At 37.7% G+C, this 120860-nt stretch overlaps 6 protein-coding genes and 2 pseudogenes across 13 annotated transcripts; 7 read left to right on the top strand and 1 right to left on the bottom strand.

Annotated features, from left to right (window-relative positions):
- Nucleotides 1–13657: 13657 nt before the first annotated feature.
- Nucleotides 13658–16164, top strand: LOC132286815 (probable indole-3-acetic acid-amido synthetase GH3.1). Its single transcript, XM_059789206.1, has 3 exons — nt 13658–14071; nt 14231–14332; nt 14438–16164. Exons 1-3 carry the CDS (start codon nt 13752–13754, stop codon nt 15810–15812), a joined length of 1797 nt encoding a protein of 598 aa, XP_059645189.1. The 5' UTR covers nt 13658–13751; the 3' UTR covers nt 15813–16164.
- A 2376-nt stretch (nt 16165–18540) lies between these two features.
- Nucleotides 18541–22847, top strand: LOC132282826 (metal transporter Nramp3.2). The gene is made up of 4 exons (XM_059784629.1): nt 18541–19211; nt 20042–20178; nt 20302–20954; nt 22184–22847. Exons 1-4 carry the CDS (start codon nt 18661–18663, stop codon nt 22403–22405), a joined length of 1563 nt encoding a protein of 520 aa, XP_059640612.1. The 5' UTR covers nt 18541–18660; the 3' UTR covers nt 22406–22847.
- A 21701-nt stretch (nt 22848–44548) lies between these two features.
- Nucleotides 44549–56532, bottom strand: LOC132282049 (probable indole-3-acetic acid-amido synthetase GH3.1; annotated as a pseudogene).
- A 10652-nt stretch (nt 56533–67184) lies between these two features.
- Nucleotides 67185–75510, top strand: LOC132282048 (metal transporter Nramp3.2-like; annotated as a pseudogene).
- A 99-nt stretch (nt 75511–75609) lies between these two features.
- Nucleotides 75610–77154, top strand: LOC132282047 (uncharacterized). The gene is made up of 3 exons (XM_059783680.1): nt 75610–75666; nt 76540–76774; nt 76859–77154. The coding sequence occupies exons 1-3, from the start codon at nt 75610–75612 to the stop codon at nt 77152–77154; spliced, it is 588 nt and encodes a 195-aa protein (XP_059639663.1).
- A 1134-nt stretch (nt 77155–78288) lies between these two features.
- On the top strand, nt 78289–84543 carry LOC132285786 (FRIGIDA-like protein 3). Of its 2 annotated transcripts, none has more exons than XM_059788011.1 (4): nt 78289–78516; nt 82251–83340; nt 83579–83760; nt 83837–84543. In XM_059788011.1, exons 2-4 carry the CDS (start codon nt 82287–82289, stop codon nt 84332–84334), a joined length of 1734 nt encoding a protein of 577 aa, XP_059643994.1. In that variant the 5' UTR covers nt 78289–78516; nt 82251–82286; the 3' UTR covers nt 84335–84543. The 2 variants fall into 2 exon arrangements, with proteins under 2 accessions (XP_059643994.1, XP_059643993.1); XM_059788010.1 differs by having other exon boundaries at nt 78290–78516; nt 82263–83340.
- A 477-nt stretch (nt 84544–85020) lies between these two features.
- On the top strand, nt 85021–96645 carry LOC132285785 (aspartic proteinase 36-like). 3 transcript variants are annotated; one of them, XM_059788009.1, is made up of 12 exons: nt 85021–85535; nt 88407–88527; nt 91490–91917; nt 92022–92178; nt 93370–93452; nt 93548–93644; nt 93806–93869; nt 94037–94243; nt 95007–95131; nt 95322–95423; nt 95508–95605; nt 95934–96645. In XM_059788009.1, the coding sequence occupies exons 1-12, from the start codon at nt 85213–85215 to the stop codon at nt 96142–96144; spliced, it is 2016 nt and encodes a 671-aa protein (XP_059643992.1). In that variant the 5' UTR covers nt 85021–85212; the 3' UTR covers nt 96145–96645. The 3 variants fall into 3 exon arrangements, with proteins under 3 accessions (XP_059643992.1, XP_059643989.1, XP_059643991.1); XM_059788006.1 differs by having other exon boundaries at nt 85022–85535; nt 93797–93869; XM_059788008.1 differs by having other exon boundaries at nt 85023–85535; nt 93797–93869; nt 95937–96645.
- Nucleotides 96646–98688: 2043 nt separating this feature from the next.
- On the top strand, nt 98689–119676 carry LOC132286384 (U-box domain-containing protein 4). Of its 5 annotated transcripts, none has more exons than XM_059788714.1 (7): nt 98689–98839; nt 102866–103060; nt 104634–104715; nt 113779–114059; nt 116626–116742; nt 116997–119072; nt 119164–119676. In XM_059788714.1, the coding sequence occupies exons 4-7, from the start codon at nt 113784–113786 to the stop codon at nt 119221–119223; spliced, it is 2529 nt and encodes an 842-aa protein (XP_059644697.1). In that variant the 5' UTR covers nt 98689–98839; nt 102866–103060; nt 104634–104715; nt 113779–113783; the 3' UTR covers nt 119224–119676. The 5 variants fall into 5 exon arrangements, with proteins under 5 accessions (XP_059644697.1, XP_059644695.1, XP_059644696.1 ...); XM_059788712.1 differs by lacking the exon at nt 104634–104715 and adding an exon at nt 103189–103249; XM_059788713.1 differs by lacking the exon at nt 104634–104715.
- The last annotated feature ends 1184 nt before the right edge of the window (nt 119677–120860 follow it).

Genomic DNA, 120860 nt, shown 5'->3' with positions numbered 1-120860 from the left:
CATTTTGATTTACTCGAGGTCAGAGGACGATCATGCTAGACATCTTCGGATAGTCTTACAGACGCTTCGTGAGCATCAGTTGTATGCCAAGTTTGAGAAGTGTGAATTTTGGCAGCGGGAAGTGAAATTTCTGGGTCACGTGGTGTCAGAAAGGGGAATAGCGGTGGATCCAGCCAAGGTTTCAGCGGTGGTTGAGTGGGGACAGCCTACATCACCTACCGAGATTCAGAGTTTTCTCGGTTTGACAGGTTATTATAGAAGGTTCATCCAGGGGTTCTCAAAGATAGCGGGACCACTCACTCATCTGACTAAGAAGGGTGTACGGTTCGTGTGGGATGAACATTGTCAAAAAGCTTTTGATGAACTGAAGACTAAGTTGACTTCTGCACCGGTTTTGTCTACCCCACAGAGCGGGATTGAGTATCTTGTCTACACAGATGCTTCTTTGCAGGGTCTGGGATGTGTCTTGATGCAGGAGGAACGACCAATTTCGTATGGATCTCGGAAACTTAAGCCTCATGAGCTTAATTATCCAACACATGATTTGGAGTTGGCAGCGGTGGTCTTTGCCTTACGTATTTGGAGGCATTATCTGTTGGGTGAATCCTTCAGATTATTTAGTGATCACAAGAGTCTGCAGTACTTGTTCACTCAGCGAGAGCTGAATATGAGACAGCGCCGATGGTTGGAGTTTGTGAAAGACTATCATTTCTCTATCCAGTATCATCCAGGGAAAGCGAATGTGGTGGCAGATGCACTCAGTCGTCGACCTGTTGGTAGTCTTTCCACTCTGTTCATTACTGAGTGGAATGCGTTGAAGAGGGTGGATGAATTGTCGGATACTTTCTTGGCTTGCATGGTAGTTACACCTTCTATCATTCACAAAGTTTTGAAGGCACAACTCACGGATCAGCAGTGCATTGATAAAGTTGCAGAGATAGCTTCCGGAGAGGTTCCATTCTACTATGTTGGGGCTGATGGAGGTTTGAGGTACAAGGGACGGTTAGTGGTACCTTCTGCTGATGAGTTGAGGAAGGATGTGATGACTGAGACTCACCACTCTGAGTTTTCGGTTCATCCTGGAGGTGACAAAATGTATCAGGATATGAAGCGGCAGTTTTGGTGGGCAGGTATGAAGAGGGACATTGCTCTATTTGTCTCACGATGTAGTACTTGTCAGATGGTCAAGATTGATCATCAGAGGCCGCCAGGAGCTCTACAGCCACTGCCGATACCGGAGTGGAAATGGGAGAGCATTTCTATGGATTTTGTGGAGGGATTACCTAACTCGTTTAAGAATCACAATTCCATTTGGGTCATCGTTGATAGGTTGACTAAATCTGCTTATTTCTTGCCTATTCGCACTGATTACACTTCGGAACAGTTGGCGAAACTTTACATTACAGAAATTGTGAAGTTGCATGGCATTCCGTTATCTATTATATCGGATAGGGATTCGAGCTTTGTATCAGGGTTTTGGAAGAGTTTTCAGCAGGCTTTGGGTACAGAGTTGCATCTTAGCACTGCTTATCATCCTCAAACTGATGGACAGACCGAGAGGGTTAATCAGATAATGGAGGATATGCTTCGTTCTTGTGTCCTTGACTTTAAGGGCCATTGGGAGGAGTATTTGTCACTTGTGGAGTTTGCATATAACAATAGTTTTCAGAAGACTATTGGTATGGCACCGTTTGAGGCATTATATGGACGACCATGTAGATCTCCTGTTTGTTGGATGGAGGTTGGCGAGGGTCGTTTTTGGGTCCTGAGTTCATTAAGGATACTTCTGAGAAGATTGCTCTTATTAGGGATCGCATGCGCACTGCCCAGAGTAGGCAGAAGAGTTATGCGGATCGTCGTACTCGTGTTTTGGAGTTTCAGGTTGGGGATCAAGTTCTACTCAAAGTGTCTCCTATGAAAGGTTTAATGCGCTTTGGAAAGAAAGGGAAGTTATCACCACGGTTTGTGGGTCCATTCATTATTACCGTTCGCGTGGGAGCTGTAGCTTATCGGTTGGCACTTCCGGATCATTTGGATCGCATCCACAACGTGTTTCATGTTTCCATGTTGCGGAAATTTCTGCGCGATGAGGATAGGTATCAGCACATAGATGTGGGTGAGATTGAGTTGCAACCGGATGCAACTTATGTGGAGCCACCGTGTCGCATTATAGACCGTAAGGATCATGTTCTTCGCAATAAAGTCATATCGTTAGTGCATGTCCAGTGGAGTCACCATAATGAGGCTGAGTCTACTTGGGAGCAAGAGGATGTCATTCGCTCACAGTTTCCAGATATAATGGAAGAAGGTAAGGGCAAATTCCGAGGACGGAATTCCTTTTGTTAGGGGGGAAGAATGTAATACCCCTGATTTTAAAAAGGATAGTCTCGGTATTTTTTTTAATTGCATTTAATTATTTAGTTGATTTCTTGGCTAATTGTTTACTTGTTTAATTGATTTAATTATTTGTTAAATGTGTTAATTGATTTAATTGTTTAAATGAAATTGTGTGTGATGATGTGTATTTATTTAGGAATTTAAATATATATATATATATAAGGAAAGTCATATATATTTATATATTACATATAAAAAGGATTACACATAGATTATACGTACCATATATTTTAGTTACCTTTTTAGTATTTAGATTTTATTTTATTTTTATTATTAGTTTGGCTTGGATTGGGAAAAGGATTAGTGTTATTTTATTTGACTATAAATATATAATTATAGGGTTGTGACAGAGGTTAGAAAATATATTACGTACTATATTTTAGAGAGAGAAAGAAGGAAGAGGAAGGAAGAGAAAAGGAAGAAGGAGGTTAGGGTTTTTATCTAATCCCTAAAGGCAAGTTCTTTTCTAACTCTTCTCCTTTGATTCGTACCCTATGCATGCTCGATTAATTCTAGGTTCTTTAAATAAATTAATTGAATCTAATTATATAAATTTATTTGAAAAATTCAGTTCATGTGTTACTAATGGGTTTGAAATAATTTTCATATTTTGATAAATTAAATTTTCATGTGTTGTATTATAGTTTGGGTTTTAATTATGTTGTAATATATTATGGGTTTAGTATAGAGTAATTTATATAATTCAGATGGAATTAGATTTGATTCACACGCGCCGAACAAGGAAGCCATTGATAGTTGTTTTTGAAAAAAAAAAACAAACAAACAGATTGTAATTTAATGTTAATTAGAATTTCTGTTTGTTTACTTCATGCACGCGTCACGAGAAATTTCTTTTAGCATTAGCATGAATCAAATTGGCATGCACCAGTTTTATATATATATACGAATCAGTGTGGTTCCTTGTATACACGCCGAACGAGGTCAACTATATATGTTTCCATTAATCAGTTTATGAATGAAGTATATAAGAATTCAAAACTAAATTTTCTTTGTAAATTTGGCACGCCGAAAAAGGAAGTAACCATCAGTTTTGGTCACTTTTGCATTCTAGAATTCTATGCATTAATTGTAAGCAACAATCTGTTTGTAGCAAGATATGACTTTAACATAAACTAGTTTATAATATAATTATAATTGAAATTTGTTTTATTCATAAAGTGTACACGCAGAACGAAATTTGTATAAAGTATAAGTCAGTTTAATATATTTTTGATTGATGAATCTGAATTAAATATTTATTTAATTTAATTAGATTCATTAAGAGTTGGAATGCATGTTTTAAGTGTACATGCTAAGTATGGAATTTAATTAATTTTAGAAAGGATAAATTAATTAAATATTGTTGGATTAAATTAGTTTAATCAATTGTTTAGATTTAAATTAATTTAATGAGTACATGGGGATGTGCAATTTAATTGAGATGCATGTTAAATTCTTGTGATGTAAATTAAATGCATGCTAATTAGAATTGATATTTTTGCTGAAATAAATGCAAAGGACGTGTATAAGATTTATATCATATTTATTTGGTTTATTAGATGTAAAAATATATATATATTTACATTATCCTTGGGTTGGAAACTGTTATTTGGATATGTTATGGATTAATGCACCATTATGGGATGGGGGCATATTAGGGACGGATTAACTTACGAGTTAAGTCCTACCTATTTTTAATAAGGGAACGGATTAACCATAGTGTTAAGTCCTACTTATTCGTGTCAGGTCAACGGAATAGTTGGATGACATAGTATTGAAATAATAATTGGATAGATTATTTTTGATGGTTGGATAGGACGGATTTTAAATATATAATTATACACCATGATATGAGCTTGAGTCTCAGGATCAGTGGTTAGGGTGCGTATATTGCCAGGGATGTGTAGCTAGATATAGCGTAGTTGTGTACCCTGGTAGGTCTAGGTACTCATGCCCACTATATGTACGTTTTGCATGTTGCCTACTATTCAGGTTGAGACAACTCTATAGTCTAGTGAGGTTCCTTTAGTGTGTGTATATATCTATATATGGACTATTTAGTTATTGTTGAATTAATTAGGATGTGTACGTGTATCGGGTCTCTGTTTGGGATGTAGTAGATTAGAACTTGTATGTGGGCCTGACCCACCATTATTTTTCAGGTGTTCGTCAGTTCTAGTCTTAGAGATTGTTCGTGCCGAGCAGAGACAGCCATTCATTCTTCCGACTCTACGTAGGACTTTTCTTCATTAGTAACTTATTATTTTTTCGATTCAGTTATGTCAGTTAGGATATTATTAGGGGTCCACAGTATGGATTCCCGAGTTGTAGTTTAATTAATTACTGGTATCAGAAGATTGGAGGATTTTATTATGGAATTTTAATCATTATTTATTTGAGGATTTTTAAATAAGAATTTATTATTTAGTTTTCCTTTCAGCTTATCTGTTTATTTTTAATTCATCTTGTATTCCAATGCTTGTTTAAATATTAATTGTTTGATATCCCTTGTATTCTGTGCTCGGACTTGATCACCCGTGGCTCTAGAATCGAGGGGTATCACAGAATGCCACCCTTCTACAGCAGTTCAAGCCTTCAAGTTAGCCATGACACGTGGAACTCCGTTTCACACCAGTCTGGTAGTGAACACGCCGACGACTATGGATGAACTCAATGAAAGAGCCGATGGCTTTGTGCGCCTAGAAGAAGAGGAGGCAGCTAATGCTCGGACAGCGTCGCTCGTGTTGACCGAGGAAAAGTCCAAGGCAAAGATCAGGCAGAAGCAGGCTCAGCCGCAACGTCAGACCTCCTGGAAGGCAGAAAAAAGGTCCAGGGAGGAAGAGCTGATTACTCCGCTGAAGGTCACTCTGGCGAGGCTATATCAGGAGAACAAAGATAAGTTTCATCCACCACTGCCAATTAGGCAACCCCTCGAACAGAGGGATCAGACTAAACATTGTGCTTTCCATTCCGATTTCGGTTATCAGACTAACGAATGCAGGAACTTGAGGAGGCAAGTGGAGATGTTGATAGCTAGAGGGGAGTTCGCGAGTTATGTTCAAGGCTCGGCGATAGAGCAGAATCGACCGGTGGAACAAATAAAAAGGAGTCATAAACAAAGCTCCCACAATTCACAACCAGTTCGTATAATCAATGCTATCCATGGTCGACCCGAGCCTAACGAAGAGTCAGATGAGCTACTCCGAGCACGCCTACGGCAGGCGCAGATGAAGAAAAGGGTCAGCAGTGTGAATACTCTACACCAGCAGATCCCGTCGATGCAGATAAAGTTCGACTGGACAGACTTGCAGCGTGTTCAACTGCCCCATGAAGACCCGTTGGTAGTCAGTTTGACAGTGGCGGACTGCTTGGTGCGCAGAGTTCTGATCGATCCCGGGAGCAGTGCGAATGTCATGCCGAGGGACACATTTGATCGGCTCGAGATTAAACCAGAGAGGCTCAAGCCCACTGGAAATCCCCTGTTAGGGTTCGATGGCAAGAGGGTGGAGCCCGTCGGAATGGTGGAAGTAGAAGTTCAAGCTGCAGAACGGGCTCTTATGGAAACTTTTGCAGTTGTAGAAATTCACCCCTCGTATAATCTCCTAATGGGAAGAGGATGGATTCAGAGAATCCAAGGTGTACCCTCAACTCTGCATCAGGTCATGAGGTGCCTCGGACCCGATGGAAATAAAGTGATAGACATTCGGGGTGATCAGGTTGCAGCCAAAGAGTGTTATTTCGTCACACTAAAGTATGCTGGGAAAGGGAAGGCGTCCGTCCGACCGGCAAGCCCCAGATAGCAATTACAGGAACCTCCGCCCGAGCAAAACAGGGTGGAGGAATCAGTTGACTTGACCGAAGAGCCCCTTCTGGATGTGCAGATCGATCAGTCCAGGCCAGAACGAGTATGCATTGATTTCACCAATTTGAACAAAGCCTGTCCGAAGGACAGCTTCCCGCTGCCTAAGATTAATCAAATGGTGGATGCCACCACCGGGTATGAGCGTTTAACCTTTCTGGACGCTTATTCAGGTTATAATCAGATCCCTATGGACCCCGCAGATGAAGAAAAAACTTCTTTTGTAACCGAGCGAGGAACATACTGCTACAAAGTTATGCCTTTCGGACTAAAGAATGCGGGAGTAACTTATCAGAGACTTGTTAGCAAAATTTTCAAGAATCAAATAGGAAAGATTGTGGAAGCCTATATTGATGATATGGTGGTAAAGAATAGGAAGAAGGATGATCATCTGAAACATCTGCAAGATGTATTTGATGTACTAAAGCGATATGGGATGAGGCTCAACCCAACCAAGTGCTCGTTCGGTGTGAGTTTCGGTCAGTTTTTGGGACACGTGGTCAACCGCAGAGGCATCGAAGTTAACCCCGCTCAAGCAGAGGCTTTGATTAAGAATGCCGAGCCAAAGACGATCAGAGAAGTGCAAGCCCTCACAGGACGAATAGCTGCATTAAGTCGATTCATTTCAAAACTGTCAGATCGGTGCAAGCCGTTCTTTGACACGATTCGGAGCCATGGAAGATAGGTCTGGGGGGATGAGCAACGACAAGCATTGACCCATTTGAAGGAATATATGCAGAATCCACCAGTCCTGTCAGCCCCGGATCCAGAAGAAAAGTTATTTCTATACCTTGGAGTATCTGGTGTCGCGACAAGTGCCGTTCTGATTCGTTGCAAGGAAGGGGTGCAATACCCGGTATTTTATGTAAGCAAAACAATAACAGAGGCAGAACAAAGATACTCAATGGCCGAACGGGTGATACTTGCACTTATAAATGCAAAAAGAAAGTTGAGGCATTATTTCGAATCCCACCCCATAGCTGTTCTAACAACTTTTCCAATCAAAACGCTTATGCACAAGCCAGAGCTCTCGGGCAGAATGACAAAGTGGGCCATAGAGTTAAGTTCATTTGACATAACGTATGAGCCGAGAATAGCTGTCAAAGGGCAAGCGGTAGCCGATTTCCTGCTAGAATGTGATTCCGAGGATACGGAAGAAGACCTTAGATGCGGCTCTTGGAAACTTTTTGTGGATGGCTCCTCTAACCAGATGGGGGCGGGAATTGGGGTCAAACTGCAAACCCCAGAGGGTACTTCTTTGAGTCAAGCACTCAGACTTGAGTTCCGAGCCACCAATAATGAAGCGGAATACGAGGCGTTGCTGAATGGGTTAAAGTTGGCCAGAGGGCTACAGGTCAAAAGTTTGACTGTTTATAGTGACTCGCAGTTGGTTGTTCGGCAGGTAAATGGTGAGTACGCGACCAAGGATGACACGATGGGGGCATATCGTTCTGCCGTTCTGCATAAAGCCAAGGACTTTGCAAAAATTAAATTCATACAGTTACCGAGGGAACAGAATGCAGATTCGGACCGGTTAGCATGTAGTGCTTCGAGTTCCGATAAAACATTGGCGAGGGTGATTCCAGTAGGAATATTGACCCAGCCATCTATTTTTGAAGAACCCTTGGACTCTGACCCTTGGCAAGTCAACGTCATACCGTATGGGCCGAGTTGGATTGACCCCATCATTACTTATATTCGAGATGGCGTTTTGCCTATGCAAAGGGATGAAGCTAGGAAACTCAAAAAGAATGCTGCAAAGTACGCCATCGTGCATAACCAGCTGTACAGAAGATCCTACTCTGGCCCATACTTGAAGTGTGTCACCCCCGCGGAGTCACAGCAGGTATTGCGAGCTATTCATGAGGGTGTGTGTGGCAATCATTCTGGGGGAAGATCGTTAGCGCATAAAGCAATGACACAAGGGTATTTCTGGCCAAACATGTCAAGAGATGCGGAGGAGTTCTCTCGAAGGTGCGATAAATGCCAACGATATGGAACATTGATCCACCAACCACCTGAGGAATTGCACGTAATGGCCTCGCCACGGCCTTTCGCTCAATGGGGGATGGATGTGGTCGGTCCTCTGCCAACTGCAAGAGCTCAGAACAAGTATGTGTTACTGGCCACGGATTACTTCACTAAGTGGGTGGAAGCAGAACCATATCCTAGCGTGACTCAGACTCATGTGAGACGATTTATTTGGAACAATATTATCTGTCGTTTCGGCGTTCCAAGATCGATAGTCATGGATAATGGCACGAACCTCGACAGCAGGCAAGTAAGAGAGCTGCTGGAGGAGTATGGAATCAACCAGAAGTTGGCTGCAGTAAGCCATCCTCAGGCCAACAGACAAACAGAAATCACAAACAGAACCATTTTCGCCTGCATTAAGAAGAAGCTGGAAGACCATAAAGGGAAGTGGTTGGATGAGCTCCCGAACGTCCTATGGGCTTACAGAACCACCCCCAGGCGGCCGACTGGGGAGAGCCCGTTTGCAATGGCATATGGTACCGAGGCAGTTATACTGGTTGAGCACTTGGTCCCCACTATCAGAAGCTTAGCATTGAGTCAAGATCAGAACGACAAGATGTTAAGATTGAACCTCGATATGATAGACGAAAGGAGGGACGCTGCAGCTATAAGGTTAGCATCATATCAGCAAGTATTGGCGAATAGTCACAACAAAAGAGTAAAACACAGGGATTTTGCCCCTGACGATCTGGTTCTGAAAAGAAAGGTGGGGATAGTCAAAAAAATGATGCCACCCTGGGAAGGCCCATACAGAATTGCAGAAGTCATAGGCAAGGGAGCATATACGTTGGAAACCATGGCGGGAAGGTTGGTCAGCAAGCCCTGGAACGCCACGTCTCTGAAGAGGTACTACCAATAAAAGCTAAGTTTCGGCTTTAATTGGATGTTGTTTGTTGTCAATCAAGTACGTATGAATGTGCAAATTACTGAAGTTTACAAAAATAACTTTCCTCTTCAATGGGTTGCTAAAAATTTAAAGCCAAGTGGCAAGTGGCATTCTAGCCGAGCGCCAGGCACTTAAGCAAGATAAGTGGCAGCTGGCACCATAAGCCGAACGCCAGACACTTGCTAAAAATTTAAAGCCAAGTGGCAAGTGGCATTCTAGCCGAGCGCCAGGCACTTAAGCAAGATAAGTGGCAGCTTGCACCATAAGCCGAACGCCAGACACTTGCTAAAAATTTAAAGCCAAGTGGCAAGTGGCATTCTAGCCGAGCGTCAGGCACTTAAGCAAGATAAGTGACAGTGGCACCACAAGCCGAACGCCAGACACTTGCTAAAAATTTAAAGCCAAGTGGCATTCTAGCCGAGCGCCAGGCACTAAAGCAAGACAAGTGGCAGCTGGCACCACAAGCCGAACGCCAGACACTTGCCATAAACAAGCACACGGCAAAGTTAATATAAAAGAAAAGAGAGAAAAGGTATATATGTATTGAAAATAGGTTGAACAGAGCACAACACAAAGGAAAAAAGGGAAAAAGAGTTTTGTCATTTCATTCATAATAAGCATTGAGTTTACAAAAAATGAGATATTCAAGTCACATCGTTACAAAAAGGTATGGAATCGAAGAGTCCGGAGGAGTCCTAGCTAGCTGCCTCAGTACCGACAGCATCCTGGTTGTGCCGACCCGCCTCCTCGATCCCATCAGCCGTCTCACCCTCACGAGGTGGGGAATCAAGATGAATGACAGAATCGTTCGGCTGGGGCTCAACGTCAGCAGTGGCTATGGGAGGTACCACAGTTGACGATTGAGGAGCGGTCAGAGGCAGAGCGGTAGGAGGAGCTGTAATGATCCTTGAGGAAGCAATGTCCTGGCACTCATCAAATATGCGCTCCGCTTCGGTGGGTTCTGGGTCAACATAGACCCCCAGAGGGTCGATCCCTAAATCCTTGTCGACCTCATCTGGAGTGGAGCTGGTCTATTCCTCATCCGGAACTCGGTCGGAGAAACCTTCTCGGAATCCTTGAGCATATCTAAGAGCACCGACCCTTGAGAACCGAGCATGAAGAGCCAGCATCCCACCGTTCACTCTGCTGATCGCATCAATCAGAGCGGTACGCTCGTCCAGAGCTCTCTTCTCAAAAGCCATCCGAGCAGACTGTTCATCAGCCAGAAGGCGCTGGAGCTCTGCCTTTTCGTCTCTGATTGAATCACGCTCAGTCTGCCAGACGCTCTTTTCAAGCTGGAGGGCATCCTTCTCATCCTGAAGAGAGTCGTTCTCCTTCTTCAAGACATCTCTCTCTTGTTCAGTTTTTTCAAGCCGAGCCAGTACCTCGGTATTCTTGCTGGCGAGAAGGTCATTTTCTTTATTAGCCACCTCTAGGCTATCAGAAAACTTACGAGCCCTGGCGTTCCCCATCTCTACCTGCTTCTGCATAGCCATCATTCTGAACAATGTCTGCATAGATGTACATTAATAACGGTTAAGCCAATAGTCAGGTCGGGCGAAGGCAAGACCAAATAATATGAGAGAATTCATGAGTTGGAAAATAAAAGTCACCTCCATGGCAGATTGGGGAAAGCGGCTGAACACATCCTTCTGGGATAGGCCTTTCGCCGCCTTAAGGTCTTTCGGAGTCCACATGCTCCTATAGTACGCCATGGCGGTCTGGCCATCCTTCAGCATGGTCTCGTTCGGTTTCACGAACGTCCCATCCGTTCGGGTGTACCGAGGGGCCCATGGTGGTAAGGTGGGGAGAGAAGGGGAGCCTGAAGCAGAAGCAGAGGCACCAGCTGCAATAGGCCCGGAGGGGGCAGGAGCTCTGATCGGGCGATGCAAGAGAGCACCCGGCCCGGAAACCCGGGTCCTTCTTATGAGAGGTTCCTCCTCAGGATCAATTCCACTATCAGGATGAGGCCTTTTGCCTCGTTCTTTGTCCCGAGCGCCCCCCGCGGCAGCAGGGGTTGTGGTAATTTGGGGAGACGCGCTCGGGTTGGCAGCAGGGGTACTGACAACAGAGTTAATAGCCACCGTGCTCAGGATAGTGTCAGAGATGGTGGCTGAGGAAGAGGATGATGCTGGAGAGGAGGTTGCCCCAGCAGCAGGAGTGGCTGGGGGAGTATTTTTCTTCTTGCCAAAAGAAGGAATCTGAAGCCTGCTCATGTTGTAGCCGAGGGATGAGAGCGCTATGAGGTTGTCTGAAGTGAGGAGGTCTAAGCAGGAAGGAATATCGTTCAGAACGTATTTCTTCAAGTAATTACTCCTATCCCTACAAACACTGTAACTCAAGTCATCACAAGGTATTCCTAAGGAACGGCATAAGAAAGTACAAAAGCGGGGAACGCATGTTTCGCAGGGGCAATCATGTTTGTGAGATTTGAATTTCTTATATGAGGAAACAGAACAGACGCCAAAGGCGCTCGGGATTGGGTAACCCTCTGCAGCCGGCGAAGACCAAGCCCCACTAATGCCCACGATGTTATCCCTCCAACCCTTTTCAGATTTTATTGTGTCCGTACATATGGACATCTTCTCGAACGGGTAGAGGTGGTAGAAGGGCTCGTTAGTTCGGATCTTACTGACCTTATAACACAGAAGAAGATCTATGAGGTCAAGGTCTAGATTTCTGTCACGAATCAACAGAAGCATAACGGATATGATTCTAAAGAAATTGGGGTTTACCTGCAGGGGGGATATCCCCAGTCTATTGAAGACATAACTAAAGAAAGGGTGCAGAGGGAACCTAACGACATTCAATTGAAGGTTCGTGAATAAGACTTCGCCGGGCAGGAGGCCGGCACCGGTCATAATATTAACATCCTTAGGGCAAACCCTAACTTCGATGTTGTCAGGAAGTCTAAGTCTCATACGAAGAACATCTAGATCTACAACCATGGTGGAAGTGTTTGAAGGATCTAGAAGGGGTAAAAAGAAGCCTGCCGAAAGTAAAAAGGAACGAAACTAACCTCTGAGGTAGAAAGCAACAAAGAGCACTGCAAGACCGCTGGAAGAACGACTCTTGAAGGATTTCACCGGAAAAAGCTTAGCGCTGTTCTAAAAAGAGAGAGATTTGACTGATGATGGAGACGGTAAAAAGGCATGGAGTGGCATTCTAGAGCCTTATAAAGGCGAGGGGGACCCGAGGGCCGAAGCGTCAGGAAGGTGAGAACTTCATCGAGCCCCGGAACATTGATTCTGGATCTGACCGTCCGTTCCCCCATGTGGGTTTCTCGAGCCGTCAACGTCATGATGAGACGCCTTCAATAATTGCCCCCTTATTAAACAAGGGGTAATTATGGGGGCAGTTGAGGAGGCCCGATAGGAGATGGGCCGGATGTGACTTGCAAACGCGGCATTGAGTCCGTACAGGTGGGTCAGGCCCATAAAAAGGCACTATCATATGGGCCGAACGCGCATAGGCCTATCAAAGAGGACCGGGACTCATGGAGGAACGGGCCTAGATCCAGCAGTCCATCGACATTTGTAAACCTCTATAAATAGGAGGAGTAAGGAAAAGAAAGGGGATCTTTTTGGGCTGAGATATATGAATTCTAGAGAGAGGTGGGAGAAGGAATTTCTTATATCTTCGATATAGCAAATAAATTTAATTTTTCTTTCTTTGTAATTAAGTTAAAAGTCTATAAAATGTTTCCACCTTCAATGATATAAAATTACTATATATTAAATATAGTTGACAATAAGATAGGAGAATTACAATGCAGATATTACAATTTAAAGGAAATTACAGCAACGAGGATGTTCACGTGATCAATACACAACCATATGTTTTCTAGAATTAGGTTGATTAGTCTCTAGATAATGTTATATTGAATTTCAGTCCACTTGTCAGTAGTATTTAAAAAACTTGTAATATTTTATTAAACTCTAATTTATATAGCCTTTAGAATCCTCCCCAATATTGGATATAGCCTTCGCCATCCCGTCTCTCCTAGACTATGTATTAAAGTATATCTATGTTATATATATAGTACGCAGCATTGACAGTAAAAATTGCCTATTTCGCCGGCAGGCTATCGCAGTCCGTGACCAACAGACTCACCAGAAAGGCAGAAAAGAGTCATCTGGTCCGGATCCGGACAAAATCCACCAAACTGTGCCCAGCTGACTTGGCAGACATATTGGCCTCACCTGTCTCCCATCGAAATGTTTTGCTGACGTCTGTGGACCCACGTGTCCCCTCTTCCCACAAACCATTCTCTAAGACAAAATATTTCAATGTCGGTATACTACAATCCTATGTCAAAGTCCATGGGAGAAAAAACTTCGGTGGGCAAGATAATTATGGGACTAATACTGTAGTGTTTTTCAGTAATTAATAGTAGCATTTCAAAAGCACTAAAGTATTTATGTCAGGTAGCATCCCATTGTAACAACCCCTCTCTGTTGAGCTCCCTATATAAAGCCTGCTTCTCCCTTCATCACCCTGCACCAAAAATCCCTTGATTTCTCACTCAATTAGCTTATTCTTTCTCTTACAACTAATTGAACTTCTGATACTATCATGGCCGTAGACTCTCGTCTTTCGTCCTCGGCTGGCCCTTCGGCCTGCGGGAAGGACTCCAAAGCTCTTCAATTCATTGAAGAGATGACCAAAAATACTGATGTGGTGCAAGAGAAGGTGTTAGCCGAAATACTGACCCGAAACTCCAAGACCGAGTACCTCCGACGGTTCCTACTCAGTGGGTGGACCGACCGAGACACCTTCAAGTCAAAAGTACCGGTCGTCACCTATGAGGACCTTCAGCCCGATATCCAACGTATTGCTAATGGCGATTGCTCCCCTATCTTCTCGTCTCACCCCATCTCTGAGTTCCTCACCAGGTTAAACTCTAACAATATAATTCTTTATATAAATCATATATGCATGTATATATATATATATATATATATATATATTTGTTTATATGCATGCATGTATATGTAAATTCGTTTTGCATGCACGTGTCATATGTGTGTTGATGATGAAGTTTGGACTTGCAGTTCTGGGACATCTGCTGGTGAAAGAAAGCTGATGCCAACTATTCATGACGAGTTGGACCGAAGACAGCTATTGTACAGTCTTCTCATGCCTGTGATGAACCTGTAAGTATTTAAAAATGAGTATATATATATACACACATATATATATGTTAGTTTATAAGCAAATATAAAATCCAGATAATTAATTTAATGAAATATTTTGAACAGTTATGTGCCAGGATTGGACAAAGGGAAGGGTTTGTACTTCTTATTCGTGAAGGCCGAGACCAAAACCCCAGGTGGGCTACTTGCACGACCGGTGCTGACCAGTTACTACAAAAGTGACCATTTCAAGACTCGGCCATATGACCCTTATATGGTCTATACGAGTCCTGATGAGGCCATTTTATGTACTGACTCTTTCCAAAGTATGTACACCCAGATGCTCTGCGGCCTCCTCTCCCGCCACGAAGTCCTCCGGCTCGGTGCGGTCTTCGCCTCCGGCTTACTCCGAGCTATCCACTTCCTTCAACTCAATTTCAAACAACTCGTCCACGACATCGCCACCGGTACTCTAAACCCTAAAATCACTGACCCTTCACTCCGGCAATGCATGTCAAATCTCCTCAAACCCAACCCTGAACTTTCTCATTTCATTGCCAAAGAATGTGGTGTTGAGAATTGGGAGGGCATTATCACCAGAATTTGGCCCAAGACTAAATATCTCGACGTGATCGTTACTGGGGCGATGGCTCAGTACATTCCGACACTGGATTATTACAGTGGTGGGTTGCCACTGGCTTGCACTATGTATGCTTCTTCTGAGTGCTATTTTGGGCTTAACCTTAAGCCAATGAGCAAGCCTTCGGAGGTGTCTTACACCATCATGCCAAACATGGCTTACTTCGAGTTCCTTCCCCACGACCCGGTAGCTCCACCTCTGAGTCATGACTCACCTCCCCGGCTGGTCGACCTGGCGGACGTCAAACTGGGGAAGGAATACGAGCTGGTGATCACCACCTATGCAGGACTGTGCCGGTACCGAGTGGGTGACATCCTCCGAGTCACCGGGTTCCACAACTCGGCCCCGCAATTCGAGTTCATAAGGAGGAAGAATGTTTTGTTGAGCATTGACTCGGACAAGACCGACGAGGCCGAGTTGCAAAAGGGTATTGAAAATGCTTCCCTACTGCTGCGTGAATTCAACACTAGTGTAGTGGAGTACACTAGTTATGCTGATACCAAAACCATCCCGGGACACTACGTGATCTACTGGGAGCTGCTAGTGAAAGACCCGGCTGACTCCCCCAGTCACGAGGTCTTGAACCGGTGCTGCCTCGCCATGGAAGAGTCAATGAACTCGGTGTACCGACAAGGCCGAGTGGCGGACAACTCAATCGGTCCACTGGAGATAAGGGTGGTGAAAAATGGCACATTTGAGGAGCTGATGGACTATGCAATCTCTAGGGGTGCGTCAATCAATCAATACAAGGTTCCAAGGTGTGTCAACTTCACACCCATTTTGGAACTCCTTGACTCAAGAGTGGTCTCGGCACATTTTAGCCCCGCTGCGCCACATTGGACCCCAGAAGGAAAACGTTGACCAGTTGGCACAAATATCTAGTTATCTGCTAACCAAACATGCCACTGGGGCAATGAACCAAAAGATAAAAAAAATAAAAAGAAAAAAAAAATATTGATATCTTTCTTTCTCTTTCTCTCTCTCTACTTTCTTTTTCTCTCTGTAGTCTCTCTCTTGATTGTGATCTTAGCTTTGTAAAGCGTCTTTGGTTTACTTTTGAAATTGCAGGGTTTGGCACTATGGCTTTTAGGCTTTGTGTTGGTTCAAATAATGTGTTCGGGTTATGAAATTGTCACTGATGTTTTTGTCGAGCGTATTGTATTGTGTTCAACTTTTTTAAAGATGAAGAAAAGACATTGAAAGTGGATGGCAAGGATCAGATTTGTTTGTACTATTAGTCGTACTTATAAAAGTTACAACGTAACGTTAAATTTTGAATGATGATGTAGTGGTTGACTAAAAAAAAAAAATATTATACCAGTAGGGATTGCCCAAAAAAAAAAAACACACACTAGTAGGAAGCATTCTCCCCCGACAAATAAGCATTAGTTCATGTCATCTCTGTTTGAAATTTTATGACTGAAAACATGAGCATAGACCGGGACAGGAAGGTCAACCATTCTGTTTATAAATAATAATTCACATTTTGCAATATACAAAATTGTCCTTATTATTCGAAAATTGTTAATTTGATACCATTTTGTAAATTTTGAGAGAATGTTTATTTGATTTATATTCTCAAATATGAGTTTGTAAATTTTGACTACAAAAATTAAGAATAAAAAAAAAAAAATTGACTATAGATTTAAAGGATGCCATCGGTGGAGGAAAACTTAAAATGGGCTGGATTAGGTAGGAGAGGAGTTTAGAGCATCTCTAACTGTTGTGTGTGTGTGTGTGTCTATATATATATATATATATTTTGTAGATCTGAGGTGTCATATTAGATTTATACAAAAAAATTTAGATTATTTATTTTTAGCTTCAGCTTGTTGTTTTATACTTTTGTGTAAAAATATATCCCAAATAACAACTGTCAGTGTCATACCTGAACCCACATAATTTTACAAACTTACTTAATATATGGTTGATTCCCTAATAGTAAAAGAAAGATGAAGGAGAAAGGAAATATGTTGATATGACTATATAAAATACACAATAATTTTATACATAGGTGATGTGATAGTGTATCTTAACAAATTTTTAGAGATAAACAAAATTACACATCATACTATTCCTATTTTACATAAAAGAGTATTTTAATGGAGATACGCTTATTTTGAATGAAAATTGGTATCTTACCTATCCAATCTTGCCTCGTGTCACCCCTAATTTGAGTTGGTATTATTTCTTTATTTGAACCCTTGCCAAAAACCGAATAAAAAATTTCAAAGAGCCTGGCCTGGGATTTTGAGGCCCAATGTGAGTCCATTGGTGTTTCTGCAATTTACTGGACCAGGGCCAGACGATTGCCAAAACCTTGCTCACCCATGGACCACCTAATTTGGGTGAATTCAAATTTCAAAAACCTAATGTGCTTTTACAGTGGATCTGCAGATGGATTTCAATGCTCTTGCAAAACATTCCACTTCAATTAATTAATTTTTTTTTTTTTAGTATCTCTCCTACCTTCTAAAGTGGATGATGAGGGTTTGAATCTCCAAAGGAGCAAAGTGAGTGTATGTGAGTTCCTTGCCACAAAAAAATAAAAAAAATCTAGTTGGACAGTTGGTCTAAGTGAGATTATAAGTATCGTCTAGTGGATTTCAAATGATATATATTTGTATATAAATTGATTATTAGCATTTTTTTTTCTTAAATTGAACCCCAAAAAAAAAAAAAAGTAATGGATGAAAGAGAAGAACTGATTTTGATTCTCTGAACCAAAATCAAACACTAGCAGCATCAATCACCAACTCTTTTATCTATTTTTAATGTCCAAAGATTAATGTTATAATCTAATTTTTTTCAAAAAAAAGATAAAACAAATGATTCACACACTATCTTTACTGAGAGTCGAATTCATTACCTTCTTAAAAAATATGAGTTTAACACATATAATGAATTTAAATGTGCTCAAATAGGCAGCATATAATGCACGACCCGGACTCCACCTTCCTCGCACTTTCCGTCGTCTTGGCTTTCACTAATAATGACAAAACCTTAACGTAAATTTGATGTAAAAAAAAAGTGGCCCAATTTAACAAGAATAGACACGCAGCTCCATCAAGAGTTTAATAACTGCTACTACCCTTTTTAGTAAAGTTCACTTTGTATATTTTGCATCATGTGTGTATTTATTAAATAGTCAAATATATATCATGTAATATTGTAGCCTATGTACACATTAATCTTTATGATAATTATCATTATATGTTGTATAATTTAATTTAATTTATGTATTTCTCTTCTTCTTTACTTTATTATTTTGTTTAAATTTAATATAAAAAAACTATTACTATATCGATTTTTATTACATCAACTCACATTTTAATGGTTGAATTGATTTCATGATAATATGGTACAATCAATTTAACAAATGAGAGTGTGAGCTTATCGAGAAAGCATAAAAAATGTGGCAAAAATGATCCCACAAGATAATTAATTATCAATGTTATAGACTTTATATTTAATTTAATTCATGTATTTTTTTTATTTAATTTTTTATTTTTTATTTACAATATTGTTCAGATGATAGTGTATTTTTGTAGCATAAAAATTGGCCGTCTCTAACTGCCCAATCTTAACTACCAGTCCACCACACTCTCTATTCTCGCTTAAAACTAAACCAAGCACAATTGAAAGCAGAGGCCAAAGCCATTCTCTTCTTTCTCTCTCTAAAATCTAAAAGCAACCGAATTCCAGAAACATGCCACCTGGCGAAGAACATCAACAATTGCTCCTCAACAGAACAGTCGATCCCGATGAGGATGGTGTTCGAGAAGAAACAGCGTACGATTCGACCGAGAAAATCCACATCATTGGATTCAACGACAAAGAAGAACAACTTGTCGACGAGTTCAAAACGCCTCCGTTTTCGTGGCGGAAGCTCTGGCTCTTCACCGGACCCGGGTTCTTGATGAGCATAGCGTTTCTGGATCCGGGTAATTTGGAGGGCGATCTTCAGGCGGGTGCGGTCGCAGGGTACTCTCTGCTGTGGCTGCTCATGTGGGCCACCGCCATGGGGCTCCTCGTCCAGCTCCTGGCGGCTCGGCTCGGAGTGGCCACTGGCCGCCACTTGGCCGAGCTGTGCCGAGAGGAATACCCTAAATGGGCGAGCTTGGTGTTGTGGGTGATGGCCGAGATGGCTCTGATTGGCGCCGATATTCAGGAAGTCATTGGAAGTGCTATTGCTCTTAAGATTCTCAGTAATGGGGTTTTGCCTCTTTGGGCTGGTGTTGTTATAACCGCTTCTGATTGGTATGGTAATCTCACTCATATCACACTTATTCAACAATTATAGATATAAATACATGTGTTTGTGTGTGTGTCTATATATATATATATATATATGAATTGTTGTTTGTGGTTAATTCTATTGGTGTTTGTGGGATTTTGTGAAGCAATATTAGGTTTTCTTCATGCAGCTCAATTTGTTTAACTATTCTTCTATTGGAATGAATATCTAAAGTTCTAAACCCTTCATTTGATTGAATGGAAAAAACAATGACGAAGCCAAGGCTAATATAGAATTATGCCAAAGCCAAAAATCAAGCTCAAGTTGGAAAGAAAACTGAAATCTTATTATGACAATGAATGTGTAATGTGCTCTTACAATACATGAATGATGTGTAAAGAAATTCTCAAAAACAGTCCAGTTTAACATTGTCTCTAAAAATCACGAAATAGGAGATAAAACCTAATCACTAAAATAAGATACCTACCCAAAATTAGAAAATTCTAAATTCATTTTGACCTCCAACAAAAATTCTGAAAAATTCAACAGTCTTCCTACAACACTAAAAAAATTCACGGTTTTTGAACCTAAACTATAAAATTTGGCTAAAAATTTGACACATAGCACAAGCCAAAGTTAGTTAATATTAATCAGTCATTTCCAGTTGGAAATGGGTACGGGCTAGACGAACTACACCAAAAAATGTGCATACATCACTCCCCTCAACTTTAGAACAACTCGTCCTCGAATTTACTGTTTTTCCTTTTCCAATTAGTTCTTGAGAACAAACAGTGACGAAGTGACAAAATAACCTCATTGTTTACTTCTCTTTGTTGTTCATGTCTTGTAACAGTTTCATCTTTCTTCTTCTTGAGAACTATGGTGTGAGAAAATTAGAAGCGGTTTTCGCTGTCCTCATTGCAACCATGGCACTGTCATTTGCATGGATGTTTGGTGAAACAAAGCCCAATGGCGTAGAACTTCTCCTTGGTGAGAATTTCTTTCTCCTGATGTAGCTGATTTTTACACCATATCTGGCACTTCCATTTTTTGTATTTAAATACTATTAGTTTCTCTGAATCTAAAGTGCTGCCAAATTGGACTCTGTTGTAGGTCTTTTGATTCCAAAACTTAGCTCAAAAACAATTCATCAGGCTGTGGGAGTTGTTGGTTGCATTATTATGCCTCATAATGTTTTCTTGCATTCTGCACTCGTGCAGTCAAGACAGATTGACCGTGGCAAGATTGTCCGAGTCCAGGAAGCCATCAATTACTACTCCATAGAGTCCACCATCGCCATTATATTTTCTTTTATAATTAATCTATTCGTTACAACTGTCTTTGCAAAAGCATTTTATGGTACTAATGTAGCCAATAGCATTGGCCTACTAAATGCAGGGCAGTATCTTCAGGAGAAGTATGGGAAAGGATTGATCCCAATTCTATATATTTGGGGTATTGGGTTATTAGCTGCTGGCCAAAGTAGCACCATCACGGGCACTTATGCTGGGCAGTTTATCATGGGAGGTTTTCTAAACTTGCGGTTGAAAAAATGGCTTAGGGCATTGATAACGAGAAGCTGCGCTATTGTCCCAACTATGATAGTAGCTCTTGTTTTTGATACCTCCGAGGACACGTTAGATGTTCTGAATGAATGGCTTAACGTGCTTCAGTCAATTCAAATACCCTTTGCACTTATTCCTCTTCTTTGTTTGGTGTCCAAGGAGGAGATCATGGGTGTTTTTAAAATTGGCCCTGTACTCAAGGTACATTTTTTTCTCCTTTTGCCTTTTCTGCATCTTGCCCATAGGTCCTTGATGACCAATTGGGCCATTTCTTTTACCACCTGATTGTACAATTACTTAAATTCAATTCATAGTTTTCCACAGATCTGGCGATCCCCAGTATCTTTCGCTACTTAATTTGTACAATCAAAAGTACTGTAATTACAATCATTAACTGAAATAGAAATTTTGAGTGCTTCTGATAGAACTCTATCAATCAACATGTTTTATCTGCTATTTACATATGAATATGCTATCGTATTTAGCCTTGAGTCGTTGACATCATTGTCCCCTAATCTCTTGTGGTATTATATACTTGTTACCATTGGAAATTGTTGAATTTGATTTTTATAATTCGTGAATAGAGGAAATGATGTTTTGTTGGAATCCATTGTGCTTATAACTACCAGTTTAATTCATTTTGAAAGTTCCATGACAATGTTGATATCAACATAATTTGAAAAAACACAAATATTCAAACTAAGTCAATATGTTTTTTGCGTGCATGTGTTTCTCTTCCAGTTTACATTGAGTGATAACATTGCTTGAGTTGTGCCCCCCTTTCCACTAAGATACTCTGTGTCCATTAATGACTTGTATCATATATCTGTGGGAAAGACATTGTTAGTGATAAACATATGTTTGTTTGTCCGTCCTATTCCCTAATAATTCCATTTATAGTGAATCAGAGTGCTAGTACTTGTCCAAAAGTGAATATGTGCCTGATAATTGATGTCAGGCTCTTCAATTGTTGATTTTTACTTGGTTCGGTAAATACCCCAAGCTCTTTTCATTTAGAGTTGTCGTTAATGACATTGAAGAACAGAAGTTGATGAGCTTTACCAAAGTGACTGTCATAGCCACATTTTAATTGAAGCTATAAATCACGGTGAAAACGTGCTGATACTGTGTTCAAGAGAAATGTGGTGATCTTCTTCCAGTGTTCATGCTTGTATTTTTAATCCTTTAGTTGCCATTGTTACGTCACAGGAGTAAGATCTTGTTACCAAATTGTTCCTTGATAAATGATGCCATATTCTTTGTTTTGCTCTTGCAATTTATGATTTCCATAAAGCACAAAGAAAAAGTCAAATCCATGTTTTATATTGCAAGCTTTGCATATTGCTTTGACTGTCTTACTTTTAATTTAGTTAGTAATTGAAGATAAGTGGCTATGAATTCACATTCTTTTTCTTGCTCTTTGTTCATAGATGGCTTCGTGGCTCGTGGCTGCCCTGGTGATTGTAATCAACGGATATCTTTTGCTGCAATTTTTCTCTTCTGAAGGAAGTGGAGTGTTGTTTAGCTCGGTGATATCCACTTTTACAACTGCATATGTTGTGTTTATAATATACCTTGTCTCACGGGGCATTACCTTCTCTAACTGGCTTGGTTTTTTACCAACCAAGAGACTAACGAACACAGGGAATTGAATAATTATTATCCAGCTCGACGGTCAGGCTCAGTATTGGAATGATGCAGTACTTTTTGCTGTTGGATGTTAAATCGTCTTTGTACAGCTAATGATTATTTTTGAAAAGGGATATCCTTAAATTTATGCTGATTCAGGAGGTTAGATACGTATAATAGTCTGAAGCAGTGGCTTATGGTAGTTTTTTCTGTGCCATAAGAAATGAAAAGAAGTAGAATCTTTGTGATAACAATCATCACTTTGAATTGTATATGAAGTACTATAAAGGAAGAATTGAGCAGGCTTCTACATGAACATACTTCCAATACCCTGCAAAAAGTAGAAAGCAATGTATGCATGTGTAATTGTTAAAAACTTGTGTGTTTGCTGTAGAGAACAATATTGTAGTAAATTTGGCAATGTTCCAACTTGATTTGCGCAATACAATGTGACAAGTTCCTGTACTCTCTCTCTCTATGTGTGTGTTACGTCCGCTCAAATTTGTCTGATTCTGGTATGCATTCAGCATATATTTGACGGGATAAAAGCAAGGATGACGACTACAATGATTCAGTATGTATTTGACATGCCGGAATCTGCTTCTAGGCAGATGATGAGAAGAGAGAGAAGCCATAAATTGCCTTACAATATCGATACCTAGGTTGGGTGAATCTATCTTCTGTGTAATTCTGCTCAGTAAATGGTAGCTGAAGAAATACTTTTATCATTATATGCCATTTGATATTTTGAAACAATAGCAGTTTCCCTCAGCATGGCAACAGATGAAATATTTTATTGGTAGATGTGTTTCCATTGCAAGAAATATTTTTCTTTATCTGGAATGAACATTCTCTGATCTACATACTGATATAAATTATGTTGCATCTCCAGTTTGCAGGCTTCCTTGTGAGTTTTTTTCTTTTCTTTTTTTTTTTATAATTATAACAGTAGTAGAGTACTCAAGATAAATTAGAAAAAAACGTTATGCTGTGTTTGTTCTGATAAAATGGAGAATATGGACAAATTTGGAGGGGCAATGAGGGGCTCGTTAATCTATTGCAGTGATTTTGTTTTTTTTCTTCATGTTAAAGGTGGACTGCACTGAGGAAAAAGATAGGAGAGTATCTGTTTGGTTTTGTTAATTGAAAACAATTCTCAATAATTCATAAAACTGATAACAATAAACAATTATTTTGTGAAAATATGCTACATTTTTTTAATTAGTTTTCAAGTAAGTTATTGAAAACATAAATTGAACCAAATTAACTAGCCATTGGTAATTACCCGTATTGCTCTTTGTTTATTTATTTAATAAATATATATATATATATACACACACACACAAAAGAAAGTGAATCACTCACAAACCTTGTTTTCTCTTTACTATATTTTCCAAGGTTAATACTTTCTTTTTCCTTCCATTAATCAACCAAACAAGTTAAGAAATAAACATTATCTTTTCATTTAAAAAACAAAATTTTTCATAATTAATGTAATAGTTTATTTTGTTCGTCCTCTTATTATATTAAAAGACGGCCTTAATACATGCCTCTTATGAGTGTTTATTTATTTATTTTGACAATTTTAATGAGAAAAGGGAAAGGCAAAATAAAATGGATTTATCCCATATTTCTTTCATGCCTAACCAACATTATAAATCAATGGGAAAAAAAAAAAATCAACATTGTAAATAATTTTATTTTTCAAAAATTTATGCAATAAATAAAAGATGTAAGTAGGTGTTAATTAAGAAAGAAAATTTATTTTTCTTTTCCTTCATATTTTTCTCTTGTTTTCCATACCAAGTAAATAGAGAAATAACACTTAATTTTGCATTTCTCCTCCTCCTCTTTTTTATGTATTGTTTTAATTTTATCTTCAATATTAAACACGTTTTTTTTTTTGACATTTAATATCATAAAGAGTGATTAAAAACAAAGTTTTACTTTTCCAGGTGTATTCCATCTTCAAGACTATTATTAAATCATACTTCTTAAAACATGTTACTACACAAATTTAAAACATTCCAATCTTTATTTATACATTTTCAATTATCTTTGTCTTAATCTCAGATGAATGAGGTCGGCCATACGAATTTTCTCTCTCCAAACTTTTCCATTACATTACATGTCAATTTGCCTACTATATTTAACTTTTTAAAATCATTCTTAAAATCAGTCAATAATTTAAATGCATTATCTACAATTTTGATTTATTTTTTCAAATTATAAATTCCATAAGTAACTAATTATTTTATTAAATAATAAAAAAAATATTCAATTGATTTTCAAATAAAAAAGAATAGTACTATTTTAGAGAATAAATCAACAATTTTTGTTGAAAATTAAAATTGACTAAAAATATTCAATAAATTATAAATACATAACTATAAAGTATAAACTATTATGAATACCCTATAAACGAATAAGACTTAATAATACTAACCGCCTTGAAAAAAAAAAAAGATTAATATGTGATTTTCTTAACATTATATAGATTTTGGCAAATAACCGTGAAAGGGGTTTCTTTAGAAAACCTAAGGCTATGTTTGGTACGGTGGGTTTGAAGGGAAAAAATAACATTAGTTATGAGGGAAAGGGAAGAGAAGTGAAGGATGATTTTAATTTGTGTTTGGTTGATTAATGAAAAAAAAAAAAAAAAAAAAGGAGATAATAATAATCATGTTTGGGAAAAGAAAGAGAATTATTCTAATAAATTAACTATTATACCTTTTTTATATTTTAAAAGATAAATATTTATATTTATATATTTATATTGTCTCCTAGCATGCCGACAAGAAAAGAAAAAAAAAAAAATTAGGGCAAATCATGTTAGCCTCCCCAATTTCGCCTCCATCTCTATTCTCGTTCTCAACTCTGAACTTGCCCCTCTCTCTCTCTCTCTCTCTCTCTCTCTGTGTGTACTATAAGAATCAGAAGTTCAAAACCCATATATTTCAATTTATCTATCTGTCTGCAACAATCAAAAGTTCAAAACCCGTATCGGTATATCATTTTAGATTGTTCAGAAAATCAAAACCCATATCTTTCAATTTCCGTCGCCATTGTTCCAGTTCGGGGTCGCTGTTCGCATGCTTCAGTCGCTGGCCCATCGTCTCTCACTCTCTCTGCAACTACTAACTTGTATGTATATGTAATATTGAGGACAAATTTGGCATCACAAATAATATATCAACCCTCTCCTTCACTTTGCTTCATTTTTCCTCCCATTTTTGGGAGGATAAGAAAACTATTGTATAAACCTATAGATAACCCTCCAAAGTCTTCCCTCTCCATCACCTTCCCTTCCACCCATTTTAGCCAAACACAAATTTTTAATCACCCTCCATCACCTTCTCTTCCCTTTCCTCCCTTTTCCATTTCACCAAACTAATCCTAAGGCTTTGTTTGGATACCGAGGAGAGAAAAGAAAAAAAAGGATTAGAAGAGAAAAGAAAAGAAACGAAAAGAAAGGAAATAATAGCTATAATTTATATTTATATTTGGATAGATAGGAGAGAAAATAAAGGAAAGCTTGTTTGGATAAAACAGAGGAAAGAAAAGAGAGAAGATGATAATAATCAAACTATTATATTACCCTTTTGTAAATTGGTGTTAACATTATAATAATCTAATTCTGGATCAGTCCCCAATCATTGCACATATAACCTATTTCAAATTTACTTATCAAAAGATAATACTGTATTAACCCATGGAGTAGTGTCAAGCCCTTTGCAATGTCATCTAATACACTTTTATTTGTGAGAACAAGCAACAAGATAATGAAAATCAATGGAAAGTGCAATAAATCACTGTTTATATTCTTATTTATCTGTTTCTTTGTTTATGTCACTTTCTTTTTCTTTTTCTAAATCCATGATCAAACAGCATTCAGTATCAGGTCCATATGTGACAACAGTAACATGAAACTTTAGTTGCATTGTTAGTTGAAGGTAAACAATTAGGTTAGTCAAATCCACAAAATTTGTAGAACTAAATCAAAAAAGCCTGCCGACAGGTAGAAGATCAGTAACTAATTTTGCTCTCAGTTACTGATGACGGGGTAAAAGCAAATGTTGAAATCTAATTTGGAAGGCTAATTTTGTCTTTTGCTTGCTTTCTCTTCCTTTCTTCATAAATCTTCTCAATTTTGAGGGAATTTGATTTTACTGTTTTAGAGGGATATCTATTTCTTTAAATCATTTCTTTTCCCTTCTATTCTCTCCATCCAAACACACTTAACACTGTCCTTCCCTTTCTTTTCTCTCCAAATCCCTCCATCCAACCGAGGCCTAAACCAAAAGCTTTGATTTACATCTTCTACACATTAGTTTCAGAGCTTATCGCATCCGATGACCAATCGTCACTTTACTTGGATCCGTCCTCTCTCACCGGAGATATGAATTCCTTCTTAGAATAGTGTCCGAAATCTATTTCTCTTCATCACACCTCCGTCTCGTGAACGTTTTTTCGCACTTTTTTCAGGTACGTCATATTTTTATTTTTTCCTTTATATATCTTCACACACAGACACACACACACACACAAAAAATAATTTTTTCGTATACATATATATCAAATATATACATATCCTTGGTTCCCTTCTTTTGCTATTGTTTAGGGTTTCATCTTTCTTTGCTAGTTTTGTATTATTTTGTTATTTGATATTTCTTTTTGGTTGTTGCTCCGCAAAGAAATGTTTCGCTTGATTTTTTAATTTTCTAATTGTTGGTGATTAGAAGTTAGAACGGTTTAAGTGATTGCTCAGTTATTTTTATTTTGGGTAAGTGACTGCTTCAAAATTCATCACTTTAAAAACATAAATACTTTGAGGGTTACCATTTGTTGAGGATGGATTCTGCGCAACCCGGATATGATCTGATCCAATCCGACTTCCTGAACAGAGAGAAGAAAAAGTGATCCTACAAACACCAGTGTGTTACCGGTGGAGTAGGCTCCGACGAACAAGTCAGTGGGCGGAGTAATCTCTTCAAAGAAATCAAGAAATTGAGTTAGGGTTTATTGCGTACCTCCAAACGTTGATTACCCCGCCTTTTTTATAGGGCTTAGGTTAAGATATCACGTAGAATTACCTTATTGTAATCGGTAGACTTAATCCTCATCGTAATCTTTAATCCTTATCACAATCTTTAATCCTTATCGTAATCTGTAAAGCCTATCTCAATCTGTAATCCTTATCGTAATCTACAGAGCCTATCTCAATAGTGCGTTAATTTAGCAATCTTCCCTTAATTATGGATATTTAAATTATACATCCATCAGTTGCCCCCCGTTTCGGAGGATTGCTTGTCAAACCACCGGAACGTTAATTCCAAAATATCACACAATAATATATAATTAGAATTGTAGAGCCTTGTCTATTAGCTTGACTTATATTGTCATTTCGCGAATACAGTCGGGGGTCATAGTATCACATTGGCAGCTCGTATATGTGGCAAGCTCGTATATTTGTCGTATATTGGCAAGCTTGTATATTTGTCGTAGTGCCACATTGGCAGCTCGTATATGTGGCAAGCTGCCATGCTGGTAGTCTACCGTTATGTGGTAAGCTGCCATGCCATGCTGCCGTGGCAAGCTGTCCTGTTGGCATGCTGCCGTTATTTGGCAAGTTGCTCTGCTGGTATGCTACCTTTATTTGGCAAGCATGCTGTTTTTATTTGGCAAGCTGCCCTGCTGGCATGCTGCCTTTATTTGGCAAGCTGTCATGCTGGTATGCTGTCGTTATTTGGCAAGCTGCCTTGCTGGCATGCTGCCTTTATATGGCAGACATGCTGCTTTTATTTGGCAAGCTGCCCTGCTACCTTTATTTGGCAAGCTGTTATGCTAGCATGCTGCCGTTATTTGGCAAACTGCCCTGCTGGCATGCTGCCTTTATTTGGTAAGCTGTCTTGCTGGCATGCTGCCTTTATTTGGCAGGCATGCTGCTTTTATTTGGCAAGCTGCCCTGTTACCTTTATTTGGCAAGCTGTTATGCTAGCATGCTGCCGTTATTTGGCAAGCTGCCCCGCCAGCATGTTGCCGTTATTTGGCAAGCTGCCCTGCTGATATGCTGCCTTTATTTCGCAAGCTGCCCTGTTGGCATGCTGCCGTTATTTTATACTTGATTTTATTGACATCTTTAGTCGGCTCGTCCCTTTAATAAGGAAAGTAGATTAAGACGACTTTCACACAGCTCGTAATAAGGTAAGTAAATGAATACGGGCTTCACTCAGCTCACCCTTTAACAAGGGAAGTAGATGTATACGAGTTTCACTCAGCTCACCCTTTAACAAGGGAAGTAGATGTATACGAGCTTCACTCAGCTCACCCTTTAACAGGGGAAGTAGATGTATACGAGCTTCACTCAGCTCACCCTTTAACAAGGGAAGTAGATTACTATGAGTTTCACCCAGCTCACCCTTTAACAAGGGAAGTAGATTACTATGAGCTTCACCCAGCTCACCCTTTAACAAGTGAAGTAGATTATTATGAGCTTCACCCAGCTCGCCCTTTAACAAGGAAAAGAGATTATTATGAGCTTCACCCAGCTCGCCCTTTAACAAGGAAATGAGATTATTATGAGCTTCACCCAACTCGCCTGATAATATTTCTTTAGATGCTCAACATTCCATGGGTGAGGCAGTGGCTTTCCCTTTAAGTCCTCCAACCAGTATGTTCCTGGTCGCTGACATCGCGTAACTTTGTATGGTCCTTCCCATTTGGGACCTAATTTCCCTATGGTTGAATCCTTAGTTGCCTGAGTAACTTTGCGGAGTACTAAATCTCCTACTGAGAACCTCCTAGGCTTGACTCGAGCATTGTAATACTTGGAAACCTTCTGTTGATAGGCAGCCATCCTAATCTGGGCTAGGTCTCTCATTTCTTCGATTAGGTCCAAGCTTATTTCCAACTCCCTTTCGTTCTGCTTGGGCTCGTAGTGCTCCGTCCTAAAACTTGTTAGGCCAATCTCTACAGGTATTACGGCCTCACTTCCAAACGCTAAAAGAAAAGGGGTTTCCCTTGTAGGAGTCCTTGCAGTAGTACGGTAAGCCCACAGTACACTCGGCAGCTGCTCAGGCCACAATCCCTTTGCAGCATCAAGTCGAGTCTTGATCATTTGAAGGATTGTTCTGTTAGTGACTTCGGCCTGTCCATTCGCCTGGGGATGTCCTGGCGATGAGAAATGAATTTGAATCCCGAGCTCGGAACAAAATTTTTTGAAGTCAGAATTATCGAACTGTTTTGCATTGTCTCTGACAATCACTCTCTAGGATTCCCAAATCTGCAAACTATTGATTTCCATACGAACTTCCTTATATTGTTCTCTGTGATTTTGGCCAGAGGCTTAGCTTCTACCCATTTAGTGAAGTAATCAACCATAACAATTGCATACTTAGTCTGCCTTTTGCCTTTGACGAGAGGGCCAATCAAGTCCATTCCCCATTGAGCAAATGGCCATGGTCCTGACATGGGAGTCATCTCCTCTGACGGTTGTCTCGGGATGTTGGCAAATCGTTGACATTTGTCGCACTTTTTAACGAAGTCAAGTGCATCTTTCTGCATGGTGGGCCAATAGTATCCTTGTCGGATGGCCTTGTTAGCAGGTGACTTACCCCCAGCATGGTTTCCACAAACTCCTAGGTGGATCTCCCTTAAAATGTAATCAGCTTCCTCGCTAGAAACGCATCATAAATACGGCATGGAGAAGCTTCTCTTGTAGAGCACCCCTTTGATAAGCGTATACCTAGCTGCCCGCATCTTGACCTTTCGAGCTTCTACTCGGTCTGTTGGTAGCACTTCATCCTTGATATATCTGATAATAGGATCTGCCCATTCCACACTCAATATCGCTTGTTGCACTTCAATTTGTCTCTCTTGAGATATAGATGGTTCGTCCAAATATTCCAGTGGTATATTCTTATTGATCTCAGGTTCTAATGCAGTAGCTAGCCGGGCTAAAGCGTCTGCTTTCCCATTCTCTTCTCGTGGTATTTGATAAATTGAGAATCTTTGGAAGTGATTCTTTAATTCCTTCACCTTTTGTAGGTAACTCTTTATCTTCTCGTCTCGTGCCTCATATTCCGCTTGAACTTGTCCAGCGACCAGCTGGAAGTCGGTGTACACCTTTAATTGCTCAACCCCTAGGGCATTTGCCACTTTTAATCCTGCTATCAAGGCTTCGTACTCTGTTTCGTTGTTGGTTGCTTTGAAACTAAACCGAAGTGCATACTGTATACTTTCTCCCTCTGGGGAGACAAGAACAAGCCCCGCTCCGCTAGCCTGAACATTAGATGACCCATCCACGAACAAGTCCCAGACTACTTCTGGGCCCATCTGCTCACTTAAACCTGGTTCTGTCGAAAATTGGGGTTGTTTCTCCTCTTCTGGAGGGGTAACTCAGCTAAGAAATCAGCCAACACCTGAGCCTTTACTGCTGTTCTTGGCTTATACTGAATGTCGAACTCCCCTAACTCTATTGACCACTTCATCAGTCGACCAGAGCTTTCTGGCTTGTGTAGGACCTGTCGAAGGGGTTGATCTGTTAGGACCACAATCGTATGCGCTTGAAAGTATGGTCTCAGTTTCCTGGCGGATACAATTAAAGCAAAGGCCAACTGTTCCATCCTTGGATATCTTTCCTCCACACCCCTAAGTGCTTTGCTCACGAAGTATACTGGCCTTTGGACCTCTTCATCTTCTCGTATCAAAGCTGAACTGATAGCTGTCGTGGAAACTGCAAGGTATATGTATAGTTCCTCTCCCGGTATGGTTCGAGACAGTAGTAGGGGAGAACTAAGGTATTGCTTTAGTTCTTTGAATGCCTGCTCACACTCTGGGGTCTATTCAAAAGCCTTCCTTAGCACACGAAAGAAAAGTAGACACCTGTCAGTTGACCGAGAGATTAGCCTACTCAAGGCAGCAATCTTCCCTGTTAGTCATTGTAGATCCTTGGTTGATCTTGGCGATCTCATGTCAATGACTGCTCGGATCTTCTCTGGATTGGCCTCAATTCCTCTTCTGCTTACCATATATCCCAAGAACTTTCCTGAGGAAACCCCAAAGGCACACTTGCTGGGGTTGAGTTTCATCTTATGCCTACGTACCTCGAAGGTCTCCTGCAGGTCAGTCAAATGGTCTTCAGCTTTTAAGCTTTTTACCAACATGTCATCAACATATACCTCTATGTTTCTACCAATTTGACGCTTAAACATTGCATTCACTAGCCTCTAATATGTTGCACCAGTGTTCTTGAGCCCAAACGGCATTACTTTGTAACAGTACAAACCTCTATCAGTGATGAAGGCCGTTTTTTCTCTATCTGAGGTGTACATAGATATCTGGTTGTATCCAGAATATGCATCCATGAAACTTAATAGTTCGTGTCCAATCGTTCCTTCAACGAGCATATCGATTCTTGGGAGAGAAAAGCTGTCCTTCAGGCAAGCCTTGTTAAGGTCGGTGAAATCCACACATAGCCTCCACTTTCCATTTGCCTTCTTCACTAGGACCACATTTGCCAACCAGTCAGGATAGTACACCTCTTGAATAAAGTCGGCTTTTAAGAGCTTTTCCGCCTCTTCTGATATAGCCTGATTCCTTTCTGGAGTAAAAGTCCTCCTCTTTTGTTTGACAGGTTTGAAGTTAGGATTTACATTTAGGCGGTGCTCCATGATAGTGGGGTCTATACCCGGCATGTCTTCATGTACCCATGCAAATACGTCTCGATTTTTCCTGAGGAATTGAGTAAGTTCATTTTTTATACCTGGGGGGAGTAAAGACCCTATACTCACTTTTTTCTCGGGCTCACCATTACCAAGGATGACCTCTTCTAGGTCCTCTGTAGGTTCCGCTCTATGAAAGTCTGGTCTATCTTTCCCTTCCAGCCCTTCAATCGTAAATACCTCTTGCGATTTTGTTTTTCTGAGAGGGGCGACATAACATTCGCGAGCTATTATTTGGTCCCCTCTTAGCTCTCCCATACCATATTCAGTTAGGAAATGCATGGTAAGTGGACGTGATTGCTTTCATGGCATTCAATGTTGTCCTCCCCAGGATAATATTATATGATGATGGGCAGTCCACCACTACAAAGTCCACCATTACAGTGACCTACTTTGGATTGGCTCCTGCAATAACTGGAAGGGTAACTGCCCCCAGTGGATATACTTTGTTGCCTGAAAATCCCACCAGTAGTGACTTCATGGGTCGGAGCTTCTCTCGGCCAATTTTCAATTTATCGTACGCCCTAAGAAATAGTATGTCAGCTGAGCTACCATTGTCTATCAGTATTCGTCGAACAGTGAAATTAGCAACGACCATGGAAACTACCAGAGGGTCATCATGGGGCTGGTGAATTCCCTTGTCATCTTCTTCAGAAAAGGTTATGACCGGCTCCTCAACTCGAGGTAATTTTGTTGGAGGACTTGTCATTCCAACTTCATTCACCTCTGAAAAACTCCGAATTCTCCTAGCATGAGCCCTCCGAGCCGAACTTGTCTCACCACCACCAGCGAAGCCACCCGATATAACTTTAATCTCACCTATTGGTTGGTGTTGAGGAGGGCGATCATCTCGGCCTTCCCGGGCTGGGTTGGAGCCTCCTTTTCCATTTCTAGTTGTGAATTTGCGTAAATGACCTTTACGAACAAGGTTCTCGATCTGGTTTTTGAGGTCGAAACAATCTTCTGTGTTATGTCCATGATCCCGGTGAAACCTACAGTATTTATTTCGAGACCTCTTTGTTGGATCAGCTTTTAGCTTTGGCGGCCATTTTAATGATGCGTCATCTTGAATCTGCAGAAAGACTTGCTCTACAGATGTATTTAGGGGGGTATAGTTATTATACCTGCCTGGGCTTACTGGGCGGCAAGACGATCTGTTAGCCTGGTTGTATTCCGTTCAGGAGACCGATGGTGATGGCTCCTCTGTTGATCCCCTATTTGACTAAGCTCAACGTCGTTGTTAACCCTATGGGAGTCATTGTTGGGTACTTCACTGTTTCTCTCCTCGTTGGGGGCGGCTAAGCGTTGCAGAATTATTGCATTTTGCTGGACTAACTGGTTCACCAGTTGTTCCAACGCTGCGATGCGTTCCTGATCGTTTGGGATGACGGGGGGTTGCCCTGTTGAAGTCCCTGCATCAGAAGCCTGCAACCCTTCGTCCTCGCCAGCAGCCAAACCAGATCGCAATCGAACCATGCTTTATTTAGAGAACAAAAATAATTTCCCACAGACGGCGCCAACTGTTGAGGATGGATTCTGCGCAACTTGGATCTGATCTGATCCAATCCGACTTCCTGAACAGAGAGAAGAAAAAGTGATCCTACAAACACCGATGTGTTAACGGTGGAGTAGGCTCCGACGAACAAGTTAGTGGGCGGAGTAATCTCTTCAAAGAAATAAAGAAATTGAGTTAGGGTTTATTGCGTACCTCCAAACGTTGATTACCCCGCCTTTTTTATAGGGCTTAGGTTAAGATATCACGTAGAATTACCTTATTGTAATATGTAGACTTAATCCTCGTCGTAATCTTTAATCCTTATCACAATCTTTAATCCTTATCATAATCTGTAAAGTCTATCTCAATCTGTAATCCTTATCATAATCTGCAGAGCTTATCTCAATAGTGCGTTAATTTAGCAATCTTCCCTTAATTATGGATATTTAAATTATACATCCATCACCATTTATTTTGTAATAAAAACAATGTAGTACAAAAGTAAGATTAGAAAGCATAGAGTTTGACATGAAGGAATAGCTTAATCCCTTTCTACCACGAGGATCTTGCCAATATTTTATTTTCCTTGTGCGCGCGGGGGGCTTTTTGTTTTCGTTTTTGTTTTTTTTTTTTTTTTTTGTTTTTTCTGGATTTTCCACCTTACTTGAAAAAAAATGGATTGTTTTACATTCATTGTTGCACCCGCAATTTTTTTATTGGAATTTTTACTATGATTTTCCTTTGTTATTGTGTTTCCCTTTCCAGGACAATTGCTTGCCATGTGATATTTTCCATTATAATTCCAAATTTTAATTCTTTTTTGATAGTGTCATCCTTGTAGTTCAAGAATTATCTTTTCTGAAATTCCTAACTTTTTTTTTTTCTTTCTTTAGAAAATGCTTAAACTTTCTGATAAGACTTCAAGAGGAACCATATCTTCTTCATCAATGTTGCTATTCTTAAGACTCTTCTTAAATTATTTCAATGCCTCAATTTCTTTGGTTGTGATTTGTGAGAAGTTTGGTTCCTAATTCTTCAAATAAATCAACTCACTCTTTGACCTTGATCAACCACGTGCCTTACTCTTTTCACCATCAATTCTTTAGGTTGGAACCCATCAATGATGGTTTTAGAAAATTTCAACATTACTGTGAGTCACCTTTTTTGTAATACCCCTAATTTTAAAAGGATAGTCTCGGTATTTTTTTTTTAAATTATTTTAATTGCATTTAATTATTTAGTTAATTTCTTGACTAATTATTTATTGGTTTAATTGATTTAATTATTTGTTTAAGTGGGTTAATTTAATTATTTGTTTAAATTAAATTGTATGTGATGATGTGTATTTATTTAGGAATTTAATTGTTTATTTTTATTTTTATTTTATTTATTTTATTTTTATATTTTTAAGGAATTGGATAGGGATAGTAGTAATTGACCAATCAATTGGACTGACATGGACTACTTGGATAAGGGGTTTAATGGGTACGGATAATTATCCATGTATATGTATATTTAATAAATAAATAAATAAATAAATAAATATATATATATATATATATATATATATATATATATATATAAGGAAAGTCCTTAAATAATAATCTGATATATATTTATATATTATATATAAAAAGGAGTACACATAGATTATACGTAACATATATTTAAGTTACCTTTTTAGTATTTAAATTTTATTTTATTTTAATTTTATTTTAGTTTGTCTTAGAATGGAAAAAGGATTAGGATTATTTTAGTTGCCTATAAATATATAACTATAGAGTTGTGAAAGAGGTTAGAAAATATATCACGTATTATAGTTTAGAGAGAGAAAGAAAGAAGAGGAAGGAAGAGAAAAAGGAAGAAGGAGGCTAGGGCTTTTATCAAATCCCTAAAGGCAAGTTTTAGTTCTTCTCTTCTCCTTTGATTCATACTCTATGCATGCTAGATTAATTCTAGGTTTTTTAAATAAATTAATGGAATCTAATTACATAGATTTATTTTGAAATTTTAGTTTATGGGTTTTAATTTTTTTGCCTACACTGTTGGTGGCCTTAGTTTTAATTTAATTTATTTTATTTTTTTACATGACTTGTGTTAGTATGAATTAAATTTGGTTTTAATTTGATTTATTTTATTTTCCCATGCATCAGTTTGTATGCACATGAGTAAGGTCAAATTAGTGTGTTTTTTTTTTACAAGTTACGCACGCCGAACGAGGCAAGCTAGAAAGTGGCATGAATCTAATTTTAGCAATTCGTAAAACTGTGTTTGAATTGGTTTCTAATGAATTAGGCACGCCGATCGAGGAAGTCATTGACAATTTCTTTAAAAAAAAAAATAGATGGTTATATAATGCCATGATATAATGATTGGTACCATTATAGATATAATGATTGGTATTATGATTAATTTATTTTGTTTTGATTAAATAGTTTTTGCATTAAATATTTTTAATAGTAATCTATTTAATGTTAGAATATTAAATTAATATTTGTTAGTTTTGATTAATGGATTTGAATTAAATATTTATTTAATTTAAATTGGTGTACATGATATAAGTTTACATGCTAAGGATGAAATTTAATTAATTTTAAAAGAATAAATTAATTAGATATTGCTGGATTAAATAATTTTAATCTATTGCTTAGATTTAAATTAATTTAATCAAAATATGGAGATGTACAATTTAGTTGAGATGCATTTTAATTTCTTGTAATGAAAAATTAAATGTATGATACTTAGAATTGATATTTTTGCTCAAGTAAATGCAAAGAATGTGTATATGATTAATATAATGTTTATATGTAAATTTTATTTACATTATCTTTGGATTGGAAATTCTCTTTAGTTATGATGTGGATTAATGCACCATTATGGGATGGGGGCATATTAGGGACGGATTAACTTAAAAGTTAAGTCCTACCTATTTTTGAATAAGGGAACGGATTAACCATAGTGTTAAGTTCTACTTATTCGTGTCAGGTCAACGGAATAGTTGGATGACATATTATTAAAATAATATTTGGATAATTTACTTTGATGGTTGGATAGGATGGATTATATATATATAAAATTATACGCCATGATATGAGCTTAAGTCTCAGGATCAGTGGTTAGGGTGCGTATATTGTCAGGGATGTGTAGCAAGATATAATGTAGTTGTGTACCCTGGTAGGTCTAGATACTCATGCCCACTATATGTGCGTTTTGCATGTTGCCTACTATTCAGGTTGAGACAACTCTATAGTCTAGTGAGGTTTCTTTAGTGTGTATATATCTACGTATGGACTATTTAGTTATTGTTGAATTAATTAGGATGTGTACGTGTATCGGGTCTCTATTTGGGATGTAGTAGATTAAAACTTGTTTGTGGGCCTGACCCACCATTATTTTTCAGGTGTTCGTCAGTTCCAGTCTTAGAGATTATTCGTGCCAAGCAGAGACAGTTATTCACTCTTCCGACTCTACGTAGGACTCTTCTTCATGGTTTAATTATTAGTTTTATTTCAGTTCGGTTATTTCAGTTAGGATATTATTAGGGGTCCACAATAAGAATTCCCGAGTTGTGGTTTTAATTAATTACTGGTATCAGAGGATTGAAGAACTTTAGTATAGGATTTTTAATTATTATTTAGTTTTCTTTTCAGCTTATTTATATATTTTTAATTCATCTTGTATTCCAATGCTTGTTTAAATATTTATTGTTTGGTGTCCCTTGTATTCTGTTTTCAGACTTGATCACCCGTGGCTCTAGAATCGAGGGGTATCACATTTTTGCTTCCATCCAAAATTTGGAGAAAGTGGAGGGATGAAAAAGAAGGATATTTTGTTAAATAAAACTAAAAGATGCCATTATCCTCAGTTAAGGGTGTTAATATTTAAAGTTATAGTGTTAGCATAGTAATATCATCAATTTTCCCTTCCACTCAGCCTAACAAAGGAGGTATGGATATCCTCCCTCTCATTTTAATGCCTTTTCGAGCCCTTTTCCCTATCCCTCATCTCTTTTATTCCTCTTCCCATATCTTTTATCTTTTGTATCCCTTTTCCCATACATTATCTCTCTTCTGTCCCTTGTCCCATCCCTCCTATATCTTATACCAAATGCAGAATAATAGCTAATGTTCCTTCGCATGTGGTTTCTAGGATTTCAACTTCCTATGTTTCTTTAGATTTAGTGCACATAGATATCCTAGAAAAGTCTTTTGGCTCACTAAACCAAAATAACATTCAAACATTTAGAAATCAAGTTTTATTGTTCATATACAGTTTTATTAAACACACACATATATGTATAAATTATGTATCTACATTAATGCATATATATATATATATATATATATATATATATATATATATATATATATATATATATATAGAGAGAGAGAGAGAGGCTTATCCTTTGCATATCCATATCTTATTTATAAGAATTTGTCGTATTTTCATATTTATATCTAATCGTGTCAGTGCCCATGCTTCACAGATGCCCTCATTCTAGCTTTCCAATTGCTATAATTAGTTCCACCTGACAGAACTAGTCTAATATTTGATCCACCTTCCATAAGTGATTCCATGATTGTGACGATCCGAATTTTTACAAACCGGGATAGCTAATGTGATCTGTAAGTTGACCCGACAATGGATCCAGAATGCGGAAGCGAAAACAAAAACAACTGCGGAAACAAAAAGGTGAAAATAGACCAAATATGTCCCCGAGGGCAAAATGGTCATTTCACATGCAAACAATGTCTCAAGTGATGTACGTCAAACATGGCTTCCCATGAAGCCATAGAATATAAAAGAAACAAAATGCGGAAGCGAAGTTTTTTTTTTTAAAAAAAAAAAGTGACAAGTTTAGCCTTAGGGGCAAAATCGTAAATTTTTAAAAAGTTATGGGTGCTACCGAGCACACTATTGGATAGATGGCGAAAAATTAATGAAGTTAGACTCAAAAATCACTTGATTAAGAGTCCGGACGGAGGAGAAAAGTCGAAACAAAGTTATGACGTCGCCGCGCCCGAGAATAGTGTTTTGACAGCATGAATAGTGCTGGGCAAAAAAAAAATGCTGAAACATTGTGCCGTTCTGAGGCACTAAACGACGTTTTTTGGAAAAACACGATGAAGAAACTCCCCTTAAAATAAGTTTTCCAAGCTGACCATGTCGAAAGAAAATTTTATTTTTGATGTGAAATCTCCAAAATACCCTTAAGATCACACTTTTTTTCTTGAAGAAGTGTGCACCAGGAAATCAGATTTGACGTGGGGTTTTGAAGGCCAAGACGACATTCCCCCCCCCCCCCCCCTAAAATTACATTTTCTAAGTGATTATGTTAAGACCGGAATTTATTTTCGAAGGAAAATCCTCAAAATGCCCCTAAACCAAATTTTGTGAAAAATGTAAAAATGAGAGCAACCAAGTGTTCAAATCATAGTTATTAAAGGATCAAGGTGCACTAAGGCGCTAGAGGTCCTTTGGAGCCTAGGCTCGAGGTGCATGGCGAGGCGCGCGCCTGAGTGAAGTAAGACGCACAATTGAAAAATTAAACTACCATAATAACATTCATATCTCATAAGTCATATCAATATTCGAAAAATTAATATCAAATATAAAAAAGTAAATCCATCAACTATACAAGCATCCAACAACCATAAAACAGAGTACAAATTTGTTTTCTTGAAAGGCAAAGCAAAATGTGTTTTTTGAATGGCAAAACAAAGCATAAAAAGAAATAAATATGTTAAAAAAAAAAAAAAAATTTTGTTAACAAGAAAAAAAGAAGAAAAAACAGAGCCAAAAAAAAAAAAAAAAAGACAGAGAGATGAGAAAACTAGACGAAGAGAGAGATGTAAACAAAGATAAGAAGAGAGGAGAGATCTAGAGGAGAAGAGAGAGACAAAAAAAAAAAAAAAAACTGACGTGGCTTCGTTGTTCATCTTTGCAACTAGGGCTTCGTCTTCGTCTCACAATCTCATTCTATCATTGTTCGGTTAACATTTTGACTCTTGGGCTTTCTTATTTTTTTATTCTTTTGAACAAAAGTTCTTTATATCGTATGATTGAGCTTTTTTTTTTTGTTTATTAAGTTGCCAAAAGTACCATTTTTGACTTAAGAAATAGAATAATCGAATTTTTTTAAACAAATATCAGTGAGGCGCGTCTAGGCGCACCTCACGAACAAGATGAGGCGCAACCGAGGCGCACGCCTAATAAACATCAGTGAGCCTGGGATGACAACAGGCGCTAAATATGAGCCTCATGTCTAGGCGCGCCTTTAACAACACTGGTTCAAATAACTAAATATGAAGTTGTTAGCTAAAACGATTGTGCACGCAAATGTAATAAGTGTTTTGAAGTATGTGGGAATGGTCCATGACCTCCCAATTATGCCCAATGCAAAATCCGACCTATTGAACCTCAAAAATGCAAGAAAAAAGTCTAAAAATGGAAATCTTGAAGCATACAACATCTATATCATACAACCGTGATATTTTGTGTCAAGTGAGCATTCTCACAAACGTAATATACATAATAAAATGCGTCCCAATGGCTCATGGCCTCGAAATACTCCATATGCAAAATATGACATGTCTAAGCCCCAAAATCATGAAAAATGCCCTTTTTAAGTACTTTGTGAAGTCAATCATTATAGATGCTTTCAAAGAATTGTTTGGCTCTTGGTCACACGTCATATATGATAAAAGAACACTAGGGGAAGTGATAAAACGCAATTCCCACCAACCAAAATGAAATGGACATGCTAAAGCTTCGTATTTTTCAATTTTTTTCATTTTTAAGCATAATGTCAAATAGCATAAAAGTAAAGCATAAAGTCATTGGCCTTGGCCTCATCACATACATGTCAAATACATCACAAAAATTGTACTTACATACACATTACATATTTAGAACCAAATATACAAGTTTTGACATTTTAAACTAAAAATAGCATTTCATGCTAACATTTGCATGAATCAAATACTTCAAGTCTACAAATCATTCAAGGCATAATGCAAATCCCGAATCTTGATTCTTGTACCTGAAAAATGTCCCTACTAGGTGGGTGAGTAACATAAAGTTACTCGTAGGAAATGAACATTCGTATAACCTAAAGTTTTGCAAGTCTTTATAAGTTGATATAAATTAATCCATGTAGTTCATACCACCTAATGCCTATATCCAAGGTGAGACTAAGGCATCATCCTAAGTTACATTAGAACATCCACATCATAAACCACAATAAATAAGCAATTAAACAACATTGAAACATCAAATGCCAAATAACAAAATATAAATTCACAAAGTAAGTAACTTGGAATTGAAATGCGAAATCAAACAAACAGAAACTTGGACGTCACGCTGGAATAGAACCGGACACATAAGGTCACTTTTGGGTTACTAGCCCGTGGGTACCTTCCCTTAAGTGCGCACTAAAATAGAGGGTTCTCAAATCCCCCGTACTAGAGCCGAGCCCTAACCATAGTCAAACTTACGACATCCCCAAGCTTCTAAAATCAATAAATAGTGCACAACAAGTATATACACATATATTAAATGCATTTAATCAAATATCATACACAATTAGATTGTGAAAACACACAAGACATGCCCTAGGTCCTCAACTACCATGGCATGTAACATAATAGGCCTTGAAAACATCAAAGGTGCAAATAAATCATACTTTCATTAAATGGAAGCTAATAAAATAAAAATTAATTAATTCCTCTAGGTTTCAAAACATCACCAAATGACATGAAATTAATACATAATAAGCAACATATCATGAAGAACTCAAATATCAAATCAAAAGTCCAATTAAGCCACTAAAACACTTAATTAATTTTTAATTAACTTAATTAATTAAAAATTTCTAGATTTCAAAAGTCATCCAAAAATTCCAAAAATAATATATGATGAATTACAAGTCATGGGCTTTCCAAATATCATATTATTAATTAAATCTAAGCATACTTCAACTATGAAATTAAATCATCATTTAATTAAAATAAAAATCATTTCTAGATCTAAACTTTAAGCATGCATATAAGTTATATAAACCTCAAAAACATGTAAAACACTAAGATTATAAACATGAAACACCCCCTACCTCACTTGAGATGAAAATCTCAAATTCTACCAAAATCAAACTCCACAAAATGCGACGAAATTTCGGGGTTTTGATGGGGACAATAAGGAGAGCAAGAATCCTTAAGTGAGAAGCCCAATTCCAAGCTTGAACTTCTAGCCCAAAAATCAAAGTGCTGCAAATTGGAAACCGATCAGATAAAAATGACCGCGTCGTCGAGGAGATCAAAAAAGTATAAACCGCGAAGATGAAATTCAAAGAGGAAATAGATGAAAAGAGGAGAGAGAAGTGGCAGCCTCCAAGCTCTAAAAATGTTGGCTGCTGCTGCTACTTTAGGAAATAAAAAGTTAGAGATGCTTTCTCTCTCATTCACTAACCCTAAATAGGTTAAAAAGGTGTCCCGAACTGTCCGAACAGGCCCTGTCCGGGTCCAAAAAGTGAAATCAGTGAAGACACGATCAAATGCTGATGGTTCGTGAATAAAAAAGTTTCGGAATAGAATTCTAAGGTCAACGGAAGAAACGGGGTCGAAAATCGAGTCCCGAGCAAGGAGATATGCCTCAGACAAGATTGACGACTAATGGGGTTCGAAAATTCAAATAAATAAAATAAAAATCCGAAAAATATTCCAGAAGTGCCAGAGTCCATAAAAAGTGAAAATGAACCCCTCATAAAAGTTTGAACCCAAAACGAGAAAATTTTCTGAAGACTTTTCATAATTACACAAATGCCCCTCCACTAGATAACTCAAAAAGTGAATTTCTTAGAAAGCCCAAAATGAAGTGCCATTCAAAAGATACATTTAAAAGAACCTTAAATACAAAATTTCATCAAAAGTTAAAAAAAAAAAAAACACTCCAAGTAAAGAAAATAATTTTCAAGAATCTTTGCATTTATACCCTTACAGGCAAAAGTAAGCATCTGGCATGCTTTTCTACAAAAGTAAAAATGTGGATCACATAGAAATCAAGTAAAATGAATGCATGCAAGTTCAGAATCAAATCCAAGCACGACCCGATAGGTTACGCAAAATGAAAAGACAGTGAAAAATGACAGAAAAAGAAAACGCGAAAAAAGGATATCAACGGAAAAAAATTATCCGTAAAATTTTAGAGAATAGAAAAGAAGAAAAATGACCGGGTCATTACACTGGTCGTGCATTATATGCTGCCCATTTGAGCACATTCAAGTTCATTATATGCACCACTCACAATTTTTCAAATATGACACTTTTTTTTTTGGATTGAAGGAGTATTTTTTAAAGAGGGCATGAGTTCGAGTCTCAATGAAAATCGTGCATAAATCATTTGTTTTATCTTCCCAAAAAAAAAAAGTTTCAAATTATCACCAGATTATACAACATTAATCTTTGGGCATTAAAAATGGATAAAAGAGTGGGTGATTGATGCTGCTAGTGTTTAATCTTGGTTCAGAGAATCAAAATCAGTTCTTCGCTTAAATCCATTACTTTCTTTTTTGTGGGTTCAATTTAAGAAAAGAAAAAAAAAATACTAATAATCAATTTATATACAAATATATATCATTTGAAATCAATTAGACCATACTTATAATATCACTTTGAGAGGTAGGGGAGATATTAAAAATACTAAAAAAAAATTAATTGAAGTGGAATGTTTTGTAAGAGCATTAAAATCATCTATTGTAAAAGCAGAGGCATTAAATTAAGGAATGTGTCATCTTCAAGTTGGCATAATCAGGAAATGCTAGGTTTTCAGTTTCAAAGCATTAGGTTTTTGATATTTGAATTCACCCAAATTAGGTGGTCCAGGGGTGAGCATGGTTTTGGCAATCGTTTCGGCCAGGTCTAGTAAATTGCAGAAACACTAACGGACTCATATTGGGCCTTAAAATCCCAGGCCAGGCTCTTTGAAAATTTTTATTTCAGTTTTTGGCAAGGGTTCAAATAAAGAAATAATACCAACTCAAATTAAGGGTGACACCGGGGTAAGTTTGGATAGGTGGGATACCAATTTTCATTCAAAATAAGTGTATTTCTAGTAGTTTGTTAAAATACTATTTTGTGTTGTATAATATATATATATATATATTTTATCTCTAGCAATATGTTAAGATACACTGCCACATCACCAATGTGTAAAATTATTGCGTATTTTACATAACCTTTTTATACAGCCATATCAGCATATTTCTTTTCTTCTCCTTCTCTCTTATACCATTAACGAATCAACCCTATATTAAATAGGTTTGTAAAAATTATATGGGTCCAAGTATGACACTGATTGGTTATTATTGGAAGATATATTTTTACACAAAAGGTATAAACACAACCTACTAAATTTTTTGTATAAATCTTTAATGACATATTAGATTTAAATAATAATAATAATAATAAAATAGATATACACCACGGTTGTAGATGCTCTATACTCCCCTCCCAACCTAATCCCAGCCCCATTTAAGTTTCCTCCACCCGATGGCATCCTTTAAACCTCTACTCAAATTTTTTTTTATTCTTAATTTTTCTATTCAAAATTTACAAACTCATATTTGTAAATATAAATCAAATAAACATTATTCTAAAATTTACAAACTTGTATCAAATTAACAATTTTCTAATAATAAGAACAATTTTGCATATTGCAAAATGTGAATTATTAATTATAAACGGAACGATTGACCTTCTTGTCCTGTATATGCTCATGTTTTCACTCCTAAAATTTCAAACAGAGATGACATGAACTAATAATGCTTATTTGTCGGGCGAGGATGCTTCCTACTAGTTGGTTTTTTTTTTTTTTTTTGGGCAATACTGGTATACATATTTTTCTCTAGTCAACCATTACATCATCATTCAAAATTTATCATTACGTTATAACTTTTATAAGTACAACCAATAGTATAAACATATCGGATCCTTGCTATCCACTTTCAATGTCTTTTCTTCATCTTTAAAAAAGTTGAACACAATATGCTCAACAAAAACAACAAAAACATCAGTGACAATTTCATATTGCGAACACATTATTTGAACCAACACAAAGCCTAAAAGCCAAAGTGCAAACCCTTCAATTTCAAAAGAAAACCAAAGACACTTTACAAAGCTAAGATCACAATCGAGAGAGAAACTACATAGAGAAAAAGAAAAAAAGTAGATAGAGAAAGAGAAAGAAAGATATCAATATTTTTTTTTTTTTTTTTTTTTTTGTCTTTTGGTCCATTATCCCAGTGGCATGTTTGGTTAGCAGATAACCAGATATTTGTGTGAACCAGTCAACGTTTTCATTTTGGGTCCAATGTGGCGCAGCGGGGCTAAAATGCGCCGAGACCACTCTCGAGTCAAGGAGTTCCAAAATGGGTATGAAGTTGACATACCTCAGAACCTTGTATTGATTGTTTGACGCACCCCTAGAGATTACATAGTCCATCAGCTCCTCAAATGTGCCATTTTTCACTACCCTTATCTCTAGTGGAACGATTGAGTTGTCGGCGACTCGGCCTTGTCGGTACACCGAGTTCATTGACTCTTCCATGGCGAGGCAGCACCGGTTTAATACCTCATAACTCGGCGAGTCAGCCAGGTCTTTCACTAGCAGCTCCCAGTAGATCACGTAGTGTCTCGGGATGGTTTTGGTATCAGCATAACTAGTGTACTCCACCACACTAGTGTTGAATTCACACAGCAGTAAAGAAGCATTTTCAATACCCTTTTGCAACTCGGCCTCATTGGTCTTGTCCGAGTCAATGCTCAACAAAACATTCTTCCTCTTTATGAACTCGAATTGCGGAGCCGAGTTGTGGAACCCGGTGACTCGAAGAATGTCATCGACTCGGTACCGGCACAGTCTTGCATAGGTGGTGATCACCAGCTCGTATTCCTTCCCCAGTTTGACGTTCGCCAGGTCGACAAGCCGGGGAGGTGAGTCACGACTCAGAGGTGGAGCTACCGGGTCGTGGGGAAAGAACTCGAAGTAGGCCATGTTTGGCATCATGGTGTAAGACACCTCTGAAGGCTTGCTCATTGGTTTAAGGTTAAGCCCAAAATAGCACTCAGAAGAAGCATACATAGTGCAAGATAGTGGCAACCCACCACTGTAATAATCCAGTGTGGGAATGTACTGAGCCATCGCTCCGGTAACAATCACGTCGAGATATTTAGTCTTTGGCCAAATTCTGGTGATAATGCCCTCCCAATTCTCAACACCACATTCTTTGGCAATGAAATGAGAAAGTTCTGGGTTGGGTTTGAGGAGATTTGATATGCATTGCCAAAGTGAAGGGTCAGTGATTTTAGGGTTTAGAGTACCAATGGCGATGTCGTGGACGAGTGAGGAGGCCCGAAGTGACATGGGCCGGATATGACCTGCAAACGCGACATCCGGTCCGTACAGATGGGTCAGGCCCATAAAAAGACACTGCCATATGGGCCGAACACGAATAGCCCATCAAAGATGACCAAAACTCATAGAGGAACGGGCCTAGATCTAGCAGTCCATCAATATTTGTAAGTATCTATAAATAGGAGAAGTGATGGATAGAGAAAGGGAGATATTTTTTTGGTTGAAATGTAAGAATTCTAGAGAGAGAAAGAAAGGAGGAATTTCTTGCATCTTCAATTGGCGCCGTCTGTGGGAAAACGTTGACGATTGATTGATCATTGATCAATATCGCGTGGATTCAGACCAATTCGTGGGAACGAAACTCGATCTTTGAGAGTTGGATCCAGATCTGAGCAATTGTGACCTACTCTGGAGGAATTTTAGTTCCTGTTGCTTTGGCAGAAGTGGCTTCAGATCTACGCAACAACGAGTTGTTCGATTGTGGCAGGATCTGACGGATTTAGACTTCGGACAATTCAGATCTCGTCAACCGTGAGCATAATTCGAAGACGAAACCAGATCTGAAAAATTCCCACTCACGAAGCTCAGATCTACTCACGAACTTGAGATTAATGCCTTTACTCCGTTCAGGAATAATGATAGGTGAAAGCTCCAATCCGATGGAGGCTGTCCAGCAAACGAAGCTTGAAGAGTTGATGAACTTGATCGAGGCTCTCAAAAAAGAGAATGCAGAATTGAAAGCTAGAATGCAACATCAGCAAATACCCGCGGTTTCGCGTCCACTTCCGGCCGGTGAAGGAGGTGTTCAATCTAATATCGCGCATCAAGGCGAGCAGGACGAGAACAATCAGTCAGCTCTCCACCGTGATGAAAGGAGGACGGATGATTTGCCGCCAAATGCTCGTCGAGTTGAGGATCACGAAGGATCGACTCACGTTGATCCACGACATGAGCAGATCAGACAGAACGAAGCCATGACCTTCGATCCGCATCGTGAAAGGTTCAACCGAGAGGAAGTGATAGAGGTTGATCGCCGCCAAGTTGTGTCGCCTTGGCAAAGAGAGCTCGTAGAGGAACGGTCGTTCGATCCGCCTTACCGGCCCTCCATGGCTACAATCACTCATCGCGGTTCGGAGAGCAGAACCGTAGCTCACAGAGCTACCACTGGGTGCCAAATAGAGAATGAAGCAATCCGATCCGCGGCTCGGACGGTTGATTCACCATTCACTGACGAGATCCTGAATGCCCCGCATCCAAGGAAGTTTGCTATGCCAGTCTTTATTTTGTTTGATGGAACAACCGATCCGATCGATCATGTGTACCATATCCAGTTGAAGATGGCCCTGAATACGGAAAACAACGCTTTAATGTGCAAATGTTTCCCTACAAGCCTAGCTGGACCGGCGCTCAGCTGGTTCAAGAACTTGCCTAGGAGCTCCATTGGTAGCTTCCGAAACCTGTGCGATCGGTTCATAAGCCAGTATATGGGAATAAGCGTCCGCCGAAGGACATCTTGAGCCTATTCACAATGAGACAGCACAAAGATGAACGTCTCCAGGCTTTTCTCACCAGGTTTAATCTCACTAAGAGTATGGTGATCGAATGCCACCCTTCTACAGCGGTTCAAGCCTTCAAGTTAGCCATGACACGTGGCACTCCGTTCCATACCAGTCTGGTAGTGAACACGCCGACGACTATGGATGAACTCAATAAAAGAGCCGATGGCTTTGTGCGCCTAGAAGAAGAGGAGGCAGCCAAAGCTCGGACAGCGTCGCTCGTGTCTACCGAGGAAAAGTCCAAGGCAAAGATCAGGCAGAAGCAGGCTTAGCCGCAACGTCAGACCTCCTGGAAGGCAGAAAAGAGGTCCAGGGAGGAAGAGCTGATCACTCCGCTGAAGGTCACTCTGGCGAGGCTATATCAGGAGAACAAAGATAAGTTTCATCCACCACTACCAATTAGGCAACCCTTCGAACAGAGGGATCAGACTAAACATTGTGCTTTCCATTCCGATTTCGGTCATTAGACTAACGAATGCAGGAATTTGAGAAGGCAAGTGGAGATGTTGATAGCTAGAGGGGAGTTCGCGAGTTATGTTCAAGGCTCGGCGACAGAGCAGAATCGACCGATGGAACAAATAAAAAGGAGTCATAAACAAAGCTCCCACAATTCACAACCAGTTCGTATAATCAATGCTATCCACGGTCGACCCGAGCCCAGCGAAGATTCAGATGAGCTACTCCGAGCGCGCCTACGGCAGGCACAGATGAAGAAAAGGGTCAGCAGTGTGAATACTCTACACCAGCAGATCACATCAATACAGATAAAGTTCAACAGGACAGACCTGCAGCGTGTTCAAGTCCCCCATGAAGACCCGTTGGTAGTCAGTTTGACAGTGGCGGACTGCCTGGTGCGCAGAGTCCTGATCGATCCCGGGAGCAGTGCGAATGTCATGCCGAAGGATACATTTGATCGGCTCGAGATTAAACCAGAGAGGCTCAAGCCCACTGGAAATCCCCTGTTAGGATTCGATGGCAAGAGGGTGGAGCCCATCGGAATGGTGGAAGTAGAAGTTCAAGCTGCAGAACGAGCTCTTATGGAAACTTTTGTGGTTGTGGAGATTCACCCCTCGTACAATCTCCTGATGGGAAGAGGATGGATTCACAGAGTCCAAGGTGTACCCTCAACTCTGCATCAGGTCATGAGGTGCCTCGGACCCGATGGAAATAAGGTGATAGACATTCGTGGGGATCAGGTTGCAGCCAAAGAGTGTTATTCCGTCATACTAAAGTATGCTGGGAAAGGGAAGGCGCCCATCCGATCGGCGAGCCCCAGATAGCAATTACAGGAACCTCCGCCCAAGCAGAACAGGGTGGAGGAGTCAGTTGACTTGACCGAAGAGCCCCTTCTGGATGTGCAGATCGATCAGTCCAGGCCAGAGCGAACTACCAGAATAGGAGTAAGACTGACCAGGGAAGAGCAGCAAGAGCTAGTTGACTTCTTGTCTCACAATGCCGATGTATTTGCATAGAGTCACCTAGACATGCCTGGAATTAATCCCTCCGTATCCTGTCATTCCTTGAATGTCAATCCCAATTTCAAACCAGTAAAACAGAAGCAACGAAGATTTGCTCCAGAACGCAACCAAATCATAGCCGAGGAAGTTGATAGGCTGCTTGATGCGGGATTCATCAGAGAAGTACACTACCCTGATTGGTTGTCCAACGTCGTTGTCGTGCAGAAGAAGAATGGGAAATGGCGAGTATGCATTGATTTCACCAATTTGAACAAAGCCTGTCCGAAGGATAGCTTCCCGCTACCAAAGATTGATCAAATGGTGGATGCCACCACCAGGTATGAGCGTTTAACCTTTCTGGACGCTTATTCAGGTTATAATCAGATCCCTATGGACCCGGCAGATGAAGAAAAAACTTTTTTTGTAACCGAGCGAGGGACATACTGCTACAAAGTTATGCCTTTCGGACTAAAGAACACGGGAACAACTTATCAAAGACTTGTTAGCAAAATTTTCAAGGATCAAATAGGAAAGATTGTGGAAGCCTATATTGATGATATGGTGGTAAAGAGTAGGAAGAAGGATGATCATCTAAAACATCTGCAAGATGTATTTGATGTGCTGAGGCAATATGGGATGAGGCTCAATCCAACCAAGTGCTCGTTCGGTGTGAGTTCCGGTCAGTTTTTGGGACACGTGGTCAACCGCAGAGGCATCGAAGTTAGCCCAGCTCAAGCAGAGGCTTTGATTAAGAATGCCGAGCCAAAGACGATCAGAGAGGTGCAAGCCCTCACAGGACGAATAGCTGCATTAAGTCGATTCATTTCTAAGTTGTCAGATCGCTGCAAGCCGTTCTTTGACACGATTCGGAATCATGGAAGACAGGTCTGGGGAGATGAGCAACGACAAGCATTGACCCATTTGAAGGAATATATGCAGAATCCACCAGTCCTGTCAGCCCTGGATCCAGAAGAAAAGTTATTTCTATATCTTAGAGTATCTAGTGTTGCGACAAGTGCCGTTCTGATTCGTTGCAAGGAAGGGGTGCAACACCCGGTATTTTATGTCAGTAAAACAATGACCGAGGCAGAACGAAGATACTCGAAGGACGAACGGGTGATACTTTCACTTGTAAACGCAAAAAGAAAGTTGAGGCATTATTTCGAATCCCACCCTATAGCTGTTCTAACAACTTTTCCAATCAGAGTGCTTATGCACAAGCCAGAACTCTCGGGCAGAATGACAAAGTGGGCCATAGAGTTAAGTTCATTTGACATAGCGTATGAGCCAAGAACAGCTGTCAAAGGACAAGCGGTAGCCGATTTCCTGTTAGAATGTGACTCTGAGGATACGGAAGAAGACCTTAGGTGCGGCTCTTGGAAACTTTATGTGGATGGCTCCTCTAACCAGATGGGGGCTGGAATTGGGGTTAAACTACAAACCTTACTTCTTTGAGTCAAGCACTCAGACTTGAGTTCCTAGCCACCAATAATGAAGCGGAATACGAGGCGTTGCTGAATGGGTTAAAGTTGGCCAGAGAGCTACAGGTCAGAAGTTTGACTGTTTATAGTGACTCACAGTTGATTGTTCGGCAGGTAAATGGTGAGTACGCGACCAAGGATGACACGATGGAGACATATCGATCTGCCGTTCTGCATAAAGCTAAGGACTTTGCAAAGATTGAATTCATACAGTTACCAAGGGAACAGAACGCAGATGCGGACCGGTTAGTATGTAGTGCTTCGAGTTCTGGTGAAACACTGGCGAGGGTGATTCCAATAGGAATATTGACCCAGCCATCTATTTTCGAAGAACCTTTGGACTCTGACCCTTGGCAAGTCAATGTCATACCGTATGAACCGAGTTGGATTGACCCCATCATCACTTATATTCGAGATGGCGTTTTGCCTATGCAAAGGGATGAAGCTAGGAAAATCAAAAAGAATGCTGCAAAATACGCCATCGTGCATAACCAGCTGTATAGAAGGTCCTACTCTGGCCCATACTTGAAGTGTGTCACCCCCGCAGAGTCGCAGCAGGTATTGCGAGCTATTCATGAAGGCGTATGTGGCAATCATTCTGGGGGAAGATCGTTAGCGCATAAAGCAATGACACAAGGGTATTTCTGGCCGAACATGTCAAGAGATGCGGAGGAGTTCTCTCGAAGGTGCGATAAATGCCAACGATATGGACCATTGATCCACCAATCACCTGAGGAATTGCACGTAATGGCCTCGCCATGGCCTTTCGCGCAATGGGGGATGGATGTGGTCGGTCCTCTGCCAACGGCAAGAGCTCAGAACAAGTATGTGCTACTGGCCACGGATTACTTCACTAAGTGGGTGGAAGCAGAACCATATCCAAGCGTGACTCAGACTCATATGAGACGATTTATTTGGAGCAGTATTATCTGCCGTTTCGGCATTCCAAGGTCAATAGTCATGGATAATGGCACGAACCTCGACAGCAAGCAAGTAAGAGAGCTGCTGGAGGAGTATGGAATTAATCAGAAATTGGCTGCAGTAAGTCATCCCCAGGCCAATGGACAAGCAGAAATTACAAACAGAACAATTTTCGCCTGCATTAAGAAGAAGCTGGAGGACCATAAAGGGAAGTGGTTGGATGAGCTCCCGAACGTCCTATGGGCTTACAGAACCACCCCAAGGCGGCCGACTGGGGAGAGCCCGTTTGCAATGGCATATGGTACCGAGGCGGTTATACCGGTTGAGCACTTGGTCCCAACTATCAGAAGCTTAGCATGGAGTCGAGATCAGAACGACAGAATGTTAAGATTGAACCTCGATATGATAGACGAAAAGAGGGACGCTGCAGCAATAAGGTTAGCATCATACCAGCAAGTATTGGCGAATAGTCACAACAAAAGAGTGAAACACAGAGATTTTGCCCCTGGAGATCTGGTTCTGAAAAGAAAGGTGGGGATAGTCAAAAAAATGATGCCACCATGGGAAGGCCCATACAGAATTGCAGAAGTCATAGGGAAGGGAGCATATACGTTAGAAACCATGGCGGGAAGGTTGGTCAGCAAGCCCTGGAATGCTACGTCTCTGAAGAGGTACTACCAATAAAAGCTAAGTTTCGGCTTTATTGGGTGTTGTTTGTTGTCAATTAAGTACGTATGAATGTGCAAATTCCTGAAATTTATAAAAATAACTTTCCTTTTCAATTGGTTTTAAAAAAAAAAAAATGAAAAGCCAAGTGGCAAGTGGCATTCTAGCCGAGCGCCAGGCACTTAAGCAAGCTAAGTGGCAGCTGGCACCATAAGCCGAACGCCAGGCACTTGCTAAAAAATGAAAAGTCAAGTGGCAAGTGGCATTCTAGCCGAACGCCAGGCACTTAAGCAAGATAAGTGGCAGCTGGCACCATAAGCCGAACGCCAGGCACTTGCTAAAAAATAAAAAGCCAAGTGACAAGTGGCATTCTAGCCGAGCGCCAGGCACTTAAGCAAGATAAGTGGCAGCTGACACCATAAGCCGAACGCCAGGCACTTGCTAAAAAATGAAAAGCCAAGTGGCAAGTGGCATTCTAGCCAAGAGCCAGGCACTTAAGCAAGATAAGTGGCAGCTGGCACCATAAGCCGAACGCCAGGCATTTGCTAAAAAATGAAAAGCCAAGTGGCAAGTGGCATTCTAGCCGAGCGCCAGGCACTTAAGCAAGATAAGTGGCAGCTGGCACCATAAGCCGAATACCAGGCACTTGCTAAAAAATAAAAAGCCAAGTGGCAAGTGGCATTCTAGCCGAGCGCCAGGCACTTAAGCAAGATAAGTGGCAGCTGGCACCATAAGCCGAACGCCAGGCACTTGCTAAAAAATGAAAAGCCAAGTGGCAAGTGGCATTCTAGCCGAGCGCCAGGCACTTAAGCCAGATAAGTGGCAGCTGGCACCATAAGCCGAACGCCAGGCACTTGCCAAAAACACGCACACGACAAAGTTAATATAAAAAAAAAGTATATATATATATTGAAAATGGGTTTGAACAGAGCGTAACACAAAGAAAAAAGAGTTCTGTCATCTCATTCATGATAAGCATTGGACTTACAAAAAATGAAGTATTCAAGTCACATTGTTACAAAAAAGTATGGAATCGAAGAGTCTGGAGGAGTCCTAGCTAGCTACCTCAGTACCGACAGCCTCCTGGTTGTGCCGATCCGCCTCCTCGGTCCCGTCAGCCATCTCACCCTCACGAGGTGGGGAATCAAGATGAATAACAGAGTCATTCTGCTGGGGGCCAACGTCAGCAGTGACTATGGGAGATACCACAGTTGACGAATGAGGAGCGGTTAGAGGCTGAACGGTAGGAGGAGCTGTAGTAATCCTAGAGGAATCAATCTCCTGACATTCATCAAATATGTGCTCGGCTTCGGTGGGCTCTGGGTCAACATAGACCCCCAGAGGATCAATCCCTAAATCCTTATCAATCTCATCTGGAGTTGAGCTAGTCTGTCCCTCAGCCGGAACTCAGTCGGAGAAACCATCTCGGAATCCCTAAGCATATCTAAGAGCTCCGACTCTTGAGAACCGAGTATGAAGAGCCAGCATTCCACCGTTCACTCTGCTGATGGTATCAATCAGAGCATTGCGCTCGTCCAGAGCTCTTTTCTCAAAAGCCATCCGAGCAGACTGTTCATCACCCAGAAGGCGCTGGAGCTCTACCTTTTCGTCTCTGATTGAATCACGTTCAGTCTGCCAGACACTCTTCTCAAGCTGGAGGGCATCCTTCTCATCCTGAAGAGAGTCGTTTTCCTTCTTCAAGACATCTCTTTCTTTTTCGGTTTCTTCAAGCCGAGCCAATACCTCGGTATTCTTGCTGGCGAAAAGGTCGTTTTCCTTATTGGCCACCTCCAGGCTATCAGAGAACTTATGGGCCCTGGCGTTCCCCATTTCCACCTGTTTCTGCATAGCCATCATACCGAACAAAGTCTGCATAGATATACATGAATACTGGTTAAACCGATAGCCTGGTCGGACGAAGGCAAGACCAAATAGTATGAGAGGATTCATGAGTTAGAAAATAAAAGTCACCTCCATGGCAGATTGGGGAAAGCGGCTGAACACATCCTTTTGGGATAGACCTTTCGCCGCCTCAAGGTCTTTCGGAGTCCACATGCTCCTATAATACGCCATGGCTATCTGGCCATCTTTTAACATGGTCTCGTTCGGCTTCACGAACGTCCCATCCGTTCGGGTGTACCGAGGAGCCCATGGTGGTAAAACGGGAAGAGAAGGAGAAGCTGAAGCAGAAGCAGAGGCACCAGCTGCAACAGGCCCGGAGGGGGCAGGAGCTCTGACTGGGCGATGCAAGAGAGCACTCGGCCCAGAGACTCGGGTCCTTCTTATAAGAGGTTCCTCCTCAAGGTTGACTTCACCATCAGGATGAGGCCTTTTGCTTCGTTCTTTATCCCGAGCGCCCCCAGCGGCAGCAGGGGTAGTAGTGATTTGTGGAGACGCTCTCGGGTTGGTAGCAGGGGTGCTGACAACAGGATCAATAGCCACCGTACTCGGGATGGTGTCAGAGATGGTGGCTGAGGAAGAGGCTGATGCAGGAGAGGAGGTTGCTCCAGCAGCAGAAGTGGCTGGGGGAGTATTTTTCCTCCTACCAAAGGATGGAATCTGAAGCCTGCTCATGGTATGGCCGAGGGATGAGAGCGCTAGAAGGTTGTCTGAAGTGAGGAGGTCTGAGCAAGAAGGAATATCGTTCAGAACGTATTTCTTCAAGTAATTACTCCTATCCCTGCAAACACTGTAGCTCAAGTCGTCACAAGGTATGCCTAAGGAGCGACATAAGAAAGTACAAAAGCAAGGAACACATGTTTCGCAGGGACAATCGTTTTTATGAGATTTGAATTTCTTATATGAGGAAACAGAACAGACGCCAAAGGCGCTCGAGATTGGGTAATGCTCTGCAGCCGGCGAAGACCAGGCCCCACTAATGCCCACAATGTTATCCCTCCAACCCTTTTCAGATTTGATTGTATCCGTACATATGGACATCTTGTCGATCGGGTAGAGGTGGTAGAATGGCTCGTTAGTTCAGATCTTACTGACCTTATAACACAGAAGAAGATCTATGAGGTCAAGGTCCAGACTTCTGTCACGAATCAACAGTAGCATAACGGATATGATTCTAAAGAAATTGGGGTTTACCTGCAGGGGGGATATCCCCAGTCTATTGAAGACATAATTAAAGAAGGGGTGCAGAGGGAACCTAACGACATTCAGTTGAAGGTTTGTAAATAAAACTTCGCCGGGAAGAAGGCCGGCACCGGTCATAATATTAACATCCTTAGGGCAAACCCTAACTTGGATGTTGTCAGGAAGTCTAAGTCTCATACGAAGAACATCTAGATCTACAACCATGGTGGAAGCGATTGAAGGATCTAAAAGGGTAAAAAGAAGCCTGCCGAAAGTAAAAAGGAACAAAACTAACCTCTGAGGTAGAAAGCAACAAAGAGCACTGCAAGATCGCTGGAAGAATGACTCTTGAAGGATTTCACCGGAAGAAATTTAGCATTGTTATAAAAAGATGAACGAGAGATTTGACTGATGATGGAGACGGTAAAAAGGCATGAAGTGGTATTCTAGAGCCTTATAAAGGCGAGGGGGACCCGAGGGCCGAAGCGTCAGGAAAGCGAGAAATTCATCGAGCCCCGGAACATTGATTCCGGATCTGACCGTCCGTTCCCCCATATGGCTTTCTCGAGCCGTCAACATCATGATGAGACGCCTTCAATAATTACCCCCTTATTAAACAAGGGGTAATTATGGGGGCAGTTGAGGAGGCCCGAAGTGACATGGGCCGGATATGACCTGCAAACGCGACATCCGGTCCGTACAGATGGGTCAGGCCCATAGAAAGACACTGCCATATGGGCCGAACGCGAATAGCCCATCAAAGATGACCAAAACTCATAGAGGAACGGGCCTAGATCTAGCAGTCCATCAATATTTGTAAGTATCTATAAATAGGAGAAGTGATGGATAGAGAAAGAGAGATATTTTTTTGGTTGAAATGTAAGAATTCTAGAGAGAGAAATAAATGAGGAATTTCTTACATCTTCAACGAGTTATTTGTAATTGAGTTGAAGGAAGTGGATAGCTCGGAGTAGGCCGGAGGTGAAGACTGCACCGAGCCAGAGGACTTCGTGGCGGGAGAGGAGGCCGCAGAGCATCTGAGTGTACATGCTTTGGAAAGAGTCAGGACATAAAATGGCCTCATCAGGACTCGTATAGACTATATAAGGGTCATATGGCCGAGTCTTGAAATGGTCACTTTTGTAGTAACTGGTCAGCACCGGTCATGCAAGTAGCCCACCCACTGAGTAGGAATCGTCGGAGGTGTCTCGGTCTCGGAGTTTCGGGTCAGTATTTCAGCTAACACCTTCTGTTGCACCACATCAGTATTTTTGGTCATCTTTTCGATGAATTAAAGAGCTTTGGCGTCCTTCTCGCAGGCCATTGGGCCAACCCGGGACGAAAGACCAGAGTCTACGGCCATGATAGTATCAGAAGTTCAATTAGTTGTAAGAGAAGAAGCTAATTGAGTGAGAAATCAAGGGATTTTTGGTGCAGGGTGATGAAGGGAGAAGCAGGCTTTTATAAAGGGAGCTCAGCAGAGGGGTTGTTACAATTGGGATGCCACCTCACCTGACATAAATACTTTAGTACTTTTAAAATACGATTATTAATTATTAAAAAACACTACAGTATAAAATAACACATATACTTTAATAACAAAATCAATAAAATAATAAAAAAGCCATATATGTGTTATTTTATACTGTAGTGTTTTTCAATAATTAATAGTCGTATTTCAAAAGTACTAAAGTATTTATGTCAGGTGAGGTGGCATCCCAATTGTAACAACCCCTCTGCTGAGCTCCCTTTATAAAAGCCTGCTTCTCCCTTCATCACCCAGCACCAAAAATTTCGTGATTTTTCACTCAATTAGCTTCTTCTCTTACAACTAATTGAACTTCTGATACTATCATGGCCGTAGACTCTGGTGTTTCGTCCCGGGTTGGCCTCGGGCCTGCGAGAAAGACTCTAAAGCTCTTCAATTCTTCGAAAAGATGACCAAAAATACTGATGTGGTGCAAGAGAAGGTGTCAGCCGAAATACTGACCCAAAACTCCGAGATCGAGACACCTCCGGTGTAATACCCCGACATTTTAAAGGATTTATTAATAGGAATTAATTACAATTATTTTATTTTCAATTGATTTGTTTGTTTTAATTGTGATTGATTGGTTTTTTTATTATTTTAAATGAGTTGTTTTATTTAATTAAGTGTGTAAATTAATTGTCTTGTTTTAATAAATATAGTTCGTAATTATGTTGGTTGAATTGATATGTTGTTTGATTTGTGAATTGTTTATTTGATTTGTGTGCATTTAAGCTTGTGTGTATTATTTATTTAATTATTTTATTTATTTGAATTATTTAGATTGGGTTTAAGAGAAGTTGGACCAACGGATGTAGTATTGGGCTTGAAGGAAGCCTTGTTGGGTTAATTATTAAAGGTCCATGGTTATGAAGATATTTAATAATTATCTTTGCATAATTATATATATATATATATATATATATATATATATATATTGACATATATACCCCTCCACATGATTATTAATTTATTTAATTAATGATCATATGTGGAAGGTAATATACATATTTAAATAAAAATATACGTGTGTATATATATTATTTAAAATATAAGTATTATTTCTGTTATATGGTAGTCATAATGGAAAAGGATTTAGATTTTTAATGTGCTTATATGTACACATAAGACTTTAGGGTTTGGAGTTTTCACGTTAGAAAAATAAGAGAGTCAGAGAGAGAAGAAAAAGAAGGGCTAACGAAGAGGAGGCCGAATCAGAGAAGGATGAGACCGGATTTGGAAGAGACAGGCAAGTTCTTTCTAAATTTCCTCTTAAGACTCGTAACCCTTTCACCTTAATTATCAAAATCATAGTTTTAATTTATTTAGTGGTTTTAAAATAAATTATTAAGCGGATTCTTAGGAGCACATTAATTCTTCACATATATATGTAGATGAATCATGTGTATACATATGTACTGTTATTGTTAATGTTTCAAATTTTATTTTATTTTATTTTATTTTTTTTAAATTATTTAAGTTGGAATTAATTATGTTTAGTAAGTTTAAGTGTATTGAATGGATGATTAAATTATTAGATAAGTTAATCTTAGCCCTAAAGTATTAATTTGTAAGTATTTGTTCTTCTGAAATTTTCTAAATATTTTTATATGATTCAGATTTTTTTTTTAGAATTTTTTATTAAATTACGTACACTATTATGTCCTGTTTGTATATGTTTTTTTTGGGTTTTAACTTAACTGGAGGCTGGTGCTTTATTGCGCAAAACCGCGCATCCACAAAGGGTGTGGATTCGGTGCAGCAAGGTCCACAGGGTTGCTATGCGCCTTAAATCAGGACCATAAAATGATGGATTGATCCAATGCATCGCGGCACATGGAGGATTGGTGCGCTCATGCATCTGGACCTTAGATTAGGTCTAGTCAACGTAGGAATTATCTAGTACGGTGAAACACATCAAAACTTAGAATACCAGCCAACCAGAAGACGCCACGTCATCAGAGGGTCATCAGGCGCGTGTGCAGCGCGTGAGAGCGCGTGAGGGCGCGTGATGACATGTGGCAGCTAGGGGCGGCGCGTGCAGCAGGTCTAGGCGCGTTTGGCGGTGCGTGAAGAGGAGTTTGGAGTCCTGGAAAGCTTTTGCGGGGTCCGATTAATTTCCAGATTTGATTTTAAGCTTAATAGGGTTGGAATCGACCCTCAGTGAAGATATTCTTAGGTTATTGGAGAGCCGTTAAGTGTTACTAAAATATGTAGTAGGATTTATGTAAATAAAACAATTAATTAATAATTTATTGTTGAATGAGGTATGTGTGTGTGTGTGTGTGTATATATATATACAATGGTTTATATATATACGGTTATATGGTTGATTTAACATCGTACTAGATATTCGGTTATTAAATTAAGGGCATGCTTATAATATGCATGTGAAGTCTCTGAATAATTAAACTTATAGTTAAGTTTAAAGTTAGTACATGGTTGAATTGTAGGCATGGATGAGTTGCCAAAGGTTTTAATATATTGCCTTATTAGTTATGAATAAATTTCATATATGGGAAGTATGGTTGAATTGCTAATTAATTGTATAAGTAAATATACTTAAGGAAGCATGGTTGAATTGCTAGTATATAATATAAATGGCATGGTTGATTTACCAGTACATAAATAAATTGCTATGTGTTTAGATGATTAAAATGCCATCAAGGTTATGGTTAGTATAGGTTGGATTATGACTAGAATAATCCAGCACTTACAGGTTATATATGTTAATAAAATAATAGTGGTGGAGACATGAATGATTTGTCAAAGCTTAAATTTTGGATATGTAATTTAAACAATCAAAAGTATCACTGGGTTTTAGATTTATTGGATTTTTCCTTAAATTGTAATTTATTATTTAAATAACTAAATTACTGTTTAGGATACTTTATGAGGAAATTATAAATGGTGGATTGGTCTAGGTATGACTAATAATTAATCATTGGTGAGTGGTTTTAACAATTTAATGATCTTATTAACAGATAGGATTACTATATATATAAGTATTTATATATATTTGTAGCATCGTATATTAAAGTTAAAGCTTTATTAGGGATGGTTTTGGTAAAAATGATTTGTTTATTGGTTTTCAGAGGCTTGGTAGAGAGAGCTTGCTTGTAGGGTTTAACCCAAGATTTTTTTTTCAGGTTATTAGAAGTTCAAGTCTTAAGGTTGAGGATCCGCAGCTGGAGTACTTATCTATTCTTTCAGTTTACTTAAAAGTAGGATATTATTATTTCATTTGATGTTAGTATTTAATAATAAATTTCTGGATAATGGTTTTTTAGTTAAGGGGTCCTTGAGTTACAGGATTCCCGAGTTGTAATCATTTGGAAGTTATCAATGGATTTACTATTAATTAGTTTTCTTCAGCGTTTTATTTTATTCTTTATTTCATTTTTTGTAATCCATGCTTGTTTAAATACTTTAATTGTTTTGATATCCCTTAATTTTGTGCGCGGACTTGATCAACTCGTGTTCCGAAATTAGGGGGTATTACATCCGGCGATTCCTACTCAGTGGGTGGGCTACTTGCACGACTGGTGCTGACCAGTTAATACAAAAAGTGACCATTTCAAGACTCGGCCATGACCCTTATATGGTCTATACGAGTCCTAATAAGGCCATTCTATGTCCTGACTCTTTCCAAAACATGTACACTTAGATGCTCTGCGGCCTCCTCTCCCACCACGAAGTCCTTCGGCTTGTTGCAGTCTTTGCCTCCGGCCTACTCCGAGCTATCCACTTCTTTCAACTCAATTACAAACAACTCGTCCACAACATCTCTACAGGTACTCTAAACCTTAAAATCATTGACCCTTCACTCCGGGAATGCATGTCAAATCTCCTCAAACCCAAACTAGAACTTTCTCATTTCATTGCCAAAGAATGTGGTGTTTAGAATTGGGAGGGCATTATCACCAGAATTTGGCCAAAGACTAAATATCTCGACGTGATTGTTATCGGAGCGATGGCTCAGTACATTCCCACATTGGATTATGTGACGACCCTAGATTTTTACAAACCCAATGTGTCCTGTGATGACCCGAAATGGATCCAAAATGCGAAAACTAAACATGAACAAGTCCATAGAGATATACGTTATCCCTAAGACACAAGAACGACCTTCTAAGGAGTCCCGTGACTCAGCGGAAGCAAGACCGGAGTTAGGGTTTCAAAACCCTCCAAGGAATGGACAAGGGCAAAATGGTCATTCTAAACTGAAATGGGTGCCACCGTGCACACCATTTGAAAGACAACAAAAAAATAACAAATATAGACTTAAGAATCACTTGATTTGGAGTCCAGATGGCAAAGATATCAAGTCTTGAAGTCGAAGGAAGGAAAACCCCATTTCGGTTCGAACCAAAAACTGACACTACCTCACTAAAACTTGAATATCTTGAGTTACAAATGGAATCTGAAGCTGTAATTGGTGCCATTGGAAAGCTTATTTCGACGCGGTCAGTTTAGAATCAAGAATGAACTAATTTAGAGTTAAAACGAATGAGATATAACAATTTGAAGTCGGAGAAGCAGTGCTGAAACAAGACGCGTGCACACACACGGAAGGATGGTCAAGCGCTCGTAGTTAGGCACTAATTTGCTGTGCCCACTGCCCCATGCACGAGTGCTCGTTCCCCATGGACAAGTGCTCGTTCCCCATGGACAGGCGCTTGTCCACTAACAAGCCAAAACTGATATTAGAACTTGAAAGGTGATTTTGAGGAGGGCCTTTTTGAAAAAAAAAAACTCAAAGAATAACCCCCCCGGGCCCCAAAAAAAAAAAATCATGTTTTATAGCCAACCATGCCAAAAGAAAACTTTATTTTTCATGTGAAAACCCCAAAATGCCCCTATGCATAGTTTTTGGCATGAATAGTGCAAAATGAGCCCATAGGAGGGTCAAATCACCAAGGAAAGGGATTTGCTGCCGAAAATGATCATGCATACAGACGTAACTTACCTATTAGGATGTGCGACAATGATCCATGGCTTAAAAATACCGCCGATGCAAAATATGACATATCAAACATCAAATGCGGAAAATTTGCCCTTTAAAGACAAACAATGCATGAACCGGGCTTTAACGCTATCAAAAGACTGTTTGGCCCTTGGCCACACTTCATTCATATTAAATGAATCCTAGTGGAAGTGATAGTACACACTTTGCACCACCCGATTTTGAAATGAACCCTTAAAGGCTCGAATTTTCCTATTTTAGCCCAAAAATGCAATATATGAAACAAGAATGTAAAACCTAAAACAAAATAGTGTTTGGCCCTTGGCCACACCTCATACATGGTAAATGAATGCCAAAGAATGAATTTCATGCTCAATGCACACTTCAGTACAAAAATGACATATTAAACCCTAGTTTTTTCATATTATTCACATTAAAGACAAATTTCAACATTTTTGGATATACATGAATTTCAAATGAAGTTTGGCCCTTAGCCACATATCATATACATGAAATAAGTGTCAAAAAGTGAGCTTAGGCACATATTACAAGTTTCAAGGCAAAAATGATATTTTTGACCTAACTATGCATTACAACTGTAAAAGTAAAAATCAAACATGCTAACACTTGGATGTGAACATGAATACACTTAAAAGAACTTCGATCCACCGAAACAACCTAGGGATGTTGTGCATCCCAAACCAAGGCATCCGTACCTGAAAACAACCCGATAACTTTGGGGTGAGTAAACAAGTTACTCGTAAGGAATGAGCATGCATCGACCTAACTTTTTACAAGGTTATTACATTAACATGAAACAATTCAAAAGGATCATACTACCTAACGTCTATGCCATAAGTGATAGTCAGGAATCACCTTAAGCTACTGTAAGACCCCTAGTTTTAAAAGGGTTATAATTGAAATTTTAATATTCCTTTTATTGTTTTCATTATTTATTTTATTTGTTTTTGGTATTTATATGGTTAGGCTTTTCTGAATTAAATTAAGTGTTGGGTGAATTTAAATAGTTATACATTAAATTGATTTGTTAGTTGTTTTATTTTCCTTGGTTTAATTGGTAATTGTGATATTTAAATTAATTGGATTTTTATTTTATTATTTGAATTGTTGGACCTATTTGTAATTATTTGAATTATTTGCATTAATGATATTATTATTTGACTGAATGGATTTATTGGTGATTATTGGTATTGGTTGCGTTAATTTCATTATTGGGTTTAAATTATTGTAATTAAGTTAAGTGAGTTTTTAGATGTCACCTAAGTGTAGCCGACATAGATTTTAAACGTAGGCTCTGTTTATGGGCGGACTAGTATTTAGATTAGGGCTCTGTTTTTAATCCTATAGGGAATAGGGTTTCAATGAAGTCTATATATATATAGAGCAGTATGTCACCTTAGGGTTTTAGCAATCACAGACCTTATTTACGTTCAGAGTATTGAGAGAACAACAGAGAGGAACAGAGAGGGGTCGTGAGAAACAAACAGAGCTACTTTGGTGAGGGTTTGGCCGTGGCTTACAGGACAGACGTAGGAGAAGGGAAGATGGAGCAATAGGAGATTTAACAGTGAATGGGATCGCCGGAAAAACTTAGAACGACGGCAACAGAGTTTTGAATCCAAAACTGTAAAGGCAAGTTCTATTCTGTCTCTCTCCCTTTGCCTGTGTTTTGTGCATCCTTTAATGATCTCTAGGATTGTATTTAAATTTTAATTGAATCTTACATGCTTGGAATAAGTTTATTAGATCATCTGTATATGTGCATATTGTCTGAAATTAATTCTTGCAACTCTGTTCTTCGTTGTTTGTTTCAAAGCATTAAATTGGTCGTTGTGTTATATCACTATATTAACTTGTACTGTGGTAAATTAAGGATTGGGGATTAACATTGTATATATATTAGACAGTGAGGACAAGTTTTAAGGAAGAACAGAGGGGTAGGAAAGGGCCGGAGACGAGGCAGATTGTCGGAAACGAAGAGGGAACAAACTGGGGCTCTCAAAGGGGAGAGAGCCGGCTCTCCCATGGAAAGAGCCGGCTCTAGGCAAGGAGAGCCGGCTCCCCCTTGTGGGAGAGCCGGCTTTAGGCAAAGTGGAGCCTGCTCCACTTGTTTTGGGAGCAGGCTCTTTCTTTTTGTGCGTACACTGAAGCAGTTGCGCCTTGTTTGGTCCAACTGTGGGTTTTTGAACAATGTCTGGGCTACTGTGATGATTTTTAAACATTAATTCATGGAGTATTAAAGCCCTAAGATGCATTAATTTGTTTTTATGCTAATGTTTTAAACAGTAGGAAAATCTAAAGTAAGTCGCAGGCTGTTTAAGGACTTAACGGACCGGAAGGATTTAATTGTGCAAACTATGTCTAGGAATTAAAAAGGGTTGGAACATGGATTCCAAACAATATTATCATGTTATATTAGAGCCTCACATAATAAATTATAGTCTTAATACTATTGGATTTAACAGTAAGAGGGAAAGTGCAGCGGTGCAGGCTGTTAATGGAAGGAACGGATTTAATTGCCTAGTTTAATTTCAGTAATTTAACGGAGTATATTTATATTTAAAAATCTTTTTTCTGGTGGCATGCTATGATCATTTAATTAACAAGTGTGATCTATGTATATCCTGAATGTTAATTGTTGAAATACTAAATACTTTTATGCAATGCATGGATTTAAGCTTGTAACTTTAGTTGCGGTAATTTTAAGCATTACACTGCAATTATTTGGATTAGAGTTTGGACTTCAATTGGACGTTGGCTTGGAATTAATTGAAGAATTAAATATATTTTCTGTCAATTACCTGGATGGATGCTGGATTATAACACGACGAATTAGTAAACTTTGTCTCGTTTAATTACATGGATGGATGCTGGATTATAACACGACGAATTAGTAAACTTTGTCTCGTTTAATTACATGGATGGATTCTGGATATTTAGTTGATGACTTGTTTAAATTCTGTGTTTGTCAACTATATGGATAATGTGGACTTTATTTGATGTACTACTTATAATGATGCATCATTTACGGATCATATGCATGGTATATACCGGTATGGGACGGTGACATACGGAGGGATGGATTAGATCAAAACACTAATTCCAACCCATACATACATACGGAATGGATTAACTAAAATAGTTAAATCCTACATGGTTTCATGTCCTGTCAACTAAAACAGTTGAACGACATATTGGATAGTTGTTTATATTTTTGCGTTAGGATGGATAGGGTTTTAACTAAAACGTTTAAATCATGATTATATGTTGTGTCTTGACCAATGAACCATTGACCGGCACAACATTGTATTTGGAAGGAACTTATATATATAATTGGAGTAGGGATTTAATTAAAACATTTAAATCCTAATTTTATGTCATGTCATGGCAACGAATCAGTTGAGCGGCACTACATTGGTTTGGATGGGAATTTATATATATAAATTATGGTACCGCGATTTAAGCTTGAGTCTCATAGTCGACGGTTAGGGTGCGTATATGCAGTAGGATGCGTAGCTAGCTATGTTAGTTGAGGTATACCCTGTTAGGCTTAGGTAGTCATGCCCACTCAGGTGCGTATTGCATGTTACCTTCTATTCAGGTTGAGACCCTCAGCATAGTTAGTGAGAGTCCTGTAGTGTGGATATATATTTATCTATTACGGACTATATAGATATGATTGAGATGTCTAGGATGTATCTGCGTATCGGGTCTCTGTTTGGATTGTAGTTAGGATAGAACTTGTTCGTGGGCCTGACCCATTATTATTTTTCAGGTAACGGACGGTTCTAAGTCTTAGAGCTTGTTCGTGCTGAGCAGAGACGTCTTCTCATTCTTCCGACGTCGTAAGCGGTTCCTGTATGGTTTAGCATTGGATTCTTTTTCGGTGGTTCATTTCTCAGTGATGATTTTTATTAGGGGTCCACCAGAGGGATTCCCGAGTTGTATTAGAAATGGAGAATTTGGATGTATCAGAATAATTCTTTATTAATTTAATTTTATTCTGAGGTTTCAGTATTTGGTTTATCATTTTAGTTTCTTTTCAGCAAATTTTTATTTATTCCTGTTTCCTTAATTGTATTCTGTGTTCGATTATCGCTAATTGTTTTTATATCCTCGGATAGTCGGGTGTGGACTTGGCCAACCCGCATCCGGAAATCCGGGGGTATCACAGTTGGTATCAGAGCACTCTAGGTTCTAGTGTCCTTAGGAGTGTTTTTCGTTATAGGACTTCCGCGTTGCGTCTCTTAAAACTTAGAGCCATATTAGGATTCGTTGTACTCTCTTTACGGTTCGTTCGGAGAAGTTGATGTCAATTATATTCCATAAATGGTTGACACTAGGAGGAGGATGGGGTTCAAGGCGAAAGCGATATAGACCCAAAGGAGTAAATGAGTAGGTTGTCGAGTTCTTTGCCAGAAGCAGAACTTAGGATCAAAAGTTTAGTTCCAAGGTTGGCATTAATTAGAAAGTATACGCCATGAACGGATCAAAGTGTAGGTGTTAGGTCACCGCATGTCGGGGCTAACATAACTTCGGATGATCTTAAAAAGGAGACAAATGAAGAGTAGGATTCTGAAGAGGATCCTAAGGGAGGAGATATCAGCGTCTCCAAGAAAGGGGATATTGAAGCTTGAAGATGAAAGATCGCACGAGGGTGCTCTCGTTCACCAGCAATACAGTGCATGATACTAGTAGAGTTGGTGTGAACCAATTTATATATGGATGAATTTTCATGTCGTCTCTCAAAGAGTCAATTGAAAAGTACCCTTTAGGAGTTTGGGAATCGGATGGAGTTCTTACCAGAATAAAGATGTGATTTTATAGCACATTCCGGAGAGTATGAGGATTAGGTTGTGATATTCTAAGTTGGTTTGTAAAGCCACGATAGACAGTTTATATTCCGCATATTAGGAGGATGAGGGTTAAGCTTTTGGATATTTGTTTAAGCAAACGATTGTGCAATTAAACTACGGTTAATGGAGAAGTTTCAAGATTGGATAATTACCAACGAAACTATGGTATGAACTTTTGAGAACTTGAGTTCAAAGGAGGTTTTCTTCTCTGGAATGGAGGATGTTTTAATTGGGAATTATATTTTGGTTGTTTTGTTGCATTGTGTGTATCTATGTGTTTGATTTTGTTATTCTGTGTTGCATTTTGATATTTTGTGTTTCGTTTTGTTGTTACGTATTTCATTTTTGTTAATTTGTCCGGATTGGGAGTATGGAGTGGTTGGGGACACAAGTACATGATCAACCAACTATTATGTTGATGACATGGATAATAGCGCTATGTACGCTAGGATTTGTGATAGTATGGTCATAGGATTGGGTAGAAATACAAACTTCTAGCCAATCTAATGGATTTGGGTATGCATCAATATGGTATGCTAGTTAGGATGGGATAGTTAAACTATCAAAATGAGACCAATAATAAAAAAGGATTAGTTTGATATGCTCAATGCTAGGTGGGGATTCGTTTTTACAACGCTATAATAATGGTGGTTGTTAGTGTCTTGGGAATTCGTGAGGTTGTGGTAGGTAAAGATCACTGTAATTCCACTATGGTTCAGACGGAGGATTTTGTACTGGTAGGTACTTATTAGAATGACGCTGAGAGAGAATAGTGGGCTAAAAAAATCTTTAGCAGTCTATTCGTAATCAAGACATTATTTTACGAGGGTGTCATTTGGAGGAGTTGCTGGTGTTACACTTGGAGGAGAAACCAAAGTTTCTACACTTTATAAAAAAGTGCAAATTTTTTTTTTTAGGGTTATCTTTCGCAATAATTAGCCGTTGCTCCGACATTGATGACTATATGGAGGATGCGAAAGGTTTCAAATTCAATTGAAACAAGACAAGGAGTTAGCTTGACACTTACCCATAATAGAGAAGTAAGGTGTGTTAAGGATAGGAAGGTGAGACTGAACACCTATATAAGGAAGCGGTGCACGGTGTGTGTGAAAAAGTCATAATGAGTTGACTCCGGCGGCTCAGGTCGGAGTCGCCACTGGGCACCACTTGGCCGAGCTATGCCGAAAGGAATACCCTAAATGGGCGAGCTTGGTGTCGTGGGTGATGGCCGAGATGGCTCTGATTGGCGCCGATATTCAGGAAGTCATTGGAAGTGCTATTGCTCTTAAGATTCTCAGTAATAGGGTTTTGCCTCTTTGGGCTGGTGTTGTTATAACCGCTTCTGATTGGTGTGGGAATCTCACTCATAGTCTCATATCACACTAATTCGAAAATTATAGATTTAAATACATGCGTATGCATTTGTGTGTGTGTGTATATATATATATATATGTATGTATCTATGTGATGAGCACCGAAAAGTGCGCATTTAAACCCGTTAAGCTTAAGCATTCTGGTACATTTATCTATCTTACTTTGCCGTTTTAGACTTATTACGTGTTATTTATATTTTCAGGCACTAATCCCAAAATTGAGTTAACTCAGCCAAATAAGAGCTTAATTGAAGCAATCCTGAGATAAACCGAAGGAGGGAGCAAAGTGGAGAAAGAAATGAGCAAAAAGGAATCAAAGTTGTGCAGCTGAAAAGTTCGATTGATCCAACTTAGAGTTCGATCGATCAAACATCTATGATCGATCACAGTACTTCTCGATAGATCCAACCTTGGCCTTTGCTAAAATTCCAAGTTCGATCGATCGAACATCACCTTCGATCAATCGAACCCTATTTTGTCCTATTCAAATGATTGATCTTATCCACAGCTGTACGCCTACCAACCACTTTTGTCCTTTTCCCCATAAATATCTTCGAAATATCTCAGCCTTGTCCTTATCCGGAGGAGTCAGACCACTTCGATCGATCCAAGATGCAGTTCGATCGATCGAACCCATCTTCGATTGATCCAAGTTAAGGTTCGATCGATCGAACTTCCTCCAGCGAGAAAAAGTTAAAGTCCAGCTCATTTATTCCGTCCTTCATCCAATCATTGGAGAATATGTCTTGCACGACCACAGCTCATCATAGGGTGTATTTGACCTACCTATATATGGAATATGATACACTTTTTGGAGAGCTCTCGAGAGGTTCTTGTCACACATTGAAAATCATCTTGGAGGCTATTCTTGGAGAGGAAGCTAGAGCAACCTTTGGAGGAGACCTTCATCATCAAGGAGCAGATTTTCACTATGGATTTAGCCCTTGAGGGTTGGAGCTTTATCATCATGAGTGGCTAGACATCCTCTTGGGGCTAGAGTTAGCCCCAAACATGCTTTCTTTACCTAATCTTGTGTAATTTTGAGGGATTTGTGTTGTAATGCATATTTTGATTCTTGAACTTATGAAGATCTTGATTATTCATTGAGTTCTATGGATTAATGCTTCTAATTGATCATTTTCTCTATCTATATGTCTATGTATGCTAGAGTAGATGCTTACCTCTAGATTTAATGTTATTGATGCATGTCTATGTGTATTAATGCCTTTAATCTTGAGATTGCCAAAATATGAAGTTCTTAATGTAATGCTCTTGTTATGTCTCTAGATGGTTCATACTTATTCCTTGATGGATTGTGCTTCTCTTTTAAGTAGTGTAGTGTTATTTGGGGAAACAATTCATACTTGTTCTTTGATGTTCCATGCTTTTGAATGCAAGAAGCATATGCTCTAATATTGTGGTGTAATGGAATTTTGAGCTTAATGGAGGATTAATGACTAGTTATGATATGTTGTATCTTTCACATGTGTTTAGACAATTTATTCCTCTCCCAATAGATATTTTGTACCTCTCACATGATGTTTAGATAATGCATGTTTAACTAAGTCATCATTATGGATTGCTTGGACTATGAGCTTAATGAAAGGTTCAATGACTTGAATTGTTATTTTGTTATCTTCACATGATGTTTAGACAATATATTCCTCTACCAATAGATGTATTGTGGCCTCACACATGTTGATTGAGACAATTTGCACTTGTTGAGTTGATCGGTCGGTCAATTATACATCAACCTTCGCAATAGCACGAATCATTGTAAAATAGGGCTATTGGTCGGGTAAGTCGAACCACTGGGACTGCGCTAGTCTTACGGCAACCTTAGTGTCTAGAATCTTTCTAGAATGATGAGGGGGTGTTCATAAAGGTTTTGTTTGTTGTCACTTAAATTAGGAATTCAAAGTGCATAAAACACTAATTTGCAAGGAATTTAGGATGAAATAAACAATAAAGAAGAGACTAGGGAAGAGACTCCACAACCATCAATAAGTATGCTAGGATATGATTTACTTAGGGGAATAACATATATGTATAACCATGGGATGCAACAACACAAATTATTACATTCCCTTCAAGAAATTTATGAAATCAATAGGTAAGAATAACCTATCAAAGCATTGCATGTTTTGGTTACCTAAACTAGGTTGTAACCTTAGACATACTCACTAAGCATAGAGTTATCAAGCCCTTAATCACATAGTAGAAGCACATGACATAGAATCTAAGAATAATCTATCAAAGGAAGATCCTAAGCAATAGATTATCAAATCTCCTAAATATCATGTCATTAACAACACTTCCATAAACTCCATTCCATTGTCACCATGAAAATGTAGCAATATAATCATAGGAGAAAAACCATCTAAGACAAGATATTTAACTCAAGATGATTATGTATAGGTATTAAAATTCATTACATCAAATGAAGAGCTCTAGTTCATGGAAGGATTACATACATATATTAACCCCCAAATATAAATCAAAACAAAGCAAAGCTTACAAAATGGAACTTCATCACCTTCCTAGAGGAGGTTTAGTTACCCATGGTGGCCCTAGATGAAGGAAGAAGCAAGGCTTTCCCCTCCATTTTCGAGCTTCCTCCTTGAAGCTTGAAGAACTCTCCCTCTTGCTCTCTTCTCTCTCCTCTAATCTTGTAGAATCAAGTTTAATGATATGTGTGGCTCTTATCCCTCTTATCTACCACCAAACTAAGCTCTCTCTCTCCTCCAAAAACATCCCCAACCACCTCATAAAAGAGGGCCATCCAAAATTGGAAATTTCAGAGCACAAGTGGGCTGTCTCGTGGAGCAAACTGCTTAAATTTCGAGTGCTCGAAATAGGGCCTCGAGCACTCGAATTTAGTGTAAAAAGCTCCATGCTTCACTTGCTCCGCCCAGACCTACTTTGATGAAATGGACATAACTTTGTGTTCCGAACTCTGAATGACGAACCGTTTAAAGATTTGGAGAGCTGATTCAGAGCTTTAAAAACTTCATGTTTTGATGAAGACCCAAATCTCAAGTTTGGTTGGTCGAAAATGGGGAGAAAGGCAGTACTTCAGTGCTGCCAGGCAGTTCTGCGCACCTCTGGTAACAAGGCCATAACTCTCTGCTCTGAGCTCCGAATTATGAACCGTTTGAAGATTTGGACAGCTAATTCAGAGCTCTAAAAACTTCATGTTTTGGTGGAGATCCAATTCTCAAGGATGGTTGGTCGAAAATGAAGATCAAGGCAGAATTTCATTGCTGTCAGGCAGTTCTGCGCACCTCTGGTAACAAGGCCATAACTCTCTGCTCCAAGCTCCGAATGACAAACCTCTTGAAGATTTGGAAAGCTGATTCAGAGCTCTAAATATGCCATTTTATAATGGAAGTTCATTTCTCGAGTTTGCAAGGTCAAAATGGCAAGCAAAGTCCTGACTCCACTACTGCCAGAAATTCAGAATTGTGCCTTTTGATGGCCAAAACTCCACAAAGCCTTGATTTTGCTCCTTTTTTGGCAAATGGACCTGAAAATATATACATACACACAAATGAAGATAATCTACTTAAATAATCAAACGATGGACTTAACTAATGCAATTTAGGGCGCTTGAATATACAATATTCGGCGCTTATCATGAGTCACCGTTACCAATTGAATGTCTTTTACACACACAACATTGTTGCAACACATTCATTTCCCTCATTAGTCACTTGATTATGGTTTGGAATAGTATTGTTTGGTGGTGATCTCTACACCCCAAGACCTTTCCTTCTTACTTACTCTTTATCTTATTGCATTGCTTTATTATAGTTTAGCTCATTTAGTATAATCAACCAATCAATCAACAATTGTGTGATCATTCGACCTACTAACCCTAATTATCATAGTTTCACAATTCGATACACCATTAAATCCCTTGGGACGATCCCTACTCGCCCTATCTATATTTTATATAGAGAAAGGTAGTAGTGGCTTTCTATAAATGTAAAACTTGGCCACCTCTTAAATTCACACACAACTTTCAAGCTTTGTTGGTTGTGGCGACTCCATCAAGGAAACCAACAACACTATGGATTGTTGTTTCTGGTTAATTCTATTGGTGTTTGTGGGATTTTGTGATGCAATATTAGGTTTTCTTCATGCAGCTCAATTTGTTTAACTATTCTTCTATTGGAGGAATGAATATCTAAAGTTCTAAATCCTTCATTTGATTGAATGGAAAAAAATGACGAAGCCAAGGCTAATAGAGAATTATGCCAAAGCAAAAGTCAAGCTCAGGTTAGATGGAAAACTGAAATCTTATTATGACAATGAATGTGTAATATGTTCTTACAATAACATGAATAGATGTGTAAAGAAATTTTAAAAAACAGTCCAGTTTGATATTGTCTCTAAAAATCACGAAATAGGAGATAAAACCTAATCACTAAAATAAGATAACTACCAAAAATTAGAAAATTCTAAATCCATTTCGACCTCCAACAAAAATCTAAAAAATTCAACAGTATTCCTACAACACTAAAAAAATTCACGATTTTTGGACCTAAACTATAAAATTTGGCTAAAAGTTTGACACAGAGCACAAGGCAAAGTTAATGAATATTAATCAGTCATTTCCAACTGTTGGAAATGGGTACGAGCTAGACGAACTACACCAAAACATGTGCATACATCACTCCCCCCAACTTTAGAACAACTCGTCCTCGAATTTACTGTTTTTCCTTTTCCAATTAGTTCTTGAGAACAAACAGTGACGAAGTGACAAAATAACCACATTATTTACTTCTCTTTGTTGTTCATGTCTTGTAACAGTTCTTCTTGAGAATTATGGTGTGAGAAATTTAGAAGCGGTTTTCGCTGTCCTCATTGCAACCATGGCACTGTCATTTGCATGGATGTTTGGTGAAACAAAGCCCAATGGCGTAGAACTTCTCCTTGGTGAGAATTTCTTTCTCCTGATGTAGTCGATTTTTACACCATATCTGGCACTTCCATTTTTTGTATTTAAATACTATTAGTTTCTCTGAATCTAAAGTGCTGCCAAATTGGACTCTGTTGTAGGTCTTTTGATTCCAAAACTTAGCTCAAAAACAATTCATCAGGCTGTGGGAGTTGTGGGTTGCATTATTATGCCTCATAATGTTTTCTTGTATTCTGCACTCGTGCAGTCAAGACAGATCAACCGTGGCAAGATTGTCCGAGTCCAGGAAGCCATCAATTACTACTCCATAAAGTCCACCATCGCCATTATATTTTCTTTTATAATTAATCTATTCGTTACAACTGTCTTTGCAAAAGCATTTTATGGTACTAATGTAGCCAATAAGCATTGGCCTACTAAATGCAGGGCAGTATCTTCAGGAGAAGTATGGGAAAGGATTGATCCTGATTCTATATATTTGGGGTATTGGGTTATTAGCTGCTGGCCAAAGTAGCACCATCACGGGCACTTATGCTGGGCAGTTTATCATGGGAGGTTTTCTAAACTTGCGGTTGAAAAAATGGCTTAGGGCATTGATAACGAGACGCTGCGCTATTGTCCCAACTATGATAGTAGCTCTTGTTTTTGATACCTCTGAGGACACGTTAGATGTTATGAATGAATGGCTTAACGTGTTTCAGTCAATTCAAATACCCTTTGCACTTATTCCTCTTCTTTGTTTGGTGTCCAAGGAGGAGATCATGGGTGTTTTTAAAATTGGCCCTGTACTCAAGGTACATTTTTTTCTCCTTTTGCCTTTTCTGCATCTTGCCCATAAGTCTTTGATGACCAATTGGGCCATTTCTTTTACAACTTGATTGTACAATTACTTAAATTGCAATTCATAGTTTTCCACAGATCTGGCGACCCCCAGTGTCTTTTGCTACTTAATTTGTACAATCAAAAGTACTGTAATTACAATCATTAACTGAAATCGAAATTTTGAGTGCTTCTGATAGAACTCAATCAATCAACATGTTTTATCTGCTATTTACATATGAATATGCTATCGTATTTAGCCTCGAGTCGTTGACATCATTGTGGTATTATATACTTGTTACCTTTGGAAATTGTTGAATTTGATTTTTATAATTCGTGAATAGAGGAAATGATGTTTTGATGGAATCCATTGTGCTTATAACTACCAGTTCAATTCATTTTGAAAGTTCCATGACAATGTTGATATCTACATAATTTGAAAAAACACAAATATTCAAACGAAGTCGATATGTTTTTTGCGTGCATGTGTTTCGCTTCCCGTTTGCATTGAGTGGTAACATTGTTTGAGTTGTGCCCCCCTTTCCACTAAGAAATTCTTTGTGTCCGTCAATGACTTGTATCATATATTTGTGGGAAAGACATTGTTAGTGATAAACATATGTTTGTTTGTCCCTCCTATTCCATAATAATTCCATTTATAGTGAATCAGAGTGCTACTACTTGTCTAAAAGTGAATATGTGCCTGATAATTGATGTCAGGCTCTTCAATTGTTGATTTTTTCTTGGTTCGGTAAATACCCCAAGCTCTTTTCATTTAGAGTTGTCCTTAATGACGTTGAAGAACAGAAATTGATGAGCTTTACCAAAGTGACTGTCATAGCCACATTTTAATTGTTGCTATAAATCACGGTGAAAACGTGCTGATACTGTGTTCAAAAGAAATATGGTGATCTTCTTCCGGTGTTCATGCTTGTATTTTTAATCCTTTAGTTGCCATTGTTACGTCACAGGAGTAAGATCTTGTTACCAAATTGTTCCTTGATAAATGATGCCATATTCTTTGTTTTGCTCTTGCAATTTATGACTTCCATAAAGCACAAAGAAAAAGTCAAATCCATGTTTTATATTGTAAGCTTTGCATATTGCTTTGACTGTCTTACTTTTAATTTAGTTAGTAAATGAAGATAAGTGGCTATGAATTCACATTCTTTTTCTTGCTCTTTGCTCATAGATGGCTTCGTGGCTCATGGCTGCCCTGGTGATTGTAATCAACGGGTATCTTTTGCTGCAATTTTTCTCTTCTGAAGGAAGTGGAGTGTTGTTTAGCTCGGTGATATCCACTTTTACAGCTGCATATGTTGTGTTTATAATATACCTTGTTTCATGGGGCATTACCTTCTCTAACTGGGTTGGTCTTTTACCAACCAAGAGACTAACGAAGTCGGGGAATTGAATAATTATTATCCAGGTCCACGGTCAGACTCAGTATTGGAATGATGCAGTACTTTTTGCTGTTGGATGTTAAATCGTCTTGGTACAGCTAATGATTATTTTTGAAAAGGGATATCCTTAAATTTATGCTGATTCAGGAGGTTAGATACGTATAATAGTCTGAAGCAGTGGCTTATAGTAGTTTTTTCTGTGCCATAAGAAATGAAAAGAAGTAGAATCTTTGTGATAACAATCATCACTTTGAATTGTATATGAAGTACCATAAAGGAAGAACTGAGCAGGCAGCTACATAGACATACTTCTAATGCCCTGCAAAAAGTACAAAGCAATGTATGCATGTGTAATTGTTAAAAACTTGTGTGTTTGCTGTAGAGAACAATATTGTAGTAAATTTGGCAATGTTCCAACTTGATTTGGGCAATACAATGTGACAAGTTCCTGCACTCTTTCTCTCTCTATATATATATGTGTGTTACGTTCGCTCAAATTTGTCTGATTTTGGTATGCATTCGGCATATATTTGACAGGATAAAAGCAAGGATGACGGCTACAATGATTCAGCATGTATTTGACATGCGAGAATCTGCTTCTAGGCAGGTGATGAGAAGAGAGCAAGCCATAAATTGCCTTACAATATTGATACCTAGGTTGGGTGAATCTATTTTGTGTGTAATTCTGCTCAACAAATGGTAGCTGAAGAAATACTTTATCATTATATGCCATTTGATAATTTTGAAACAATAGTAGTTTCCTTCAGCGCAGCAACAGATTATATATTTTATTGCTAGATGTGTTTCCATTGCAAGAAATATTTTGCTTTATCTGGAATGAACATTCTCTGATCTACATACTGATATAAATTATGTTGTATCTCCAGTTTGCAGGCATCCTTGTGAGTTGTGAGCTAGAGTACTCAAGATAAATTAGAAAAAAACATTATGCTGTGTTTGTTTTGATAAAATGGAGAATATGGACGAATTTGGAGGGGCAATGAGGGACTCGTTAATCTCTTGCGGTGACTTTGTTTTTTTCATGTTTAAGGTGGAATATACTGAGGAAAAAGATAGGATAGTGTTTGCTTGGTTTTGTTAATTGAAAACAATTCTCAATAATTCATAAAACTGATAACAATAAACAATTATTTTGTGAAAATATACTACATTTTTTTAATTAGTTTTCAAATAAGTTATTGAAAACATAAAATTGAACCAAACTAGCCATTGGTAATTACCGTATTGCTCTTTGTTTATTTATGTAATATACACACACACACAAAAAAGAAAGTGAATCACTCACAAAATAAAACCATCATTTCCCTTGTTTTCTCTTCACTATATTTTCCAAGGTTAATACTTTCTTTTTCCTTCCATTAATCAACCAAACAAGCTAAGAAATAAACACTGAAGAGGAATATTTCATGACATCGTATAAGCTTTGATGAAGAGTATGGTTGCTTTTCTTTGTTGGCAGATTTGGAAGGCGCGTAATGCTTGGGTGTTTGAGCAAAAATGGTGGGATGCAATGGAGATAGTTAGAATTCGAGAAGCTCACTGTTTTGAATTTTTAAATTGTAATGTTGCTCCTTTTGCTACTATAAGATCACACTATTCGGGGCAAAACAGTTATGGGAATCCTGTTAGGTGGCAAGCTCCTCCAGTAGACATGATCAAAGTTAATACTGATGCATCATTTTGCGAAGTCTTATGTGAGGCTGGAGGTGGAATGGTTATGCGTGATCATAGGGGAAAGGTGTTGCGATTGGCTTCTTTTTTCTTTCAATGAGTTTCAGATCCGTTAGTGGCTGAAGGTTTGGTGTTTCGAAAGGTTATGGACCAGGTTATTCGTTGGGGTTACAGTCACATTGTGTTTGAGATTGATGCAGAGGTCATTGTTGAGGCTGCGATGTTGGATGGGTCTTCATCTCTTTTACTTGGCCCTCTAGTAGAAGATATCCGTGAATGGCTTCATCATCACCCTGATTTTGATTTGGTGTATATGCCTAGAGTAGGGAATGAGTTGCCTATGCAGTTGCTGCTTATACTTTACAAGAGAAAAGTACATGTTTATGGGATGATAATTTCTTAGAGTTTGTTTTGCATAAAGCTCGTTTGGATGTAATTTCTGATTCTAATCAATAAATATGTTTTCTTGCTTGCGGAAAGAAGCTAAGAAATAAACATTATCTTTTCATTTAAAAAAACAAAATTTTTCATAATTAATGTAATCATTTATTTTGTTTTTCCTCTTATTATATTAACAGACGGCCTTAATACATGCCTCTTATGAGTGTTTATTTATTTATTTTGACAATTTTAATGAGAAAAGGGAAAAGCAAAATAAAATGGATTTAATCCATATTTCTTTCCTGCTTAACCAACATTATAAATCAATGGAAAAAAAAAAAAAACCAACATTGTAAATAATCTTATTTTTCAAAAAGTTATGCAACAAATAAAAGATGTAAGTAGATGTTAATTAAGAAAGAAAATTTATTTTCCTTTCTTTCCTTCATATTTTTCTCTTAGTTGACCATACCAAGTAAATAGAGAAATAACACTTAATTTTGCATTTCTTCTCCTCCTCTTTTTTATTTATTGTTTTAATTTTATCTTCAATATTAACCAAGTTTTTTTTGACAATTAATATCATTAGGATTGATTAAAAAAAAAGTTTTACTTTTTTCAGGTCTATTCCAACGTGAAGGCTATTATTAAATCATACTTCTTGAAACATGTTTCTACACAAATTTAAAATATCCCAATCTTCATTTATACATTTTCTATCATCTTTGCCTTAATCGCATGTGAATGAAGTCGGCCATATAAATTTTCTCTCTTCAAACTTTTCCATTACATTACATGTCAAGTTGCTTACTATATTTAACTTTTAAAAATCATTATTAAAATTAGTGAATAATTTTAATGCATTATCTACAATTTTGATTTATTTTGTCAAAGTATAAATTGCACAAGTAACTAATTATTTTATTAAAAAATAAAAAAATATTCAATTGATTTTCAAATAAAAAAGAATAGTACTATTTTAGAGAATAATTCAACAATTTTTGTTGGAAATTAAAATTGACTAAAAATATTCAATAAATTATAAATACATAACTATAAAGTATAAACTAATACGAAAACATTTACTATACGAGTAACACTTAATAATACTAACCGCCTTAACCTTAGTTTTCAGTCATCATTAAAAAAAAAAGGGATTTATCTGTAGCGGGCTTTCCTACTCTGTGTAAAAACAAAAGCTTTTCTTTACATCTTCTACACATTAGCTTCAGAGCATATCGCATCTGATGACCAATCGTCACTTCACTTGGACCCGTCCTCTCTCACCGGAGATATGAATTCCTTCCGAGAATAGAGTGTCCGGAATCTATTTCTCTCTTCACCACACCTCCGTCTCGTGAAGGTTTTTTCCCACTTTTTTCAGGTACGCCATATTTTTCTTTTTTTCTTTATATATATTCACACACACAACACACGCAAAAAATAATTTTTGCGTATACATAAATATCAAATACATAAATATCCTTGGTTCCCTTTCTTTTGGTATCGTTTAGGGTTTCGTCTTTTTTTTTTTTTTTTTTTTTTTTTTTTGCGCTAGTTTTGTATTATTGTATTATTATTTGATATTTGTTTTTGGTTGTTGCTCTACTCAGAAATGTCTCGCTTGATTTTTTAATTTTCTAATTGTTGAGTGATTAGAAGTTAGAACGGTTTGAGTGATTGCTTCAGTTATTTTTATTTTGGGTGAGTGACTGCTTCAAAATTCATTACTTTAAAAACAGAAATACTTTTGAGGGTTACCATTTATTTTGCAATAAAAACAATGTAGTACGAAAGTAAGAAATTTTTTTTTTTTTTTTTCATAATTTACGAAAGTAAGATTAGAAGGCATAGAGTTTGACATGAAGGAATAGCTTAATCCTTTCTATCACGAGGATCTTGCCAATATTTTATTTTCCTTGATAAATGTTTGGGAAATCTCCTGTGCGCGCGCGGGGCCTTTTGTTTTTGTTTTTGTTTTTGTTCTGGATTTTCCACATTATTTGAAAATGAATTGTTTTACATTCATTGTTGCACCGACAATTTTTTTATTGGAATTTTTACCATGATTTTCCTCTGTTATTATTTTTCCCTTTCCAGGACAATTGCTTGTCATGTGATATTTTCCATTATAATTCCAAATTTTAATTCTTGTTTGATAATGTCATCCTTGTAGTTCAAGAATTATCTTTTTCTGAAATTCCTAACTTATTATTATTTTTTTCTTTAAAAAATGCTTAAACTTTCTGATAAGACTTCAAGAGGAACCATATCTTCTTCATTAATGTTGCTATTCTTAAGACTCTTCTTAAATTATTTCAATGCCTTAATTTTTCTTTGGTTGTGATTTGGGAGAAGTTTAGGGCCTCTTTGGCTAACGCTTTTGCTTTTTGTTTTTTGCTTTTGCTAGTGTACTGTAGCAAAGCAAAAACAAGAAACATGTCTGGTAACATTTGATGTCATTTGAATGGTACCGAAGCGCTTCCAAAATTGAGGCCAAAATCGGAAGTGCAAAATGATGTTTTTGTTTGTTTCCGCACTATAGCAAAGTATTGTTCAAAAAAAAAAAAAAAAAAACTTTATTTTTCTTTTCTAAATTAACATTTTTAACTAGCCATTCAAAATTTCAAACTTGCAACACTTTTTACCAAACATGCTTTCACGGTTTTTTTTTCCAAAAATCTTGTAAGAAATTTACGTTACCAAACAAGTTTCGAAATAGTGTTGAACACACTCTAAAGCGGAAATATTGCTTCTCCTTCGGATTAAAGCAAAAGCATAAAGCAATTGTAGTTGCCAAACGAGCCCTTAGTTCCTAACTCTTCAAATAAACCAACTCACTCTTTGACCTTGATCAACCACGTGCCTTACTCTCTTCACCATCAATTCTTTAGGTTGGAACCTATCAATGATGGTTTTAAAAAATTTCAACATTACTATGAGTCACCATTTTGCTTCCATCCAAAATTTGGAGAAAGTGGAGGGATGAGACAAAAGGATATTTTGTTAAATAAAACTGAAAGATGCCATTATCCTCATTTAAGTGTGTTAATATTTTAAGGTACAGTGTTAACATAGTAATATCATCAATTTTCCCTTCCACTCAGCCTAACAAAGGAGGTATGGATATCCTCCCTTCCATTTTAATGCCTTTTCCAACCCTTTTCCCCATTCCTTCTCTCTCTTCTATCCCTTTTCCCATACCTTCTCTCTCTTCTATCCCTTTTCCCATCCCTCCTATATCTTAGATCAAATGGACAATAATAGCTAATGTTCCTTCGTGTGTGGTTTCTAGGATTTCAACTTCCTATGTTTCTTTAGATTTAGTGCACATAGATATCCTAGAAAAGTCATTTGGCTCACTGAACCAAAATAACATTCAGACCTTTAGAAATCAAGTTTTATTGTTCATATACAGTTTTATTAAACACACACATATATGTATAAATTTTTATAAATCTACATTAATGCAATACACACACACACACATATATATATTGACTTATCCTCTGCATATCTATATCTTATTTATAAGAATTTGTCGTATTGTCGTATTTATATCTAATCATGTCAGTGCCCATGCTTCATAGATGCCCTCATTCTAGCTTTCCAATAGCTCTAATTAGTTCTACCTGCCAGAACTGGTCTAATATTTGATCCACCTTCCGTAAGTGATTCCATGATTTAGCCACTACGATGATTAATGCGCTCTGATTCCAATTGATGGAATGATTGAGATCAAGTTTTTGGTATTATAGAGTTTGCTAAAAATTCCAAATTAGACCTAGAGGGGTGGTGAATAGGTCTTATCCTATTTTAGTTACCTAAAGCTAGTCTAAAACTATTAGATTCTTTACAGCAAAACAATCACTAATGAGGTAGAGTGATAAGGGAGGAAATAACACAAGTAAAGTGAGCAATCACAAATGAAAAATAGCGATTAAAGGTTAATATCATGAGACCTTAGGTGAAATTTACTCACACTATAATGATCCTAAGTCCCAACCATGAGGGGGTCGTGGTCACTTTACTCATTTATAAAGGAGTGGACGATTACACTGCATGCTTCCATTGCCTGAGGGTATTGCCTTAGGAATTCATTTAGCCCCCCTTTGTTTTCCATCCTTGTTTCTTTTATTATGTTTTCCTTTTTCTTTTCTTTAATTATATGAAAAGCAAAAACTAAATTTATTCAGGAGAAAGAAACTTTGTTTTCCATCTTGAAGCCTATTGTATTACTTCGTGGTTTTGATGATTTGGAATTTTCGTACCTTGATTCTTTTGCATGTCTTTGCATGTGTTTGATTAAAGTCATGTTTCTCATTATTTATTCATTCATTTATTTATCATCATTATCATTATTATTATTATTATTTGGGAATTCAAAGCAGTTTTGGGTTATAATAAGTGGTTTAGTTTTGGAATGTGGATTAAGTAGAATATAGGATTTAGTTTGGTCATAAAAGGGGACACACACATATTTCTGTGGTATGCTTCTGTTTACATTTCTCATTTGTGGTGATAGGGCCTGACCCAAAAATTTGAACTTAGGGGGCCAATTTAGTAACATGAAAATTAAAATAGAGTTAGTAGTATGAAAAATAAAATAAAAAAACATATACTGTACTTGAGTCCTTTGTGTATATATATATATATTTTTCCTAGTTGGTACTCACACACACTTGTCTCTTCTGAGACTTGAACCCTTGACCTCCCTTTGGGAGGTAAGAGGCTGATACCGCTAGGCCACTGGCCCGTTGGTGAGTCCTTTGAATATTGAGAATTATTTATAATTTGAATTATTTTAGATTTCCTTAAGCATATAGCGATTATATTTAGATTTTCTATTTCTTTATATTTCCTCAAATGTAAAGTTTCCAAAAGTAATATAAAATTAAAGTTTTCTTGTAAGCTTTGAAGCGGCCATAAATTAGACCCTATTTGTATTTTGTAGCTTACTATTCTAATCTACCTATTTATTTGGTTTTTTTTTTTTTTTTTTTTTCACACACACACACACACATATATTTTTTGGTCCCCATGTTGGTCCGCCTGTGTGTGGAGACATGTTTAATTGGTATTTCATTTGCTCTTCTGTCTTTTAATTGCATTGGTTAGTTTATTTTGCAGCTCATTCAAGTACTCTGCATAGCCATGTCTGAGATGGATCAAGTTGTGGGAATCGATGCACCAACTTCTTTGATGGAACAGCTTGGCAAGGCATTCCTTGAACTGGAAGCTCACAAGGGTGCTGCTAATGATAGTGTTCAGTGGATGGAAATTGAAGAACACTTGAGCCACGTGGAGACAGTTATGAAGAAGAAAGTTGAAGAACTAGAAGTTAGGGAGAAGGAGTTTAAAGATAAAGAATCTGAAACTCACGCATTGCTTTCGGAGAGAGAGGCGGCTGTTGCTGCCAAAGAGCAAGATTTTTTGGATAGGATACAGGAGCTAAAAGATGCCACTGTTGCTGTCATTGCAGAGGCATGGGCAAATCACAAGCCGGCATCTTTGGAGCCTATTGAGAGTGGAGGCGGCACAGAAAGCAAGGTAAGCAGTTCTCTTGGTCGTACAAATGCACTTCTTACTGCATCAGAGGAGAATTCCCCTCATAAAACAGGTGAAAAGGCTGTTGGTGTTGAAGAAGTTAGGCCTCGTCCAGAGCTGACGCAATTTTGCGAGCAGATGGATGCAAAAGGGCTTCTGAATTTTATAATGGAGAATCAAAAAATTATACCTGCCATTTGTGATGAACTTTCTGTTGCACTGGAAAGTGCAGCTGAACCAAGCCGTTTGGTGCTGGCTTCACTGGAGGGGTTCTACCCTCCTGATGACAGTACCCAAGAAGGGGATAAAATGGATGCTACCCTTCAGGGCATGCGTCGGTTTTGTCTTATGTTTATGGAAGCCATGGCCACCTTATTGGCAAAGGCTGACCCAGGTGCTGATCACCTTCTGAACCCTGAAACTAAGCAGCAAGCTAGGCTCATTGCTGATGAGTGGAAGGCTAAGTTGGTTAGTGCAGACGTTGATGCTGCTGCCAATGGAAATTCATTGGAAGCTGAGGCATTTTTGCAGCTCCTTGCAACTTTTAGGATTGCTTCAGAGTTTGATGAAGAAGAACTCTGCAAGCTTGTTCTTGCAGTCTCTCACCAGAGGCGGATGCCTGAGCTCTGCCGTTCTCTTGGATTAACCCACAAAATGCCAGGTTGGTGCCCTTTTAATTGACCTGATGAGGTCTGGAGACTAGACCATTTTTCTTTAAGAAGCCATTCACTTTGTCCCTCTAAGGGATGGTAGTATTACTATAAATTTATTAGAGAAAGATAGATGCACAATTATCAACTAGATAAGCAAGACTTCTTGTGGTTACATGCTGCTGCATTTTGGAAGGTCTATGCCTACTAATAGGATATGGAATTTACCAAATCCCTGCTTTTTTGCAGATGTTGTTGAAACATTGATTAACATCCGGAAACAAATTGATGCGGTACATTTTGTCCATGCTTTCCAGCTCACTGAAAGCTTCCCAATCGTGCCCCTTCTAAAGACGTATTTGACAGAGCAGAAAAAAAACTCGCAAGAAAAAAGCAGTAACTTGGGAGGTGCTGGTGCTGCTGGTGAACAGGTACTATTTGGCTCCCCAATTAAAGTTTCGTTTGCATTTCTCTTAAGCGCACACTAAATTGCAGTTTCTTATACAGAATAATGAAAATGCTCAAGAACTGGCAGCACTGAAAGCTGTAATAGAGTGTGTTCGAGAGTATGGACTTAAGGTGGACTACCCACTAGATCCACTTCAGAGAAGGGTTGGGCAGCTAGAGAAGTCGAAGCCTGATAAGAGGAAGTTTGGTGAATTTGGTAAAAAGCAAAAATTCAACAAGTCTCGAGCGAATGGAGGACGTTATGGATTCCATGCACCCGGTGCTGCTCCTCCTGCTGCTGTTAGACAAGCTGCACCTGTTTTTAATGAGAGGGCAACATTTGCAGGAATGTCGGAGAGTATTCTGCATGCTGGTCCATACGCCTACAATTACCAAGCTCCTAGCCAGCCTACATATGCACAGCCAGCATATGATCAAAGGTCATATTATCCCCAGGATGGCAGGGTTACTGCAACAACAACATATAATTCTGCTGCACCTAACTATGGCAGTTATACGGGTAGTGGAATGCAGTCTTCACATCAACCGTATATGTAATTAAATAGTTCAAGTTCTGTATGAAATTTTGCTTAGAAGAGATGCTAGACCAACATACCGGATAACTTATTTTTAATTTAAGCATGATTAACTTTCTCCATTCTGCATTTTAAAAGCTTCTATCTTGCAGATGGTTTGGAAACCGAAAGTATTCTGCTGCAGTATGGAACCAAATATTATATTTAGGTTTCGGTTGCATTTCTTGTGAATGTTTGAGGCATGAATGTGTTGTGTTGAGTCAAAAACTAATTTTGTTGTATAAAACAGGTGTTTACGCTGCTGACTAGTTTTTTAGTTGCCATGGAGACCTAACTGAGATGATAAGACCACCTACTTCTTTGCTCCTTTTTTGATGCATGTCACTCTCAACTATTGATGCTCTGTCAAAAATTAAACTTTTTGAATTCCATTTGGTGGACGCACACTCAGAAGTCATTCTCACAATCCAAATTCTAATTATTTTTTTTTGCTGCGTTTTCCACTACTATTATTTTTTCTCCATTTATTTAATTATTTTCCTTTATTGCTAAGAAATGTTTGAAATCCAATGACATTATGACAATGCTGTTTGAAAATACCCAAATTTATTGTTAGGGGACCTGTGTAATTTCCGTGTCCTTCTCGTTTGAAAACGACGTTGTTTTGGCATTCATTTTATATGCGTCGATTAACTTTGGTATGTCAGAATTCAGAGAGGTTGCATAGTCTTATTCGTCTGGCCCGCTGACTTCCCCTCCCCAGGAATACTCTCTCCATCTATCTCTATACTTATTTTTCTTTAGAATTTTAGAGAGAGTGAGACGACTTTGCCGTCTTCCTTGCTCATATTCAACTCCAAACACGGACCATCTTCAATCGCCCGAGCCGGCACTGAGCAAATGGCGCAGCCCCCGTTCGCCACCGCCATCACCACCACTTCCACCGTCCTAATTTTATTATTCTTAGTACTCGGTCCATCCGGCGTCGGTTCCTACTCTGCCGTGCCCGATCTCTTAGGCGATCCAGATACCATCCTCCTCCGACCACCTCACGGCGGCAGCAATCACCACGCCATGTTTCTGCCTCTTTTTCTTTCTCCTCCCAACTCTTCCCGGAGTGCGGTCGCTGCCGGCCGCGGAAGTCCCCGTCGCCACCTCCAAAGATCCGACGCTCACCACCCCAACGCTCGGATGCGCCTCTACGACGATCTTCTTCTAAACGGGTAACATATATGTGTGTGTGTGTGTGTGTGTATATGTATATATATTTTAAGTTCTAAATTATTAAATCTTACACTTTGTCTTGCTTATTAGATATAAAATTTAGACTCAAACTTTCATTTATACTGTTACAAAATCTGATATAAATTTAAATAAAAAGAAAAGATAACATTTTATTAACTTTTAATTTTTTTATTTTATTTATAGAATATATGTATTAAAGTCATTGTGAATTTTATACAGAGTTTTTTTTTTTTTTTGAATTTAAATTAATTTAATTATTGTTTAAATTTATAATGCAATGTTCATTAACCAATTAAAAAAAATGAGCATGTAGAAAAAAAATTAGATTATATACCACTTGTTTTGAATCAATTTACAATTCAATGATTTTACTTATATTTTTCTCCCTCAAATTTTACTTCTATTGCACAATGCATGATGAAAAGAAAGACCTAGGTACTAAATTAGTAATTTTTCTAAAAAATTATGGGAGAAAGCAAATGAAGATGGGTTGGTGGAGTGAGGAAGTACTAGAAGTAACACAATAATACAGAAAAAGTTTAGAAGAATGATAAAAAACAAATGTAAGCAAGAAAGGATTTTTAAAAAATATAAGAAACTAAAAAATGAAACTAAGAAGATAGTAAGTAAAGCTAAACAAAATGCATTAAAATGATTTATATGAAAAATTAGATATAAAAGAGGGTAAAAGAGTATTTATAAATTTACAAAGAGTTGAGCTAAGTTACTAAAGACATGGACTGAATTAGATGTATTGCTGATAGATTATACATACTAGTTAAAGAAAAGGAAGCAAAAGGAATTGAATTTAATATATGAATGATAAATATGGTAAACAATAAGGAAGTGGATGACACACTTAAAAAAATATATTAATGAATCATATAATGAATTTACTGGAAAAGGTGATGGAACAAAGATTAAAAAAGGAATCAATCAACTGTATTCGTGATGCACGACAGTTTGACAAGTCCGTTTTCGACCCAAAAGAAGTGTTTTTTGGGTGGAAACGACCCATTGTGAAAAACCCGCTAACTTTAGCTTGTGGGCCATGTTGGTTTTCAGCTGAAAACCTTCGTTTAGGGCTTTGAAATCACGTTTTTTAGTGTTGTAGGGAGGCTGCCGAATATTTCATGATTTTTCTTAGAGGTCTAAAGCAAGTCAAATTGTTCTGAATTTTTATTTTCGGTTGTTTTTATTGTTTAGGTTTCTTATTTTAGTTTTTCAGAATTTTTGGAGAGAAATTATTTTTTGGATTAGTTTCCTTATATTAGTAGTTTCCTTCTAGTGTTAGGTTATCGTTTATTGTATATACTTGTACTGCAAAGAGCAGAATTAATTTATTCATTCAACTATCAATACAATATCAGATTTTTTCTTACTTTGTGGATTCAAATTGTTTATCGCTCCTTGTGAACATTCATAGCATTCGCTTACGTCAATTCGATAACCGATTTGCATTTCTGTCAGGGAGATCAAGAATGGGATCTATTTACTTAATAAGACAAGTTGAGGAATGTAGGAGTAAGCAAAAAAACTATATGGTTTTTATATGATCTCATGAGATAATTTGGTGTTTTTATAAGAAAACAAGTTCCTATACAAATAATAAAGATTTTTTTTTTTCCCCTGGATATGCATATGAACACTGAAACCAAAGTTTTTTATATATATGGTAAGACTAGTGATTTTTCTGCGACATAAAATTGCACCAAGAAGCACTACTAAGTCAATGTTTATTTGCAATAATTTAATATGAAATAATCATAAACTTTCAAGGAGACATTTCGTGTTGCATGTTATTTGCCAATGATTTAGTGTTGTTGGATACTTGTAAAGAAAACTTAGCAATAAAATTAGAAATGTGGCGAAATGCAATATGAAGTGAGTGTGGCAGAAATGTGAATGTTGAGATGGGTGTGCAGTAATATTAGAAAGGATATAATTAAAAATGATCATATTTGGGAGATGGTTGGAGTAGCATCAATTGGAGATAAAATGATAGAAAATTAGTTAAGGTGGTTTGGGCATGTGCATAGAAGACAGTTAAGTGCACGGGTTAGAAAAGTGACATAGTCCACATTGAGGTGATGCTAGGGGAAGATGAAGACCAAGGTTAATGTGGGTAGAGTCAATAAATAAATATATAATTGCATGTGGACTATGTCACTTTTCTAACCCGTGATGAAGACCAAGGTTAATGTGGGTAGAGTCAATAAATAAATATATGATTGCATGTGGATTGGTTGAGGTGATGGCCTTGAATAGAGCGGAATGGAAATATAGGATTCATGTAGCCGACCCCAAGTAATTGTGAAAAGGCTTGGTTGATTTTGTTGGCAAAATGCGTTAGAATTAAAAAGATTTAAAATTCATTGAACCAAAACCGAGTATATGGAATATAAAGTTAATACAAATTCAAATATTGATAATATAATAGTCACTCTTCAAACCCAAAGGCTTATTCATAATAATTACTTTTAATGTTTAGGATCAATAATACAAAAGGATGGAGAGATAAATAGTAATACAAGTAGTAGAATTGGATCAGGAGGGACAAAATGGAGGGCATTTTACGCGTTAAAAAATTAACAAATGGATTAAAAGAACAACACATTTAGGTAGTGGAAATGGGAATGTTAAGATGTATGATTGGAGTTACTTGAGCTTAAATATTATAGATGAGATGGCTTATAATAGAAAAAAATGGTAAAAGAGAATTCATGTGGCCGACCCATTCATATGGGGATTAAAGCAAGGATGATGTATGTATTTATATGTATCATGTATATATATGTGTCTTATGTGTTGATACAAAGTGAACTGTGTTGTTTGGATTGGTATTGCAGTTACTATACCACCAGACTTTGGATTGGAACTCCTCCACAGGAATTCGCTCTTATAGTTGATACAGGGAGTACTGTCACATACGTCCCCTGCTCTACGTGCAAACAGTGTGGCACCCACCAGGTGATTATTTCATTTTAATGTTAATAATTCATTCGAATGATTATTACAAGTTGATTCATTTGCTTTGGTAATAAATTTGTATTTGATTACTTATCCAAAAAAAAAAAAAAAATTTGTATTTGATTAAATTAAATATAAATTAGATAAAATTAGTTGCACTCTCTGTCTTCAAAGGGAGACAGTATGCAACAATTTGAGGTGTTGGTATAGATTATATACATGTTAAAGTATCAAAATGCAGATCTGTTATAACATTTTCTTAATTATAATTTTGTGCGTGCAAAGAATGGTGTTATCATGGTGTTTACTTTCGAAGCATGCGCTCCATCGCTGTATAAAATGTATACTTTTTCACAGTGAAGCATCAAAAGAATTGGAGCACAAGAAAGGGCAATTCTTATATTTATCAATAGGATACAAAAATGTTGAATTTTTGAATTTCATTTCTGAGCTATCTTAACATAATGGCTTGTATATAGAAGTTTTGTTTGAAAATAACCAAGTCTTGTCCCTTGTTAAGAATTTCGTGTACGTATGAACTTTTCAACAAGACATCCATCTGATGTTTCACTGGGAACTATATAGTATCATTTGCGTTTTTGTCAATGCAACCGTATCGAACTCGTTCATTCAGCTCCGATTGAAAAAATTGACATCAGATCTGGCTCGAATAGAAGATCAGAGAGAGAATTGGGGTTGTGGGGTAGGGGGGGAGTAAAAAATTGGCATAACCCAGCAATGTCTTCACAAGCCAAATGGCTTTCTCATGGAGGTGACTGGGATTGAAAGGGACTGCTACAAGATCAGTCAAATTCACCCAGCTGATGTGAGGGTCTGCAGCATTCTCCCCCATCTGATGGCTGAAAATTCCTTCCAATCCAAATAATCATTGGATCAAAACTTGGGCAGCTACAGTCTCCTCTAGTCCTCTGGTTGGTTGTCGTAGAAAAAATACATATGTACACGTTTATTGATGTGAACATCTAATTTTTTTACTTATAAAATTTTTTTTTAAAAAATCTAATTTTTTTGTTAAACATTTTATTTGATGTGGGGTTTTCTTGGTTTGTCCGGTTCAATCCTTTTTGCTGGTGGAATTGGAATATGAGGTTTCAGTGAAATTTTTTGTTCAAGGAGTTGATTTTGATGAATTTGATTAAGCTGGTGAAATGTATTTATGCACAATAAATTTATTTTGTCGTTTTATGTAATTAGTTGATACGAGAATGTGAAACATTAAAAGAATATATATATATATATATATATATATAGCCGAATTTTCAGTTCCTAATTTGTAAATAGAAAATAGTACCCTGAACTTATCCATTTTCATATTTTTTTGTTTCCATTTTTTATGTGAACTTCTTCTTCTTCTATTTCTTTTTATTTATTTATTTTAAAGTTCCTAATTTTTAAAGAGAAAATAATATCTGATCCGAACTTATCTGTATTCGTACATTTTCATTTCCATTCTTCCATGCCAGACTTTTTCACTTTTTTTTTTTTCCTTGTTTTTTGTTTTTGTTGAAAAATCGAATTATATTCGTATAAATCTGAATCTGTTTTTTTTAGCACTCTATTTTATTAATTGCGGTCTTGTGCTATCCCTTCTATTGCATGAACTATGTCATGTCATTCGGCCCCACCTCATTAAACCCCCCTAATGTTTACTAAAAATATTCTCAGGAGTCAAAATTCATGATCATAATGGGTCTGACGAAGGTTTTAGTGCTGATTGTCAAAAATGGTTTGTAGTCACAGACGTGGGGCCGTAATGGGCGTAATGTAACGGGGTTGGGCTTCACGGTTGTGATTTTATATTTTGTTTAATCCCATGCATAGGGTCCGAAACACATTGAGACGCAACTTCTGCTACATAATCCAATAAATGTGTTTTTAATGAACTTTAATGATCTTTGTTGAATTTTTAAAGTGAATTAATACAAGTAATGACTTGTACAGTTGTACATGAATTTCAAGTCGTGGTTGGCAGTAAAGGCTTAATAATTTAGACTCGTTACTAAATTAATGAACAATAATAGACTTGAAAATGAAAAAAAATTAAATTTTCCACAAAAACACATTGATATATTATTCAACAACATAGTATCAAGTTAGCAGGGATCTAAAAAAATACTTGAAATGATGGGGAAGAGACCAAAGAAAAAATTGGAATGTCACTGAATAAATCTTGTTTGGGGTGTGTTTGATTCAAGATCTAAGGTTATGTTGATTTTGATGTTTGAGGCTCAAACTTAAGTTGTTCATGGTTTAGAGAGAACGATTGTTGAGAAAAAGGGTGAGAAAATGGTGCCAAATGAGCTAGATCTTCATTTTATATCATCACAACCGACTTTTTGAGTTGCCGGAGTCACAGCAAGTCGCCTCACCTCGATATATGTTGATTCCGTCTCGAGTCACCCTGACTCATGAACAAGGCTGGAGCCTCCCCATCATCAACTTGGACTTGTTGGAGACCGATTCTGATTCGACTCGGCCGAGTTGGTGAACCATGTTGTCAAATATTCAAAGTAGACCTCCTCTATTTTTAAGGTTTGGATAAACATAAGACACTAAGCACGATAAAGGCAGAATTATCAATTAACATTATATTCTATTTTGTTCTTTGTAGAGTTATACAGTGAAATTATATATTTCTTGCTCGTTTCCAAACATTGATTTTATCTACTTCCTTGTACAATGGTCTAGTTTGAGTGAATGTACAAACTGTTTTTTTTTTTTTTTTTTTTTTTTGATAAGTGAGTGAATGTTCAAACTGTTCTGCAAAATATATTTTATATGTGAGCACTTTCGGTTACTGATTGAGCAGAAGTGAAATCTTATTACACAGCATCTGCTTGATTTGCAATTTAAATGTTATATATGTTTGTGTATGCATGTGTGTATGTGTGATTTTTTCCTCTTTTTCTTCTAGACAATTTGAGTATTGTTTGTTCAACAGGATCCTAAGTTCCAGCCCGAAATGTCTAGCACCTATCAACCTGTAAAGTGCAATGTCGATTGCACCTGTGACAATGACATGGTGCAATGTGTTTATGAGAGACAGTATGCTGAAATGAGTTCTAGCAGTGGTGTCCTTGGTGATGATATTATATCCTTTGGTAATCAAAGTGAACTTTTGCCCCAGCGTGCTGTTTTTGGTTGTGAAAATGTGGAAACTGGCGACCTTTATAGTCAACATGCTGATGGCATAATGGGTTTGGGCAGTGGAGAGCTCAGTGTTGTGGATCAACTTGTTGACAGAGGTGTAATTAGTGATTCTTTTTCTTTGTGTTACGGTGGGATGGATGTTGGTGGTGGCGCTATGGTTCTTGGTGAAATCTCTACCCCTGTAGACATGGTCTTTACCCATTCAGACCCTGCACGAAGGTATGTTTTAAAATATTTATCTTCTAGATGTAAAACTTTATATTTTTCTAACAAATACATTTGATAGATCTCACACATTTACTTTAGTCTTGGGATGGCGACAGTCCATATTACAATATTGATCTGAAGGAGATACTTGTTGCTGGGAAGCCATTGCCCTTAAATCCAAAGGTTTTTGATGGAAAACATGGATCCGTCCTTGATAGTGGTACTACATATGCTTACCTACCAGAAGCAGCATTTGTAGCATTTAAGAATGCTGTAAAGTTCACTTTTCTCTAAGTTTTATCTTCTTCCTTTGATAATTATTTTTAGTTTTAGATTTTTTATTTAATATATATATATATTTGGGTTATGGCAAATACTTGTTAGTTCATGTTCTGTATGACCTAAGCAAACTGTGCAACACGCATGAGCTGGACTGCTTTTTTTTTTTTTTTTCCCCTCTGCCTAGTGTTGTGATAAAAATGAAATGAACTAATAATGTGCAATAGATAGACAAAAAAGGGAACTTATAGTTTTAATTTGATGAATAAATTTTGTACATTATAACAGATTAGAACACTATCTCTAAATATAGTGGCATGAAGAAATTACAGCTGGTACAAAGAGATAACAATTATAAATTAATAGGTTACATTAACATTTTGCCAATATTTTTTCTTTTTCACTTATCAATTTTATTTTATTTTTTATTTTATTTTATTTTTTTCTGTCATATTAAATGCTTCAAGCTTTTATTTGCACAAGCAAATTTTTACTATAATAAGGTTTAAGAGGTCTTGATTGATCCTAATCTTCGGTAGCTTCTTTCTTTGAGAAGCCAACTTAGATGCCAAGATTGAGGTTTACTGCATGCAAAAGTTGAGTTTTGTCACGCAAGGTGACTTTCATATTCCATTCTCTCTCTCCTTGTTGAGAAACATAAATGAACTAATTTTCTCCAGTAGCAAAAATAGGCATACTTGAACTACATTGACTTAGAAGAAGAAACAGAGAGGATATCTTGCCCATGATGTCCAGAGCTTATAAACTCGTACACATGGCCCTAATGAATCTTGAGCCCTTTTCCTTCCCTTTAGGGAGGTTGAGGACATACCACTCCTGCCAAGGCCTAGGCGGTAATCCATCTGAGAGGTACTGAAGCTGATTGTATTTAATTTCATGGACTAGGCTCCATCCTTTTGCTGGTCATTCCTTAAAACAGAGTTTTAAGCGTTGATTTAAATTAAGTTATGACTCTGCAAGTTGAGCCCGTCTTGCATATAGCACCTCAATTAATTTTTCACCATTAACTTGAAGTCATAATGCAAGGAATTTGGCCTATAGAAGTGCTATTATCTTTTTCTGATGCACTCACAATGCAACAATTCAATGGAGTGTCAGCCTCTTCTGTTCAGTTACCTTTTCCTGATGTGATTTTTTTTTTTTTTTTTTGGGGGTGACATGCAGATCATAAAAGAACTCCACTCGCTCAAACGGATTCGTGGTCCTGACCCAAATTATAATGATATTTGCTTCTCTGGTGCTGGAGGGTATCTATGGCTAAACATGAAATAAACTTCCAATAAATTGTTTAATTACTTCTCTTAGTGTTGCAATTAATATATTTTGTTGATTTTTGCTTCAGTGATGTTTCACAACTCTCGAAATCCTTTCCAACAGTTGACATGGTATTTGGCAATGGACAGAAGCTGTCATTATCTCCTGAAAACTACTTGTTCCAGGTAAGCATTTGACTTCCTCATTTGCTTTTTTTTGAGCCTTGCACAATATATCTTGGTGTGGCTCCTGATGTCCTTGTAACTGTTAAATTAATAATTTAATATGCACCAACTGATAATTTATTTTCCTGTTGGATTCATTTCTCCATATTAAGCATTCAAAGGTGCATGGTGCATATTGCCTGGGGATTTTTCAGAATGGACATGATCCAACCACTCTGTTAGGAGGTATTTTATGTGCAAACGAACGCTCTTTAACGATTTTTCACCATCACACATCCCTCTTTTTGTAAAAAACTTCTTTCCTTTCCCCGTAATATGTTAAAAGATGACTTACTTTTCTTTTTAAAATGGTACTTTTGTGAGTTTTCAATGTAAATGTACTTTTGTAACAGGAATCATTGTCCGCAATACTTTTGTTGTGTATGATCGTGAGCATGAAAAGATTGGTTTCTGGAAAACTAATTGTTCTGAGTTATGGGAAAGACTTCACATCCTTGATGCTCCTCCGCCGTCGCCTTCAACCTTAAATGGAACAAACTCAACCGCAGATATGGCACCTGCATTTGCCCCTATTGGACCTCCACCGCTTGTTATTCCAGGTATGGTAAGCTACCATTTTATGAGTAACCTTTATCCTATTCCCACCTATCTTATTTGAATCCATTTCATAATTAATATTTTCATGCTAAAATAAAATTTCTGGCTCCGCCCCTGAATAAGGAAGTATCGCATTTTTCTGAAGCTGGAAATAACACCTTTTGTAAACCAAATGAGGGAAATCGTTTGAGTTCTGAACACGATTGACTAATGCACCAATTAGGATGATTTATTTCTCATTACAGTTGAAGGTGATGCAGGAGTTAGTTGAAGGCCTAAAACAAAGTAATGATGTCTGAAGATATGAGATATATTATGATTTAATTGAAGATATGGTTATAAATAAAGTGGAATAGCAATGAAGGATTTGTGTGCTTGGCCTCAAGGTGGGATTTAAGGTGCCATGGTTGAGTTGAGTTCAGGATGTTGTGTAGAATTATGTGTGTTACCATATGGGCAACATAGGCTGTGATCTTCTAACTTCATCATCGTTTCTTTCAATTGCTACTTATCCGAATGCACAAGCTTTTATGTGATTATAGTTATTTTTCTACTACTCCTTTTTTTTTTTTGTTTTTCTGGCAACGTCTCAACATATATGCTGGTTGACTATTTTAAACCGTAAACTGGACTTAAATTTTGGAAGACATCATGCAAACAATTTTAATGCCTGGAGTACTTCTTCCATGACTCTCCCAATATCATATCCCTCTTCTTGAAATGAGTAATCTCTAATGATATATCTACATTATCATTGTTGTCCAGGGGAACTTCAAGTTGGATTCATAACGTTTAATATGCTGTTGAATGTCAAGTACTTGGACCTAAAACCTCATGTCACAGAGCTTGCTCAGTTCATTGCACAGGAGTTAGATGTTAATGCTTCACAGGTAAAATTATTTTGGATTTAATGCATAATCGTTGTTATAGCCGCTTGTTGCAGCATTTGATCTGAAACTAATGCGCTGCACTTTCTGATTGCTAGTTCAACTTTATTATTTTTATTGTTAATCCGTATTTCTTGCAACTTAAACGTCATTCACCCCATGGGTGCCTGTATTCTGAAATGCATGGTTTCAGGTCCACCTACTTAATTTTACGTCTGAAGGAAATGATTCTCTCGTAAGATGGGCTGTTCTGCCAGCAGGCTCTGCTGACTACTTTTCTAATTCCAATGCAAAGGTGAATTTGCAGTTTGTAGCTTTGCATTGAGTTTCTTTGCAGAAGATTAGGATGAATTATTTGAAAATTATGTTCTTTTGGCAGAGTATAATTTCCCGCTTAGCTGAACATCGCATGCAGCTTCCTGATGCGTTTGGAAGATATCAATTGGTTGGATGGAAAATTGAGCCCCCACCAAAAAGGTATGCAATTTACTTCTTTTGGACATCCCCGGCTCATGTTGCATTAGTTCTTTGTCATTTTTTTCTTTTCTTTTCTTCTTTCTCTCTCTTCCTCCCTTTTTTCCCCTCCTTTTTGGTAGGGTGGGGGGGTTTGAAAGTATATTACTAGGGCTCTTTTTGCATGTTTTTATCATGGTTTTGGTAAACCTGTATTTTGAAAGGCACATAGACTAGAGACTCCTTATTGTGAACCTACCCCTCACAAATACCATTTGCATTCTTAATTGTACATGTGGTGTATGTATATATCTAAGATTTTCTTTTATATCCAAATTGTTTTGGAATGAAGCAGGACCTGGTGGCAGCAACATTACTTGTTTGTGGTTGTAGCAATTATTGTAACCTTAATTCTGGGATTATCGGCTTCTGGGGCATGGCTTATTTGGAGACGGAGACAGCAATCACTTGTTTCATACAAGCCTGTTGATGCAACTGTTCCGGATCAAGAATTACACGTGGTTTCTCGTGAGCAGGAACTACAGCCGCTTTCAAACTCATAAAAGTTGTCTTTGCCTGGTGATTTATGTGAAACAGTATAGCACAGCATTCTTCAATCTAGAGTAAGATGACCGATTTCTGCATCCATAGCTTCTAAAACGATGAGCATGATGTGGACACAAGTTTAAGTCAGCGAGCAGCTACTTTGTGCAAATATAATGCCAAGGGTTTCCGACATTTCTCTAGATCTTCCCAATACATCCCGTTCCAACACCTTGCATAGATAGAACCAGCGCTGGTAATGACTTCTGACATGGGAACCAACCTTTGAGGGCTTTATTTGATGTTTCATAAACTGGGATAAAATTGTTGTGGAAGAGAACTCCTCATTTTCGGTATTTCATATACGTAAATTAGTTCGTGATGTTGTAAGATATTATTGAATTAAAGGTCAAGTCAATGAGATGAATTACAAATCTACAGTAATAGAAATAAGGATTCTGTGATGAACAAGGACAAGATGTATTCTTTATAGAAATATATTTTGCTGGTTCTAATTTGTACATTAGGAGTTTTATTGTTTCTTGTTTAATAATAATAATTATTATATTTGTCCATAGGGAGTGTTTGGTTTGGTTTATAACAGGTTTCTGTTTTTCATTTCTATAAACGGCTTGAGAATTGGTTTGGTTGTAATTGTTTTCTTTAAAACCAAGTCCTTCAATGGAGATTTCGACCTTTTACGGAAAACATAAAGATACACCGTAAATTTACGATTGTTATAACCGCTTGCAAGGCCTATAAGATAAAACTAAAAGAAATTTGTATGGACCACCAATAGAAGAGAAATTGTATTTGTTTGGTAATTAATACCATACGGGAAACATAAATAATTCATTAACAGCAATATATATCTATTATAAAATAAACTTGTATCGAACTATGAGCAATTGTATTTATTTGGTAACTAATACAATACACAAAACATAAATAATATATATATATATATATATATATATATATAACTAACAGTTGGCCAATACAAGAATAGTTGTATTTATTTAGTAATCAATATTATACAAGAAACATTAATTAATTTATTAAAAGAAATATGTATAGCTACTCATCAAAATATATATATAACCAGTATTAAAAAATAATAACTAATATAATTAATGAGTTATGTGTCATCTTCTTCTAACCTTACGTAATCGCTTTAATTGTCTTATCATTGAGTCCTGTGACCCCACAAACACACACACACATATATATAATATTATTATTAAACACTAGTATTTCTTCTTCTTTTTTATTGGAGAATTAGGCAACTGTCTTAATTGTCTTATCATTTATATTTTTGTGTGTATATATATATATATATATATATATATATATATATAATGAAATATGAATTGTCATCTCTTATTGGGGACCACCTTAATTGCCTTTTTGCCGCCCTTGGTCATGTATATATTGGACACTCCTTACATACATTTCTAAGCACATGAGGGTTTGAGACTCGCATATCCCCAACTTCATCACTAACTTCCCCCATATCTGTGTCCTCGTTAACCACTGCAATTTGTGTAGGAGTACAATTCTTCTCCCAACAGCCTGTTCATCATCACCAAGTTGTGCGACAATATATATATATACATATGTCGCCAACACCATATCTTGTAGACATCATTTATATAACTGAGATCATCGTTGTGCCATCATCATTACTAACATGATCATCTTCTTCCGCATATATAACTTTATATACTTTTAGCATACAAGTAAACTAATATTTATAAAATAATTTACAAATTATAAGTTTTTAAATTTTTTTTTTCACCAAAGTTATAGTTTATTTTAATATATTGTTAGTATACTTTACAGTTTACTCACATATTTGATAAAATTAATTTGTTTATCCATTCAAATCAATTTAGTGTCGATACTGTTAGATTGTTCCAACTCTAACCGTGCAACATGAGTAGGGCCCACCCGGAACCCAACCGATCCCGCCTATGTCTTTTGTACGAGCACTGGCAAATTTTTGTGGATCAAGGTGGGTCTGGTTTTGAAAATTTTCTACCTAACCTTCTATTGGGCTCGAACTTGGGTGGAGTTACTGGGCCACTCGGACCCAAAACTTTCATTGAAGTTTATTATTATTATTTTTTTTTTAATTTTTTTTTTTTCATAGTAGTCTGATAAAATTTCAATTAAAATATAAGCTTTTATAATTTATTTAAAATAAATTTATTTTCTAAATTTTGGAGAATTATTTTCTATCTTTATAATTTTAGTATCAAAATCCTCTTTAATGTATTCCTCAACTCATTAAAAAAACGTTGAGTTTTTCTTCAATACTGTGCTCGATTAATTTCAATTCGCTACGCGCCACTGTGGGTGCATCCGTTGAATAGTAAAAGTGTGAATGGGACCCACCCAAAACGAGTTCGAATTTTTTTTTGTTGACTCTGACTTGGCATGGAATTCTAAGTAGTCTATACAGTGGAAGTTGTACCTGATCAAAGCTCTTTTAACAGCTACAAAAGTATATAATACTTAGTAGAGTATATATATATATAAATTATATTAAAACAATGAACTTACCAAAAGAATAAATAAATAATGAAAAGACTTATGAATGAGAAAGGGAAAAAGAAAAACCAGCGGAGAATAAGGGGAATTTCAGAAAGTGTGGTGGGAGGGGTTGCGAAGAGGGCCAAACAAACCCTTAGTTGTTGTCTTCGCTCAATTCAGGTAAGACCACTGTCTTTCTCTTCTTCCATTTGATTGATCCGGCTAGGGTTTCATATTTTATCTTCTGATTTTTTCTAATCATGCTTTGGGATTGATCGCTTGGGCTTTCGTCAACATTTTATGTAACGCGGTGTTTCAAATTGTAACAGTGAACAAACAAAAACCCATCTGCGTTAGGCGGCTCTTTGCATCAAACCCAATTGTCAACTGTTTTTATGAAAATTCAAACACTTTAATCTTTTTGTCAGATTGGGTACTTCTAGTTTTATGTGTATGCACACACACACACACATACACATACACAAATGAAAAGTATGTTATTTTTATGCTATGGCTAGATGTTTCTGTTGCATGGTTTCATTTTCCTTCCTAATTGGCTACTGGTTTTGCCTTGATCACAACACTATGTGTTGTCTCTTTGCAGTGATACATCATATTTTAATTTGAATTTTGTTGGATATGTATATTGCGTGAATTATGAGATCAAGATTCTGAATAACAGTCTTGATCATGGTTTGTAGTATGGTCAGATGGAAGCAGCTGCATGATAATTTATTTCCAGGATGGTTTAGATAGTTAGAGAGTCAAAAAGACCGACTTTAATGTAGCAAGCAGTGAATGTTGCGAAATAATTGCAAGGCCAAAGAGGATATAATTTTCCGTAACTAAAAAATTAGTTGATTTTTGGGTTTAAAATATTTCATTCCGTAGTTGAAAAGGGAAGGGCTGTTACTTACATCTACTACAGGTTGTCTGCTGATGTGTACACAAACTAATGCACTTGACATTATGCTTGAGAGAAGTGCGGGTGTTGCACACGTGAATGCTGGTTAAAAACACAAATTACAACCAGCTCTTTTGTTTGTTACCCTTATTAGTAGAACTAAATACTAAATTGTTTCTCATTGCACTGAAGCCAAGCAGTTGCTAAGTTCTCTTTCGCTGTTATACCCTTTTATGGAACTTATTTCTAATGTGAAATGCCTCCAAGAGCATGGTTTTGAGGATTTTCTTATGATTCATATGTTATTTTGATTTCAACTTCACTTTTCTTCCATTTGTTATCACTACTTTTTTCACAATAGTGAACTGCACTATTTGTACTCCCAACCTGTTTGATTGGAGTGCTCCAAAAAGTACCACTACTACCACACATATGTTGTCTCCCTTATTTATTTATTGAAGTTTTTTGCCAATTGCCTGGAGGATGAAATGCTTTTGGTAAATCTCCTTTATATGTAACCAATTGTTTTGTAATACTCTCATTAAATGCCTTAGTCCTTACTCAATTTACTTTGCCGTACTTCGTAGTATGACTCGTAAGTTAGATATTGTATTGCTGGTGCAAATTTTATTTTATTTTATTTTATTTTTATTTTTTTCCTAATTGGCACTCACACACACTTGTCTCTTCTGTGACGTGAACCCCTAATCTCCCTTTGGGAGGTAAGAGGCTAATACTGCTAGGCCACTGGCCCGTTGGTTGTTGATGCAAATTTTAGTTTCACCTTGTTTTCATAAGTAGGGAATATACTATGCTTTTTCTCTTCATTGGAAAATTTCTTTTTAATGATCTAATTTAATTATATACCTACCTCCTATATTCTTCTAAGCTCAATTGAATTACTTTTCAGGTCTAGTGACTGCCCTTCTTTTTTGTTTTATTATTTTTTTTTAATCTCATTTTCAAATAGCAATGCACACACACCCCACTATGCTCCAATAGGGACTTGAACCCTCAACCTCTCATGGAGGAGGAGGAGATACCACTTAAGCAATACACTCGGTGACCTTAAATTACTTATACGGTTAAAAAATGGTCATTGTGCAGTGCTAGTCCAACCAATTAATTTTCATTTAATGTGCTTAACACAATCTAAATTTGACCTTCCTTATTGTACTAAACTATTATGCATCTTTTCTTCTCTGACGATTGTCCTATCATTCCGATTTTACAAATTGCTATATTAGGTTATTTTCTTCTTTATTCATTTACATCTTTCTAAATTTTCCTCATGACTGCATCTTTTTCTAGTTTTGTAATCAGATCCTTTTATATTACCAGACTACTTGGGCGTCATAATTCACCACCAATTTTCTCGAGATCATAGACATTTTCATTATACTTCCCAAGGGCCTCTTTTGCTATCCTTATAATACAATTAAACACCTTGTTGCACATTCCTGTTGACTTTTCATCTAAGCTCCATTTTGCTTCATAACTTTGTCATTCAATGATGGTGATTTTTCGCCTTTCAAATTTCCCACCTAGTTTTTGGACACTTATACCTTGTACTTCTGTTCCACTTCCCAAATATGTGAATCTAATTACATTAACTTATCCTTTGTAAATCACTTTCATGAATCTATTTAGTTTTCTCCATTATACCTTTTTAAATATTCTGGTTCATGCAAGAAAGAGAGATTCCTTTTTTCCTCTCACTTTTTGTATATTGTCCAATATATACCTTACAGAGTATGAAAACCTTCCAGATTTGAAAGGGATAAACTGCTTCCTTTTTTTCTCTGGAAAATAAATGCGTCCTTATTTGGCTTTACTGTTTTCTCCTTGGGAAAACTACTCATAAATCTAATTAGGAGTCCTGAATAACAAATTGGTCTATTTTAGAAGTTTGTTTTTCACTTTGGTTGAATTAAACAAAATAATTACATATGCATCGAGAATCATTATTTAGGACTAAAATGCCCTCCAAGTTCTTATTTCAAAATACAAAATTATCCTTTTTAAAATCAAATAATTCTTTCACTCAAGAAATTCAGGAAAAATAATTCCTTCACCAAATTATCCTTCTTATACCATAGGTTTCGCTGGAGAAAATGAAAAATAAGATTCATATTAATTTATAACATAATGAATCAATGACAAAATTAATAAAGACTACATAACCGATTAGCCGTTTACCTTTATTTATTTTTTCATTTCTGTGTGTTCAATACTCCATCATAGGCTCTCTACTACTTTCAGTTTCAGTATCTATAACTAAAATGCATGTAGGGATTTTTATTTTCCTGAATAAAATACGGTATAGTTTTAAAGTTACTAGCATTCAATTAAAGGCATATATTGAAATTTGCCAAATAAATTTACAGTTGTATATGCGGCAATTAAATCTCTTTAGAAATGGATGTTGAATAGGCAAAATCACCCAACACCCGAACTTTTTCTTTCTAAAAGAAAAGAAAAAATAAAATAAAAAGGCAAAGAAGAACCAGAAAGGGATTATGAGATTATCTGTTACACTTCAGTGGCATATCGCCAACTTGAGTTTGTCACACGTCTTTTTTTTTTTTGAAAGTCAGTTGGTCTTATGTCGCAATATCATCGGTTAATTGAATACCTAAATCTTATTTTTCTTGAATTTCATTTAAGAAGGATAATTTGGTATTTTGAAATAAGAGTTTGGAGGGCATTTTGGACTTGAACAATGATTATCAATGCATATGTAATTATTTTGCTTAATTTAATCAAAGTGAAAAATAAACTTTAAAAATCGTCCAATTTGTCATTTAGGACCCCTGACTTGATGTTAGTGTAGTTTTCCCTTCTCCTTCTATGGATCTATAAGTACTTTAGTACATGTAATGCATACACAAACACACATGCATGTACATATATATATACATATTTATGCTTGTTTCATTGGAATATTTTGTTTCTTATACTCTTTGTAGTCTGGCTTTCATAGACCCTGTTTGTTACTTTGTTATATTTTTGCAATTTCATATATATATTTTTCATTTTAACAACAGAATTGCCAGTGCGACAGCGGACAATTTCATATTAACCTTCACATAATTTTTGTATATTTTTTTTTTCTTTGGCTGCGGTAGTTGATCATGCCCATAAAATAGCCCATTATGATTCCTTTCCATGTCTTTTTTTATGCATTGACAATTACTTGTCACAACAGCCAGTTGCAAAAAATTCATATGACTCAGACAATGCATAACTGTTTGAATGTAAATCATTTTATTGTAATCATGATTAATACTTTACTTCTACAGGCTATCAACTACCAGGAAATTTAAATTTGGACAATATCTCAAGACGAGTTCAATCTCTTGATCGTGTGGGCGCACACCACTTTATGGTGTTAAAATTGGATTGTATTCTTTTTATGTTTACTCAGGCTTGTCAAGAACTGGTGATGTGAACAAAATTACTCGAGGATTCAACGTTTCATGCTTATGCTGAAAAAGGTTTGTGTTCCTTTTCTATCTGATCGCAAATTGGGTTATTAATTTGTTGAAATTTGGCTGATGGATTTATATACTTAATGTTTGTGTCTTATTCTGTGTTTGCATTCATGTTTATTGTACTTTATCAGGAGTTCGGGACCAAGTGTTGTCATTGCATTTTAATTCCCAAAGTTGTCTGTTACACGAAAAGTAATTTATTCTTTTATTGATTTTTATGCTTCAATATATTATTTTGGAGGCTTATTCAGTTATAATGGTTGCTTTCAATGGTTGCTTTTAAATTTTTATTTATTTATAATTTATAATTTATTATTTAAATGAAATGGTGTTCTTTTTTATATTCACTTTATGCTTCAGAAGGAATTATTCTGGGCTTTACACTATGAAGAGAAGCATCTATTCTTTATGTTTTTGCTCCTCCTTACAATGAAGTATGGCACTTTACTTAAGTTTAGACCCAATTCGTGTAGGTTTGACATGCTCCTGCTTCAAATTTAAATTGTTTGTTACACTACGATTTTCATGACAAAATGATTTGCACAAATTTTAAAGTTTTTAAAGTCCCAGTTTTGTGGTTAATCCATTTTCCTTTGTTTTTGTTGATTTAGGGGTCATTATTTGGTGCAATGGTAAAAGCTTGTTTTGTTAGGTGTGTGAGTGCAAGGTTTAATTTGAGAGCTGTCACTTTATACGCGATATTGATAATTTAGTGTTTTTATCCAATTATGAAGCATGGATATAAACACATGTATGACATGATATGGATACTGTAATATGAAGAATCTCAAATATATATATATATATATATATATATATAGTATTCATAATTTTGAATTTTGCACTTTTTCTCTGCATTATTATGAATGTAATCATTAATTTTAAAGAGTTATATGGGTGTTGTTTTTGCTTTTTAAAACTTATGTAATTTTCTATTAACATATTCTAAAATTGCACTGCTTGAAAGTTTCCCAAATGGGTCCCCACCATGTCCATACCGTGTCCCAGCCATATCAACCAGGGTAAAAAAGGTATGCAAACTCCAAGAGACTTTTAGCGATGTTGGACATGTGTCCCGTCACCACCACGGCTTTCTGTAGAGGAGCGTGCTTCATAGGCATCCAATCCACCTGTTGCAATATCCTTCATAGGTGGGATAAACACCAGTTGATAGTCTTTTGATTTCATTTCAGCCTAGTTAATAAACTTTTCATTTGTAAAAATGATGTTTAGCTGTTTTATTTATATGCCCTTTGTTGAAAAATTCAGTAATTGTGAAAAATTGGACATATAGAATAACCCGAGTTAACTGAAAAGCAAACTATCATGTAACAGGTAGATTCTAGAAAGACGAACAACCTAATATGAATAAAAGAATTAGTCACGGAGACCAAGTGGATTTTGAAGTTGTAAACCCTCAGTTTCTGGAACCCTGAGTGACAAACTTGCTCAAAATGGGGCAGGAGACCAACCTGTTTCCTTTCAACAGGATTTCCAATGTTTAATGTCAAAATTTAGCTATTTTCCTGATTGAGAAACTGACAGTAAAATCTAAAATAAAAAATTTGTTTAACAGGAAGATGATCCAAGGCAAGGCCTGCGAGGAATGTTTTATTGTACAGTGAATTTTAAGGTGCACTAATGCGATTGACCACTTGGTGAGTTGTCTACCTTCTTTGAGGTGCATGGGAGTTTTTTTCTTTGCGTATCCTCTGTTGGTGCACAGACCTTGCTTTGGTTTTTCCAGTAGTTAAAGTTGCACAAACACCCCTTTGTCCTATTGGGGACTGAAACCCTCAATCTTCCATTTGGAAGGAGGAAGAAAATACAACTTGGCCCCCTTGGTACAAGGACTAAGCTTGGTAATGCTTTTTGGTGTGGGGAATGGGAAATTAGGAGAACAGGAGGTAAGAGGAATGGAAGAGGCATGGGGAAGGGAAGTTGTCTTTCCCTCCTTGGTTGAGCAGGAAACAAAGGAGCAAGGAGGGAAAGAGGTACTGCTTGATTCTACCATTATACTTTTTGTTAAGAAAAGGTATTTTGAACGGTAAAACATGTAAAGAGTGGGGTAGCCCTATTCCTCCTCTGCGCCCATGTTTGGGCAGAAAGAATTGGTGGACCTTGAGGGAAAGTGTCCCCTCCTCTCTTCCTTTCCCATAATTTTTTATTATTATTATTATTTTTTTATTTATTTTTTTTGGGGATAATTTCACTTATCTCTCTTGAGGTTAGGCGCAATTACAGGCGGTACCCCTTACGTTTCAAAAATTACAGAAACCTCCCCTCAATGTGAGCGGAGTTAAATTCCGGTGGCATTCTTGTCAAATGACTAAGATACCCTTATTATATAAAATAAAAAATTAACAAAATGCAAAATGATAAAGCTACCCCCAATTATCTTCGTACGCATCTCTCCTCTCTCCAACATCTACTCTCTCTGTAACTAGAGATTTCTGGTCCTCCACATTGGAAATAAACAAACCAATTACAGAATTGAACAACCAATCTTGCCATAGTCCTCACCACCAAGTTATCGCCGCCACCGGTTCAGCACCGGCATCCTTGCTCACCGCCGGTCGGTCTCGCTATTGAGATTGTGCATTGCCGCCGCCATTTCAGTTCACTTCGTCACCGGATCAAAGCGCCGCTTCATCGCCTAGCTCACTAGTTCACCGTCGGTATCTTGCGTCGCTAGGCTCACTTTCTCTTTCTACAACCCCTGTGATCATCGATAGCAGATCCGTCATCCATCGTCATCTACAAGAGTTTGTGCACGCCGTCCTTCACCGCCGTTCCAAGCTGCTTGCACGCCATTCAAACCTCAAGCCGGTAAGCACCAATAAGAGCATCACCACCGTTCAATTCAGACCCAGTCCTTGCTGTCACCGTCATCGTAATAACCACTGTGCTTATCGCAACCGGAATCGCGACTCTTCCAGTAGGTTTTCGTCGCCACGCTCTGCCACCACCGCGGCACTGCCGTTCTTCCTCGCCATCGACTGAGCACATCCTTGCTCATTAGCTGTCTCCGAAATAGCGACTCTCGTTGTTCGCCGCCACACTCGGCGGCCACTGTGTCACGTTCTTCTTGCTTGTCGTCGACTTAGCACATCCTTGCTCATCTACCGTCGCCGGAATTGCGGCTCTTCCGGTCATTGTTCGTCGCCACACTACCGCCACCGCGTCATTGCCGTTCTTCTTGCTCGCCGTCAATTAAGCACATCCTTGCTCGTCCCCAGTGGGTTATTCATAGCTTGCTGCCGCCCGACGTTCCATCTGTCCTTGCTCGCCGTCCCGACCAGTCCCTTGTGCACCTCTGTTTGGGACATCATAACACACACACATATATATACACATATATATCCTAAAGACCTCTTTGATGTCCTGCTCCGTCCATCCCTTGATTCAGATACCAAGTCAAAATATGAAAAATTGAAAATATGAAAAATTGGGGTTTTAGAAGTATTGAAGGTTGGGACATAGAGAACATGAGACTCAGAGAGAATAGAGAGAGAAGGGTATATGAGTAATTTTAATTCAAAAGTAGGTGTGGAAATATCTTTATAATTATAGCAAGGACAAATATGGTATTTCATACTTTAAAATGGCTGACATCATCAAAAATTGTAATTGACTGGCGTTGACCATCACTGGAAGGGGCAAAGTGTTACAATGGAGCAAACCTTGAGGGAGGATAGTGTAATTTTTAAAACGTTAGGGGTAGTATCTGTAATTAGGCCTAACCTCGAGAGATGTAAGTGATATTATCCCTTTTTTTTAATAAAAAAAAAAAACAAAAACAAATGATCAAATTCTATAAATACCTTCTCTTTTCTTCTCTCTGGTCTGTCCTCCCAGTAAACGGTCATTACTCCAGTTTGATGTCCTCTTTGATTGACTGCTTTTGTTAGAATTCATTATCTGATATCTAACTTTATAGGATTTATGATTTGATTTCTATCTTTTAGACTCTCTTGAAGTTGATTGAATATCACCATTGAAAATACCCTTGACGTATCTTTGCAGATGGCAATTTTGAAAATTATCTTCTTCCTTTTTTTCTTTTTCTTTTTTTCTGTCAATTAGGAACTTTTCCTTGTCCAGTGACTTGTTCAATCAAGGATTATCCACCCTCAAGTTCACATTGAGATTGAGCAACTAATCATCCAACACACAAAACACTGTTGTCACAATTGATAATTGAACTCTCAACCTCCCATGTGGGATGCTGAGGAAATACCAGTTGGGCTAGGCCCTTGGTGGTAAAATCGTGTGTGGCCCTATTATTATTGTTTTCCGTGACAAATAACATACAGTCTTTGTCTGTAGTGGGAGTTGACCTCAACAATTCACTTTGAGAGATATAGATACCACTGGGTCTCGGTGGTTTTAAAAGGTGGTTGGTTGGGTGGCCCGCGTGAGTGAGTTCTGGTCCTGGAGAAGCATGTAGCATCATCGCTTAACAAGCCAATAACCCTTCTATAAATTCATCATCAACAACAACAACAACCAAGCCTTTTCCCAATGACTTGGGATCTGCCACATGAATCCCATGTTCCCATTCTGCTCTATTTAAGACCATAGTCTCAGTCAATCCACATGCTATCGTATCTTTCTTTACTAACTTTACCCACTTTAACTTTGGTCTTCCTCTTCCCCTAATATTACCCTCAATGTGAACTATATCACTTTTCCTAACCGGCGCACATAAACGTCTTCTTTTCACATATCCAAACCATCTTAACCGATTTTTTCTCATTTTATTTCCAATTGGTGCTGCTCCAACCATCTCCCGAATGTGATCATTTCCAATTCTGTCCTTTCTAGTCTTACCGCACATCCATCTCAACATTCACATTTCCCTCCATAAATTCATGCCCACATTTTTTAATGGAAAAATCAACAGCCAATTTTATTATATTCCTGCAACATTACATCGACTGGAATGCTTTGTCTTCAATATGTATCAAGCACAACTTCTTCCTGACCTTATGTCGGTTTCCCTATTGTAGTCTATTATGAAATTTGCAAGTTATCCACCAGATGAACTCACAATGGACAAAAATGAACTTTGATATGTACTCGTTCACTAACTGGTACAACATGTTCGAAGGATTCAATTTTATGTAAAAGTGGTCTTGCAAAAACTGTTTTTTGAATTTTGTGCTTCTTGCTAGCAATGATTCAGTTACACTAATTTAGATACCCTGGGAATTGTTTAACTTGTAAAAATGAATGCAGTCATAAATCTTTTTTTTTTTTATTTTTTCATTCAGAAAGAAAAATACAATGTGTTGTACTGGAATAGTGCTCTACAGTTCAACCTGTACAATATGCATGTCAGGAAGAATTATCAACAAAAAGTATCAATATTTAATGACCACCCCTTCTGGTACTATGTCAAAGGAAAAAAGGCTCAATAGGGCCAATATATATACAGGAACACTTTGCAATTTAGGAAAGCACAACAATTGAAATGGGTTTAAACTTTGTGCATTAATTGTTAATCATAACCATGGAGCTTTTATTCCAAATTGGACAAAAAGTAATTGTTTATCCTTCTTGGATAATATTCAACCGAGTGGACAGTCACGTGTGACATGTGCACTTAGCAAATGAAATGAAAAATGATAAACTCAGTTACTCAGCTGAATAATGTACACATTCTATGAACTAATTAATAAAAATTATTTCCACATCCTATGTGCTACTTGGCTTGGTGAGTAAAAAACTAAAACTATATGTTAAGAACACGTGAAGAAAGAAGAGAGATAAAGTACTATTTAGTAACATTAGATATAGAAAGAACTAGAAATTGTGAGCACTTAAAGTTACAGTGGTAACTCTTAGGAAACATATAGAGGGATTTGCTGGAACAATGAGCTTAACAGATTCATCATTTTCACCTAGTCCAGACATGATATAAATTGGTGCTCATAGTGAATAGAATCAATATGTGTAGCCTCGGCAAATATGGTGTTTAGGGTACTTGTGGGGGAAAATTTTCATATGAAGGTTGTGCTGGACTTTAAGAATGGTGGTTCTAAAAGGCCAACGTTCTGAGCTTTTGAGTATCACTGTTATGTTTGGTGTTAGTTCTCTATCATCCATGGCTTTCTAATACAATGTCTCATTGTTACCATTAAAATTTATTAACCAAGTTTTACCATCCTTTCCTTTTATAAGCTGATCGGGTCACTTTTGCTGCAGTTTTGTGGATTCTCTTAGCCTTGTCCATATTCAGTGTTGAAAACATCATCCATCATTCACATACATGCATGTACATGGGAGGTAAGATATATTGCAGATAGGCTTCAAACTTTTGAAAGACTTTTAATGTAGGATCAGGGGCGGACACACTAAGTTTGAAATTGATGTGTGTGAGAGGAGAGAGGAAGGGGGGGAAGAAAAACTATAAACTGCAGCTTTATGAACCAAAAGTATTTCATTACCCATTAAGTTCATGCAAAATACATCTAGCCATTTTTGTCATATATATGCATGGAGAGAGAAAAATTGTCTCATGTCCAGTCAGGTAATGTACAAAAATAATACAAAAAAAGTAATGAAATATCTTCTATCAAATTTGTCTGTTATAGAGAATAAAAACCACCTATTATCGAAGCAACCAACTATCTTGAAAAATTGTCTGTCAATTAGTTTAATCACAACTAATATAAATCAAGAAAATAACACAATATACATAAAATGGAAAGCATCCAAGTCGTCTAAAAGTTAACAAGCTCGTGGCAACAATATTTATAGATTTAAACAAATACATGTGGAGAAACAGATAACATAGAAACACAAATACATGTCTATACAATGCCCTCAAGATTGAGCTTAAGCATATGAATGCTACTTAATTGACAGAGATGTGAGTTTCTCACATGGTCACATCTTGTACGGTATCCACCTCTACTTAATTGGCAGAGATGTGAGTTACTCACATGTACAGTATCCACAAAGGTCAATTTTTTCCTTGTCTTGGTATCATATTTTCCTATATTATGCATCCACTATAAAAGGAATAAGAAGAAAAACACTGAAGAGATGTATTTTTGTTTACTTACACTCTGAGGGTCAGTTTGGTGCAATGGCAAAGGGAGGAAAGGGAAGGGAAGGGAAGGGAAGGTGATGGAGGGGGATTAAAAATTTGTGTTTGGCAAAAATTGTTGGAAGGAAAGGGAAGGGAAGGGAAGGTGATGGAGGGGGATTAAAATTTTGTGTTTGGCAAAAATTGTTGGAAGGAAAGGGAAGGGAAGGGAAGGGAAGGGTTTGGAGGGTTAACACAAGCCAGTAAATTTCTTAACCTCCCAAAAATGGGAGGAAATGAAGGGAAAGGGAAGGAGAGGCTTGGTGTGTGATTTCAGATGCCAATTTTGCCCTTGATTACATGTGAATTTAGTTTGCAAAACAAGAATTACAGACCTTGATTAGTTGATTTAGCAGTTGCAGAGAGAGGGCCCGCGGCTGAAGCTTGCGAACGGCGAACCCGAATTGGAACAGCGGGCGATGGAAACTGATATGGGTTTTGATCGATATGGGTTTTGATTTTTTGAACAATCTGAAATTCGGTTTTGATTTTTTGAACAATCTGAAATGATGAAGTATATGGGTTTTGAACTACTGATTCTTGTAGTAGTTTGCAGTTGCAAAGAGAGAGAGAGAGAGAGAGAGAGAAGTTCGGCGTTGAGAACGAGAATAGAGGCTGAAATGATTTGCCCTAGAGACAGTAGAGGCTGAAATTTTTTTTTTCTTTTCTTGTGGGCCTAGAGACGGTATATATATGTATATTTTAAAATATAAAAGGGTATAATGGTCAATTTATTAAAATAATTCCCTTTCTTTTCTTTCCCCTTCTTTTCCCAAACGTGATTATTGTCTTTCCCTTTCTTTTCCTTCATTAATCAACCAAACACAATACCAAATTAAAATTATCATTCCCTTCCCTTTCCTTCCCCTTCCCTCATAACTAAAGTTATCCTTCCCCTTCAAACCCACCCTACCAAACATAGCCTAATAGAATGGTACCCGTGCAATGTTTAGAAATTTTCCTCATTTTTTTTTTTCCTCTTTTATTATCTCCTTATTTCATTTTGAGGGAGTCTCATTCTCCTTGTACACTTTTATTTATTAATATATCTTTTGGTTTCGTGTTAATAGAGTGAAGTTCCACCCAAATTTAAAACCTTTTTATAGAATGCAGTTCAAAAAGAAGTTATTGCTTATATGCTTCAAAGAAGGAAGCGTGAAGTAATGTTCTCTTACATTTTCCTTTTGTGTAAGAGATGTGAAAGGGACTAATGGTCAACTGCTTCCAGGAATTCATTTACACGGTTTTGGTACCTCTCCGATGTATCTAAAAGCAGTTAGGTGTCTTTCATGTCTTATCTCTGTTTCTCTGAACCTTTTAAGGTGGGTGCTGCTAAAGGGCAGAGACTAAAACACTCTTTTTCAAATAAGAAGGCCAAGAGAAAGAATATTGTTAAGATTTTTCTTGGAAGCTATGGGTGTAGACTGTAGTGTCTTAAGGTAGATTGACAAAGGTACAGGAGGTCTATGGATGTGTCCTGACATTGGAAAACAAGAATTGACTTGTATAGTTCCCTCTATTCGATCCATGGTTACTAAAACATGGATATCCTTGCAATGAACCTGCTGTTTTCCTTGAGAATTTTCTAGATTGTCATATGCCCCTCTGGCTTTTTCTCTCATCTGTTCGTCTTCGATGCTACTGCCAAGTCTGGATTTTTGCTTTCTTTATTATTATTTTGTTCTCTATTGTTTTCTCTTTTTTCCTTGTGTTGAAGCTTTGCTCTCCATAGGTTGATGCTTGATTGTGATTAAAAAATTTAAGGTTTTGAAAAGCCTTCTAAAAATTTACACTTAATTATTAAAAAAAAATTGATAAAAAGACAAGTCTTTAAGGGTTGTGAACTTTGATACCTAACTATCTATTAATTTCATTCCTAATTTGTTAACCTTCAAACGTGCCGTATTTGGTTTGAAATCTTGTCTTCTTTAGTGTATCTATGCCTGGATCTCTTGGAAATGTTAACTAATGAATTTGTCAAAAAAAATTAAGATGGAATGTGTTGCATTAAAAGTGGCGCGTGGCTGTTGTACTTGGAAGGCAAAGTTTGAGGTGTCTGTCATGTACATGTTTATGGAAATTTTAGTTGACACTTTCCTAGACTTCCTTGATCTTTATGAAATGATTTGACTGCTGTGACCGAAATTTGACTGAGGCTTACAATAATAATGTTTATCAACTGTCTGTAAGGTTTCCTTGTTGAATTCACTTTCTAGCATATTTCACCATGTCAAATCAATCTTACTTTTCTCATTGTTTCCAACTGAAAGTCCCTGCACACATGTTGGATGCAAACTAAGAAGCACGAAAACGGATACAGGACACGGATACGACATGGACACGGACACGGCGACACGACAAATACTAAAAAATTAGGACACGGACATGGCGGGGACGCAATCAATATTAAATATTTATATATATATATATATATAGTGTTGTAGTTTCTGTTTAAGAAATTACGAGTAATATTATTTTTTATCAACCTAATAATGAAAAAAATTGTGTTTTGCCGGGAAAAAGAAAGAATGATAGACAAGGGTTAAGAAAGAGAAAAAACAAAGAGACAAAGAGGATTAGGAGCTTAGTTAAAATTAAAGGTAAGAATCAATAGAAGAGAAAAAGATTGTGGAAACAAGAGGAAAAAGGAAAAAGAGACAAAAAGAATTTTGTTGTAAAAGGAAAAAAAGAAGTACCGAGGGCTTGTGAAGAAGAAGAAGAAGAAGAAGAAGAAAGAAAAGAGGAGGACTAAGAAGAAGAGTGCAAAAGAGGAGAGAGAGAGAGCATCGACTGACAGCGAAGCTTGGTCGGTGAGATAACAAGAGAGAGTCAAAGATGATCGCGCAAGAGTTTGAACCTTTGAACTAAAATATAGGTACAAATATTTGATTGTTTTTTAAAACGTTTTTTAAGTAATTATTTAATGACCTTCAAATTACTAAAAGTTCTTAAACAACTCCTAATATTTTACACTTCAACCTAGCTTTCTTTGTAAAACTTTCTTTAAATCCCCAAGAATGCCTTATAAAAAAAATAAACCCAAAGAATGGGACACGCATGTCGGACACATATCCATGGCATGTCGAACGCATGTCCACGGTGTATCCATGTTGTGTCTGAATATTAAAAAAATAAAATACAATGGGACATTTTTTTTTTTGGCATGTCCAATACGTGTCGGTGTCCGACACATGTCCGACACAGATTCTTTGCCCGTTTTAGGCGTGTCCGTGCTTTGTAGGATGCAACTATAATTTCCTCATTAAGCAAATGGACAGCTGCATCACAACATGGAAGCTTATGGAATCTTGAACGTGGAATAAACCCATTTATGATGCATAGTGTCATGTTTTGCTGCCATCTCTCTCTCTCGCTCTCCTGTGGCTGGTGTGTGTGACAGGGGATAGCGTTCGTAGAACCTCTTGAGATTAATGCGCTTAACTGGCAGAATATTAATAATATCAAATTAACTTATCTATCTACATGTTTAGTTTATTTACTTTGGTATTGTAAATTTTTCGTATTACCTTTGCTATTTTAGCTGTAGCATGGGCCGATATCTGGTGCAAAAATCTTTTCTTGATTCACTTTACTGAGGACCATGAGCTCTTCTGTCTTGATACAGGTGTGATGGAGATATCATTATTGAAAGCACTTCTCAGAAACATCTCTTGTTTCTTTCATTTGTTGTCTCATGATAACATAAACTGTGAACCAGTTCATAGATACTACCAGAAGATTGAAGAGATATTGAAGTTGATAAAGCCGGTGCTTGATGCCATTACTGATGCTGAAATAGCATCTGAAGAACAACTTCATAATAAATTTGCAGGACTGAGTCAATATGTTGATGAACTGAGGGAGCTATTTGAAAACTGGCATCCGTTGATGAGTAAAGTTTATTTTGTACGTATCATGATCTATATTTTCAACTTATAGTTTTTAAATATTTTTAAAAAAAAAAGATTCATCTTACTAACCATTTTAAGAGAGCTAAAATGCTGGAACCAACCTAGTCGGGGCAACATTCTGATGACTAGACATTGATCAATATAAAATTCATTATGTTATATAATTGATTTGGAGGTTATATTTGTTGATCAGCGTGTTTAATAGGAGATAATATTGCTTTTGATGGGTTTTTTTTTTTGGTTTTTTATTTTTCCTTTTTAAACAACTCCTCATATTTACACTTCAGCCTATTTTTCTTTCCTTTTTGTGAGTTCACTTTCTTGCTCTATTTTTCGTTCTACTTCCTTTATCTTGACCTAGTCAGCGCTTTTCCTCCTAGGTTAGTTAATATATGTTGCATGTGGTGGTGACAGATTTGGTGTTGAGTTGACAGACTTCATAGCGAAACTAGTGGTCATGGTGGTGAATGATTGTCAGAAATGTTGATGTCAATGGTGGCACCATGATGGTTTTGGAGATGGAGACGGAGACGATAAAGGTTGCAAGGTCTACAATTGTGAAAGGATGACTATTGTTCATGCATTGACATAATGATGGATGTGGCAGTGGTCCATTGACAGTTAGCTGAAGGTGGTAGGAACGACAAAATTATTATGTTATGGTGGTGTTGATGAGTTATTATAATCGGTAATAATTTAGTGGGGGTGACTGGTTATAGATCTCAGTTTCGGGGAGGGGGGTTGGTGTGGGGATGATTGGTTACAGGTCACAAAGATACTGGTGGTTGTGTTAGTGATAGTAATGGTGATGGTTAACCTGATGGTCATGAATTCAAGTTTCATAAGGTGATGTTAAGAGTGCTATACTGGTAATATTGGAAGGGTATTAAGATGGTGCCACTGTAGGGTTGTGATGCTGATGGTGATCTGCTGGAGTTGGGTGTGAGTTCTACAGTGATGGTGGTCGTGGGGGTGCTATTGGTGGTTGTGACATCAATGACGTTGGCAGGAGTGTTGAAATGAATTTAGAGGATGTGGCAGTGGCTGTAATTGCAATGGCAACGGTGGTGAGGGGTGGTTGATAAGGATGATGTGGTGGATGTTTGGTTGTTGTGATGATGGTAGTAGTAGCAAGTTTTCAGAGGTGGCAATAACGATGGGTTGCTTTTTTCCTCCATTTTCAAATGGTGGGATTGCAAATACATATTTCCTCTTCATGATTGATAGCCACTGTCTCCTGTAAAGTTTGTTTTATGGATTGGGGCTGTAAATTTAGTTCAATTTGACGGCTGCATCCCAAACAGAATTCAGAATATGAGTTTCCAATTCTAATTTTTCCTATGATTTCTCACACTTAGTACCCTGAGGATTTTTAAGCTGCTATTCCGCTGCATAAAGTCATTGGTTATTGCTTAATTCCTCTTAATAATTGTTCTACTAATTAAATTATTGATCTTCCCAAAAACATGCAGAGCTTTCTTTGGTTATTACTTGATCAATATATTTTACTCTGTAATAACTATGCAATCAATGACTTGTCAAAAAGAAATATAACCATCAAATGATATGCCATAGTTTACATAAATGGATAAATGTATCTTGGAATTTGAAGGACCCCCACTGCCATAGTCAAGGAGTGGTTGTAGATCATCCCCACACAATTTTAATGCTTATTATCTTTTTTTCCTTGTTGGGGCATATGGATAGAAGTGCCGTGAAGAAATTCCATTCTACATGTAATCTCCCCGCCCCGCAGGCTCCCTCTACAAAATTTCTATGTTTCAATATCAGCTGACCTTGAAAATCATGGGAGGACTGCATCATAAAGAGACACAAATTCATGTAATCTTTATCTTACCAAATGCTCATTTATATTGTTGTTGTTGCGGCCAATATCTACCGTAGGTGTTTAAACTAAGAAATTTAAGTTGTAATATATGGTGTTTAATCTATGGTATTCTTGAAACCTCGGTTCCAGCAGCGATGTTGTTTCTTACCTTTTCCATTGATCTTCGACGGACAAGAGAATGCCTTCTCTCTATCTCTGTGCATCCTTTCCGTAAGAAAATAGCAATATGTTTCTACTTCCTTTTTAATATGTGTGTGTGTGTGTGTGTGTGTACAAGTCAAACTCTTGTAGTGGGAGCCTGGGAAGCTGTTTTTTTTCTCTTGACTGAAACTTTGTTTTGCTACTGAATAGGATGTAAAACTTTCATGAACAAACTTGGATTCCATTTTTCTTGGATTCCATGGCTGTTGCAATGTGATTCCCCTAGCTCCTGAGCTTAATTTTCCATTCTGAAACTCTTCCTTGCAACTTGGAAACCAAAAAGAGCTAGTTCTTTGTTTGGACTTAGCATATAAAGCATCTTTGGTTAGGATTTTTCACTTTATGCTTCTTGTTCCTTTGTTAGGGAGGAATTTTCTTATGCTCAGCCCTTGAATGAGATATATAAATGGGTATACGAGGTTTTGAGTTGGTCTTTTATTTGACTGCTTAAAGTTTTGATCTACTTTTCTTTTTCCTCCCATCTAACTAGCACATGTTGCATGATCTTTAGGTTCTGCAAGTTGAATCATTAATATCAAAGGTTCAGACTTCTATCCTGGAAATTTTCGAGCTGCTGAAATCTTCGGATCAATATCTCCCTGTTGAATTGAATGCTGCATCTCTTGAGGTACCTAACATATATATATTTTTAGTTCTACCTTCTAAAGTTGTCTGTATTTAGAGCATGCATCATAGCTTCTCCAATTTAATATGCATGATGTAGAATTCTTTGGATGAAAATCCATCTAATTATCATCTGCCATATGCAGTTCTTATATTGTTGCCAAATTAAAGCTAACTATTTTACATACGATTCTAGTAAAACAAAAAATATATGAGATTATCCTTTTTTGATGTCTAACGCTTCGTGCCTGATTGCAGCTTTGTGCACAGAAAATTAAGCAAATGGGTTATGAACATACCTCAGTTGTCATCACAAAAGCAATTAAGGATCAAGTGGAAGGCTCTGAACCTAGTTCAGAGAGCCAGGCAAAGTTCATTGATAGCCTGAGCTTAAGGTCAAATCAGGAGCTTCTGATTGAGGCTGTGGCGCTTGAAAAATTGAAGGAGAATGCCGAACAAGCTGAGAAGAATGAAGAAGCTGAGTACATTGATCAAATGATCGCTCTTATTACCCACATGCATGAGCGCCTTGTTATGATGAAACAGTCCGAGAGCTGTAATCCCGTTCTCATTCCTGCTGATTTCTGCTGCCCTCTTTCACTTGAACTGATGACAGACCCAGTAATTGTAGCTTCAGGACAAACCTATGAGCGGGCTTTTATCCATAAGTGGATTGATCTTGGGCTCACTGTTTGCCCAAAGACCAGGCAAACTCTCGCCCACACCAATCTCATTCCTAATTACACTGTAAAGGCACTAATTGCAAATTGGTGTGAAACAAACAATGTTAAGCTGCCTGAAACAAACAACGCTAAGCTGCCTGACCCCTTGAAATCTATGAGCTTAAACCAGCCTTCTTCCCTTTCACATCCCGAATCTGGTGCTCCCAGGGATTTGCATATCCTTCCTCATTCAAGGGCTAATCAACCTATATCACCCCGTTCACCTCGGTCTATGGGTTCACCTGGAAAGAATCTAATCTCATCTAGTGGAATCCATCGAGAGGGAACTTCTCCATCACATCCTCGTTCGTCTTCAGAGGATTCCTTGCCTGGTGTAGCTGGAAATGGACATGGTTTGGATATTGGGAGAACATCAGTTACAAATTCCGAAGACCGGTTGGTTAACTCGGAAGAGAGAAGTTTGGATTCATGTAGCCAACCCCCTATTTCACCATCAAGAAAAGAACTTTCTAGTGCTAGTGGGCCTGATGAACAGTCATCTCAGGGCCATAATCGAACTGTCTCAGCTTCCAGCACACTTTCTAATGCAAATTTTTCACAAGGAACGCCAGGTGATGGCAATGAGGTGCCCTCCCAGGTGACAGCCTACAGTAGTGATACTTCTGGGGAGGTGACATCAGAGCCACTGGCTACTACTACCTCAACCACCCCACAGAGAGAGCATGAGTTCCCACTTCGATTGGAGGCGAGATCTCGAAGCCAAATCTGGCGCAGGCCATCTGAAAGGTTTGTTCCAAGGATAGTTTCTTCTCCTGCCATGGACACGAGGGCTGATCTTTCTGAAGTTGAAACCCAAGTCAGGAGGCTTGTTGACGACTTGAAGAGCACATCAAGTGATGCTCAAAGGAATGCCACAGCTGAACTTAGGCTACTTGCCAAGCATAACATGGATAATCGAATTGTAATAGCAAGCTGTGGAGCCATCAACCTGTTGGTTGAACTACTCAGTTCACCAGACACAAGGATACAGGAAAATGCTGTTACTGCACTTCTCAACTTATCAATTAATGATAATAACAAAACCGCTATTGCAAATGCTGGCGCAATTGAACCTTTGATTCATGTTCTTGAGACAGGTAGTCCTGAGGCTAAGGAGAACTCAGCTGCCACTCTTTTTAGCCTCTCGGTGATTGAGGATAACAAGGTCAAGATTGGAAGGTCTGGCGCAATTAAACCTCTGGTTGATTTATTGGGAAATGGAACTCCTAGGGGGAAAAAAGATGCAGCCACAGCTTTGTTTAATTTGTCAATATTTCATGAAAATAAGGCCCGGATTGTGCAGGCTGGAGCTGTGAAATACCTTGTAGAGTTGATGGACCCTGCTGCGGGGATGGTTGATAAGGCAGTTGCTGTTTTGGCTAATCTTGCTACCATCCATGAAGGAAGGGCTGCAATTGGTCAGGAGGGAGGGATTCCTGTTCTAGTTGAGGTTGTTGAGTTGGGTTCTGCAAGAGGGAAGGAGAATGCAGCTGCTGCTCTTCTACAGCTTTGCACAAATAGTGGTAGATTCTGCAATACGGTGCTTCAGGAAGGAGCTGTTCCACCATTAGTGGCATTGTCTCAGTCGGGCACACCAAGAGCCAAGGAAAAGGTATACTACTTGCAGTTCAAAAACCCCTCCTCTCTAACACCGCATCCACCCCCTCCAGAAAGAAATGTATTAACTTTTTGGTTGTTTGCAGGCTCAGGCGCTTCTAAACTACTTTAGAAGCCAGCGACATGGTAATGCTGGGAGGGGCTGACTTTCATAAGATAACCCTTGGATTCATCCAATATCTTGAGGTAAGATATATTTAGTGTGTAAATCCCATGTTGCAAATAATGACTACGAAGGGCCTGCTGCTTGGATGTTTCTTGATTTGTGAAGAGAAGAAAAAAAAAATTAAAAAATTGATTTGCGGGGATTTCTCGAGTCCTCTGATGAATAACTTTATATGTGAATGTGGGAAAAAAATTTTACACCTGGAAGTTTAGTTTTTGCAGCCTTCTGTAATATGAGTTTGGGCAAGACGTGGAAAGGGAATAATCATTTTTATATTGTTAGATGTCATGCCTTCTCATGTTATTGCTGATGTTGTATTTGTTTTTTACCTTTTTATTTATTTTTTATGTAAATGTCTTGTGTGTCCTAGAAATTCTTGAGAAGTTGAGGGATGTGCCCTATATAAATGAACTCGGTTGGTTTTTATTATTATTATTATTATTTGTTTTTGAACATAACTTTATAAAGAAGAGAGGAAGTCTTTCCCAATCACCCATATCAAATTTATGTTTTTTAAACAATAGTTTGATGTTGATTGATTGAGCAGAATGAAAATTCAATTAAATCGCAGAGCGGAATTGTTCTGTTGCTGGCTGATTCATTTGTGCATGGAGTTTGGGTTATATGTTATATCTCCTCAGGGAACCACTAGTACGTTACTCGTAAAATGTATGCGAGAGACGAAGCGAATGCTTAGCAAAAAAACACTTGGGAATCGTTGTAAGCAAATATAACATGAAGTTCGTTCCAGCACTTTTCTGCGTAGCCCCATATGAATTAAGCTTGGCAAGTTCGTCTTGCTAGCCATTGTCCCTACTTTGGCGCGAATTTCTTGACCGCAAATCAGGTTTTCAAGTAGTGTACTATTGCTGTCATCTCCTTCTCTGAACCTCTTGAACTCATTATCCGTTGGTAGAAATCGGAAAATAGTTTTCAAAGAACAAGTACCAACAGTTATTTGAGAGACTTTCCTTTTTTTATTTATTATGTAATGGGATTTCAGTATTATTTTTAAAATTATCTTTTTCTTTAAAAAAGAAAAAACAATTTTGTCTCTCATTTTGAGAGAGATCAAGAGGTCAAATCACCTTAGACCCACTCTCGAAAATTCTCTCATTAATTGCATGATGCAAGTGAGAGAAGAACTGTATGTATCAAGTGGTGGAGGATTATGAAATGCTCCAAGTTTAAGAGGCCTGAAGTTTCCATCATTGACACAAATATATAAAAATAGGTGAAAAGTCTAGGAGTGATTCCAAACTATTTAGTACAAAAGACTAAACGGAAGTAAATTGATCTTATATGCTCACAAAAATCTTTACAGGTAAGACACGTTTGCTTTGGTCCCAACTACCAGACTGAAGGGTATAAATAATGTTATTCCAGCATTGACACCTCACTCCACACTTCAAATATCAGGACACTACTGCTTCTTTCGGTTGGAGGGATGGAAAAATGGATGGAAGAGATAGAGGGATGGATGGATGAGGAATCCTTAGGGAACGGAAGGTGTCTCCTTCATCTTTTGTTTGGTTAAATGGAATAGATAGTAGAAAGGATGGATGGGGTGATACATTTTTTTATTTGGTTGGAAGGAAGGAAAAGAGACTTTTCATA

Source organism: Cornus florida, unplaced genomic scaffold (assembly GCF_030987335.1).
Source record: "Cornus florida cultivar Cherokee Brave unplaced genomic scaffold, ASM3098733v1 CherokeeBrave_3.0.0_Hap2_Chr11, whole genome shotgun sequence".
NCBI classification, from domain to species: Eukaryota; Viridiplantae; Streptophyta; class Magnoliopsida; order Cornales; family Cornaceae; genus Cornus; species Cornus florida.
Note: the sequence above shows the minus strand (reverse complement) of the source record. Positions and strands in the feature narration are given on the sequence as shown.

What these genes read in the sequence shown, in the direction of transcription:
- LOC132286815 (XM_059789206.1), top strand. Translation starts at nt 13,752, where the DNA reads ATGGCCGTAGACTCTCGTCTTTCGTCCTCGGCTGGCCCTTCGGCCTGC. An exon ending in ATCTCTGAGTTCCTCACCAG is followed by an intron (nt 14,072 to 14,230) that starts GTTAAACTCTAA and finishes TTGGACTTGCAG; the next exon opens with TTCTGGGACATCTGCTGGTG. An exon ending in CTCATGCCTGTGATGAACCT is followed by an intron (nt 14,333 to 14,437) that starts GTAAGTATTTAA and finishes TATTTTGAACAG; the next exon opens with TTATGTGCCAGGATTGGACA.
- LOC132282826 (XM_059784629.1), top strand. Translation starts at nt 18,661, where the DNA reads ATGCCACCTGGCGAAGAACATCAACAATTGCTCCTCAACAGAACAGTC. An exon ending in TGGCGTAGAACTTCTCCTTG is followed by an intron (nt 20,179 to 20,301) that starts GTGAGAATTTCT and finishes ACTCTGTTGTAG; the next exon opens with GTCTTTTGATTCCAAAACTT. An exon ending in AAATTGGCCCTGTACTCAAG is followed by an intron (nt 20,955 to 22,183) that starts GTACATTTTTTT and finishes CTTTGTTCATAG; the next exon opens with ATGGCTTCGTGGCTCGTGGC.
- LOC132286384 (XM_059788712.1), top strand. An exon ending in TGATGAGTAAAGTTTATTTT is followed by an intron (nt 114,060 to 116,625) that starts GTACGTATCATG and finishes CATGATCTTTAG; the next exon opens with GTTCTGCAAGTTGAATCATT. An exon ending in CACCAAGAGCCAAGGAAAAG is followed by an intron (nt 119,073 to 119,163) that starts GTATACTACTTG and finishes GGTTGTTTGCAG; the next exon opens with GCTCAGGCGCTTCTAAACTA.
- LOC132282047 (XM_059783680.1), top strand. Translation starts at nt 75,610, where the DNA reads ATGACGGCTACAATGATTCAGCATGTATTTGACATGCGAGAATCTGCT. An exon ending in GAGAATCTGCTTCTAGGCAG is followed by an intron (nt 75,667 to 76,539) that starts GTGATGAGAAGA and finishes CTTTGTTGGCAG; the next exon opens with ATTTGGAAGGCGCGTAATGC. An exon ending in ATCATTTTGCGAAGTCTTAT is followed by an intron (nt 76,775 to 76,858) that starts GTGAGGCTGGAG and finishes AATGAGTTTCAG; the next exon opens with ATCCGTTAGTGGCTGAAGGT.
- LOC132285786 (XM_059788011.1), top strand. Translation starts at nt 82,287, where the DNA reads ATGTCTGAGATGGATCAAGTTGTGGGAATCGATGCACCAACTTCTTTG. An exon ending in ATTAACCCACAAAATGCCAG is followed by an intron (nt 83,341 to 83,578) that starts GTTGGTGCCCTT and finishes GCTTTTTTGCAG; the next exon opens with ATGTTGTTGAAACATTGATT. An exon ending in CTGGTGCTGCTGGTGAACAG is followed by an intron (nt 83,761 to 83,836) that starts GTACTATTTGGC and finishes TTTCTTATACAG; the next exon opens with AATAATGAAAATGCTCAAGA.
- LOC132285785 (XM_059788006.1), top strand. Translation starts at nt 85,213, where the DNA reads ATGGCGCAGCCCCCGTTCGCCACCGCCATCACCACCACTTCCACCGTC. An exon ending in CATTCAGACCCTGCACGAAG is followed by an intron (nt 91,918 to 92,021) that starts GTATGTTTTAAA and finishes GGATGGCGACAG; the next exon opens with TCCATATTACAATATTGATC. An exon ending in TTGTAGCATTTAAGAATGCT is followed by an intron (nt 92,179 to 93,369) that starts GTAAAGTTCACT and finishes GGTGACATGCAG; the next exon opens with ATCATAAAAGAACTCCACTC.